The 144179-nt window shown below is 38.2% G+C and overlaps 7 protein-coding genes across 7 annotated transcripts; 4 read left to right on the forward strand and 3 right to left on the reverse strand.

The window, feature by feature from the left end:
• Positions 1 to 8956: 8956 nt before the first annotated feature.
• Positions 8957 to 10624, reverse strand: LOC106089873 (UDP-glycosyltransferase UGT4-like). Its single transcript, XM_013255863.2, has 2 exons — positions 10381 to 10624; positions 8957 to 10242 (listed from the first exon to the last, which is right to left on the reverse strand). Exons 1-2 carry the CDS (start codon positions 10622 to 10624, stop codon positions 8957 to 8959), a joined length of 1530 nt encoding a protein of 509 aa, XP_013111317.2.
• Positions 10625 to 13224: 2600 nt separating this feature from the next.
• LOC131997996 (UDP-glucosyltransferase 2-like) lies at positions 13225 to 14907 on the reverse strand. The gene is made up of 2 exons (XM_059369947.1): positions 14664 to 14907; positions 13225 to 14510 (listed from the first exon to the last, which is right to left on the reverse strand). The coding sequence occupies exons 1-2, from the start codon at positions 14905 to 14907 to the stop codon at positions 13225 to 13227; spliced, it is 1530 nt and encodes a 509-aa protein (XP_059225930.1).
• Positions 14908 to 24000: 9093 nt separating this feature from the next.
• On the reverse strand, positions 24001 to 25702 carry LOC106089872 (UDP-glucosyltransferase 2-like). Its single transcript, XM_013255862.2, has 2 exons — positions 25459 to 25702; positions 24001 to 25286 (listed from the first exon to the last, which is right to left on the reverse strand). Exons 1-2 carry the CDS (start codon positions 25700 to 25702, stop codon positions 24001 to 24003), a joined length of 1530 nt encoding a protein of 509 aa, XP_013111316.2.
• Positions 25703 to 26374: 672 nt separating this feature from the next.
• On the forward strand, positions 26375 to 31870 carry LOC106089871 (UDP-glycosyltransferase UGT4). The gene is made up of 2 exons (XM_059369353.1): positions 26375 to 26620; positions 30517 to 31870. Exons 1-2 carry the CDS (start codon positions 26377 to 26379, stop codon positions 31827 to 31829), a joined length of 1557 nt encoding a protein of 518 aa, XP_059225336.1. The 5' UTR covers positions 26375 to 26376; the 3' UTR covers positions 31830 to 31870.
• Positions 31871 to 37657: 5787 nt separating this feature from the next.
• LOC131997997 (UDP-glucosyltransferase 2-like) lies at positions 37658 to 40066 on the forward strand. Its single transcript, XM_059369948.1, has 3 exons — positions 37658 to 37901; positions 39614 to 40005; positions 40058 to 40066. The coding sequence occupies exons 1-3, from the start codon at positions 37658 to 37660 to the stop codon at positions 40064 to 40066; spliced, it is 645 nt and encodes a 214-aa protein (XP_059225931.1).
• A 13-nt stretch (positions 40067 to 40079) lies between these two features.
• Positions 40080 to 40902, forward strand: LOC106095314 (UDP-glycosyltransferase UGT4). Its single transcript, XM_013262553.2, has 2 exons — positions 40080 to 40722; positions 40830 to 40902. The coding sequence occupies exons 1-2, from the start codon at positions 40148 to 40150 to the stop codon at positions 40900 to 40902; spliced, it is 648 nt and encodes a 215-aa protein (XP_013118007.2). The 5' UTR covers positions 40080 to 40147.
• Positions 40903 to 94755: 53853 nt separating this feature from the next.
• LOC106089874 (uncharacterized) lies at positions 94756 to 96498 on the forward strand. The gene is made up of 2 exons (XM_013255864.2): positions 94756 to 95745; positions 95817 to 96498. The coding sequence occupies exons 1-2, from the start codon at positions 94870 to 94872 to the stop codon at positions 95925 to 95927; spliced, it is 987 nt and encodes a 328-aa protein (XP_013111318.2). The 5' UTR covers positions 94756 to 94869; the 3' UTR covers positions 95928 to 96498.
• Positions 96499 to 144179: the final 47681 nt, after the last annotated feature.

The raw sequence follows: 144179 nt of genomic DNA on the forward strand, positions 1-144179 counted from the left end.
TCAGACATCTCGACTCAAATATGGATATCAAATTCGTGCTGCACTTCCAAATCCCTTTAATTTGAGACCCATATTGCCATGGTCGGTAAATATGAACCGTTTGGAGGGTGTTTTGCGGCTGGGGCGGCCACTGGCACTCTTTACTGAAAATAGATATCAAATTCGTTCTTTATTCCCAATGCAAATGAAGTTCAGTTTAGGGGGTGCTTTAGAGCGTAACCCAGAACACTTGGCTCCGAAATTGGATATCAAATTGGTTTTCTACTCTCAAATACCTTTCATGTGAGTCCCATATTGTCATAATGGGTCAAATAACCCATTTCCATTCCGCTGGGTACTTGAATTTGAATTTGAATACCATATTCGTGTTCTGGTCTCCAATCCCTTTCATTTGATACCTTTATTGTGCCCAGCGGAACACTTTCGGGTATGGGTGGCGTTGAGGCGGTAAAGGGGAGGGTCAGCCTCCACCCGATATCTAAAAATTATTGAGCCTATGTTCCTTCCAGACAAACGTACACAATCTATGAAAAAGTTAAGAAAATCTGTTCAGCCAGGTATCATATATTCATAATGGGTCTAATGGCGTTTTTGAGGGGTGGCATGACCCCCTATACTTCGATCTGATTTTGAATGCCATATTCGAAATCTTCTCTCGAATAGCTTTCATTTGAGCCCCATATTAAAAAAAACGTTTAATATGTCTATTTGGTGGAAATTTGGGGTTGGGCGACCCGATGGGTACTTAGACTCAAAATTGAATACCATATTCGTATTATACTCTCCAATACCTTTCATTTGATACCTATATTATCCCGATCGGTCCACTTTTGATTTTGAGTGAGTGGGAAAAACATTAGCCGGAGTCGAACGGTTCGAGCGAAATAAGAATTCTCTCTGTAATGCATTGTGCGGTCCGCTGGCCAATCAATCACAAAACGGGTGTGAGTTCCTGGAATGTCTTGTATCTCTGACATACATCCTTACATCAGGAATAAGAAGACTAATATCAGACAAACACACACAATATGAAAGTACCGATAGAACAGCTCCAAACAACCCACATTCCGACGATGATGAAGGGAGGCAATAGAGTTGGATATCCCATTGTCCCCAATAAACGCCATCGCTCTCCTCTGTACAAGGTCCAGTAGCTCCGGGGATGATTTTGAAGCTCCAGCCCATACATGTGAGTTGTACTCCATTTTCGGCCTTATGAAAGTGGTGCAGATGTTAAGAAGATCAAATGGAGTGAAGTAATTTTTACACCTTTTATCGAAGCCTAAAAACTTGAATGCTTCTTTCGACACTTCAAATACATGTTTAGCCCAAAGAACATCACTTTGTATTTTCATGCCCAGAACATCAAGAGCTTCTGATTGCTCAACATCTACACCGTTGATAGACAAAGATGATCGTAATGGGTCAACGAATCGTTTGTGTGAGCAGCACTGAGTCTTCCGTGCATGAAAATCTACTCGATTTATTCGACCACAATCAGAAATGGTCAGCAAATCCTGGCAGAGTGTGTCGTCCATAACCCACCGCTTGTCCTCAATCTCTCGAAGACTTGGCCTATGGTCGATGACAGTGATTACTGTCATCCGCAAATGAGTACATCGGATTCGACCCAATAGATCGTTGGTGAAAATTGGAAAAAGAGAAGGAGAAAGAACAGAGCTCTGGGGTACACCTGCGGTCAATTTGTGCTCATTGGATGAGAACCCATCTATAACGACGCGAATGGTGCTATCTCTGAGAAAGCTCGAAATAAATCGAACGAAGCCATTACCGACACCAAATGCGACAAGCTTTGATAGTAGTGCACCGTGCCAGACCCTGTCAAATGCTTTGGAGATATCCAGAGCCACAACCTTACTCTCACCAAACTGGTGGATTGAGCGACTCCAACGTTCCGACAGAAGTGCCATGGTCACCCGTAGAGCGATTTCTGCGGAACCCATACTGTTGGACGCTAAGAAGGCCATTGGACTCTAACGTTGCAAACAAATGCACAAAGTTATAATGCCCTGAACCACAGTGGTGGTGTAGGATATAAAAAAGATAAAAAAATGCATGCATAATTGGGGGATATCCAAAGTTCGGCACGGCACGGACTTTTCACGTTTCTCTTGTTTCTACCTATGCTTACAAAGCTCAAAACATAGCTTCATCTTATGACTGTTGACAATACTAATGAATTTTATCAAACTCGGTTCAGATTAAGATAAAACTCCCACATATATACATACATAGCCCTTATATAGAGCTAAAATTTTACATGGATTTGCCCGAAATTCAGTATGGTTTATTTTACTCTCTGTCGAACTCCATAAAATCGGATCAGATTAAGTTTATCTTATATCCATACAATATTATCGCTCAACTTAAAAGTTTTAGGATAGGTGTAGGGCACTACAAAGTCGGCATCACCCAACTTTGTATATCATCATAATGCCTTAGTTTTTTCTCGAGTGTATTTTTGTGCAATGACATATTATTTCCTACTGTGGCTATAAGAAAAGTGCATTATAAGCCATTTATCGATTTATTATCTAATAACGAGACAACGAGCTAGCTGCTCGTCTGAGTTGCCTTTCCCCGCGTTTTTAATATCGACTGATTACTCTATTATCTACAGAGGAAAATGTGATTGTAAATGAGACCATAACAGTGAAAGCCACAAACGGATATTTCTATACTTGCACAGACACACTCGCACACACTCGCACACACACACACTCGATGGCCATGGCCTGACTTCAAACAGAGGAAGGATGTTGTCCTTGTATAACTGTGGTAAGATATGAGGATATGATGTGATGACGACATAAAATAAACATCATGGCAATGTAATTGAGAATTGAATGTGAAGTAAAATCGAACTCGTCAAAGTAAAGTAGTAAATGTGTCATGCAAGTGTATTGGTGTGTGTGTGTGTGTGTGAAACTTACACATCAGAGTAAATGTCCTTGCTCTCGTTATGTCTATTTTGGCTTTTATAGATCATGTCCCCTCTGACTTTGATGATATGTTGTATGAGTGTGTGTTGTGTGTGTATCCCTAGAACTTTATAAAATTCCCAGGAATCTTATGGAACTTTGTGTTTGTTGCACTTTTCTCTTTTTTTTTTTTTTTGTTAGTCTTCGCGATTACTTAATGGCCACACAGGACTATACAACAGAAATTTCCACGGCCATGTGCATGGGATGTTGACTTTGCTTTACAGGTTTGTGTTGTTGTGTTTGATTTCTGTGCGACTGCCTTATTCTGTTATATGTCCATTTTGTTGCTCCATATTTTATGTTCCGTAATTTGAAGTCGAATTGGATTTTTCGCTGAAATTAAAATTGTTGGCCTTTACAATGTGTTTTTGTTTTTTCCACATCTTCTTCTCCATTTCACTGCGCTTATTTTTTTTTTGTCCTAAAAGTTTATTTTATTAGTGTGCCATTAGGGACGCTGCCAGACGCCAATAAAAGTGAGCACATGATGAGACGACGGCTGCTAGTTGTAAAAAATATGGTACTAATAAATAATTGAATTGAATCCGAGGTCATTGTGAATAAACTTTCAGTCACATTAGGCACGGCTTTAAATTGGGAAAATTGGCTTAATGGAAACTTTTGTCAAATTTATTCAAATATTTAAAAACATAAGAAATGTATGCCTTAAAATTAAATTTGAACAAATAACAAGTAAAAGCGTGCTAAGTTCGGCCGGGCCGAATCTTATATACCCTCCACCATCGATCGCATTTGTCGAGTTCTTTTCCCGGCATCTCTTCTTAGGCAAAAAAGGATATAAGAAAAGAGTTGCTCTGCTATTAAAACGATATCAAGATATGGTCCGGTTCGGACCACAATTAAATTATATGTTGGAGACCTGTGTAAAATGTCAGCCAATACGTATAAGAATTGCTCCCATTGGGGCTCACGAAGTAAAATAGAGAGAACGATTTATATGGGATCTGTATCGGGCTATAGACCGATTCAGACCATAATAAACACGTTTGTTGATGGTCATGAGAGGATCCGTCGTACAAAATTTCAGGCATATCGGATAATAATTGCGACCTCTAGGGGTCAAGAAGTCAAGATCCCAGATCGGTTTATATGGCAGCTATATCAGGTTATAAACCGATTTGAACCTTATTTGACACAGTTGTTGAAAATAAAAATAAAATACGTCCTGCAAAATTTCAGCCAAATCGGATAGGAATTGCGCCCTCTAGAAACTCAAGAAGTCAAATCCCCAGATCTGTTTATATGACAGCTATATCAGGTTAAGGACCGATTTCAACCATACTTGGCACAGTTGTTGGATATAATAACAAAACACGTCGTGCAAAATTTCATTCCAATCGGATAAGAATTGCGCACTCTAGAGGCTCAAGAAGTCAAGACCCAAGATCGGTTTATATGGCAGCTATATCAAAACATGGACCGATATAACCCATTTACAATACCAACCGACCTACACTAATAAGAAGTATTTGTGCAAAATTTCAAGCGGCTAGCTTTACTCCTTCGGAAGTTAGCGTGCTTTCGACAGACAGACGGACGGACGGACGGACGGACAGACGGACGGACAGACGGACGGACATGGCTAGATCGACATAAAATGTCGCGACGATCAAGAATATATATACTTTATGGGGTCTCAGACGAATATTTCGAGTAGTTACAAACAGAATGACGAAATTAGTATACCCCCCATCTTATGGTGGAGGGTATAAAAACATGCTAAGTTGGGCCGGCCCGAGTCGTATATACTCTAACGAGGAGTTTACCTCTGGTTACTGGGATACAGCTCACCTGGGGCAGGGTCAGTCAGAGAAATAAATTTGTGTCAGTGACAGAGATAGAAAGGCTGTTTGTATTGTTTCCAATGAGTTTTGTTTGGTAGTTAGTACTTAATCTAGGCGTTATCGGTTTAGATTTTGGTTCTACAAGGAGATCTGTGGCCTGGTGATGTCAATCCTGGAAACGTGATTCGCTCACGGTGTGGATATGCCTCTAAGTCGCAATGAGGCGGTCGCAGGTTGCCGGCACGAGTGTGCGTTCACGGGCTCAGCAGCTCTTACGGCGGAGGGACAAAGGCGGGGCGCTGGCTATGTGTCTCTCGAAGACGTGATTCACTCACGGCAGGAATACGGCACTAAGTCACGAGGTAATGATCGTAGACAGATGGCACGTGGGTGTATTCCCCGGCTCAGCGGCTGTTATGTCTGAAGAACGAAAGCGAGGTGCTAGCTATGTTAATTTCAGAGACGTGGTTCACTCACGGCACGGATTTGGCGCTAAGTCACGGGGTGATGGTCGTATGCAGACGGCACGTATGTGTATTCGCGGGCTAAGTGGCGCTTATGTCTGAAGGATAAAGGTGAGTTGGTGGCTACGTTGGTTTCAGAGACGTGATTCACTCACGACAGGAATAGGGCACTATGTCACGGTGTGATGGTAGTGGACAGACGGCAAGTGGGAGTATTCGCGGGCTCAGCGGCTGTTATGTCTGAAGGACAAAGGTGAGGTGCTGGCTATGTTGGTTTCAGAGACGTGATTCACTCACGGTGGGAATACGGCACTAAGTCACGATGTGATGGTCGTGAACAGACGGCAAGTGGGAGTATGCGCGGGCTCAGCGGCTCTTATGTCAGAAGGATAAAGGCGATGTGAAGGATAAAGGTCGTGGACGGACGCAAGTGGTATTTTTCGCGGGACAGACTGACACATTCTTCACTGATTTGGGCCGTACTTGGCGTTGTGGAAAGTCATAACAGAGCACAATGTCCAAAATTTCAGACAAATCGGAGAAAAGTTTCGGCTCCCAAGGGCTCAAGAAGTAAAATCCGGAAATCGGATTATATGGGAGCTATACCAGGTTATAGGCCGATTTAGACTTTACTAAATACAGTTGTTGAAAGTCACATAAGAACACTACATGCAAAATTTTTTCCAAATCGGTCAAAAATCAGGGCTTCCAGTAGGCTCAAGAAGTCAAATCTGGAGATCAGTTTATATGGGAGATATATCATGTTCTTGACCGATTTGGACCGTTAATAGCACAGTTGTTAGAAGTCATAACAGAGCACTATGTTCAAAATTTCAGACAAATTAGGAAAAAATTGCGGCTCCCAATGGCTCAAGAAGTCAAATCAGGAGATCGGATTATATGGGAGCTATACCCGGGAGGCCACCGTAGCGCAGTGGTTAGCGTGTCCGCCTATGACGCTGAACGCCTGAGTTTGAATCCTGGCGAGACCATCAGAATAAATTTTTCTGCGGTGGTTTTCCCCTCCTAATGCTGGCAACATTTTTTGTGAGGTACTATGCCATGTAAAACTTCTCTCCAAAGAAGTGTCGGACTGCGGCACGCCGTTCGGACTCGGCTATAAAAAAGAGGTCCCTTATCATCCAGCTTAGACTTAAATCGGACTACACTCATTGATATGTGAGAAGTTTGCCTCTGTTCCTTAGTGGAATGTTCATGGGCAAATTTTGCATTTTGCATACCAGGTTCTAGACCGATTTGGACTTTACTAAATACAGTTGTTGACAGTCATCCAAATCGGGCAAAAACTTCGGGTTTCAGGGGCTCAAGAAGTCAAATCCAATCCCCAAAGACCTACATCAATAGTAAGTATCTGTGCAAAATTTCATGCGGCTAGCTTGATGCGTTCGTCGGCTTTCGTGATTTCGACTGACGGTCGACCTAAAATCTCGGGTCGATCAAGAATATAAATACTTAACGCCATCTATTGGCTGTTTACAATTGAATCAACTGAAAGGAGACGCCAACACCAACAAAAAGAGGGCAGAGTGGTCAATTGATCATATAGCACTTATCGTTGTTATGACAACCTATCGGTCCTTAAAATAAAGAAAAAGAAAATATGGGATTTTGTTGATGTAGTTTGCGGTATTATTATTTTCCTGTCCAAAGGTGTTTCAGGTAGTTTAAGTGCCTAGATGCCATTTCCACAAATGAAAATAGATATAAATACAAAACATTTCTATAGACTTAACAATTTTGGAGAAAAAACTGATTAATTATAATGTTGTCAACATTTTGGAGTAAAAGTAAGAAAAATATTTTTCACGTCGTGTAAATGAAGGCGCTGCGGAGCGGGCCGGACTCAGGTAGTTATATAAAAATGAAAGTATTGCGCTTTGTTTGCTTGTTTGTTCCTTATACACTCAAAAATAGCTGCACCGATTTTCATGAAATTTTCACAGATGGTAGAGTTCAACCACCCGTTGAAAAGAGGGTACTTCATTTTGTAATATCCGCGAGGGGGCCGAACCCTCCCCCTAACCACAATACTCATAGCGTCAGATATCGGAGTTGGGTGCTTCGATGTAAGCTTAATTTTGTATGCCACCTTATGGTAACCCAAAAACAAAAAAATTGTTATAAAACTTTGAGGATCAAATAACGGTGGGGGACGCCCTACCCCAAAACCCACTCAGACGGGCATGTTTACCGGTTGAGACAATATAGGCATCAAATGAAAGGTGTTTAAGAGTACAGTACGAACTTAACATAACAATTCGACCCCAAGTGTGGAGAGCCCGCCCAACCCTCGAAAACCACCCAATAATGACATTTTTACCAATTGGTACAATATAGACATGAAGGGTAATTAGACGTAGAATACGAAACATTGAGGTCAAATTCCGAGGGGGCCAACCCACCCCAAAACTTTTCCCAAACGGATATGTAGGCCAATCGAGACAATATGGAAAATACTTATATAAAAATTTGGGTACTTCACTTTGTGATATCCTCGAGGGGGGCGAACCCTCCCTCTAATCACAATACTCAAAGCGTCAGATCTCGGAGATTGGTGCATCGATTTAATAAAAATTTTATATACCACCTTATGGTAACCCAAAAACAAAAACTTGTTATAAAACTTTGAGGGTCAAACAACCATGGGGGACGCCCTACCCCAAAACCCACTCAGACGGGCATGTTTACCAATTGAGACAATATAGGCATCAAATGAAAGGTATTTAAGAGTACAGTACGAACTTAATATAACAATTCGACCCCAAGTGTCGGAAGGCCCGCCCCACCCGCGAAAACCACCCAATAATGAAATTTTTACCAATTGGTACAATATAGACATCAAATGAAAGGTAATTGGAAGTAGAATACGAAACTTTGGGGTCAAGTTCCGAGGGGGCAAACCACCCCAAAACTTTTCCCAAACGGATATGTAGGCCAATCGAGACAATATGGACAATACTTATATACAAATTTGAGGTCTTTTTCCAGGCGGGTCACCGTAGCCCAAAATTATTTCCCAATCGGTTCAAAACGATTGTAGCAACATTGGATGTTGTTATAGTAGCAGTGTGTGGTACACTGAGGCGACAACCCTTGCCCATGAAGGAATTCATCGGGACAATTAAAAGGTCATTGAAAGCATAATGCGAAACTTATGTAAACATTTGGGGTAAAGTCCCAGTGGGGCCGTCTAATCCCAAAACACACATCCAAATGAACATGTAGGTCAATCGGGACAATATGAGATGCAAACGAAAGGTACTTGGGAATAGAATACGAAAATATACAAAATTTGGGATCAATTCGCAGACGGGTCGCCCCACACAAAATTGTTCACCAAAAGAATAAATACACCGAAACAGACAAAAAGAGACTAAAACGGAAAATATTTTAGAGTAGAATACGAAAATTACATAAAAATGTAGATTAATTCCCGGGGAGTAGCCCACCCCCTACATTTTGTTCCAAATGGCAATGTATACCAAACGGGGCAATACAGAACTCCTATGAAAGTTATTTCAGATTTTAATACGAATATAAATAATTTTCAACTTTGAATCACTTCAAAAGGGAACCGAAAACATTTATGGATGTGGCAAAGCACACCGGGCCACCTTATATTCAATAAAATTTATCCTTTTTTATTCGACAACACATTTATTCATTTAATATTGACTATAAGTTTAAGCATTAAGTTCAAAAATATATAAGACAAACATATACAAACCAGTACGGCTAAACTCAAGCATAGGAAAACATCCAAATTATAAAATTCCCATATGGTTAAATTTTGTCCTAGATTACGCAGATGATGTGCTCCTTGAAATCTCAAAACATATTCGATCCAATAGATGGCTCTCTCCAAGGGGGTATTCTGTTGATCTCGAAATTGCTTGGACTTTAATTTGGCTTCACGCCGATAACGATCCGTTGCTAACAAATCATTTAATGCTTTTGAAAGAGTCCTCTCTCTCATCTGGTTCCATGATAGGGATATTCCATTACCTATTTTTCTTATGTTATCCACACAGTCCTCATTGAAGCCATCAAAGCGTGGCAGGCTCAATATGGGCACACCATAATGGATACTTTCCACGATGCGAAGATATTCACCATGAGTTATAAGCAAATGAATATTGGGAAGGGAGAGCATGGTATAATGAGATACATTGGTAGAAAAATAAACATTTGGTGGAATCTGCAAAGTGTGCAGTACATGGTATTGGGTATTCCATAAAACCAAACGCTCAAAATTCCCTAATACGTTGAGCACCATTTGGAAGATGTGTTGGGGTAGAAATGAATTGATTGTAATGTAGATAATACCTTGCTGCGCCTTATCAAGTATTTCTTTGATATCCTCTGCCAGGGGTTCTACTTGTGAGGGTATATGCATGCCAGCCACTTCAATCATGTTTGGCACATATGGCCTTGGAGTGCTGAGTACAAAATGATCATTGACCAAAACCAAAGAAAAATTCTTTTGAGCTTCTGTTATACTTTTAGAGGCATTTGGAAAATGCTGATCATATATCTTCTGTTGCATTGGCATGTAAGTGTAATAGTAATGGATCCAATCCAGTATGTAGACGACAACATTTAAAAATCTACGCCAGAAATTCATATTTTGATTATAGTGACGCAGCATTATCATATTCGGTATATAAGACAATGGTGTTGTATTGCCTACCAGCTCATCGACAGATGTCATTGTGCCCCATGACGATATGGCCACCATGGGTGCTCCAAATTCTTCTCCAAATCCAAAAAATGATTCAGTAAATAGCACATCCATAATTATTAAATCAAATGATTCCCTCTGACGTAGTTTTCTAACATTCTCATTTGCAAAGATATTATGGCTCATCTTATAGGTCTTAGAGTAGAAGGCACCAACGACGTCAAAGTGATTGGGCTCAATAGTTTCCATTGAAAAATTTTTAAATTCTGTAAAAATTTAACATTAATGATGTTTTCAGCGTAGATGCATTAGGAAAAGAAGAATTTTGAAAAAGTTGTCTGTGTGGTTTGTCCCAGAAGGATTTTTTTCGAAAATTTAGAACAACAATAATTATGATTACTCACCATCGAAGAGATGTTGATTTCCCTCAATCGCTATATCGCGAAAATTCTCCACTGGCTCGCTATGAGGATAATTTGTTATTGATGTCACATGATGACCACGTTGGGCTAGTTCTTTTAGTAATGGCTCAACAAAAGAATATTGCCCCTTGACGGGAAAAGCAAATATTCCCAAAATGTTTGCCGCATTGGTCGTCGTCAGCAGTTGAGCAGATATTAAAAACAGAGAAAGTGAGGCGAAATGCATTTGGCTTAAACACTTTCAACAATCTTCCGATATCGATTGATATGCGAATTGTTCAACCAAATTCTATGGTCTCCGATTTGATAATGTTTAATTGCTAGAATGTATGGCTTTGAATTTGCAAAAGTATTCCCTTTATCAGCTTTGAGTTATCAATCGATATTGAGATTAAACGTTAATTGTGTGAAACTGATAAGCCATCGAAAAGTTGTTGAATGAAAGAAGAATTTTTAAATGTAAAATAATTTATGAAAAATTAATATTATACATAAGGTTAACTTGTGTAATATGCCAACACCAAGTCAATGTTATGGGCATTCTATATTTCCCCTTTTCATTTACCACAATCACAATAATGTAGTTTTTTCTCTAATTAATGCAACTTTCTTATCAACTTGCAATTTTGTTTATAAACAAAACACAATCAACAATTAAGGCTGTGCTTCAAAAACCCAAAATGAAGTTAAAACCAATAATTGTACAACATTCTTATCAGTTTCCAAACAAGAAATTGATAAAAGCCTATCATAATTCAATGGTAATAAGCATTTTATCAGTTGCTCGTATAGTTGGTAGAGTGAAGACAGTTAAAATTTTCAGAGTGTTTTTCTATTAAAAGACTACATGTGTGTCAACCCTTCGCAAGCGCAAGAAAGCAATGCGTCTTATTGCAATTTAATGCACTCGGACGGCCCTCATTGATATGAGTGGATCAGATGATTGACAGAATCGAAGGCTTTTGAATGATCAAGAAATACCAGAAAAGCAACCCTATTATCATCTATCTCGCTTCTTAAGGATTCTTCAAAACTTCAACCAAAGCACTGATGCAACTATGATCTGCTCGAAACCCAGTCTGCCTATCAGAAAACAAAGATTCCCGGTTGAGATATTCAGACATTTGTTGGTGCACAATTTTTTCAAATACTTTTGAGAGGTAACGGAATTCCACTTTAGATTTAGTGATAGGAATTATTTTGTCATGTTTCCAAATTATTTAAAAAATTACACAGAATTAGACTTAATCAATGAAAAACTTTTCAAAACTTCCTCATTGCTGACACATCTTAACTCGAAACTATTATCCAAATCCATGTTATCATTACGCGTGGCGTTATTATCAAGAAAGGAGATGCCTGTCTGTATGGTGGGAACATCGACGAAAGACTCATTAAGTTTGTCTATATCTAGATGGTAGTGTGAATAGATCTGGATTTTCCAAATCCAATCTCATGTATGACTTCTCATTTGCATTGGGTATCTGCTGCAGAACTAAATTGCGATGAATAATATTCAAGTTTCGCTCCTTTGATCGTGCTATTAACTATTCTTCTTGCAGTACGAAATTCATCATGAAGCTCAGGAGTTCTGAAATGCTTCCATCTAGAGTATGCAAGGGCTCTCTCCCACTTTCTTATGAGGGTTTAAATTGTATTGTAGAACTTAACCAAGGTTTAATATTCGAACCGACAATTTTATTCCTTACAAGGACAGTTGCATCGTAAGGTATAGTAATATTATCCTGTAAAAACTGGTCTGTTGATCAACAGTGATGAGTGTAAAGATTTCGCTCCAATTCACTTGACATATCCTATCATGTTAGACAGAAAAATTCCAAATCTGAACCGACATGGTTATATACTACTAAACTAAATTCTTTTTTCCAATCGAAAGGGGAGGGCGGACTCACCACCTTATGCCAAAAACACCACCCAAAATCAAAAGTGGATCGATCGGGACAATATGGGTACCGAATAAAAGGTATTGGAGCGTTGAATAGGAATATGGCATTAACATTTTAGTCTAAGAACCCATCAGGCCGCGCCAACCCCAAACTTTCATCACGTTTATTGACGTTCAAATCAATATGGGGCTAAAATTAAAGGTATTCGGGAGTAGATTACGAATCTGGTAGGGGGCGGACCCTCCCCCTCACCCTAAAAACTCCACCCAAAACCAAAGGTAGGTCGATAGGCACAATGTGGGTATCAAATGAAAGGTATTGGAGACTAGAAAACAAATATCGTATTCAAATTTGGGTCCAACTACCCCGCCGTCCGCCCTAACGTCAAAACTCTTCTAAACAGATATATGCGACGTTCATGTCAATATGGGACTCAAATGAAAGGTATTCCGCAGTAGATTTCAAATGTGGCATCAAAAGTTAGGTCCAACTAACGAGAGGTCGCCCCACCGCAGAAATAACCCCAAATGGGCATATTAGCCGATCATGGCTATATGGGACTCAAATGAAAGGTATTTGGGAATAGATTACGAATATAATCTTAAAATTTGCGTTCAAGTCTAAGTGGAGCTCAAAAATACATCACATAGGTTAACGAGCCCATTATATGGGAATCAAATCCAATATTGAAAGCAAGTGTTTGGGGATACGCCCTAAATCACCCTCAAAACTGAACTTCATTACCGACTATAGCACTTTAAAGCTCAAATCAACACAATTTGGGTTGTTCCACGTGGGGTGATTTGGATTCATTAATTTGACTTTACATAAGTCATATGTTCGCGGTGATGGGTTTCCAAAGTTAGGCCTAGCCGAATTTATTGCATTTCTTCTTATTTATAGTTGACAAAGCTTTTATTCATTTGGCATTCATTATCAGCTTAAGCATTAAGTTCAAACTTATATAAGACAACAATACAAACACTATTAAAGCTAAACTCAAACATAGGAAAACATCCAAATTGTAAAATTCCCATATGGTTAAATTTTGTCCCAGATTACGCAAATGATGTGCTCCTTGAAATCTCAAAACATATTCGATCCAATAGATGGCTCTCTCCAAGGGGGTATTCTGTTGATCTCGAAATTGCTTGGACTTTGATTTAGCTTCACGGCGATAACGATCCGTTGCCAACAAATCATTTAAGGCTTTTGAAAGAGGCTTCTCCCTCATCTTCTCCCATGTCAGGGATATTCCATTTCCTATTTTTCTTATGTTATCCACATAATCCTCATTGAAGCCATCAAAGCGTGGCAGACTCAATATGGGCACACCATAATGGATACTTTCCACGATGCGAAGATATTCACCATGAGTTATAAGCAAATGAATATTGGCGAAGGAGAGCATGGAATGATGAGATACATTGGAAGAAAAATAAACATTGGAGGGAATTTGCAAAGTGTGCAGTACATGGTACTGTGTATTCCATAAAACCAAACGCTCAAAATTCCCTAATACGTTGAGCACCATTTGGAAGATGTGTTGGGGTAGAAATGAATTGATTGTAATGTAGATAATACCTTGCTGCGCCTTATCAAGTATTTCTTTGATATCTTCAGACAGGGGTTCTACTTTCGAGGGTATATGCATGCCAGCCACCTCAATCATGTTTGGCACATATGGCCTTGGAGTGCTCAGTACAAAATGATCATTGACCAAAACCAAAGAAAAATTCTTTTGAGCTTCTGTGATGCTTTTGGAGGCATTTGGAAAATGCTGCTCATATATCTTCTGTTGCATGGACATATATTTATAATTGTAATGAATCCATTCCAGTATATAAACAGCAACATTTAAACATCTACGCCAGAAATTCATATTTTGATTATAGTGACGCAGCATTATCATATTCGGTACATAAGATAATGGTGTTATATTGCCTACCAGCTCATCGACAGATGACATTGTGCCCCATGACGATATGGCCACCATGGGTGCTCCGAATTCTTCTCCAAATCCAAAAAATGATTCAGTAAATAGCACATCCATAATTATTAAATCAAATGATTCCGTTTGACGTAGTTTTCTCACATCCTCATTTGCAAAGATATTATGGCACATCTCATAGGTCCTAGTGTAGAAGGTACCGAAGACATCATAATGATTGGGCTCAATAGTTTCCACAGAAAAATTTTTAAATTCTGTAAAAATTGTACAACATTAATGTTGTTTTCAACGTAGATGCATTAGGAAAAAAAGAATTTTGTAAAAGTTATCTGTGTCGTAAAGCAACCAAGGTTTGTCCCAGAAGAACCTTTACAAAATTTAGAACAACAATAATTATGATTACTCACCATCGAAGAGATGTTGATTTTTCTCAATCCTAATGTCGCGAAAATTCTCCACTGGCTCGCTTTGGGGATAATTTGTTATTGATGTCACATGATGACCACGTTGGGCTAATTCTTTTAGTAATGGTTCAACAAAAGAATATGGTCCCTGGCCGGGAAAAGCAAATATTCCCAAAATATTTGCCGCATTGGTTATCGTCAATAGTTGAGCAGATATTAAAACCAGAGAAAGTGAGGCGAGATGCATTTGCCTTAGCTATTCGAAACACTTTCGACAATCTTCCAATGTCGATTGATATGCAAATTGTTCAACCAAATTCTATGGTCTCCAATTTGTTAATGTTTAATAGCTAGAATGTATGGCTATGTATTTTGAAAAGTGTGCTCTTTATCAGTTTTGCGTTATCAATCGATAATGAGATTAATCGTTAATTGTGGGAAACTGATAAGCCTTCGACAATTTATTGAATGAAAGAACTTTTAAATGTAAAAGAATTGATGAAAAACAAGTAAAAACGTGAAAAATTCGGTCATGCCGAAATTTGGATACCCACCTCCATAGATAAATTAACCATCCTCTCTTAAAACAACCCCACAATCAATGGTAATATGCAAATGAGGGCTGGTCGGGGTCATATTTGATTCAGGTCCCGAGATCTCTCATAAAATTCATAGATTCAGTGAAATAGGGATACAAATCCGCTTTTTATAGGATCAAGACCCTAAATTGGCAGATCGGCCTATATGGCAGCTATTGGGTTGCCCAAAAAGTAATTGCGGATTTTTCATTTAGTCGGCGTTGACAAATTTTTTTCACAGCTTGTGACTCTGTAATTGCATTCTTTCTTCTGTCAGTTATCAGCTGTTACTTTTAGCTTGCTTTAGAAAAAAAGTGTAAAAAAAGTAAATTTGATTAAAGTTCAATCTAAGTTTTATTAAAAATGCATTTACTTTCTTTTAAAAAATCCGCAATTACTTTTTGGGCAACCCAATATATCGAAATATAGTCCGATCTGAACAATATTTGAGTCGAATGTCGGGAAGCTTAAAACAACACACTATATCATATTTTATTCTTGTCGGATAATAATTGCGACTTTTGTGGACTTAAGACCCTCAGTTGGCAAATTGAGACCCTAAATCGGCAGATCGGTCTATATGGCAGCTATTTTATATATAAAATTCAATTTGTGTTTGTTTGTCAGTTTGTTTGTGTCTTCCGTATAGACTCAAAAACGGCTGAACTGATCACCTTGAAATTTTCACAGATTGTGTAGATTGGTTTTGGAAGGAAACATAGGTTATATAATTTTTGATATCGGTAGGGGGCGGACCCTCCCCCTTACCACAAAAGTACCACCCAAAAATAAAAGTGGACCGATCGAGACAATATGGGTTTCAAATGAAAGGTAGTCAAGAGTAGAGTACGAACTTCATTAAAAAAATTGGGTCCAAGTACCTAAGGGGCCGCCCCAGCCCCAAAACCCCTTAAAATAGGTTTATTTAAAGATCATGCCAATAAGGGACTCAAATGAAAGGCATTCGGGAGTAGATTACGAATATGGTCAGGAAGTAGGAATAGGCTTTATAATTTATTGATAACGGAAGGGGAAGGACCCTCCACCGTTACGCCAAAAACACCACCCAAAATCAAAAGTGGACCGATAAGGACAATATGGGTAAGAAATGAAATGTATGCGGGAGTAGATAACGAATCTGGCATACAAATTCATGTCGAAGTATAGGGGGTCACCCCACACCTACAAAAATGCCCAAAATGGGCACATAAGCCAATCGCGCATATATGGGACTCGGTTTGTTTCTTCCGTATGGACAGAAAAACGGCAGAACCAATTTTCTCGAAATTTTCGCATATTTTATAGGTTGGTCTGGACGGAAACATAGGCCATATAATTTTTCGGTATCGGAAGGGGGACGGACCCTAACCCTTACGTCAAAAACACAACCCAAAATTAAAAGTGGACCGATCGGGATAGGTATCAAAACAAAACACCCTCCAAACGGTTCGTATTTACCGGCCATGGCAATATGGAACTCAAATTAAAGGGATTTAGAAAGTGCAGCACCATTTTGACATCCTTATTTGAGTCGATATGTCGGAGGTGTCATCCCTCCGCTAATGAGAACATTCCCCTTAGGAAGAACATTACCACCAGGAACCGAGAAGGAACACACACACAGGGGACCTTTTTTATAGCCGAGCCCGAACGGCATCCCGCAGTGCGACACCCCTTTGGGAAATTTTTTTTTTTTTTTTCAGGGCGAAGTGTCCCCACCCTAAAAAGATATTGGAGAGTTAAAGAAGGCGCAGCGAAATCAGATTATGATTGCGGCTTTCATGGGCTTAAGACCCTTAATCAGCCGATCGGTCAATATGACAGCTATATCTAAATTAGGTCCGACCTTAACCATATTTAAATCGGATGTTGGGAAACTAAAAACAACTCACTGTTTCTAAATTTATCGAAATCGGAAGATAAATGCGCCTGTTACGGTCTTAAGATCCTGAACTGGCATATCGGTCTATGTAAATATGGTCCGATATGGGCCATATTCGGTTTGAATATCGGGGCCCCTAGTACAACATCCAGTTTTAAATTTCAGCGGACAATAAATGCACCTTTTCTGGGCCCAAAACCTTAAATCAAAAGATCGGTCTACATGGCAGCTATATCCAAATCTAGACCAATCTGGGCCAATTTGCAGAGGGATGTCGATTGGCCTAACACTACATACTGTCACAAATTTCGGCGACATCGGAAACTGTATAAGCCTTTTATGGGCCCAAGACCTTAAATCGAGAGTTCGGTCTATATGGCAGCTATATCCAAATCTAGACCAATCTGGGCCAAATTGCAGAATGATGTCGAGTGGCCTAATACAACTCAATGTCTTAAATCTCAGCAAAATCGGATAATAAATGTGTATTTTTTGTGCCTAAGACCTTTAATCGGCGCATCGGTGTGTATGAGGGCAATATCAAGATTTAGTCCGATATAACCCTTCTTCGAACTTAACCTGCTTATGGACAAAAAAAACGAATCTTTGCAAAGTTTCAGCTCAATATCTCTATTTCTAAAGACTGACGCTTGATTTCGACAGACAAACACATGGACATTATATTGTCTTAAATTCGGCGATCCGAAATATATGTCCTAGGGTCGGAAATGGATATTTCGATGTGTTGCAAATGGAATGATTAAATGAGTATACCCCCTATCCTATGGTCGTGGGTATAATTAATGTTATGCAAATGCATATTTGCCCATTAACATTCCATTAAGGAACAGGGGCAAACTTCTCACATATCAATGAATGCTGTCCGATTCAAGTTTAAGCTCAATGATAAGGGACCTCTTTTTTATAGTCGAGTCCCAACGGCTTGCCGCAGTGCGACACCTCTTTGTGGAGAAGTTAGTACATGGCTGCCATACCAAATGGTACAACACCTCCCAAATGTCGCCAGAACTAGGAGGCGATAACCACTGCTGAAAATGTCCATGATGTTCTCGCCAGGATTCGAACGCAGGCGTTCAGCATCGTAGGCGGTCATGCTAATCTCTGTGATGCAGTGGCCTTCTACAATACCAGCTTAACTTGTATACTATGCCAACATGAAGTCAATGTAAAGAGCATTTCATATTTTCCACCTCATTTATCACAAGCCACTGTTCCTTAGTGGAACGTTCGTTGGCAAAATTTGCAATTTTACATTAATGTAGTTTTTTTTCCAATTAATGCAACATTCTCATCACCATGCAATTTTGTTTATAAACAAATCAAAAGCAATTATTAAGGCTGTGGTTCGATAACCCAAAATTAAGTTAAAGCCAATAAATGTACAACCTACTTATCAGTTTCCAAACAAGAAATTGATAAAAGTCTATACTAAAATCAATGGTCATAAACATTTTATCAGTTGCTTGTATAGTTGGCAGAGGGAAGACAGTTAAAATTTTCGGAATGTTTTTGCTTAAAAAAAAGAGTTGTGTGACCAACCTTAAACAAGTGAAACAAGTAACCAGTAAGAAACGGCAAAAGTCGGGCAGAGCCGACTATGTAATACCCTTAACCTGACCTACAATTATAGATCGGTAGAAAACTGTAATTATTGCAGACGTTAAAGTGCAAATTGGACTAAACATATATATGGAAGCTATATCTAAATCTGAACCGATTTTTACCAAAATCAACAGTGTTCATCTTTGATGTAAAAAAGTTATACGTGCAAAATTCCGTAGCAATTGGACAATAAATACGACCCGTACTAAACATGGACTCACACTCGGACATGGCTTAATCGAATCAGAATGTGATTCTGAGTCGATCGGTATACTTATCAATGGTTCTAGCTCTTCTCCTTCTTAGCGTTGCAAACAAATGCAATAACTAACTGTGGGTGAAGGCTTTAAAATGGCATTAAGTTCGGTCGGGCCGAACTTTGGATACCCAACACCTCGGGTATATATATAAACCGCCTTACGTCATAATCGGGTGAAAAATTCATAATTTATGCCCCCATAGCAGCTTTATCGAAATATGTTCCGATTTGGAACAAATTCGGCGCGGACATTTTGTGATCTAATAAGTATTGGGTTGCCCAAAAAGTATTTGCTGATTTTTTAAAAGAAAGTAAATGCATTTTTAATAAAACTTAGAATGAACTTTAATCAAATATACTTTTTTACACTTTTTTTCTAAAGCAAGCTAAAAGTGACAGCTGATAACTGACAGAAGAAAGAATCCAATTACGGAGTCACAAGCTGTGAAAAAATTTGTCAACGCCGACTATATGAAAAATCCGCAATTACTTTTTGGGCAACCCAATAAAAGTCATCATATACGACAAGAATGTCGAAAAGCTTAAATTGAATAACGGTGTCAAATTCCAGCGAAATCGAAATCGGCTAAGACTTAAAATCGAGAGATCAGACTATATGGCAGCTATACCCAAATCTGAACAGATCTATGCCAAAATGAAGACGGACGTCGAAGGACATAACGCAACTTACTGTCCCGAATTTCGGCGAAATCCGACAATAAATGCTCCTTTTATGGGCCCAAGACCTTAAAATGAAAGATCGGTCTATATGGCAGCTGTACCCAAATCAGGTCCGATCGGGGCCAAATTAAAGAAGAAGGATGTCGAGTGGTCTAACACAACTCACTGCCCCAAATTTCAGCAAAGTCGGATAATAAATGTGTCTTTTATGTGCCTAAGACCTAAAATCAGCGTATCGGTATATATGGTGGCTTTATCTAGATATAGTCCGATATAGCCCATCTTCGAACTCAACCTGCCTATGGACAACAAACGAATCTGTGCAAAGTTTCAGCTCAATACCACAATTTTTAAAGACTGTAGGGTGATTTCAACAAACAGACGGATGGATGGACATAGCTGTTGTAGATCGTCTTAGATTTTTAAGACGATCAAGAATATATATACTTGATAGGGTCGGAAATGGGTATTTCGACGAGTTACAAACTGAATAACATAACGAATCTCTCCCCATCCTTGGGTGGTGGGTATAAACAAGTAAAAGCGTGTTAAGTTCAGCTGGGCCTAGTTTTTGGAAACAAACTTTCAAATCGGACAAAAAATTTGGTTTGTGAGGACTCAAGGAGTCAAATTGGGATATTGGTTTATATGGGAGCTATATCAGGTTAACGACCGATTTGGACCGTACTTAGCATAGTTGTTCAAAGCCAAAACAAATCACTTTTACTTTTACTTTAATTGGCTATGGCAGAATATTTGTTCCACAAGCCGAACATAGAATAGCGTTCCAAACGCCTCGATCTTCTGCGTTCCAAACGCCTCGATCTCTGACACCAAGTTTCGAGGTGTCTCCCACCACTTGATCTTTCCATTGGGCTTTTGGTCTTCCCGCTTTGCGTGTACCACCGTGTTTGCCTTCAAAGGACTTCTTTGCTGGAGCTTCTTCATCCATTCTGACAGCATGACATAGCCAACGCAGCCGTTTGTATTTTGATGCATGTAACTGGGCTGTCGTCGTCTTACAGCTGATACAGTTCGTGGTTCATACGTCGCCTATATTCTTCATTAACGCAAACTGTTCCTTATATTTTACGAAGAATCTTTCTCTCAAATACTCCAAGTATTGCCTCATCTGCTTTCACAAGTACCCATGCTTCAGAAGCACATAACAGCACGGGTAGTATCAGTACAGTATAATATTCGTCTGTCGAGAGGTGGCTTTGTTTCTAAACTGCTTATTTAATCGAAAGTAGCATCTGTTTGACAGTATTATTCTTCGCTTTATCTCAAAACTGGTGTCATTCGTTTCGGTTACGGCGGTGTCGAGGTAGATAAAGTTACTGATTGTCTCAAAGTTGTGGCTCCCAACTTTCTCCATGTTCTTTATTTGCTCGGTTGTGCAAGGCTTTTCGGGAGTTGAAAACATCCATTTCGTCTTATCTCCATTTACTGCCAGACCCATTTTCACTGACTCTCTTTCGATTCTTTCAAAGGCCGCAGTTACTACTTCCGGTGACCGACCTATGATGTCGATGTCGTCGGCATAGGCGAGTAGCATGTGTTCTCTCGCGATTAGTGTGCTATATCTATTCACATCTGCATCTCGTATAATCTTCTCCAGCAGTATATTAAAGAGATCACACAATAGGCAGTCTCCTTGTCTGAAAACTCATTTGGTATTAAATGGTTCGGAGAGATTTAATCCTATTCTTACTGAGAAAAACAAATCACTACATGGTCAATATCTGTCAAATCGGACAAAAATTGCGGATGGTATGTTCTCCAGAAGTGAAATCGGGAGATCGGTTTATATGGGAGCAATATAAGGTTATAGACCAATTTGGACCGTATTTGGCACAGTTCTTGGAAGTCATCATCAAATCGGGCGATCGGTTTATATGGGAGCTATAACTAAATCTGAACCGATATGGATCATTTGCAATCCCAGATAACCTACATCTATCTAATCTACAACTAATTTACCAAGAAAGGAGTAAATGGATTATTCGATCCCGGCGCGGAATGACTATGAGCATCAAACGGTTGTAACTCTCGGCTTCGATTTGTGTGGTTTTCTCGTCATAACGAGAGGCTCAGCTGAGAGCTGTCGGTCGTATCCACAGGTTTCGGATAGTGGAATGCCTCGCATACGAAATAGCAGCAATTGCAATCTCGGATAATCAGCGATATTGAGCGAAGAGTCTCAGTGACAGGCCGAGCGGAGTGCTAGTGATACTCGATACAGAGTCACTTTGTTAATCGATATGACTAGGCGAGTTATTGGCGACATAAGGTTCCCACGGAGATCGATATTATGGACCAGAAAGAGCTTGCTTGAAGAGGAGGCGAGAGGAGAGGTATGTTGCCACATACTGATGTGCCAAAAACAACTATTCGATATCATTATGGACAACTTGTTATCCCTGTTGAGTATGGTCTTAAATATAAACCAGCAAGGAAAGGCAAAAGTCGGGCGGTGCCGACTGTATAATACCCTACACCTACCCTATAAATACAACGTGGAAGCTATTTCCAATTTTGAACCAACCTTATGGACCTCGGCGAGCAAATATGTTCAAACTGCAATAACTATGGTTGACAAATGACAACATCATTGCAAATTGCCCAAAATCTGATGAACATATATATATTAGCTATATCGAATTCTGAACCGATTTCGAGCAAACTTCTCAGATATTGTGGTAGTCGTCGAGGAAGGTGTTGTACAAAATTTTGGAAAGATTGGTCAATAAATGCGCTTGAAATGGCTCTAGGAGTGAAAATCGGGCAATAGATATATAGGAGAGCTATATCTAAATCTGAACCGATTTCTATGAAATTCACTAATAATGTCGAGAGTCATAAGAAAATCCGTCCTGCCGAATTTCGAGAGAATGGGTTAACAATTGACCATTTTATTTCATTATTACTGCAAATCGGACGAACATATACATGGAAGCTATATCTAAATCCGAACCGATTTCAAGCAAACTTCTCAGATAATGTGATAGTCGCCGAGCAAGGCGTTTTACAAAGTTTTGGGAAGATTGGTCAATAAATGCGCTTGAAATGGCTCTAGGAGTGAAAATCGGGCAATAGATATATAGGAGAGCTATATCTAAATCTGAACCGATTTCTATGAAATTCACCAATAATGTCGAGAGTCATTAGAAACTCCTTTCTGCCAATTTTCGAGATAATCAGTTCACAAATGAACTTTTTATTGCATTATTACTGCAAATCGGACGAACATATATATGGGAGCTACATCTAAATCCGAACCGATTTCAAGCAAACTTCTCAGATATTGTGGTAGTCGTCGAGAAAGGTGTTGTACAACATTTTGGAAAGATTGGTCAATAAATGCGCTTGAAATGGCTCTAGGAGTGAAAATCGGGCTATGTATATAGGAGAGCTATATCTAAATCTGAACCGATTTCTATGAACTTCACCAGTAATGTCGAGAGTCATTAGAAACTCCTTACTGCAAATCGGACGAACATATATATGGGAGCTATATCTAAATCCGAACCGATTTGAAGCAAACTTCACAGATACTGTCACAGTCATCAAAGAAAGCTTTGTACGAAGTTTTGGGAGGATTGGTCAATAAATGCGCTGCAATGGCTGAAGGAGTGAAAATCGGGTTATATATATATATATATATATATATATTAGAGCTATATCTAAATTTGAACCGATTTCTATGAAATTCTCTAATAATGTCGATAGTCATAGGAAAATCCTTCCTGCGAAATTTCGAGTTAATCGGTTAACAAATGAACCTTTTATTGCATTATTAGTACAAATCAGACGAACATATATATATGGGAACTATATCTAAATCTGATCCGATTTTTCGAGTTTCAAAAGGCTTTGTCTCTAGGCCGAAAAACATGCCTGTACCAAATTTGAAGAAGATCGGATGAAAATTGCGATCTGTAGTTTGTACACAAATTAACATGGACAGACGGACAGACCGACGGACGGACATAGTTAAATCGAATCAGAAAGTGATTCTGGGTCGATCGGTATACTTTTCAATGTATCTATCTCTCTTCCTTTTGGGTGATACAAACAAATGCACTAAGTTATAATATCCCGTACCACAGTAGTGGTTTAGGGTACAAAAATGACAAATACATCACCACATATAACACAAATTAAGATCTTCAGCGCTTTTAAAGCGTTTGAATAACTCGATATCGATGGAGGTTTTCCCAAGTGAGAAGTTTTGGACTCAGTCGTCTATACTTAGTTAAGTTAAATGACGACTTTAATGTATGTTTAATTGTTTATAGTTGACAAAGCTTTTATTCATTTCACATTCATTATCAGCTTAAGCATTAAGTTCAAACTTATATAAGACAACAATACAAACACTATTACAGCTAAACTCAAACATAGCAAAACATCCAAATTGTAAAATTCCCATATGGTTAAATTTTGTCCTAGATTACGCAGATGATGTGCTCCTTGAAATCTCAAAACATATTCGATCCAATAGATGGCTCTCTCCAAGGGGGGATTCTGTTGATCTCGAAATTGCTTGGATTTCAATTTGGCTTCACGGCGATAACGATCCGTTGCTAACAAATCATTTAAGGTTTTTGAGAGAGTCCTCTCCCTCATCTGGTCCCATGATAGGGATATTCCATTTCCAATTTTTTTTACATTATTCACATAGTCCTCATTTAAGCCATCAAAGCGTGGCAGACTTAAAATAGGAATACCGTAATGAATACTTTCCACAATGCAAAGATATTCACCATGAGTTATAAGCAAATGAATATTGGGAAGAGAGAGTAGAGAATGGTGCGACACATTGGAGAAGAAATAAACATTCGGGGGGATCTGCAAAGTGTGCAGGTTATGGTATTGGGAATTCCATAAAACCAATTGCTCAAAATTCCCTAATACATTGAGCACCATTTGGAATATGTATTGAGGTAGAAATGAGTTGAATGTAATGTAGATAACACCTTGCTGCGCCTCATGCAGCATCCTTTTAATATCCTCAGCCAGGGGTTCTACTTGTGAGGGTATATGCATGCCAGCCACCTCAATCATATTTGGCACATAAGGTCGTGGGGTGGTGAGTACAAAATGATCATTCAGCAAAACCAAAGAAAAATTCTTTTGAGCTTCTGTTATACTTTTCGAGGCATTTGGAAAATGCTGCTCATATATCTTCCGCTGCATTGGCATGTAAGTGTAATAGTAATGAATCCGTTCGAGTATGTAGACGGCAACATTTAAACTTCTACGCCAGAAATTCATATTTTGATTATAGTGACGCAGCATTATCATATTCGGTATATAAGACAATGGTGTTGTATTGCCTACCAGCTCATCGATGGATGTCATTGTGCCCCATGGCGATATGGCCACCATGGGTGCTCCGAAATCTTCGCCAAATCCATAAAAAGATTCGGTGAATAGAACATCCATTATTATTAAATCAAATGATTCTGTTTGGCGTAGCTTTCTAACCGCTTCATTTGCAAAGACATTATGAGACATCTCATAGGCCTTATTGTAAAAGGTACCAAGGGTTTCAAAGTGATTAGAGCCAATAGTTTCCATGGAGAAGTTTTTAAACTCTGTAAAGATGTAACATATGATGTTTTCAATGTGGATGCATTAAGAAAAAACGAGTTTTGGTAGGAGATTTGTCCCAGAAGAACTTCTACTATTTCAAATTGTTGTTGCCTTCAAAATCATTTACAACTATATTTCGTTGCTAATAGTGTAAATTATTACTCATTTACTCACCATCGAACAAATGTTGATTTTTCTCAATCACTATATCGCGAAAATTCTTCACAGGCTTGCTTTGGGGATAATTTGTTATTGATGTCACATGATGACCTCGTAAGGCCAATTCTTTGAGTAATGGTTCAACAAAAGAATATGGTCCCTTGCCGGGAAATGCAAATATTCCCAAAATGTGTGCCGCATTGATGGTCGTCAACAATTGAGCTGATATTAAAACCAAAGAAAGTGAGGCGAAATACATTTGGTTTAGCTATGCGAAACACTTTCAACAATCTTCCAATGTTGATTGCAATGCAAATAGTTCAACCAAATTCTATAGGCTCAAATATGATACTGTTTAATAGAAAGAATGTATGGCTATGTATTTGTTAAAAAGTATTCCCTTTATCAGCTTAAAGATATCAATTGGTAGTAATCATTATTTGCTAATTGTGGAGTACTGATAAGTGAATGAAGGAAGAACTTTTAAATGCAAATGAGTTTATGAGAAATTTAAGTAATGTAAAGAATAAGACTGGATGAGATAATTAAGGTTTCTTCTTCTAGGAATTCTTTGTTCAATGTAAATAACATTTCACCTTTTTGTTTCATTTCCTAAAAACCCTTCAATGTTGCTGTTATACTGATTTATGCCACATTCTTATCATCTTGCAATTTTGTTTATAAACAAACCACAATCGTTTGTTCAGATTATGGTTCGAACACCCGAAATGAAGTGAAAGACAATAATTGTACAACAAACTTATCAATTTTACTCAGTACAAACTGATAAAAGCAAACCCTAAAACCAATGGTTATAAGCATTTTATCAGTTGCTCGCATAGTTAGTAGAAAGAAAACTTTTGAAAATATCGGAATATATTTGCTGCTCAAAAAAAAGTTATGTGATCAACTTTCAGGAAGTGAAAGAAAGAAATGCGTTTCATTGGAATTCAATGGCTTGTTTTAGTGTTTTCACTTAATTATGTGGCAAATGCAGGTCACATTCTAGCAATATTTGCCTTTGAAGGCCCTATACAGTATGCTTTTGTGGAACCGCTACTAAAGCGTTTGGTTCAACGTGGTCATCATGTTACATCTATAACTAATTTTCCTATAGAGGATACTGCTGGAAATTTTCGCAATATTGTCATTGCGGAAAATGAAATTCTTTACAATGGTAAGTGAGCAATGAAAAGAATGTATGAACAAGTTTGATAGAGTCAATATTTTGTATAGCTACCACTATGGAACTGCTAAACATACTCAATTGTATATATCGTCCGATATTTACAATATCTTGGTCAGATGACGGGAGGATTAAAATCACTCACTGATCCATATTTCAGTGAAATCGGGTACTAATTAAAGCTTTTATGGGTTCCAGAATCTTAAAATATATTCGGATCTGTGCTATATTTAAGTCGGATGTCGGGTGGCTTAAAAATTCTCACTGTTTCAAATTTGAGCGAAATCGGGTAGTAACAAAAAAAGCTTTTATGGGCTTCAGACCGTTTATTGGGAGATCGGTCTATATGGTAGCCAGGGGGAAAGGGGGGCCCTGGGGAATTTTCTAAAAAAATTTACAATTTTTGTTTGTTTCTATTTCGAGACGAGTTGGATGATCAGAGATGCAAATGGAAAAGGAAAGCCAAAGATAGCAACACACACCATCTACAATGGGACGCGTTTCGCCTATGGTTAGAAGACTTTTCAACCATTTTAGGTGCGATGGCTTCAAGGGCCGTTGTTTCGTATGTTGAACGAGTTTGAATCGTATTAATAGTGAATTCGCATCTATGATACAATTACCACATTAACCAAGCTCGACAACCCTGCTTATAAGCTGGATGGTTAGTACAGCAATTGGTATATTTTGCTACCTTGTTTGTTAATTGATTAATTCGGATTTTGAAATTAACAACCTAAATTGGGATTCCAAAAGAGTTTTTAGAAATAAGAACCAAAAAAGTAGGGAACTCTTCCCTGCCGGATAGCAATCAACCACTCCCCTCAATCGAAAATGTATCTGGCGTCATGCCCCGAATATTTTTTCGAACTCGTGGAGTTAAAAGGGGATCTTGAAAATCTAGACGTAAATAAATCCCCGGGCCCGAATGCCATATCAACACTTGTCTTACGCAACCTTTTCAATCTTGCCTACCGTGCGGTCGTCTTCCGGTCGCGTTGGAAGACTGCGAACGTTCAGCCAATACCCAAGAAGGGTGAGGCAAACAACCCAGCGAATTATCGGCCAATTGCGCTATGCTCCGTTCTCTCCAAGGTCATGGAGAGCATGGTTAATCACCATCTTGTGAGGTATTTAGAGTCTAATGGCCATCTTAGCGACCAACAGTATGGGTTCCGCAGAAATCGCTCTACGGGTGACCTCATGGCACTTCTGTCGGAAACTTGGAGTCGCTCAATCCACCAGTTTGGTGAGAGTAAGGTGGATGGCTCTGGATATCACCAAGACATTTGATAGAGTCTGGCACGGTGCACTACTATCAAAGCTTGTTGCATTTGGTATGGGTATTGGCTTCGTTCGATTTATTTCGAGCTTTCTCAGAGATCGCATTATTCGAGTCGATATAGATGGGTTCCCATCCAATGAGCACAAATTGAGCGCAGGTGTACCCCAGGACTCTGTTCTTTCTCCTTCTCTTTTTCTAGTTTTCATCAACGATCTGTTGGGTTAGACATCGATCTACCGATCTATTCATTTGCGGATGACAGTAATCTCTGTCATTCGTTCTCATTCGACCATAAGCTAAGTCTTCGAGAGATTGAGCACAAGAGGCGGGTTATGGACGATACACTCTGCCAGGATTTGCTGGCTATTTCTGAGTGGAGCCTAATAAATCGAGTAGATTTTAATGCACCGTAGACTCAGTGCAGCTTGGCGTCACACAAACGATTCGCTGACCCATTACGATCATCTTTGTCTATTAAAGGTGTAGATGTTGAGCAATCAGAAGCTCTTGATGTTCTGGGCATGAAAATACAAAGTGATGTTCGTTGGGCTAAACATCTATACGAAGTGTCGAAAGAAGCTTTCAAGTGTTTAGGCTTCCTTAAACGGTGTAAGAATTACTTCACTCCATCTGATCTTCTTAACATCTACACCACTTTCATTAGTCCGAAAATGGAGTAAAACTCACATGTATGGGCTGGAGATTTAAAATCATCCCTGGAGCTACTGGACGTGTACAGAGGAGGGCGATGGCGTTTATTGGGGACAATGGGATATCCAACTCTATTACATCCCGTCATCACCGTCGCAATGTGAGTTGTTTGGCGCTGTTCTATCGGTACTTTCATGGTGTGTGTTCGTCTGATATTCGTCTTCTTATTCCTGATGTAAGGAGATATGCCCGGGATACTAGACATTCCACGAACTCATACCCGTTTGTAATTGATTGGCCAGCGGATCGCACAATGCATTATAGAGAGAATTCTTATTTCGCCCGAACCGTTCGTATGTGGAATCGACTTCCAGCTAATGTTTTTCCCACCCACTTTGACATCCAAAGATTTAAGACAAATGTCAATAAGCACTACATCTCCAAATTGTTCTCAAACAGGTGAGATTTTTATTATACCTAATTGGTCAAGAGGCTAGTCCCTGCAAAATGTAGTATTATCAAAGACGTGATGCTAAATATGGGCATATTTAGCAATGGGTTGGGTTAGGTTGAAAGAGGGTGCGGATATTATTCCGCCCCATGCCACAATGGACATACATAAGCCAGTAGTCGGCTAGTAGTTGTGAGCTATAAATACTAAAAAGTAACCTCGAAAGAGAAAATCGAAGTAAAGTGCTTCTCACAAAATCCCTTATTGTTTTCCATATCGGGCCCCTAAGTTGGTTCATGCCTTATTTTGTGTCCCCATCTTAGTGCCGGTGTCTGATAGCTGTGAAAGCCAGGTAATGACATAGGAAATGCTGCAGCGTCCCATCATCTTCCCGGCAAGCTCTTCATCACTTTCCGAATGTATTTTACATAAGTATGCTCGTTATTCTATGTGTCCCTGTCAAAAACTAAATTGCTTCCCTTTCGTTCAGTATTAACGTCGTGTTGGCAATATCCGGATCTCCCCATTGAATTTTGACCACCCTACTGACCATTTGAGTGTTCCACATTGCTACATGCGCGTTCGTCGCCCTCATTCCTACACTCGAAGACTGTTCTTAACCTTACTGTCCTGGTTGTTATTTCCCTGATGACCAGTATACTGTCCGTAATGAAGTTCGCACTTGACAAGTTCATGTCGACATCATACCATATCACACATTCCGTGATCGCCCACATCTCCTCCTGCAGGACCGTATAATGGTCAGACAGTCGGAAATAGATCTCAGTCTTTGGATTTCAAGCCTACGGGCCCGTCTACATAGTGCCCAACATCTGTGAGCCTTCTCAGTATGCTCCTGAATGTGAAACTTCCAATTCAGTTTCTTGTCCAAGATCACACCTAAGTATTTGACCTTGTCAGATATCGAAATCGTCGTGCGTAGCAGACCGGTTCAAAATCCTCCTCATTCAGCATCCGTAATGAGTTATTTAGTAGTGGCGATAAAATGTCCCCCGTCATGTGCTACTTTCTCCCTTATATGTATGTCATGGGACCCACAATGTATCCACCAGTTCCTTAGCATATGGTTAATCCCGTCACTAATCCTGGTACTGGTCTTTGGACCAATACTTTTTGGCATCGATGAATTCTTCTATTTTATGCACAACATCATGCAGAGCAGTTTCCACCGACCTTCTCTTGACATAGCCATGCTGTGTGTATTTGAGCAGTTCGCTGGATGTCCTACTCTTTGCTATGGTATCTACAGTACGTTCCATGGTTTTGAGGACGTGAGGCTTTCAGGTCTGTCGACCTTTGGTGTAGCATAACTTGCCTTGATTCATACTCTTCCTTTCTAATTTTTCTTCTTTCTTCCTGATTATTCTATTTGGCGGTTTGAGGGCGTTATTTAACCTCTATTTTTTACCACTTTCATGTTTCTGAGTTCCTCCAATCGAAATAAACATTTTCCCATGCGTTTTTTTTTTTTCGTTACAGAACTTCTAAGGACCCTTACTGAACCCATTAACAAGGATCGTTTCGATATGAAAGGAAGTCTTTTCAGTATTGGTTTTAAGATGTGCGAAAACATCCTTGGACATGAACTGGTACAAGATATAATGCAAAATGACTCTTTTGACCTGTTATTCCTTGATTTGATCTTCTCGGAATCATTATTTGGCTTAGCCGAGCATTTTCAAGCTCCCATTGTTGGCTTCTCCACGTTGGGAACAACACAAAAAACCGATGCATTTGTGGGGAATATCACGCCATTGTCTTATGTCTCCTTTAACTATTCGCATTTGCAGAATATGCACTTCTGGACGAGATGTTTAAATGTTGCACTGTCGGCTTTGAAATGGCTGCATTACCATTACAAATATTTAGTGGTTCATAAGGAAATCTACGTTCGCTATTTTCCCAATGTCACTCGCAGCTTAGATGATATGAGGAAGAATTTTGCTTTGGTTTTAAGAAATGATCATTTTGTAATAAGTACACCTAGACCTTATGTTCCCAATATGATTGAGGTGGCGGGATTGCATATACCTGATGAACCTGAAACACTTTCCGAAGATGTCAAACAAATTCTTGATAGCTCCCAGCAGGGAGTGATTTATGTGGCCATTGATGATATATTGCCTGATCATATAATGCAAATGCTATTGCAACAATTTCAAGGCCTTCAACAATTGGTTGTATGGAATTCAAAAACTAAGCCTTCAACGTTTTTGGGAAAACCCTCAAATGTTCAATTTCACACAAATCTCTCACACCACGCCATTCTTTCTCATCCGCTGGTCAACTTGATAATCTGTCATGGCGGCTATCACCATATCATTGACAGCATTCATTATGGTGTACCAGTGCTAGGCATACCCAATGCTAGGGGCCATCCTGAGGACTATTTTGATTTCATTGGAAAAATGAGCCATGGCATTTCCTTGAGACAGTCACATTTCAATGACCAAACACTACAAAAGGCTTTGTTGGATCTTCTCTTCTCTGATCATTATCGCCGCGAAGCAAAATTTAAATCCTTACAATTTCGCGATCAGCAGAATACTCCTTTGGAGAGAGCCATCTATTGGATTGAATATGTTCTGAGGCATAATGGTGCTGGACATTTACGTAATCTTGGACAAAATCTGTCATTGTTGGAATTTTACAACTTGGATGTTTTTTTGTACTTCTCTATTTTGGCATTTACTGTAATGCTTATTTCATATTTAATTTTGATTTTCTGTAAGAGATTGGTAAAAATGTTTAAGCAAGGCCTTGATTTTAAGAACAAACTGAAAAATAATTGAAGAAATATGCTATAAGGAACTAAGATTAAGCAAAAAGTTGTTCATTTAACGACCTTTCCCAAAGTGAAGAAAAGCGCGAAGAGTCTTTGCTATGCATATCACCATACAATTTTTGTTTGTAAACAAACCATTATCGATATGGAGATTTATTGTTTGACAACCAAATAATGAAATTAACTAATTTTTGTATACACACTTATCAGTTTGCACATGAGAAATTGATAACATTGATAGGAACGTGCTAGAGTTGGGCGAAACCGACTTTTTGATACCTTATACCACATTGGCTATGCAGGCTATATCCTCGAAACAAATATTTGCATAACGTTTAAGTGTAGATTATTTATTTATAAAATATTGTAAATAGCTATACAACAAGATTAAATCTTATAGTTATTGTGCATGCTTATAAAAACAGTCATATATCCTTCTTAAGAAATAATAAAACAAGTTTTAAAGGAATAAACATTTTCAAATATCATTATGGAAAATAATTAAAATAAACTTTAGAATTTTATGAAATAGTTAAAATAAACTTTAGAATAGGTTAGAAAATGCAGATGTTTTGGATATTGTGAGGAAGAGTATACCAAAGACGTACGGTACTCATATTAAACTACATTCAGATACTAAGCTCCTTCTTCTAAAAGGGACAAATTTCCTACACCTTCTAGATCGGGCAAATATTAATTTGTCATAGAGTTATTTCGGTATTTGCTTCCAAATGACTTTGTGTAAGAATAGTAGAGATCTAGTTCTAGGATTATCGAAGCTACAGCCATAAAGGGATGAACAGACTGCAGTTCTTCAAAGTAATGTGAGTCAGATTTTCGACAAATGTGTTCCGATGAAGACCCGAACTGTTTTTTCGAATGGAAATCACTGGTTTGATAATGATATTAAAGTATTGATACGTAAAAGAGATACGCACAATCTCGATGGAAGCGTTTTAGAACACCTGAACTCTTTAATGATTACAAGCGTGCGAGGAATCAGACCACTTCTTCTACAAAGACGAAGAAAATAGCTTATTTTGGTCTTAAATTTCAAGATGCATTGAACACGAAAGATACATGGGGACATATTAAGTCAATTGGAGTATGAAGTGATAATGCATCAATTGGTAGTGATGTTAATTGAAATGAGATTAATAGGAGTTTCTTGAAAATATCTTTTCCTGAGCCAAACGTACATTTCTACAACAGTGAATATAGTAACGTTAACCATAGTAGTGACAACACCTCACCAGACCTACGTTTTGATCTTGAGCGTTTTGAACAAAGCGATATCGTTAGGGCTGTTGAATCGATTAAATCTAATGCCATTGATTCTGATGGTATTGACCCGAGATTTTTTAAGAAAATTCTACCCTTTATTCTTCCGTATATGTGCCATCTTTTTAAACAATATTATTTTAAGGAGTTGCTATCCACAGTCTTGGAAACGGCCAATGATACCAAGTCCCAATAGAATACCAAGTCCCCAAAGAATAGCCAGGAATTTAGGCCAATAGCAATACTTCCATACAGCTCTAAGATATTTGAGACTCTAGTCAACCGGAAAATATCAGGATATATTGCGAGTAATTCGCTGCTAACAGATTTTCAATCTGGTTTCCGGCCAAAGCACAGTTGCACTACTGCAATTTTGAAAATAGTTGAAGATGTAAGGAGTGATATTGACAGTGATAAAGTTACAAGTTCTTTTAGATCATTCGAAGGCATTTGATTCCGTTGATCTCAAAATACTTTGCCTTAAACTGAAATATTTATTTCAATTTTCTGAAAGAACAACGGGTTTTATATATTCCTATCTTTCGAATAGAAGACAATCGGTATGTGTTGATAGCCGGTGTTCTAGTTGTCTTTCAGTCTCAAGAGGTGGGTCACATGGGTCTGTATTGCCCGCACTCTTCCTTATATATCAATGACCTTCCTGGACTGTTACGCAACTGTGGTATTTATAACTGTATATGAGCTTTTCGCCGGAGAGCCTGATCTATGACGTACTTCGCCTTAATAGTGACCTGGATAGGATAAACACATGGGCAAACGCCAACGGACTACTTTTAAATCCAACAAAGTCATAGTGTATTGTGATTGGTAGGAATCGGGTGACAATGCCGCCCAATCTTGATGTGGCAATTGCTGGAGTCCCAATCGAGATTGTTTCATCTGCAAAAAGCCTGTCAGTACGACAGTGGGCAAGACCTACGGCGTTTTACGAAACTTATATATGAGTCGAAAATATACCGCCGGAGAGCCTGATTGATGACGTACTTCGCCTTAATAGTGACTTGGATAGGATTAACACATGGGCAAACGCCAACGGACTACTTTTAAATCCAACAAAGTCAAAGTGCCCTGTGATTGGTAGGAATCGGGTGACAATGCCGCCCAATCTTGATGTGACAATTGCTGGAGCCCCAATTGAGGTTGTTTCGTCTGCAAAAAACCTGTCAGTACGACAGTGGGCAGGACCTACGGCGTTTTACGAAACTTATGTATGAGTCGACAATATACCCTTTGCCAATAAGAATGGCTAGGTCATTTATTCTGCCAAAACTATTATACTCTTGCGAGGTTTTTTACGGTTGTGATGTAACTCATGTGATGTTGAATACTACATTTAATTTTCGTCGTCATGAGTCAGACTAGGAATTAGATATGTCTTTGCTAACAGAATTTGTATTTCGATTGGTGTATAAGAGTGTGTTATCCACAGTGCACGCAGCTTTGCATATGTCTGCCCGGCGACAGGATTTATAGGATTTGACCAAGTTAAAGAACTGTTAAAAATCACACCTAAATTCTTCTAAATTTTCTATTTTTGTGAAAAACAATCACTTTCAATTTTTGGGGGTTCAGAAATAAACCATTTGCTGTAGCCCACTTACAGACACAGGACAGGTCTTCGTTGGGTTTTGCAATGCATTCACTAATATTATTAACAGAGCCGCTAAGGAATTGAACGTCATCAGCATACATAAGAATTTGGCTATTAACCAGCTGGGTAGGAAGAACGTTTGCGTAGAGCGAAAAAAGGAGCGCACCAATTATTGAGCCTTGTGCAACTCCCTTGGGCATTAGAATTGATTCTAATACTGAATTACCTACGTACACTGACTGTTGCCGATTATTAAGATGGAATTGAAAAATCTTCTGAACTTCATATATATGTTATGATGATCAACCGAGTCAAAAGCCTGTGAATGATCTAGTAGGACGAGAAAAGTAACATTCCCATCTTCAATTTTGCTACTAATTGATTCCGAAACTTCAACTAATGCACTAAAGCAACTATAATGGACACGAAACCCGGATTGTCTATCGGACAACAAAGATTCATGATGGAGATATTCGGACATTTGTTTATGCAAAATCTTCTAGAAAACTTTCGAGAAGTAAAATAATATAGATGGAAATCATTATTCATTCAGGGATTGGGATTTTCTTTGATCTTTTCCAAATAGTCAGATATGCACTGGAGATTGGAATTGAATTAAGGAGATGAGTAAAAAAAGGTAGAAGGTAAGGAATTAATATTCTAATGAATCTTGGATCAATGTTATCAAGACCAGTAGCATTTGACTTGACTGATCTAAGACTATGTAAAACTTCGTCATGCGATACACATCTAAACTCAAAACTGCAATCAACATTTGTGCTTTTCGAAAGCCTGTTAGTGTCCTGGTAAAACATCGAGTCTATATCTAAGGTGGGAATATTAACAAAAGTTTCATTCAATTCCCTTATATCGTCATGGTAATTGAAAATTGCCTTGGATATTGCAATCCCGATATCGTGGAGTAGGGTATGTCCCTGCTACGAATAAAATTCCTAATAATGGAACTAAACCAAGGCATAGAATCGTTTATAACCCTCCACTTGCCTTTCATGTCTAATGCCGAATAATATTTGAATGAATAATATCGTAATTTTGCATCACTAATGAGTGCATTAACTTTATTTCTTGCCGTTCGGAAATCCTCATGAAGTTCTGGCGTTTTAAAACATTTCCACCTGAAGTAGGCTAGGTCCCTGTTACAAATAAAATTCCTAATAGTGGAACTAAATCAAGGCTTAGAATCCGATTTCTTCATCTCAGCCCGAATGGGGACTTTGGCATCATAGATTCATTTCTCATAGATAGATATAAGATCATATATCCCATTACAGTAGACTTCCTGAATCATTTCATCTAAGGCAGAATAGTCAACATTTTTCACGCTACGAAAACTTCTCCATTGTCTTCGACACAGTGAAATTGTAAGCCAGATAAATCAAATCATGTCTTAAGTAACAAGGAGCAAAAATTTGGTCATAGAACGAAATATTAGAAGTATTATTCACAAAGAAAATATCCAAAAGGGTATTTACAGTTGACGAAAAATGAGTGGGGTTTCTAGAATTGGTAGGGCAGAGACTCAGTGCTAACATATTGTCCGTCAATTTGGAATCTATAAGAATATTGGATTTGAAGTCCCCAGCTATAACAACATCATTATATCCCAATGTTATGGTCTCTAAGACATTATGAATTTGATTCAAATCTATTGTATTATTTGGCCGGTAGATACAACCAATCATGATTTTTTCAAGTTAGATAAAAGCTCCACGAATATATATGTCGTTTGATCCTCTTCGAATATCGACCAAAATCTGTACCTATCAAGGGACTCATAGACGAAATCATTATGCAAAATTTTGAGAAGATCGGTTGATAAATGCATTAGCAAAGAACCCAAAAATTCCCTTGAGTAAAATTTTGGAGGATCGCTTAAAAATGACCAAATTATTGCAGTATTACTAAAAATTTAATGAAAATATATACGCGAATTATGTCTTAATATGAACCAATTTCTTTGAAATTCAACACCAAAATGGGGATCATAAGGAAATCTTTTGTGCTAAATTTCGTATGGATCTGTTAACAAATGGCCACATTATTGCAAAACTAGTCCAAATCGGAAAAAAAATATATGGGAGATAAACCCAAATCTAAACCAATTTCGACCAAAACTCATACGTTTTGTAGTTGCCGCAGAAAAAGGTGTAGTGCAAAGTTTCCAGAAGATCGGGTGATAAATGCGCTTGCAAAGGCTTTAGGAGTGAAAATCAGGCAATTTTGTGAGGATCATTTAAAAATGACCAAATTATTGCAGTATTACTAAAAATTTAATGAAAATATATATGCGAGCTGTATCTAAATCTGAACCGACTTCTATCAAATTCGCTAAGAATATCAGAGCTTATGAGGGAATCTTTTGAGTCAATTTTCGTGACATTCGGTTCACAAATGACGATAACAATGCAATATTAATCGAAATCGATGAACAAAAATATGGGAGCTATATACAAATCTGAACCGATTACTTCCAAATACAATATGCTGGTCTCTAGGGCATAAAAATGCATGTGCCAAATTTGGAAATGATCGGATGAAAATTACGAATTGTACTTTGTACACAAACTAACATGGACAGACGGAGAGACAGACAGACAGATACAGCTAAATCGAATCAGAAAGTGATTCTGAGTCAATCGGTATATCTAACAATGGCTCTATCTCTCTTCCTTCTAGGTAAGTGATTCTGAGTCAATAGGTATAATTATCAATAGGTTTACCACTCTTCCTTCTGAGCGTTACAAACAAATTCATTAACTTATAATACCCTGTACCACAGTGGTGGTGTTGGGTATAAAAATAAAACTGAAACCAAAGGCCCCAAGCATTTTATCTCTAGCTAGATTAGTTAGTATATGGAAAACTGTTAAACTTATTAGATTGGTTTCGCCGTCAGAATTTTATAAAAATTAGGCACAACAATGCGCTTCAATGAAATTCGATGGATTGTGCTTATGTCTGCACTAAATCATGTCGCATATGCTGAAAGAATTCTAGCGATTTTTGGCTTTGAAAACCCCACACAGTATTCGTTTGTTGAATCTTTACTCAAAAGATTGGTACAACGTGGTCATTATGTTACAACGATAACTTATTTTTCTCCAGAGCAATCGATACCAAATTTACGCAATATCGTCATAACAGAGAATGAAATTTTGTACAATGGTAAGTTTACGATAAAGAATTTCATTAAATTTTGCAAAGCTAAAAAACCAAAAACTTAAGCTAACTGGGGCAGTAGAAGACTAATCAAGTGATCGGTTTATATGGGAGCTATATATTGTTAAAGACCGATTTGAACCAAACCTACCACGGATGTTGAAAGTCATAGTAGTGCAAAATTGGATAACATTTTTGGCTTCCAAGGGTTTTTGTCGGCGCAAATCGGCCAATAAACTGATACAGCACATATACAAACCAATCTACCGATTAGTCTTCCACCGTTCGGACTAGGCTCCAAAAAGATAGTCCCTTATTATTGAGCTTAAACTTGATGGCTGTTCCTTAATGTATGATAACTGATACTCAATGTAATGTTCAATGTTAACCCAGAAAATACTGAAATGTGCCTGTTTACAAGGAAGACGAAGGTGGGCCAATTTGACGCAACACGTTTCCACAAACAAACGAATTCGATATCGGACGAGGTCAACTATTTAGGTGTGATCTAAGACAGATAACTAAATTGGAAGTGTCACATTAAGGAGCAGTTTAGAGGGCTGAGGTAATGGATGCTGACTGAGGAGGGATTTGACTGATCTGCTATGCCAATGAGGGTAGGGATCCGAATCAGCTATGTGGAATAGCCGAAAGGATCTTAAAGATAGCATACGATTGAGCTAAACTAAATGGTCTCAATTTAAACTCAGAGAAGAATGAAATCTGCCTGTTCACGAGGAAGACGAAGATCAACCAATTTTAGGAGTGATCTCGGACAAGAAACTTAACTGGTTGTGTCACATTCGAGAGCGTACCGAGGGGATCCTTTTTCCCGGCGCAGCCAGCGGTAGGTATTGTTATAGCCACGTTGGTATATGGAGGTAGCGATAATCAACAAGCTCACATAGCTGACCGATCTTGATCCGGTCCACAGGAGCAATCGCCGAGGAAACGTTATGGCCATTGGTTATTTAAGGCGGCAATAATGCGCCTTTTCATATCGAGTATCATAGGCACTCAGTTTTTGAGCAAGAGTTGGTGCAGGCGGCCTCTCGATGAGTGGCTCTCACTGAGACTGAGATGCAGTTGCAACCTCCCCTTATACCAAGCATTCCACTATGCGCAACTTGTGTGGGGGGGGGGGGGGGGTTGTAGCTCCCAGCTGAACTTTTCGTTCCATCCTGTGTGCTGCTTATAGTTATCCCGTGCGGTATTAGCAGACGAGCTTGATGTGATTCTTATCTCCAATGATAATGACCCAAAATTAGGGCTCCTGTATCTGAAAATCAATACCATGGCCAACGAACATAAGTATCAATCCCATGGCAACCGGTTGTACGTACCGAATCAACAACAACGTAGCTATAATTTATGGAATCAAGGGCGCCCGGTAACCGAGTTGGTAGCGTGCTTGGATTACCAGTGCAGGAATCGTGGATTTGAACCGTACTAAGTACAATAACTGTACTTAGTACGGTTCAAATCGGTCTATATCCTAATATAAATAGCTCCCATATAAACCAGTCTCTCGATTATCCTTGTTAGGTTCCTAGAAGCTTTGGTATGTAGAATAAAAATATGCCCTTCAAAAATTAAATGTTCAGCAGAATCCATGGTGGTTGGTTCCCAACATTCGGCCCGGCTGAACTTAGCACGCTTTTACGTGTTTATTACTCTAATTTTTGCATGCAATTTCTCTCTCTCTCTCTCTCTTACAGAGCTTCTAAACACCATAATCGATCCCCTTGACATAGACCATTTCAATGTGCGTGGAAAACTTTACAGCATTGGATTTAAAATATGTGAAAATATTCTCGGACATGAGTCAGTACAAAATTTAATGCGCAACGAAGCTTTTGATCTCATATTTATTGATGTGATCTTTTCGGAGTCATTGTTTGGCTTCGCTCAACATTTTAAAGCACCCATAGTTGGTCTCTCCACCATAGGCACAACAAGTCGAACCGATGAATTGGTGGGTAATATTACGCCTCAATCGTATGCCTCCATTAACCGATGGTATTCACAAAATATCAATCTCTGGATGAGATGTTTAAATGTGGCCCTGTATGCCTTGGAACGACTGCATTACTATTATGAATATATAGCAGTACACAAGGAAATCTATGAGCGCTACTTTCCAAATGCCACTGCAACTTTAGATGATATAAAAAATAATAAAAAATAATTTTTCATTGGTTTTACTAAACGATCACTTTGTCATTGGTACTCCTAGGCCGTATGTGCCAAATATGGTTGAGGTGGCGGGACTGCATATTCCAGAAACACCTAAACCACTGGCTGCAGATATCAACGAAATGCTTAATAGCAGCAAGCAGGGAGTAATTTATGTGGCCATTGATAAAATGTTGCCTGATCCCGTAATGCAAATGATTTTGAAACAATTTCAAGGTCTTCAACATCTGGTTTTATGGAATTCCAAAACTATGCCTTCACAGTCTTTGGTAATACCCTCAAATGTTCAATTTCGCACAAATATCTCCCATCATGCCATTCTCTCGCATCCATTGGTGCATTTGCTGATCTGCCATGGAGGCTATCACAAAGTCATCGAGAGTATTTACTATGGCGTCCCAGTGCTTGGCATACCCAATGTCCGTGGCAATCCTGAGGATTATTTTGATTTCATTGGAAAGATGAGTCATGGCCTTACCCTAAGACAGGCACATTTCAATAACCAGACACTACATAAGGCTTTGTGGGAACTTCTCTTCTCCGAACACTATAGCCGAGAAGCAAAATTAAAATCCTTGCAATTTCGCGATCAGCAGAACACACCCTTGGAGAGAGCCACCTATTGGATGGAGTATGTTTTGAGACATAAAGGAGCCGCACATTTACGTAATTTGGGACAAAATTTGTCCACTGTGGAATTCTACAACTTGGATGTTTATTTCATATTTTTTATTTCAGCAATAATTTTAATGTTTATACCATATTTGACTCTGAACATATGTTTAAGATTAGTAAAAATATGTTTCTATAAAAATAAATGCAAAAAAGATTAGACTGTACTCAAAACTATCAGCTTTGTTCAGTGTACAAAAATATTCCTATTGCCAAATTCCCTTGTTCATGAACAACTCTAATCTTTTTCAGCCAAACTAACCCAATGTAAGAATCTGCTTAGGATCCCTCCAAGAATAAGCCTTAACATATCCCCATTGTCCTGGTATTACCATTTATGTGAAAGACCTATTAACTCAACTACTTTCACCGTCTGAGATTTTGTAAATAATTGAGCATTTCATTCAAAAATTGCATGTGGTTTTTAGACTTTAATACTCAGACGCACATTTCCAACTATAAAATGGCTGATGGGGCTAAAAGTTCATTGAAAGTAAAAAAAAAAAAAAAACTGAAAAGGCACGTAGCAAATCTCCAACCATTATCAAATGTACCCCTCGCTTTGGAGTTTTTTTTTTTTTCTTCTCTTTTCAATTACCACAATTTGAAGCCACTTTCTCCTGTAGCTGAAAATTTTTAAATTTCTTAATACTCATCTACACCACACCACAAAAACGTGTTTGGAATGAATATGCTTTGAGTCGGATATCCTTGCCATCGTGGCTACAAAAGGTATGAGAAATTGAAAATTAATGTTAACATAAAATTCATAAATAACTAATGCTTACGTAGTGTTTGTTCTGTAATAGTTGAGATATACAAACACACACACACATGATAACAAATGTCCTCAAAAGTAGACAAAAGCAAAAGGATCTACATTGGGGTGTACCGGAGAAAACTTATGCCAAATTATAGAAATGTTTTCTCCCGATTAGAATTCATATTGGAATAATGTGATACATTGGGAAGGGATTCTCACAAAACTAGCAGATTTGATTCTGTAGTAACTTTGTCATATCTACCAAATGCAATAGAAATCTGTTCAGACTTAGATATATTGGGTTGCCCAAAAAGTAATTGCGGATTTTTCATATAGTCGGCGTTGACAAATTTTTTCACAGCTTGTGACTCTGTAATTGCATTCTTTCTTCTGTCAGTTATCAGCTGTTACTTTTAGCTTGCTTTAGAAAAAAAGTGTAAAAAAAGTATATTTGATTAAAGTTCATTCTAAGTTTTATTAAAAATGCATTTACTTTCTTTTAAAAAATCCGCAATTACTTTTTGGGCAACCTAATAGCTTCCTTACATATCGTCAGCGTAATGGCATCTTGGTCTATACGTCATTATCGAATTTTTGAGTTAGGATTTTTTTCTGTGGTGTTAAGATACGCCTTTTCAGAATCACCAAGAACATTTCACGGATCTTATTTAGATTTAGGAGGCCACCGCAGCGCAGAAGTTAGCACGTCCGCCTATGACGCTGAACGCCTGGGCTCGAATCCTGGCGAGACCATCAAAAACATATAAAAGCGTGCCGGGCCGGGCCAAATCTTATATACCCTCCACCATGGATCGCATTTGTTGAGCTCTTTCCCTGGTATCTCTTTATTGGCATAGCAGAAGTCATTGTGTAAAATTTCAGCCAAATCTAGTAAGAATTGCGCAATTAAGGGGCTTAAGAAGTAAATGAGGAGACCCGTTTATAGGGGAGCTGTATTAGGCTATAAACCGATTCATGCCATATTCGACACGTATGTTAAAGGTCATGGGAGAAGCCGTTGTACAAAAGTTCAGCCAAATCGGTTAATACTTGCGCCTTTTAGAGGCTCAAGAAGTCAAGACTCCATATCAGTTTATAAGGCAGCTATATCAGGTTACATACCGATTTAAACCATACACAGTTGTTGAATGGCATAACAAAACACCACATGTAAACTTTCAGCTAAATCGGATAATAGTTGCGGCCGCTAGTGGCTCAAGAAGTCAAGACCCCAGATCGGCTTATATGGCAGCTATATCAGGTTATGGACCGATTTAAACCATACTTAGCGCAGTTATTGGAAGTCATAATAAAACATCTCACGGAAAATTGTAGCCAAATCGGATAAAAATTTTGCCCTCCAGCGGTTCAAGAAGTCAAGACCCCATATCGGTTTATATGGCAGCTATATCAGGTTATGGATCGATTTAAACCATTCTTAATACAGGTGTTGAAAGTCGTAACAAAACACGTCGTGCAAAATTTCAGCCAAATCGGATAGGAATTGCTCCCTGTAGAGGCTCAAGAAGTCAAGAGCCCAGATCGGTTTATATGGCAGCTATATCAGGTTATGGACCGATTTGAACTATTCTTTACACAGTTGTTGGAAGTCATAATAAAACACCTCAAAGAAAATTTCAGCCAAATCGGATAAAAATTGTGCCCTCTAGCGGCACAAGAAGTCAAGAACCCAGATCGGTTTATAGGGCAGCTACACTACACTATATAGAAGTACACTACACTAATAAGAAGTACTTGTGCAAAATTTCAAACGGCTAGCTCAACTTCTTCGAAAGTTAGCGTGCTTTCGACAGACAGACGGACGGACGGACAGACGAACAGACATGGCTAGTTCGACTTAAAATGTCATGACGATCAAGAATATATATACTTTAAGGGGTCTTAGACGAATATTTCGAGGAGTTACAAACATAATGACGAGGGTATAAAAATAGTCAGCGGTGGTTTTCCCCTCCTAATGCTGGCAACATTTGTGAGGTACTATGCCATGTAAAACTTCTCTCCAAAGAGGTGTTGCACTGCGGCACGCCGTTAGGACTCGGCTATAACAAGTAGGACCCTTATTATTGAGCTTTAACTTGAATCGAACTTCACTCATTGATATGTAAGAAGTTTGCCCCTGTTCCTTAGTGGAATGTTAATGGGCAAAATTTGTTGTATAGCAGCTATATGGTCCAATTGACACGGACATTGAGTGGTCTAGTACATTGTTCAATTATGTAAAACTAAATATTGTCCTTTTCGATAGCTATATCCAATTAAAGACTAATCTGAAGCATAAACGGCACGGATGTCGAAAAACCTAACATGGGACACTGTGTCAAATTTCAGCGAAATCGGATTATAACTGGGCCTTTTATGGGGAAAAACCTTAAATCGAGAGATCGGTCTATATGACAGCTATATCAAAATCTAGGCAGATCTAAGCCAAATTGAAGAAGGATGTTGAAAGACCCAGCACAACGCACTGTTTAAAATTTTGGCAAAATCGGACAATAAATGCGCCTTTTAAGGGCCCAAAACCTTAAATCGAGAGATCGGTCTCGATGGCAGCTATATTCAAATCTGAACCGATCTGCGCCAAATTGAAGAAAAATGTCGAAGGGCCTAACTCACATGATTGTTCCAAATTTCGGCGAAATCGAAAATAAATGCGCCTTTTATAGGCCCAAGACCATAATTCGAGAGATTGGTCTATATTGCAGATACATTCAAATCTGAACCGATCTGGGCCAAATTGAAGAAAAAAGTCGAAGGGCCCAACACAACCCACTGTCCCGAATTTCAGCAAAATCGGATACTAAATGCGCCTTTTGTAGGCCCAAAACCATGAATCGAGAGATCGGTCTATATGGCAGCTATATCAAAATCTGAACCGATCTGGGCCAAATTGAAGTAGGATGTCGAAAGACCCAGCACAACTCACTGTCCAAAATTTTGGCGAAATCGGACAATAAATGCGTATTTTATGGGCACAAGACCTTAAATCGGACAATAAATGCGCTTTTTATGGGGCCACGACTTTAAAACGAGAGATCGGTTTATATGGCAGCTATATCCAAATCTGATCCGATCTGCCCCAAATTGTAAAAAGATGAAGAGGGGCCAAACACAAATCACTACCCCAAATTTCGATGAAATCTTTTATGGGCCAAGATCTTAAATCGCTCTATATAGGAGCTATATCCAAATCTGGACCGATCTGAGCCGAATTACAGGAAGACGTCCAAGGGCCTAACGCAACTCACTGTCCCAAATTTCGGCAACACCGGATTACAAATGCTCCTTTTATGGGCCCAAAACTGTAAATCGAAAGATCGATCTATATGGCAGCTATATTCAAATCTTAACGGATCTGGGTCAAATTATGAAAAGATGAAGAAGGGCCTAACACAACTCACTGTATCAAATTTCGACAAAATCGAACAATAAATGCGCCTTTAATGGATTCAAAACCTTAAATCGAGAGATCGGTCTATATGGCAGCTATATCCAAATCTGGAACGATCTGAGCCGAATTGCAGAAAGATGTCGAAGGGCCTAACACAACTCACTGTCCCAAATTTCGGCGACATCGGACAATAAATGCGCCTTTTATGGGGCCACGACTTTAAGAACTGAAAGAGATCGGCATATAAGGCAGCTATATCTGCGTATAGTCCGATCTGTTCCATATTCAGTACGAACGCCGAGGGGCCTCACACAATCGTTGTGCCAAATTTCAGCGATATCGTATAAAAAAATCTCGTTTTATGGGCTCAAGACGCCAGATCGGGTGATGTATGGCTACTATATCCAAATATAGACCGACTACTGATAGTCTGTAGTCTGTAGTCTGTAACCATCAAGCCCCCTTATCTTCTTAACATTATCGTTTTACACAGTAATGGCAGGCATCTTTCCATCACTAGCATCTCGTCTTCCCTCACTGGAGTTCTCGGCAGCTTGAGATTCAGTCGCACCTCTCGCCTTTGTGGAGTTGAGCTTCGGAACAACTCCAGTCTTCTTGCCCAGTGCAGCATTAGGCTAACTCTTCGAAGGTGTGAGTTTTTCAGTATCCCCTGTAGATATGATTTTCTTTCCGTTCGCCTTGGCCGCCAAGGAAATCGACATCTTTTGTTCCGTTTGCCGCTCCGGAATAGTAGTCTTCAACGGCACATCCTTCTTCACAGTGACAGGGTTTTCGGTTACCCCGCCTATCTTTGTGTTCTTATTTGTCACATCGTGACACTATTCGCTACTTCCATGGCAAATAATCCTGAAGTGACTTGCGCAGCTCGCTATTTTCGTCTTGTAAACGGAAAATAGTTTCGTTTAGACTTTCTTAAGTCCGACTGATGTGGAAACTCTCCTATGATCATTGTTCACCGTCCGAACTCCAGCTGTTTTTTTTTTTTGTACATCCTTCAGATTATCTTCCATTCGAGCCGGGGCCTTAGGATGTCCACCAAATTTCGCAAAAATTTTTGAATGACCAGATTCACCCATGATTAGTCCGTATCGCCGTCATCATTCATAGTTACTTTATAGCTCACGTCCATTGAATCCAAAAATACCGCTGCTGCCTTTTAAGGTATTCGCCAATTCAATATCAAATGTTCTGCCTACTATGCGTTTCTCAAATTGCAGGTTATCCCGATTTTGAGCAACAGTGGCACCTGCAAGGCGGGGTCTCTCCACCTCCCATGCCCAGACTGTTTCAGGGACCACGTTTCTAGGGGGCTCAACCGGCGACACGTCACGCTTGTCGTGGGCCTTGATTTCTGAAGGGCGTTTGATAGCGTCTGGCATGATGCTATCATATATAAGATGAGGATCCTGGGCTTTGACACAAATCTCTGCGGGTTGGTCAGAGATTTCCTTGATGGCAGAAACTTCAGCATCCGAGTAGGCGACACTTTGTCTAGCAGTAGAGACGTGCGAACCGGGGTCCCCCAGGGGTCACTCCTGGGCCCGATTTTGTACAACATCTTTGTGTCTGACATTCCGGAACCACCCGGTAGCGATCTGCTCCTTGCTTATGCCGATGACATTCTCATTGCGGCATCGAGACCAGACGCTGCGGTTGTGGATGCCAGGGTGAACCACTACCTGAAAGACCTCTCTGTCTATTTTGATAGATGGAGGCTGAAACTTAATATTGACAAATGCGAAGGCATGATCTTCAAGGGCAAGAGGCGGAACTTGTACCCCCATTCTCGGGCATACGAACCCACTCTTGCCATTAGAAGTCAGGCCATCACTACCCGCGACAGCATTAAGTATCTCGGCAATGTCTTCCAGGAGAGGTTCATCTTTGTCAGACACATTACATTATCTGCTCAACAAGGTCACAGGGGTCTTCTTCTCCTACCTGAGGGTCTTTAGAACCTCAGGGGGTCTCAGTAGGCGTGTAAAGCTGCTGATCTATAAGCAGATCGTCAGGCCTATCACCGCCTACGCCTTTCCGGTATGGTTTGACGGAAACGTACCACCAAATGGAAAGGTTAAGAATCTGGGAGAGGAGGATCCTCGCCTCTTTCCTGGGCCTCGGGTATACTGCGGGGTACTGCGCCGGCCATCCTGTGAGACGGTCTACTCCATGACGTGTCTTGATAGGATCGATGTGTTCCTTTTTAGGTGCGCATTGGGTTTCTTGGGGAAGGCATCCACTGTGGACAATGGCTGATGAGGAATGTCTGCAGGGCGATATAAGTCCTGGGCGTTTGTTGGAGGTGCCGCACCGGTTTGGACCATACTTGACATCGTTGTTACCAAAAGTAACCAAAATTGTGAACAAATACTTCTTTTTGATAATTTGCCTTATAGATATAATAAAAAATTTTTTCGGTCCACGCCTTTTGGCTAGTAACCCTGAAAAAGAATTGCTTAAAATCCAGTTCAGACTGCTACAAAAATAAAATGAACTAAAATCCACTTAGCTGAGATTTTTCTATAAAACATCATTAAAGCTTTACGGCTACGCTGTTCCTGGCGAGTTACTTCAAATAGTGGAGTGCCTTTACCGCAGCATTTGTAAGAGCAAGTATGTGTGTGTGTGGGCCTCAATTTTCTTAGAAAGCGACAGTTTCTGTGAATCTGTGCCCCGGACATTTTTATTAATATTTAACAAATATGTAAAGTGAATATGACACAAAAACAAGTAAAAAGGCGTTAAGTTCGGCCGGGCCGAACTTTGGATACCCACCACCTCGGGTATATATGTAAACCACCTTTCATCAAAATTCGGTGAAAATTTCATACCTTATACTCATATACCTCATACCGATCTGAACTATATACAACACGGATGTCGAAAAGCCGAACATAGGTCACTGTGTCAAATTTCAGTGAAATCCGATTATAAATGCGCCTTTTATGGGGCCAAGACTTTAAATCGAGATATCGGTCTACATGGCAGCTACATCCAATTCTGGACCGATTTGGGCCAAGTTGCATAAACATGTCGAAGAGCTTAACACTAAGCACTGTCCCAAATTTCGGCGAAATCGGACAATAAATGCCTCTTTTATGGGCCCTTAACCTTAAATCCAGAGATCGGTCTATATGGCAGCTATATTCAAATCTGGACCGATCTGGGCAAAATTGAAGAAGGACGTCGAAGAGCCTAACCAAACTCACTGTCTCAAATTTCAGCGACATCGGACAATAAATGCGTCTTTTATGGCCCCATAACCTAAAACCTAGATATCGGTCTATATGGCAGCTACATCCAAATCTGGACCGATCCGTGCGATATTGCAGAAGTATGTCAAGGACCTTAACCTAACTCAATAAATAAATGTGGCTTTTATGGGCCTAACACCATAAATCGGGGGATCGGTCTATATGGCAGCTATATCCAAATCTGAACCGATCTGGGCCAAATTAACGGAGGATGTCGAAGGGCTTAACACAACTCACTGTTCCAAATTTCAGCGAAATCGGATAATAAATGTGGCTTTTATGGGACTTAGACCCTAAATCGGATGATCGGTCTATATGGCAGCTATATCCAAATCTGGACCGATCTGAACCAAATTAACGGAGGATGTCGAAGGGCCTAACATAACTCACTGTCCCAAATTTCAGCAAAATCGGATAATAAATGTGGCTTTTATGGGCCTAAGACCCTAAATCGGCCGATCGGTCTATATGGGGGCTATATCAAGATATAGTCCGATATAGCCCATCTTCGAACTTAACCTGCTTATGGACAAAAAAAAAATCTGTGCAAAGTTTCAGCTCAATATCTCTATTTTTAAAGGCTGTAGCGTGATTTCAACAGACAGACGGACAGACGGACAGACGGACGGACATGTCTAGATCGTCTTAGATTTTTACGCTGATCAAGAATATATATACTTTATAGGGTCGGAAATGGATATTTCGATGTGTTGCAAACGGAATGACAAAATGAATATACCCCCATCCTTCGGTGGTGGGTATAAAAATGAATATACCCCCATCCTTCGGTGGTGGGTATAATGAGAGGGAAAAAGGAACATGTGAATAAAGACATTATCATGGTAATGGAAATGTGTTCAACTACTAAGAACATAACGATAATCATACACCTACTTGTATATATGCATATATATACGGGTACGCTATAACCCGTGCAGAATTATATTGAGTAGTGAGCAAGATTTGTTTAAGGTAAAAGATTAAATGAACATTAACATTTAGTAACAATAGGTATTGAATGATTTCTCTTGAATAACAAATCATGTTTAGATAACTTACCAAATATGCTTTAAAATTATTGTAGTCAATTGTTAGGTTCTTACCTGTAACAAAATGGAAAATATTTCATTTAATATGTTAACAAGTAAGGCAAATCAAAATTCGGGCGAAGGCGACAATATAAAAGCATATATCTACTCTTTAAGTGGAAATTGGACAATACCAGTATATGGACGCTATATCTAATTATAAACCGATTTTTATGGACTTCGGCAGAAGTTTTTAGATGAATAATAAAACAATACGTAACAAATTACCTCATAACTGTAATGTAACGAACATATTTACGGGAACTTTTTTTAAATTAGGTGGCCTCTAATTTAAATAAACTTTAACTTTAAATTATTTAAATTAGGTGGCCTCTAATTTAAAGTTAAAGTAAAGCACAGAGTTTAGCATTTCCGCCGATGACTTTGAACGTCTGAGCTCGTATCAGGGTTATCCTCTCTTAATGCTGGCGACAGTTGTGAGGTACTATGCCATATAAAAACTTGTCCTAAAACAGGTGCCGCACTGCGGCACGCCGATCGGAATCGGCTATAAAAAGAAGGATCAGGCGATACATACACGCAAAAATATACAACCTTTGGGATATTTTTATGACAAACAAAATACTATTATCACGATGTTTTTCTTTTATTGTAACCATATAATGTTTCGCTTCCACAAATAAACTTTAGCCATAAAAGTAGCATTATTCACTAAGTAACTAACTTTGTTTATTGTAAACCCTGTAACTGCTTCGCCTACGGTGAAAGGATCTTTCTTTTGTTGAACTACCAAGAACGCTTTTATTGCAATATCGCTTCGATAGCCGCAAACGATTAATCGTGTACCGGACAAATAGTTATTCTCTTTGAGTATTTCCTACTTGAGAAAAGGGTGAGTATTTGGGCGTGAAGACCAGTGGTTGACAAAAACGCTCACACTATTGCATATTACTTTGTACATACACAAGAAGATAAATCCCAGCAGACCAATAGGTTTGCAAATATTTGCAATTGTGTGCTTGTCACTGCTATAGACACATTCTTACACACAATATTTTGTCATATTTTGTTTTAACGGAGCAAAGAGCAGTCAGCATATTGAGCAGCTCGGTTGAGTGTGGGTGGAAAGTGAAAATTTTTAAAATTTCGAATTTAGTCCAAAAATTCTGGTATGTACAATGACAAAAATCATTAGAGCAACACACAAATGGCTGTCAGGTACAACAAAAAATTCTAGGGACATATATTGTTTGGCAACATTTACGCGATAAAGAAGTAACCATCCCAAAGTAGGTAATTAAATGTGCGAAAACAACAACTCCCATAAGTAATTTTTTGTTTTATCTATAGCTTAAAGAATACAGCAGACTATAATACTAAACCAAAATGAAATTGTGCGAAATTGAAAGGCTTTTAATATAATTGGAAATCATAACATTGAAATAAACCCAAATAACTCTAGAAGAAATTTAATTCACAAACTGAAATTTGCTCATAATTGGTGAAATATTAAGTTTGAGTTATGTAACATCATTAAATTGAACTTCACATCATTTTTAATAAGCACAATCTATTTTAAAACTTACACAAACATAAGCATAACGTTAAATTAATTTATAAATAAAGAAAAACTAGTCGAAATCTCGAACAACATGTTCTATATATTAATAATGATAGGTATTTTCAGGGTAAAAAAAAAAAAAACTTTATATTTTATCATAAATTCTTGCAAGAATATATCGCCAAATAGTAAACAAAGTTCAAATTTTTATATAAAAGACGTTTAATTGGCGAAAATTTCCCTTATGTGAAACGAACTGGTTAACAAATGACCACATTGTTGCAATATTAGTCACAATCGGGTGATCATATATTGGGTTACCCAAAAAGTAATTGTCGGTAATATAGTAGTAATATAGTCGGCGCTGACAAATTTTTTCAACGGCTTGTGACTCTGTAATTGCATTCTTTCTTCTGTCAGTTATCAGCTGTTACTTTTAGCTTGCTTTAGAAAAAAAGGGCGCGAAATTTTGTTTACATTTGTTTGTTTGGCGTCAACTTTAATATGGGTACCACATGTATTGAAAGAAATTCATTTAACAAACCGAATCAACGCTTGTGATATGCACCTTAAACGCAATGAATTCGATCCGTTTTTAAAACGAATCATAACTGGAGATGAAAAATGGATTGTTTACAACAACGTTAGTCGAAAACGATCATGGTCCAAGCATGGTGAACCAGCTCAAACCACTTCAAAGGCTGATATCCACCAAAAGAAGGTTATTCTGTCTGTTTGGTGGGATTGGAAGGGTGTGGTATATTTTGAGCTGCTTCCAAGGAACCAACAACAACAACAATTGGACAAATTGAATACAGCCATCAAGGAGAAGCGACCAGAATTGGTCAATCGTAAAGGTGTCATATTCCACCACGACAACTCTAGACCGCATACATCTTTGGTCACTCGCCACAAAACTGAGTGAGCTTAGCTGGGAACTTTTGATGCATCCACCATATAGCCCTGACCTTGCACCATTAGACTACCATTTATTTCGATCTTTGCAGAACTCCTTAAATGGTAAAACTTTCGGCAATTACTTTTTGGGCAACCCAATAAAACTATCCTTTCTCTTTGGAAAGGCTAAGTATACTAAAACTAACCTTTTTCTAGGGAAAGTAAGCTAAAACTTCCTTTTTCCAAGATAAAGGTTCTACAACTACCCTTCCCAAAGGGAAGGAGTGTTAAAGCATCCTTTCTCTAGGGAAAGGGTACTAAGACTACCCTGTCCCTAGGGAAAGGGTACTAAGACTACCCTGTCCCTAGGGAAAGGGTACTAAATCTACCCTTTCCTTAGAAATGGGTAATAATAACTACCTTTTCCTTAGGAATGGGTAATATAACTACCCTTTTTCCTATCTTTTCCTTTCCCTTCCCTATGAAAAGGCTGGTAAAACTACCATTTTCCTAGGTAAAGGGTACTAAAAGTACCCTGCCCCTAGGGAAAGGAGGCTAAATCTACCCTTTCCCTAGGAAATGGTAATAAAGTTTCCATTTCCGTTCCCTAGGGTAAGGGTACTACAGCTACCATTTCCCTGGGAAAGGGTACTAAAACTACCCTTTTCTAGGGAAAGGGTACTAAAACTAAAATTTTCCTTGGGAAAGGGTACAAAAACTATCCTTTTTCTACGGAAAGGGTTCTAAAACTACTATTAATACTACCCTGTCCCTACCCTTTCTCTAAGGAAAACGTGCTAAATCTATTCTTTCTCTAGGAAAAGTGTGCTAAAACTATCCTTTCTCTAGGAAAAGTGTGCTAAAACTATCCTTTCTCTAGGGAAAGGGTATTAAAACTACCCTTTATCTAAGTAAAGGGTACTAAAACTAAAAGCCTTTGATTAACAATAAAATTAGCAAATCTTGTCGACAATATTTTAAGTATTAAAACTCTGGGGGACTAAAAAATTTCTGTGGCTGTGGCTCAGCTCATCCCGCAGAAAGGTCTTCCTACAATTGTGGTACCCACAACAATTTAATAGTTTAATTGCAAAATTTTAATCATTGTATCAAATTTCTGTCAAGCCAGGCAAATGTGGAAGTTTCTTAGAACAGACGAAGGCTAATTGGGAATCAGTTTATATGGGAGCTACTCAGATTATAAGTTGATTTGAACAATACTTACCATAAAATTTATAATGGATGTGGGACATTAAACACTAAGATCAATATTTTCGCGAAATCCGACAGAAATTTCGACTTCCAGGGGCTCAAGACGTTAAATCGTGAGGTCGGTTTAAATGGGAAATATATCAGCTTATAGACCGATTTGAACTGTACTTGACACGGTTATTGGGAGTCATAGCAGAACACTAAGTGCAAAATTTCAGCAAAATCAGATAAAACTGGGGGGATTCCAGGATCTCAAATCGGGAGATCTGTTTATATGGGAGATATATCAGGTTATAGACCGGTTTGGACCGTACTTAGTACTGCTATATGGAGTCGTAGCAGAACACTATGTGCAAAATTTCAGCTATATCGGATAGCAAATTCGACTCCTAGGGGCTCAATATGTCAAGCCGAATGATTTTTTTTTATATGGGATCTACATCCAAATCTGAACCGATATGTCCCATATAAAGGGTGATTTTTAACTAATATCTTTTTTGGCAACACTGGTTAAAACAGCACGTTTCGTGTTTTGTTTTATTGTCAAACATCTTCAGTTTGGTTTATATTGGGTTGCCCAAAAAGTAATTGCGGATTTTTCATATAGTCGGCGTTGACAAATTTTTTCACAGCTTGTGACTCTGTAATTGCATTCTTTCTTCTGTCAGTTATCAGCTGTTACTTTTAGCTTGCTTTAGAAAAAAAGGTTTAAAAATTTATTTTGATTGAAGTTCATTCTAAGTTTTGTTAAAAAATCATTTACTTTCTTTTAAAAAATCCGCAATTACTTTTTGGGCAACCCAATAATTTAACCATGAATTGTCTTACAAACGAACAACGCTTGCAGGTTAATGAATTTCACTATCGAAATGAGTGATCTGATAAAAAAGTTCATTGCGCGCTTCATTGTGTTCAGCGACGAAGCGCATTGTTGGCTTAATGGTTTCGTAAATAGGCAAAATTGTCGATTTTGGAGTGAAGATCGGCCAACAGCATTTTAAGAGCTACCAATGCATCCAGAAAATGTTACAGTTTGGTGCAATTTATGGGCTGGTGGCATCATTGGACGGTACTTCTTCACAGATTTTGCAAATCGTAACGTAACTATGAATGGCTAGCGCTACCGTGAGATGATATCCCATTTTTTTTCCCATAAAATGCAAGAGCTTGACTTGCATGCCATGTAATTTCAAAAAGGCGGTGCTACATGGCACAGAGCGCACGCGCAACAATGGACTTATTGAGAGGCGATTTCGGTGAACATTTTACTTTACGTTTGGGAGCGGTCGCCTAGCTAGTGTGATTTAACGCATTTACATTGTTTCTTGTGGGGCTATGTTAAAGCTCACGGATGTCTATGTCTCATGTCTGACGCATTGGAAGACAACATTGAAGCATTTATTTGTGTGATACCGAGTATGCCAAAATTGGATTAAGCGTATGGACCATTTGAGGCGCAGTCACGGTCGACATTTTCATGAAATAATCATTAAATTATATGAACCGTAGTGTCGATTCAAACAAAAATATCATGCATTTTTCTGAATTTTAGGTGTTTTTTTTTGTGAAAAACTTTTCTATGGCTCTTAAAAATCACCCTTTATAATCGTCAAAGACTTACACCAATAAGTAGTTTCTGTGCAAATTTTTTTGCAGTTAGCTTTTCGCGTTCTACCACTATCGTGATTTCAACAGAGGGTGGGACAGACGGACATGGTTAATCGATTTAGAACGTCATCACGATCAAGAATATATTGGGTTGCCCAAAAAGTAATTGCGGATTTTTTAAAAGAAAGTAAATGCATTTTTAATAAAACTTAGAATGAACTTTAATCAAATATACTTTTTTACACTTTTTTTCTAAAGCAAGCTAAAAGTAACAGCTGATAACTGACAAAAGAAAGAATGCAATTACAGAGTCACAAGCTGTGAAAAAATTTGTCAACGCCGACTATATGAAAAATCCGCAATTACTTTTTGGGCAAACCAATATATGGGAGCTATATCTAAATCTGAACCGATTTTTATGAAATTTTGGACACACATTGAGACTTCACAAAAACGACTCCGTGCCAAATTTGATGAAGGTCGGACCAAAATTGTGGCTTCTACAGCCTTAATAGTTCAAATCGTATTGAAGATATATATGGGAGCTATATATAAATCTGAACCGATTTTGATGAAATTTTCCAGATATGTTAAGATCAGTAACAAGAGTCCGTGCCAAATTTTGTGCAGATCGGTTGAAAATTGTAGCTACTACGGCCATTTAAGTGCAAATCAGGCGATACATATATTTCCACACATATACAGACGTCCAATAAAGCACCCCATGACAAATTTTGTAATGATCGATAAAAAATTGTGGCTTCTACAGCCTTAAACGGCCATATTGGATGAAAGATATATATGGGAGCTATATCTAAATCTGAACCGATTTTGATGAAATTTTGCAGATATGTTAAGATCATAAACAAAACAGTCCGTGCCAAGTTTTGGGCAGATCGGTTGAAAATTGTAGCTACAACTTCCATTTAAGTGCAAATCAGGCGATACATATATATGGGAGCTATAACTAAATCTGAACCGATTTTTATGAAATTTTGCACACATGTGCAGACATCCAATAAAACACCCCATGCCAAATTTTGTAAAGATCGGAAAAACTTGTGGCTTCTACAGCCTTAAACGGCCATATCGGATGAAAGATATATATTGGAGCTATATCTAAATCTGAACCGATTTTTATGAAATTTTCCACACATATTAGGACGTGAAATAAAACACCTAGCGCAACATATTTTAAAGATCGGGCAAAAATTGTGGCTTCTACAGCCTTAAAAGTCCATATCGGATGAAAAACATACATGGGAGCTATATCTAAATCTGAACCGATGTTTCTTCAAAATAAATAGCGTTTGTCCTTGGGCTAAAAAAAGTGGCATGTGCAGAATTTCATGGCAATCGGACAACAAATACGACCTGCACTTTGATTACAAGAATACATGGACTCACAGACGGACAGACGGACATGGCTTAATCGAATCAGAAAGTGATTCTGTGTCGATCGGTATACTTATCATTGGGTCTAGCTCTTCCCCCTCTTTGCGTTGCAAACACATGAAAAATCTATAATACCCTGTACCATAGTGGTGGTGTAGGGTATCAATACATGGCTAGATCGTCTTAGAATTTTACGACGACCAAAAATATATCGACTATACCTCCATTCTTCAGTGATGGGTTGAAAAATGCGGATATATTCCCCCGCCCTTTGGTGGTTGGTATAAACAAAGTTTATTTTTCACAAGATTTTTTCTACTTGTGCAGCATTGAGTCCTATAAGAACTCAATATTGATGTACTATTATACTTTTTAATAAAGCCAACACTACTCCTTACTTGGTGTGGTGCTTTAAGCAACTCTTCATCATTGTCACATATTATGCTTCACTTTGCCATCATATAGAGCACAATATATTCGGCATTTATAACAAAGATTTCAAAATCACTTTCCCCCTCTAGTTTGAAGAAAATAACTACGTGATTTTCCAGCTATCTGTAATATAGTCCATATGTTACCTGAACAGGGGAAACGTTGCTGACACATTGAAACAAAAACTCAAAACTTCTAACGCCAATACTGCCAATCACGACAGCGAAAGTTGTCCGAGTCCTTAAAGTAGTAGTAGTGGTAGTAGTGGCATGGGCAAAATGACGGTGTAACACATGATTCTGATTAAGACATTTTGTGTGAAAAGCAACACATGCAAACATCACTATGGAACAAACACAAACACAAACCCTCGAAAAAACCCTCTGAGCAAGTGACCATATGAAGAGGGGGAAAATTTTAAATGTTGCCAACGAGTGGTGGTGTTCTATTCAATTCGATTCATGGCATGTTAGCATTGTTCGTATTGACGTTTTTCTTGGGAATAATGCTGTAGTTTAAAATTTAGACATGCTTTGGCAATTATTGAAAAACGAAAAATTCAATTTTTTGGAAAATTTTCTATTATGGCAACTTATTTTACCCCAAAAATAAAATGAACAAAACAAAAACAATTTCCCTTATGCGAAATAAAAGTTTGGAAAAAAAGGTCCATTGCCAAGGTAAGCTAAGGCTTATAAAATGTTCCCCTTTGTATTGGAATACTGAATATGTACTTGGTGGAGGGTGGTATGCCACACTCCACTCCAGTAAGTATTGGTGGCATTGTGTTTCATTCATTCCCCCTTCTCACAACTGGCTTAGTGTTCAAAATAATATTCGTTATAATTTACGCTGATTTGACACTAATACATTGTGTTATTTTAAAAGCCCCCCCTGCTTCCCATGCCCCTATCCATCCCCCTTATTTGTGGTGCACCAACATGTTTCAACCCAACAAATATTCTGCCCCTTTTCTTATGAAGCTGTGCTGAGAAGGGGAGTACTTGAGCATATTTCGATTTTCATTTTGTCTTAATTTTACATTTAAATGGATTTAAAACCTTTTAAAGTATAAAATTTTTGAAACATCTGCAGAGCAACAATGCACTGAGAGGGGGAATGGCATAAAGTTTCTTATCAACTAAATCGGATGAATATTAGCGTAATTTGTACTGACGCTTCGAGAAGACTTAGTGAATTAAGTTTCATTTATTGGTAATCTACTTAAGAGGCATTTGCATCAATTTTTTTAAAGTTTGATCTTTGGTAGAAACAATAAGGAACGGACGGACAGACAGACGGACATAGCTAAGTCGAATCAGAAAGTGATTCTGAGTCGTTCGGTATACCTATCAATGGGTCTATCTATCTTGTGGGTGTTACAAACTAATTCACTAAGTTATAATACCCTGTACCACAGTAGTGGTAGGGTTCGTCTTTATACCCTACACTACTACTGTGGTACATGGTATTATAACTTAGTGAATTAGTATGTAACACCCAAAAGGAAGAGAGATAGACCCATTGATAAGTATACCGAACGACTCAGAATCACTTTCTGATTCGATTTCTCTATGTCCGTCCGTCTGTCCATCAAAAATGCAAAATGCTAATTTTTCCCATGAACATTTCACTAAGGAACAGGGGCAAACTTCTCACATATCAATGAGTGCAGTCCGATTCAAGTTTAAGCTCAATTATAAGGGAGCTCCTTTTTTATAGCCGAGTCCGAACGGCGTGCCACAGTGCGACACCTCTTTGGAGAGAAGTTTTACATGGCATAGTACCTCACAAATGTTGATGAAAATTTTTTCTGATGGTCTTGCCAGGATTCGAACCCAGGCGTTCAGCGTCATAGGCGGACATGCTAACCTCTGCGCTACAGTGGCCTCCGTCTATCCGTCTTTCCATGTTAGTTTGTGTACAAATTACAGGTCGCACTTTTCATCTGATCGTCTTCAAATTTGGTACAGGCATGTTTTTTGGCCTAGAGACAAAGCCTATTGAAATTGGAAAAAAATCGGTTCAGATTTGGATAAAGCTTCCATATATATGTTCGTCTGATTTACAGTAATACTACAAATTCTCATTTGTTAACCGATTATCTCGAAATTCAGCATTTTTCTTATGACTCCCGACATAACAGGTGAATTTCATAGAAATCGGTTCATATTTGGATATAGTTCCCATATATATGTTCGTCCGATTTACAGTAATACTACAATAAAATTCTCATTTGTTAACCGATAATCTCGAAATTTAGCAGGAAGGATTTTCTTATGACTCCCGACATTGCAGATGAATATCATAGAAATCGGTTCATATTTGGATATAGCTCCCACGAATGTGTTCGTCCGATTTCCAGTAATATTGCAATAAAATGATCATTTGTTAACCGATTCTCTTGAAATTTGTTAGAAAGGATTTTCTCTTGACTCTCGACATTACTGGTGAATTCAGGGAAATCGGTTCAGATTTAGATATAGCCCTTATATATATCGTCCGATTTTCACTTCTAGAGCCAATGCAAGCGCATTTATTGACCAATCTTTTCAAAATTTTGTACAACGCTTACCTCGACGACTTCTACAAAGTCAATAAAGTTTGCTCAAAATCGGTTCAGATTTAGACATAGCGCCCATATATATGTTCGTCTGATTTGCAATACTATTGCAATCAATTGGCCATTTGTTAATCGATTCTCTCGAAATATGGCAGGAAGGATTTTCTCTTGACTCTCGACATTATAGATGAATTTTATTGAAATCGGTTCAGATTTAGATGTAGCTGTCATATATTTATATTGCCCGATATTTACTCCTAGAGCCATTGCAAGTGCATTTTTTGACCAATCTTGCCAAAATTTTGTACAACGCTTTTCTCGACGAGTACCACATTATCTGCGAAGTTTGCTCAAAATCGGTTTAGAATTAGATATAGCTACCATATGATCGTTAAATTTTGTGTAATTTGCAATAATGTTGTTATTTGTGAACCATAGTTATTACAGTTTGAACATATTTGCTCGAAATGTGATACGGATTGTTTAACAACCCTAAATATCCGGCGAAGTCCATCAAAATTGTTTCAGAATTAGATATAGCTCCCACTTTGTACCTAAAGGGTAGGTGTAGGGTATTATAAAGTCGGCGCGGCCCGACTTTTGCCATTCCTTACTGGTTTTCTATTAAAACCTCAAGGTTTTTATAAACCACCATAGGATGGGGGGTATACTAACCTAGTCGATCCGTTTGTAACACCTAGCAATATTGATCTAGGACCCCATAAAGTATATATATTCTGGATCGTCTCGACATTCTGATTCGATCTAGCCATGTACGTCCGTCCGTCCATCTGTCGAAATCACAATAACGGTCGAACGCGGAAAGCTAGCCGCTTTTGCACGGATACTTATTATTGATGTAGGTCGTAGGAGATTGCAAGTGGGCCATATCGGTTCAGATTTGGAAATAGCCCCCATATGAACCGATCCCCCGATTTGAAATCTTGAGCCCCTAAGAGTATTAATTTTCATTCGATTTGGCTAAAATTTGGAACAAAAACTTAATTCATGCCTTCCAATGTCCATGCTAGTATGATCTGAATCGGTCTATAACAGATATAGCCCCCATATAAACCTATCCCGAATTTGACTTCTTAAGCCTATAGATCAATTTTTTCCGATTTGGCTGAAATTTGGCCCAAAACCCCATCTTATGATATACAACATCATTGCCAAGTTTTATTCGAATCGGTCAATATGGTGATATAGGTCTCCTAAGTATCGATATCCCGATATGGCTTCTTGAGACCAAAATAATTAAAATACAAACTCAGTTAATAAGGGGAAATTTTTAACGGAATCCATGGTGGTGGGTACTCCCCTAAATACCGATATCCCGATATGACTTTTTGAGACCAAAATAAATAAAATACAAACTCAGTTAATAAGGGCACAATTTTACCGGAATCCATGGTGGTGGGCACCCAAGATTTGGCCCAGCCGAACATAGCACGCTTTTATTTGTTTGTAGGTATTTTTATACTCACTACCATAGGACGTTTTGGCATTCCGTTGCTAAATATCAATTTTTATACCCACCACCACTCGACGATCTGAGTCGATTTCGCCATTTCTGTCCGTCCGTCCGTCGAAATCACGACAGCGGTTGAACGCGTAAAGCTATCCGCTTGAAATTTTGCGCAGATACATCTTGTTGATGCAGGTCGTGGGAGATTGCAATTGGGCCATATCGATTCAGATTAGGATATAGCTCACATAGAAACCGATTTCCCAATTTAACATATATAGCCCCTAGATGCCGGAATTGTTATCCGATTGGGCTGAAATTTTGCATGCAGTGTTCTGTTGCGATGTCCAATAACCGTGCCAAGTACGGTTAAAAATCGGTCTATAACCTGATATAGCTCCCATATAACCCAATCTCCGATTTGACATCTTGAGCTTCTGGAAGCCGCAATTTTAACCAGATTTGGCTGAAATTTGGCCCACGAACTAACATTTTGATATCAAAATTTGTGCGGAGTATGATCTGAATTGGTCTATAACCCGATATAAATAGCTTCCATACACCCAAATCCCCGATTTGACATATTGAGCCCCTGAAGGTCACAATTTTCGTCCGATTTAGCTACAATTTTGCGCATGGTGTTTTATCATGACTTCCAATGCCTGTGCCAAGCAAGGTTCAAATCCGTCTTTAACCTGATGTAGCTCCCATATGTACCGATGTGTCGGTTCCTAGAACCTTTCATTTATGTCTGGTTTGGCGGAAATTTGGTACGTAGAGTAAATTTATGCTTTCAACTAATTTTATTTTGTGTCAATTTTACGCAGGTTCCATTGTGGTGGGTTTCAAAGATACGGCCCGGCCGAACTTAGCAAGTTTTTACATGTTAATCGTCTCGATATTCTAGTTCGAACCAACTATGTCCGTCCGTCTGTGGAAATAACGATAGCGGTCGAACGCGTTAGGCTTGACTCTCAATGGGTGCAGTCCGATTAAAGCTTTTGCTCAATGATAAGGGGCCTCCTTTTTTATGCCCGGTCCGAACTATGTGCCGCATTGAGACACCACTTGGTAGAGAAGTTTTAACATGGCAGGATACCTTATTTACATAGTTAGCATAGTAAGGGGATAACCACCACTGAAAATTTTGTTGCTGTTCACGAAGGGATTTGAACCCAGGCGCTCGGTTTCATAGGCGCAAATGCTAACCTCTTCGCTCCGTTGGGCCCCATTTTATTCAGATTCTTATTATTAATGTTGGCCGTTTAGGTTAGACAATGGGAGATATCGGTTCAGATTTGGATGTAGCTCCTACGCAAAGTGGCCCTTCGACGAGAGGCCATGTATGGTTCAAATCGGACAAATATGGTCCAAATTGGTGATTAACCTGATATGGCTCCCATTTGAACGGATTTGACATGTTAAGTCTCTAGAAGCCATAAATATTATCTGATTTCTGAAAGTTCGCACGTAGTATTCTCTTATGTTTTCCAACAATCGTGCCACGTATGATCCAAATCAGTGTATGGTTTGATATAGCTCCCATATATACCTTTCTCCTGATTTGATGTATTGAACCTCTGGAAATCGCAATTGTTATCGGAGTTGGCTGAAATTAGTAGTGTTCACGTAGTGTTCTGTTACGACTTCCACTTTTCGTGCGCTGCATTATTTCGAGGAGTTTCAAACAAAATGACGAAATTAGTATACCCTGAACCGATCTGAGCCAAATTGATGAAGGATGTCGAAGGGCCTAACACAACTCACTGTCCAAAATTGCCGTGAAATCGGACAATAAATGCGCCTTTTATGGGCCCAAGTCATTAAATCAAGAGACCGGTCTATATGGCAGCTATATCCAAATCTGGACGATCTGGACCAAATTGTAGAAGGATGCGAAGGGCCTAACACAACTCACTGTCCCAAATTTCAGCGAAATCGGGCATTAAATGCGCCTTTTATGGGCCCAAGACATTACATCGAGAGACCGGTCTATTTGGCAACTATAGAAGACCTGACCAAATTGTATTTAGAAGGATGCCGAAGGGCCTAACACATCTCACTGTTCCAAATTTCGGCGAAATCGAATAATAAATGGGTCTTTTATGGACCCATGGTCTTAAATCGAGAAACTGGTCTGTATGGCAGCTATATCCAAATCTAGACCGATCTGGGAAAAATTTAAAAAGAATGTCGAAGGGCCTAACATAACTCACTGTCCCACATTTCGGCAAGATCGGATAATAAATGCGCCTTTTATGAGCCAAAGACCTTGAATCGAGAAATCGGTCTATAACAGCTACATCCGAATCTGACCGATCGGGGCCAAATAGAAGAAGGGCCCAAAACAACTCACTGATTCAAATTTCAGCAAAATCTGACAATAAATGTGGCTTTGATGGGCCTAAGACCTAAAAAGACAGATCGGTCTATATGGGGAATTTATCAAAATGTAGTCCGATATAGCCCATCTTCGAACTTTACTTCCCTATGCGCAAAAAAAAGAATCTGCACAAAGTTTTAGCTCAATATTTCTATTTTTAAAAAGAGTAGCGTGATTTCAACAGACAGGCAGACAGACGGACGGTCTTGGCTAGATCGTCTTAGATTTTTGTGATGATCTACGCCCGACTTTCCTTCAGGATGTCCGTCTTTCTGTACGTCTATCCGTCTGTCCGTGCTTTCACCCGTTTCATTGAAATTTTGTCTTTAGAGAAAATTTCATTGAAATTATGTCTTTAGAGAAAATTTCATTGAAATTTTGTCTTTAGAGAAAATTTCATTGAAATTTTGTCTTTAGAGAAAATTTCATTGAAATTTTGTCTTTAGAGAAAATTTCATTGAAATTTTGTCTTTAGGGAAAATTTCATTGAAATTTTGTCTTAAGAGAAAATTTCATTGAAATTTTGTCTTTAGAGAAAATTTCATTGAAATTTTATCTTTAGAGAAAATTTCATTGAAATTTTATCTTTGGGCAAATTTTATTGAAATTATGTCTTTAGAGAAAATTTCGGAGAAAAATTTTTTTGTTTAGCTGCCGGGTTCATTGCGTTATGTATTGCAATTTGCACCTCTTACACTATACTATATTAAAACCTTTCATTAACTCTTCTCAACACCTAAAGCATTTTCATTATTTGTTTGACATTGTTCAAAAAAAAAAATTCCCGAGGACTTAATGTGTTACACTGATAATTATGCTGTTTATATATTATTTTCTCAGATAAATTTCTTAACTTTGGAATATGTATGGATATTCCCCAAGTATACAAGGTTCATGCATTCGCTCATCACATAATAAAAATCTTTTTTAATGCTTAACGTTTTTTAATTAGATTGCAGTCAAAGAAGGAGCAAAGCAGATGAAACAGAGACGATGAAACGAAGAGCAGTTAAATTGAATTGTGTGCATATTTAAAGAAAACATTTTCCTTCCATTCACATTTAATAGCATGTGAAAGTCCATAATGGCTTATTCACATTGTGTGGGTAACTCCGGGTGTGTGTGTGTGTGTGTTTGTGTTTTTATGAGGAGAAAAGAAAATATGATCTACTTCTGCTTTAAATATCAAATGTCATTAACGTTCTCTTTGAGTTTCACTCAAAAAAAAGGTCTTCCATGTCCTTCCTCCCTTGTGCAACATCTTTCGTCCTGCAGCACTTATTTCCCTGTCAACAGCCTTGCGGCATCTCTTTATAATGCGAGCGAGTGTGTTCGCTGAAGTTTATAAAACTTGACACACACTCATATTTGACATGAGCATACAAAACACACCATACATACACACATGGGCCGTTTGATTGGATGCTTATGAAGGCGTAAGTCTGTAAATATGCGTATGCCGTTGAACTTACGCACTCTTAAAGGACTGGAATTTAAAGAATGGACCAGGGTTGCCATAAGTATAAAAATTTTATGACTTTAATTTTGATATAAAAAGCCTTAATGACAATCAAATACAATTGACAAAGGGCAATAATCAGACAAAGCCGTCTTTATGATTCACTATACCATGTTGGGTATGCCGGTTAGTGGTAGCAATAAATACTTGCTTTAATTTTAAATGAAGTATTTCAACAAAAATCCGTACATATAGAGGAACTCGCTGTATAACATTATAAGACGATCGGTAGATAAATGAACTGACAAAGGCTCTAAAAGTGAAAATCTGGTAATACATACTTATATTTGGAAGCCATTTATAAATTTAAGCCAATGTCTACCAATTTCAAAAGCAATGTCGAAAGTCATAAAAGAATCCTAGGTGCAAGATCTCATGAGAATCGATTTACTAATCACAACTTTACAGCAATATTAGTCCAAATCTGAAAAATATATTTCTGGAATCTTTATTCAAATCTGAACCGATTTATTCAGTTTCAATAGGCTTCGCCTCTATACTGAAAAAGGTGTCTGTACCAAATTTGAAGACGACCGGATGAAAAATGCGACCTGTACTTTTTACACAAATTAATATGGACAGACAGACAGGCAAACAGGCAGACAGACACACAACAGACGGCGAGGCAGATAAACTGACAGAAGACAGACAGATAGAGCTTAATCAAATCAGAAGGTGATTCTGAATCGATCCGTTAACTTACATACAAACAAATTCAAGTTTTAATGCCCTGTTCTACAGGGTATTACCTATACCCTGCTAATGTCATCAAGACAACAATTAAATGTATCAATTTTGGAAAAAATTTTCATGCACATCAAATTTTCTACAACTATCGAAGAGATCAATTGCAAATTGTTGTCGCTACGGCAATACAAGTCCGCGATTTTGATGAAATCTTGAAAATTGAAGTTTCTAAGGCCATTTAAGTGCAAATCGGGCGATATTTATATATGGGAGCTATATCCAAATCCGAGCCGATTTTGATAAAATCTTACAGATATGTTAATATCGATAACAAAACAATCCGAGCTAAATTTTGTGCAGATCGGTTGAAAATTTCAGTCACTGCGGTCATTTAATTGCAAATCGGCCTATACATATATATGGGAGTTATATTCAAATCTGAACCAATTTTGATGAAATCTTGCAGATATGTTAGTATCAATAACAGAACAATCCGAGCTAAATTTTGTGCAGATCGGTTGAAAATTGCACCTTCTGCGGCCATTTAAGTACATATCGGGCCATATATATATATGGGAGCTATATCTAAATCTGAACCGATAATCCTGATATAGCCGGTTTATATGGCGGCTATATCAGGATATTGACTGATTTAGACCATACTTGATACAGTTGTTGGAAGTGAACATAGAATACTTCATGCAAAATGTCCGCCAAATCGGATAAGAATTACGCCCTACAGAAGCTCCAGAAGTCAAGACCCAAGATCAGTTTATATGGCAGCTATATCAGGTTATGAACCGATTTGAACCGTACTTAGCACAGTTATTAGAAGTCATAACGAAACACGTCATGCAAAATTTCAGCTTAATCGGATAAGAATTACGCCCTCTAAGGCTCTAGAGGTCTAATCGGGAGATCGGATTATATGGCGGCTATATCAGTTTATGGACTGATTTAGACCATACTTGGCACAGTTGTTGGGAGTCATACCAGAACACATCATGCAAAATTTCGGATAAGAATTGGGCCCTCTAGAAGCTATAGAAGTCAAGACCCAAGATCGGTTTATTTGAACCATACTTAGCACAGTTATAAAAAGTCATAACGAAACACGTATAGGAATTGCGCCCTGTAGAGGCTCAAGAAATCTAATCGGGAGATCGGTTTATATGGCAGCTATATCAGGTTATGGACCGATTTCATACTAAGCACATACTAAGCACAGTTAGTGGAAGTGATACCAAAAAAGCACCTCCAAAATTACAAACAAATTGAGTAATAATGGCGCAATCCAGAGGCTCAAAAGGTCAAACTGGGAGATCGGTTTATATTGCAGCTATATAAGGTTATATACCGATTTAGACGCAATTACGAACAGTTGTTGGAAGTCATACCAAAACGACATATGCAAAATTTCAACCATATGGTTTAAGAATTGCGCCCTCTAGAAGCCCAAGAAGTTTAATCGGTATATCGGTTTATATGGTGGCTATATCAGGATATTGACTGATTTACACTATACAAGACACAAAGTGAAAATATAACACCTCATGCAAAATTTCGGACAAATCGGATACGAATTGCCGCTTCTAGAAGCTCAAGAAGTCAAGACCAAAGATCGGTTTATATGGTAGCTATATTATAACGTGGACATGGACCCCCATCCTATGTAGGCGGAGGAGGGTATAATTAAACGTCTACAAAATTCTCATAATAATCAAATTTTGAAATAATTATATATAATCCATAATATAATCATTTTCGACGCAATTTAAATTTCGAAAACATTTGAAAATATTTAAATTTTAAAAGATTTTAGTTCAGATAAAATTTAAATTTCGATAAATTTGAGATTTCGAAAAATTTGAGATTTCGAAAAATTTTAAATTTCGATAAATTTGAAATTTCGATAAATTTGAATTTCCATCAATTTGAAATTTCGACAAATTTGAGATGTGGATTAAATTTAAATTTCGATAAATTTGAAATTTCAATAAAATGTATATTTAGATAAAATTTTTAATTTGCGATAAATTATAAATATCGATACTTTTTAAATTTCGATAAAATTTAAAGGTCGATAAAAATAGTTCTGAGATAAATTTACCATAATTTTCGATATTATTTAAATTTCAAAGAAATTTATATTTCGAATGTACCTATGCCGGAGCTTATGGCACCACCCGTAGGAACCATCCTGTTCCTTCAACAAATCTCAGGAGACCTATCAGAGGTACGTTCGCAAGTTTACCCAGATCACACAACAATCGGCTCTTAGAAAGGAGACCCTACGTCCATGCAGACCCGGACATAAACACAGCAAGTGCTCAATAGTCTCCTCTTCATCATCATCGAGGCAACTCCTACATAAGTCACTGTGCGTTATCCCCATGCGCACCGCCATGCGGCCTATGGTACAGTGCCCGGTTATGACCCCTGTCAAGGTACTCATTGACCTCTTGTCGAACGCCAGCAACTCTTTCGTCCTCCTACGGTCGATGACCGGCCAGAGCCCCTTTGCAGTCCGGCAACCATCTACCGAGGACCATCTCGCCTCCGACGGCGCCCTAGCTATCCCCTCTACTGTGCTCAGTAGCTCGACAAATAGCACGTAGACAAGACCGGTGACTGGTCCCCGGCGCAGACGAGCCCCTCCTGGCGCACTCGTCCGATGTCTCATTTCCTGGAATCCCCTCATGCCCAGGAAGCCACGTCAGTGTCACATCGTGGGCCTGGAGCCTATCCAGGGACTCCAAACAGTCCGCCACGCATCTCGACTCCAACATCCTCGACCCTAAGGCCTTGAGCGCCGCATACTGTCCTCATAAATTCTGAGTTTCGAGGGCGGTAAAGCCCTTATTAGAATTTCCCTTGCAGCCAGTGCAATAGCACAGATAAAATTTTAATTTCGATAAAATTAAAATTTCGATAAATTTTAATTTCGATAAAATTTAAATTTCGATACAATTTAAATTTCGAAAAAAATCTAAATTTCGATAAAATTTATATTTTAAAAAAATCTAAAAATTACAGCCAAATCGTATAATTATACATGAATTCAAATTTGATGATCGGTTTATAAGCCGTCTACATCAGGTTATGGACCAATTTGGACCATACCTGGAAGCCATTACAAAACGGCAGGTGCCAAATTTTAGCCACGGCGGATAAGAATTGTCCCCACTAAGAGATGAAAAAGTAAAATCAGAAAATCGGTTTATATGGGAGCTACATCAGGTTATGAAACGATTCCAACCATTTCTAGCTAGCCAGCAGTCATAACAAAACACAACGTAAAAAATTTTAGCCAAATCCGATAAACAAATGCAAATTTGCCCATGAACCTTCCATTAAGGAACTGGAGCAAACTTCTCACAAATCAATGACTGCTGTCCGATTTATTTTTAAGCTTAATGATAATTTTAATAGTCGCGATACTATCCACATGAATTCTGAGATTCGATGGCAGTAAATCCCTTACCAACATCTCCCTTACGGCCACAGCAATGCCACAAACCTTTGCCTCAAAGACCTTACACTCATAAATTTCGATAAAATGTATGTTTCGACAAAATCTAAAATTCAATAAAATTTGAATTCCGATTAAATTTAAATTTCGATAAAATTAATATTATGACAAAATTTAAATTTTGATAAAATTTAAATTTCGATAAAATTTAAATTTCGATAAAATTAAAATTTTATTCAAGTTTAAATTTCGATAAAATTTAAATTTCGATAAAAATTAAAATTTTGATAACTTTAAAATTTCGATAACATTTCGAAAAAAATTTAACTTTTGATAAAATAAATATTAAAATTTCGATAACATTTAAATTTTGATAACATTTAAATTTCGATAACATTTAAATTTCGATAACATTTAAATTTCGATAAATTTAATTTTCTGAAAATTAAAGTTTTGTTAAATTTTTAACGAAAAACACATTTAACAAATAAAAAGACATAAAGTACGGCCTTACTTAGATTGCAAACAAGTTGCAAACGGAATGACCGTCTGTCGTTCCACGTCCAGCAAAGCAGTGAAGATATTTTTCGATAACATTTTAGAGATAACTACAATGTTTATTAAATTAATTTTGTGACCAAAATTTTGAAAAAAATTCTTTGAGAAAATTGTGCTTCGAAAAAATTTACAACGGCAACCCTGCTAAGTTTCCTTGCACAATACGAAAAAGGAAGAGTGTGTGCAAAAGTTTTGTGAGAGCGATGGGACGGAAGGAAGGAAGAGACATGTTGGCCTAAGCATTTCATCAACTGTGTTAATGCTGTCAATCAAATGCTTTGTGCCATATTTGTTGGCATTAAGTTCTTTATTTTTTTTTTTTGTATTTTAAATTTTATGCCTTGGCTTTCTTTTCTCATTCATATCGTTATGCATGAATAATTTCCGCATAATAAAGTATTTAGCTGTGCATCTAATCCTTTCTTTTGGGATTTTGATTTTTTTTAGTTCTCCCTCCATTCATTGCTTTAACATATTAAAGCGATGAAGCCGATGACATTTTCCTGACATATGCAAGTGTTTCCATTTGCTGGCAATGATTTTTCATCTGTCATTGTGCAAAATATGAAATGTCAGCTTGAGGATTTTTCTAATCTTTACCTCTTTCAGTGACGATGAAGTGTTTGTCTGTCTGTGTGTCATTGTTATTTTATGAGTTGGTATTTTATTTCATATCAATGACTATGACGACTGCTTTTGATTTCACTTGAAGTGAAAAAGTTGAAAGCCAAGCATATGGAATGGCATGGAATATGAAAATGAAACCTTGAAAATGTATCACGAATGAGAGCACACAATTTTTTTTTATGACATTTTTATATGAAAACTACATTGAATGCTAAACGTAACCTAAAAACCTATGAAATCTCATACAAAATATTCGCTAAATTTGACAGAATATTGTAGACCTAGATTGATACCATTAACATGACCAAAAGTCACTGAACAAAATTGGAGTAAATGGACTTTTTATGTCAAAATTTCTATGTTGAATTGTAAAAAAAAAATAACAATAATAATCATGAAAGAATTCTCATGACTTCAATAGAAAACTAGCCGAACCGGGCCCGCACCGCTGCGCCTTCTTTAACCCTCTAGTATCTTTTTAGGGTAAGGAAAGTTCGCCATGAACGCGGATATCGAATTCGTGCCATTGTAGCCTATGACGTTAAACGCATTCGAATCCTGGCGAGAACATCGAACAAAGCGGTGTTTATACCCTTTTAATGTTGGTGTCAGTTGCGAGGTATAATGCCATGCGTGGTCAATTAAAAAATTTTCCCCAAAGAGGACTCGGCTATGAAAAAAGTCCCTTATCATTGAGTTTAAACTTGAATCGGAAAGCACTCTTTGACGTGTGAGAATTTGCCCAATCTCGATTCCTGGTGGTAATGTTCTTACTTAGGGTTATGTTCTCATTAGGGAAGGGATGGCACCTCAGACATTTCGACTCAAAAATGGATATCAAATTCGTGCTGCACTTTCAAATCCCTTTAATTTGAGCCCCATATTGTCATGGCCGGTAAATATGAACCGTAGGAAGGGTGTTTTGGGGCAGGGGCGGCCACCGGCACTTTTTAGTGAAAATAGATATCAAATTCGTTCTTTATTCCCAACGGAAATGAAGTTCAGTTTAGGGGGTGCTTTAGGGCGTACCCCAAAACACTTGGCTTCAAAATTGGGTATCAAATTCGTTCTCTACTCTCAAAGAACTTTTATTTGAATCTCATATTGTCATAATGGTTGAAATAACCATGGTCGGCTAATATGCCCATTTGGGGGTATTTGGGGTCGGGCGACCCCTCCCTGGACCTAACTTTTTATGCCATATTTGTAATCTACTGTCAAATAGTTTTCACTTGAGTCCCATATTGACATGAACTTGGAATATATCTGTTTAGAATAGTTTGGGGTTGGGGGGGGGGGGGTCCCGCTCAGTACTTGGACCCAAATTTTAATACCATATTCGTTTTCGGGTCTCCCATACCTTTCATTTGATACCCTTATTTGCCCATCGGACCACTTTCGGATATGGGTGACATATTTAGGGTAAGGGGGAGGGTCCGCCTCCACCCGATATCTAAAAATTATATAGCCTATGTTTGCTTCCAGACAAACGCACACAATCTATGAAAATTTTAAGAAAATCGGTTCAGCCAAGTATCATGTAGTCATAATGGGTCTAATAGTGAGGGGTGGTGTGACCCCCTATACTTTGATCTGATTTTGTATGTCAGTGTACCTGTTTAGGGGAGTTTTGAGGTTGGGCCGGACCGATGGGTACTAAGACTCAAATTTTAACACCATATTCGTATTCTACTCTCCAATACCTTTCATGATTTTGTATGCCAGATTCGAAATTTACTCCCGAATACCTTTCATTTGAGCCCCATATTGAAATGAACGTCCAATATAAATGTTTGGTGGAGTTTTGAGATTGGGGCGGCCCGATGGGTACTTAGACTCAAATCAAATTTTAATACCATATTCGTATTCTACTCTCCAATACCTTTCATTTGATACCTATATTGCCCCGATCGGTCCACTTTTGATTTTGGGTTGTGTGTTTGGCATAAGGGGGAGCGTCCGTCCCCCTTCCGATACCGAAAAATTATATAGTCTTCCAGAAAAACCTGCACAATATGCGAAAATTTCGAAAAAAATCGGTTCTGCCATTTTTCAGTCTATACGGAACAAACAAACCGAGTCCCATATATCCGTGATTGGCTGATGTGCCCATTTTGGGCGTTTTTGTGGGGGTGGGGTGACCCCCTGTATACCAGATTCGTTATCTACTCCCGCACACTTTTCATTTGATACCCATATTGTCTTTATCGGGTCACTTTTGATTTTGGGAAGTGTTTTTGGGGTAACAGTTGAGGTTCCGCCCCCTTTCGTTATCAATAAATTATAAATCCTTTTCCTTCTTCCTGACCATATTCGTAATCTACTCCCGAATACCTTTCATTTGAGACCCATATTGTCATGATCGTCAAATAGACCTATTTTAAGGGGTTTTGGGGCTGGGGCGGCCCCCCAGGTACTTGAACCCAACTTCTATTATGAAGTTCATACTCTAAACTTGAATACCTTTCATTTGAATCCGATATTGTCCCAATCGTTCTACTTTTATTTTTGGGTAGTACTTTTATGGTTAGGGGGAGGGTCCGTCCCCCTTCCGATATCAAAAAATTATATAGCCTATGTTTTCTTCCAGACCAGATTTACATGCTTATTTTATTATCTCCTAATATTATTTTCTCATCATTATCATTTATAGTATTTTTTTTTTTTTTGGATTCATTAACTCATATTCTGTAAAAGCTATTTTGAGAATATACAATAATTGAATACTAAGTGTATCCATGTGACTATCTTCACTTGTCATGTACATATAATACAATACACTAAATTGGATTGCAATAACACCAACGACAATTTCTAAACAAGTTAATAAATCATTTCATAAAAAGTCAGCATCATCTTAGGCACAAGAAACCCAAAGTCACGGTCATCAAAATAATTTGCTACAATATATTTATTCAATGGAGGTAGTGTCGGAAATCAGCAAATGATGAGGAAAAACTTGATTAATTGAGTGATACAAGTTTGAGGAGTTCTATCACTTTCATATATACCAAGGAATCAAAGCAAAAAGGCAATATTGAAAGTTATTCGTAAATGGTTTGTGGTGATGGAGTTTAAGCGTAATAGTGTTATTGCGTTAAAATTCAATGGAAAGTAACAAAATAACTATTGTTGGCGAATTCATACACCCCAAAGTGAACAAACTGTTTGTGTTTCTTATCATAAATCGCCATTGTGATGATCTAAAAATAACTGCAACACCACCAATCAACAAACCCATAACTACAACGAAAAAAGCATTCGAGGAAAAGAAAATCTAGTGTGAATAGTAGAGGTGTGTCCGTGAGTCGCAAGTACTCACAGTCAAGAATCACATGTAAATCACACGCGAGTCACGAACTTCTCAGTGAAATCCAAATCTTATCACAAAATCTAATCATACAATTCTTCGTACGTGAACCTGAATCTCGTTCACGAACCACGAGATATCACGACTTATAAGAAAATCACGACTTAGGGTTGCTATTCTTTTCTACTTTCGGAAAAGTCGCCAAAAATTTTTGTTTCGCAAGCGAAATTTGACAGCAATTAAACAGCAGACAGCAATTTTTGTTTCCATACCAAAACACTCTTTATACCCTCCATCATAAGATGGGGACATACTAACTTCGTCATTCCCTTTGTAACACCTCGCAATATTCGCCTAAGACCCCATAAAGTGCACATATTCATGCCTGTTATGACATTTTAAGTCGATCTAGCCATGTCCGTCCGTCTGTCTGTTGAAAGCACTCTAACTTTTGAAGGATTAAGGCTAGTCGCTTGAAGTTTTGCACGAATACTTCCTATCAGTGTTGATTAGATGGGATTGTAAATTGGCTTAATCGGTCCATGTTTTAAAATAGCTGCCATAAAAACAAGTCTTAGATCTTGATTTTTGATCCTGTAGACGGCGCAAATCCGACCTGATTTGGCTGACGTTTTGCATGAAATGTTTTGTTATGACTTCCAATAACTGTGATAAATTGGTTCAAATGGAACCATAACCTGGTATAGCTGCCATATAAACCGATCTTGGATCTTGGTTTCTTGAGCCACTAGAGTGCGCAATTCTCACCCGACTTGGCTGAAATTTGGAACGAAATGTTTTGTTACGACTACCAATAACTGTGATAAGTTGGTTCAAATCGGTCCATAAACTGATATAGCTGCCATATAAACCGATTTTGGATCTTGAGCCTCTAAAGGGCGCAAATTTTGTACAACGGCTTCTAAATAAGCCGATCTCTTCTTGAGTGCTTAAAGGGCACAATTCATATTCGATTTGGCTGAAATTTTGCACAATGACTTCAACTATGGTGTTCAACATTTAATAAATTTATAGTCAAAATCGGACTATAACTTGATGTAGCTCCAACATCATAACAATTCTAAACCATTATTCTTTGTTTGAATAAAAAGAGATATCGGAAAAAGAACTCTATAAATGCGATCCATGGTGGAGGGGATATAAGATTTGGCCCGACCTCACTTAACACCCCCACCATATGGAGGGTGGTATAACAAGTAAAAAGGCATTAAGTTTTCGAAGTATAGGGGGTCATCCCACCCCCACAAAAACGCCCAAAATGGGCACATTAGCCAATCACGAATATATGGGACTCGGTTTGTTTGTTCCGTATAGACTGAAAAACGGCAGAATCGAGTTTCTCGAAATTTTCGCATATTGTGTAGGTTGGTCTGGAAGAAAACATAGGCCATATAATTTGTCGGTATCGGAAAGGGGACGGACCCTGCCCCTTATGTCAAAAACACAACCCAAAATCAAAAGTGGACCGATCAGGAGAATATAGGTATCAAATGAAAGGTATTGGAAAGTAGAAACGAAAATGGCATAAATATTAGTTCCATAAACTATTAAGTCCATGTAATGAGAAGTCGCCCACCCCCAAATACCCCCAAAATGGGCATATTAGTCGAACGTGGCTATATGGGACTCAAATGAAAGCTATTAGGGAGTAGATTACGAATATGACATTAACATTTGCGTTCAAGTCTAGGAGGCGTTTTTCCTCCTGAAGATACGTCAAATGGGTTAGTTGACCTATTTTGACAATATGGGACTCAAATGAAATGTATTTGAGAGTAGAAAACGAATGTGATATCCAATTTTGGAGCCAAGTGTTTTGGGGTACGCCCTAAAGCACCCCCTAAACTAAACTTCATTTCCGTTGGGAATAAAGAACGAATTTGATATCTATTTTCAGTGCAACGTGCCTGTGGTCGCCCCAGCCCCAAAACACCCTCCAAACGGTTCATATTTACCTGCCATGGCAATATGGGGCTCAAATTAACGGGATTTGGCAGTGCAGCATAAATATGATATCCATATTTGGGTCGAAATGTCTGAGGTGCCATTCCTCCCCAAATGAGAACATTACCGTAAGGAAGAACATTACCACCAGGAATCGAGAAAAGGCCAATTCTCATACATCAATGAGTGCTTTCCGATTCAAGTTTAAACTCAATGATTAGGGACCTTTTTTTATAGCCGAGTCCGAACGGCATCGCGCAGTGTACCCTTTTGGGGAAGATTTTTTAAAGGACAATGCATGGCATTGTACCTCGCAAATGTCGCCATCATTAAGAGGGGATAAATACCGCTTTGTTCGATGTTCTTGCCAGTATTCGAACGCGTTTAGCGTCATAGGCTACAATGGCACGAATTCGATATCCGCATTCAGGACGAAGTGTCTCCACCCTAAAAAGATATTAGAGAGTTTAAGAAGGCGCAGCGGAGCGGGCCCGGTTCGGCTAGTAACAATATAATGTTGAAATTGCAGATGAGTGACTGACTTTTTTGTAGGGATTTATGAGCACTATCCAGCTAAATATAGAAATCAGAACGCAAATGATGATTTGGAAGCCCGAACAAATTTTCGAAATGGCGAGGTCAACAACTTTAGGGTCCGGCCAAGAAGCGCACGAACCATTTAGGGCCTTGAAATTTTGAACGTGATGAACACCTCAGCTCCAATCATTCAAAATTCCAAAGCGTTTTATCTACCCGTTCTCTAACATCAAATTTTTAACTAGATTTTTTCAACTCGATCCCACTGTGCATCAATTGACATTATTTTAATTTTAGTCCAAAATTCTAAAATTATTATAATCAATAGATTTAACTCATTCGCATTCATTAAGTAAAGTAAATTATTTGTATTACTTACATAATAAAGTTATTACAGATGTATCGAAATAATTATTGTTTACCTGAAAAAAAAATAAAAAATTAAAATTAAAAAATATATATTTTTTTAATGATATATCATTTAAAGAAAACAAAACATAGTACGAATAAGACTATTTAAAGTTTTTTTGTTATAATTGTTTATAAATATTTTTATTTAATTTAAGAAATTTAAGAAAATATCCATGAACTCCAGTTATAAAAATCCATTTCATATACACTCCAACATTGTGGTTAGTGTCATAATAAAGTGCTGAAAATACCTTAAAAAGTTCCAAATAACCTGATCACCTAACGGAAATTTGAGGAATCATCGTTCACATAAAAATAAAAATACAATTATTTCCTTGTATATATTAACCCTAATATAATATTAATAATGCAAAACAAAAAGAAAAGCCCAAATCTAAACAATGGCATAAAACAACAACAACAATAACATTAGCCACAAACAAATGCCTATATAAGAGAGCGTAATTGTTGTTAATGCCTTTTTAATTGTACCATTAATTGCTGACGCCTAGATGTAGGGTTCGCCAAAAGCAGTAGCAGTAGGCTGCCATCGCAGTGAAAGGACACCATATTTCTGCTGGGATTCCTTCAGCTGAGAAAAGCCCAAGCAAATGAGGGGAAATAAAAAAACAACAACCAGCGGAGCATTTGTACGACTGCAAATAAAACGGAGAATTAACAAATATGTATATCGTTAGAATGAATTACAGCACAAAAAAAAAATGAAGGGGCGAAAAAAACGAATGGAATGAAGTCCAATAAAATGCTAAAACAAACTCGTCCATAAGCAAAGCAAAAAAGTATACCAAAGAAGAGAATACCAACCAATGCTTGCATTAATGAGTTTATGACCAAAACACCAAAAAGGGGTGAGGCGAGAATTAAATAGTAATTATGCACCACATGATGAACATAATTTTCATAGAAAAGCAAACCGCAGAGGAGAAAGAAAAGCTTTAAAGAATATGCGAAAAAATACAAAATGTTAGTTTTCAAAAATGTCGACAGACATTTATTCTCAAAGAAGATTTTAGACAAAAATGAATTTAGATGCATATTTCATTAATATTAAACTGATTTTTATACCATCCCACTACCCACAACTTCGAAATATTGTTTAACGACCCCATAAAGTAGAGTGACCAGTTCGCTTTTTGGAAACCGGGTTTTCAGTTTGTTGAGCTTACCACCCACCACTTCGAAATATTGATCAAAGACCCCATAAAGTAGAGTGACCAGATCGCTTTTTGGAAACCAGTTTTTCAGTTTGTTGATCTCACCACCCACCACTTCGAAATATTGATCAACGACCCCATAAAGTAGAGTGACCCTTTCGCTTTTGGGAAACCGGTTTTTCAGTTTGTTGAGCTCACTATAGTAATCGGTTTCTTGAAAATTGCCTTTTTCTAGGATTTTTATACCCTTCACCATAGGATGGGGGTGTACTCATTTCGTCATTCTGTTTGTAACTCCTCGAAATATTCGTCTAAGACCCGACAAAAAACGGTCAAGAATATATGATCGTCATGACATTTTAAGTCGATCTAGCCATGTCCGTCCGTCCGTCTGTCTGTCGAAAGCACGCTAACTTTCGAAGGAGTAAAACTAGACGCTTGAAATTTTGCACAAACAGTTCTTATAAGTGTGGGTCGATTGGGATTGTGAATGGGCCATATCGGTTCATGTTTTGATATAGCTGCCATATAAACCGATCTGGGATCTTGACTTCTTGAGCCAATAGAGCGCGCAATTATTATCCGATTTGGCTGAAATTTTGCATGAGGTGTTTTGCTATGACTTCCAACAACTGTGCTAAATATGTCCCAAATTGGTTCATAACCATAGATAGCTGTAATATAAACCGATCTGAGGTCCTAACTTCTTGAGCCTCAAGAGGGCGCGATACCTATCCGATTCGGCTGAAATTGTGCACGACGCGTTTTGCTATGACTTCCAACAACTGTGCCAAATATGTTTGAAATCGGTCCATAACCTGATATAGCTGCCATATAAACCGATCTTGGGTCTTGACTTCTTGATCCTCTAGAGGGCGCAATTCTTATCCGATTTGGCTGAAATTTTGCATGACCTATTTCGTTACGACTTCCAACAACTGTGCCAAGAATGGTTTAAATCGGTCCATAACCTGATATAGCTGCCATATAAACCGATCTGGGAGCTTGACTTCTTGAGCCAATAGAGCGCGCAATTCTCATCCGTTTTGGCTAAAATTTAGCATGAGGTGTTTTATTATGACTTCCAACAACTGTGCTAAATATGGTCCAAATTGGTTCAAAACCTGATATATCTGCCATATAAACCGATCTTGAATCTTGACTTCTTGATTCTCTAGAGGGCGCAATTCTTATCCGATTTGGCTGAAATTTTGCATGACCTATTTCGTTGTGACTTTCAATAACTGTGCTAAGTATGGGGTAAATCGGTCCATTATCTGATATAGCTGCCATATAAACCGATTTTGAATCTTGACTTCTTGACCCTATAGAGGGCGCAATTCTTATCCGTTTTGGCTGACATTTTGCATGACCTATTTCGTTATAACTTCTAACAACTGTCCCATATATGGTTGAAATCGATCCATAACTTGATATAGCTGCCATATAAACCGATCTGGGACCTTGCCTTTTTGAGACTCTAGGGGGCGTAATTATTATCCAATTTGGTTGAAATTTTGTACAACGGCTTCTCCCATGACTTCCAAAATACGTGTCAAATATGGCCTGAATCGGTCTATAGCCTGATACAGCTCCCCTATAAACCGATCTCCGTATTTTACTTCTAGAGCCCCTAAAAGGCATAATTCTTATTCGATTTGACTGAAATTTTACACACAGACTTCTACTGTGGTCTCCAAAATTCAGTTCAATAAGCATAGCAATTCCCACATTATCTGAGAAGTTTGCTCGGAATCGGTTCAGAATTATTTTGTATTTAGCTCGCATATATACGTTCGTAAGATTTTGGGTAATTTGCATTAATGTTGTCATTTGTCAACCGTAGTTTTTACAGTTTGACCATATTTGCTCGCCGAGGCCCATCAAGATTGGTTCAGTATTGGATATAGGTCCAACATTGTACTTATAGGGTAGGTGTAGGGTATTATACAGTCGGCACCGCCCGACTTTTGCCCCTCTTTACTGGCTTTTGCTAGTTTTTTTTCGATTCTTTCCCACTATGCAACTGAACTAGCGGAGAATCTTGGTATAATAAGGTTGATTGGGGACATATTATAGAATTTATGGAAAAGGAGGCCTTGAGGAGCTTCAAACCATTTAAGTCACCCGGACCTGACGGAATATTCCCGGCGTTACCACAGAAGGAGGCCGACTATCTGGCTCCCCATCAGGCCAATATTTTTACAGCATGCCTAGGACTTGCATACACTGCGAAAGCCTGGCAGAAGGCAAGGGTGGTATTTATAAACAAGACCGACGAGCAAGCTTTGCTACACAAAAGGCATGAGCCTTACACCCTTTCTACATCAACCATGGAACATATTGTGATAAAGAGTACGATATCCAGCGAACTGCTCAAATACAAACAGCATGCCTATGTCAAGGGAATATCGGTGGAGATTGCCCTGCACGAGGTTGTGCATAAAATAGAAGAATTCTTCCATACGTACACATTGGCGGTTTGCATTAACATCGAGGGGACATGCGGACCGACACACTGATCCAATCCTTTGACCAGAACCGTGTGGACCGGGTCCTTAGAGGCTGAATTAACCATATGCTAAGGAACACGTGGATAGAGGTGTGGGTCTCATGATACAAATATAAGAGAGAAAGAGGCACGGGGCACACCACAGGGGGCATTTTATCGCACACCCATGGGTGACACCATAAATAACCTATTACGAATGCTGACGAAGAAGGAATCCGAATCAGCTATGCAGAACGGCCGAAATGTCTTACAGTAGCGTGCGACAGTACTAGCCCTAGGGGTCTCAATGTTAACCCGGAAAAGGCTGAAATATGCCTGCTCACGAGGAAGACGAAGGGCCACTTTGACGCAACACCTTTCTTCAGTAGAACGATGTCGATATCTGACGAGGTAAAATACTTAGAAGTGATCTTGGACAGGCCCGGCCGATACGGGACTAAGTAAGCTGTTTAGAAACAAGGCCACCTCTCGACAGACGAAGATTACACTATACAAGACACTGATACTACCCGTGCTGTTATATGGTTCTGAAGCATGGGTACTTGTGAAAGCAGATGAGGCAGTGCTTGGAGTATTTGAGAGAAAGATTCTTCGTAAAATATATGGACCAGTTTGCGTTAACGGAGAATATAGGCGACGTATGAACCACGAGCTGTATGAGCTGTATGACGACGATAGCATACACGCATCAAAATACAACGGCTGCGTTGGCTAGGTCATGTTGTCAGAATGTATGAAGAAGCTCCAGCAAAGAAGTCTTTTGAAGGCAAACACGGTGGTACACGCTAACCGGGAAGACCAAATGCCCGATGGAAAGATCAAGTGGTAGGAGACACCACGAAACTTGGTGTCAGAAATTTCAGAATCAGCGCAGAAGATCGAGGCGCTTGGAACGCTATTCGAGGTTCCGCTAGTGGAATAAATATTCTGTCAAAGCCAATTAAAGTAAAGTAAAATCTTGGACAGGAAACTGAATTGGAAGTGCCACATTCAGAAGCGTAACGAGAAAGCTCACTGATGTTAGGCTCTATGTAGATGGGCCATAGGCTCGAAATTGGGCTGAATCAAAGGATTGTCCAGTGGCTCTACAAAAGCGTGATTAGAGCAATACTTACTTTCGCGTCATTAGTTTGGTGGACTGCGATGAAGAAAAAGGTGCAAAAGGGACAGAAAACATATTATTGGTTTGCCCAAAAAGTAATTGCGGATTTTTTAAAAGAAAGTAAATGCATTTTTAATAAAACTTAGAATGAACTTTACTCAAATATACTTTTTTTACACTTTTTTTCTAAAGCAAGCTAAAAGTAACAGCTGATAACTGACAGAAGAAAGAATGCAATTGCGGAGTCACAAGCTGTGAAAAAATTTGTCAACGCCGACTATATGAAAAATCCGCAATTACTTTTTGGGCAACCCCAAAAAGTAATTGCTCCCCACAGACGGAGCGATGAGGACCACTCCCATTAGGGTACTGGAAACTATTCTTGATATGCGACCCATGGAACACATATTAAGTGTGTGGCAGACAAAGTGTGAGAGCAGGCCAAACCATCGTGGTATAGTCGAGGAAACTTGGAAGGTATGGTAGAGGTTTCCGATCGGATACCTGAGATGACACTTGAGGTTGACTTCGCGGAAATGTTGCCATCGGCACAGTCTTGGATTGTTGGAACTGGTATTACCATATGGAAGTTCATGATACACAGTTGGATCAAAGTTAGAAAACAGTGGGCATAGGGGTCCACATTGAGCACCCAGGGGCTGAGATCAGTGTTGCCGTTTTTGGTAGGTTCCTACTAAAATTGGTAAGTTTTTATTCTCTTGGTAGATGGGTGGGCTGACCTTAATTTCTGGTAGTTTTTCCCAAGAAATACCAAGTTTTTTAACTAAATTTTTTAATTTATAACCAAAATTATTTCACTTCTTGTCGTGTTTGTGTATTCGTTAATAGAGCAAAATAAAACCATGGATGCGAGGGGCCAATTGCGGTTACAAGGATTCGCACTGCTTCAAATTTCGGGAAAATGACCGTAAGTTCTGAAAATTATTGTTGTTCAGGTGACAGGTGTTGAACACTGTGGCGGCATCCCTTGCCGATGGAGGACTTCATTGGGTCTGCCATGGGTTTGGAAATTTAAATTGGGATTGAAATTAAAATTGATTGCAACTGGTATGACTGTTGAGGGATCTCTTCCAAATTTCGTAAATACTAGGTGAGAAATGCGGTGTTTTTGTATTCCTTCAATCGGAAAACAGGGCAATATGGCAACAACTTGCAAATATAGTCATACTCAGCAAGTTCAGGGGTCCATGTAACTCACTGAAACATCGAAAATTGGTAGTAAAACGTATTTATCGGCTCAACCCCTTAAATCGGGAGATAGTCTTATCCAAACTCGGCTCGGTGACTCGTTGAAATCGAGGCAAAAAGCCGACTTTTATTAAGTCAAGATTTCTTATCGAGAGTTCAGTGCTATATCTATGCGTATATAGGTTATCTTTGAACTTAAGGCTGTAGAGTGATTCCAACAAAAAGACAGACGGACATATCTAGATTGTCTATGAATCAAAGAATGTGTTGCAAATATAATAGCAAAATGACCAACTTCTTGGTGCTGGCTATAAAAACATATACAGCATTTTTGGTTTGTATAACGTTTGGTAGGTTTTGGTCGGGTTAAGTAGGATTTTAAAAAATTTAGAAACTAATTTCCTTGAGTGGCAACACTGGCTGAGATCAGCTTTCGACTGCCTGACCATAATACGGTCATTCAGGTCTATGACGGAATGCGTGGTGTTATGGTGTCAACGTGAGGACGTCGAGTGTGAACATCATAACGGACAGTAAGCTGGTCGTCAGGACAATAACAATCAGGACGGTGAGGTCATGAACCGGAGAAGAACGCCTTCTTTGAGGATGGCACTATCCGCATTATTTGGGTGCCAGATCATAGCGGAGCAAGGGGTAATGAAAGAGCAGACGATTTGGCAGTGAAGGCCAGTGGACTGCTGTCAAAAAACTTGGTTAACCCGAAACCTTTCTGGTCGATGCTGTCTGAGTCAAAGGACGAAACAAAATGAGCGCGTTGAGCTTTGTTTTTGAGCCTTGCGTTGAAAAATACAAATTAGCAAACAAATCCCACAAAAGAAACACGCCAAAGTTAAAGAATTTTCAACTTTGACAACTGAAATTGAGCGATATAGCGATATCAGAAGCTAAAATTTAAAATTTTTTAACTTTTGCTCGTTGTTTTTGCTAGATTTGTTGGCAGAGCTGCATTTCTCAACGCACCGCTTAACGAGCTCATTCTATTTTACGGGCGTGGTCGACGAACACAGTGGAACGGTGAAACCATCGGTAGAACGACGAAAATTTATTACCTGATTTCGTCGTTGTTTGATACAATGAGCTGAGTTAGGTCCTACTAAGCCCGTGCCAAATATAGCAAAGATCGGACCATATTTGGGCCCAGCACCTATATAGACGATCTCCAGATTGAAGTTCTTTCACCCATAATTGGTGTATTTATTATCAGATGTTGTTGAAATGTGAGTTTTATTAGATCCCAAACATCCTTCATAAATAAGGTGCAGATTGGATCATATTTGGAGTCGTGGCTACCATATAGACCGAGGTCCTTTTGACATTTTTGAAAAATCCCATTTTTTGCAAGATTTTGTTCAAATTTGCAATATCCTCGTCGAGTTTGGTCCAGATCGCACCACATTTCAATGTAACTGCTATTGGTTCATAAATGGTATTTCTCCCGAATTTTGAAAAAATGTCGTTAATATATTCGATTGCCCAAAAAGTAATTGCGGATTTTTTAAAAGAAAGTAAATGCATTTTTAATAAAACTTAGAATGAACTTTAATCAAAAATACTTTTTTACACTTTTTTTCTAAGGCAAGCTAAAAGTAACAGCTGATAACTGACAGAAGAAAGAATGCAATTACAGAGTCACAGGCTGTGAAAAAATTTGTCAACGCCGACTATATGAAAAATCTGCAATTACTTTTTGGGCAACCCAATATATATACGTTGTAATGGGTATCTTCAATTAGGCCTGGCCGAATTTCACCTTTCTTTAATTGTTTGTACTTATTCACATTTTTTCCCCTGGTGTATGATAAGCAATCACTTTGCTACTTATCTTTCAACATTAGCAAATAATCTACCCAAGTTTGTGACATGGGCCTGAAACTTAAAAGAATTAATGGGTTAAGGAAAACAAAACTAACAGGCAGTTTGTCTCCAGTCGGATATCCAACTGTTTTTCAATTATGTCTGCTCACCAAAGACCGAAAAAGTAGCTACCTACGAATTGAAAGACAGAACAAACAAAACGGTAATGCTGTATCAGCAGAAAAAAAAACTGCACTGCATGTTATTGACCGCTCTTGTTGATTGGTAAGAGAATACTCTGCTGGAGTTGAGCTGGCCGGGTTTCATTTTTGCTTACTTTCATTTCCCCCCCTCTATCAAAAGTAGGCAATTTGTCTTGTGAAGTACTGCCTTAGCTTCTTACATTTGGCTTTGGATGTTGTGAGGCAATAATGATGATGATTGCTCGCCGTTGGAATGTTGGGGCTTTTTGATTGTTGCCATGAAATCCTGCAGAATCGTTCTTATGACCGTTGATTGTATAAATGCTATGCTTTCGAGTTATTTGATTTTCATTTAAGGTTGTGTGTTTGTTCGTTACTCATTTTTTTATGCTCTTTGGAGAGTTTACTTTACATATTACACAGAAATACAATGGCTTTGTAATTGTTGGCCCTTCATGGACATTTCGAAGACCTGCTTCCTTTACTAGTCCTGCTTGCTTTTATTTCCTGTGATGTTTGTAGCGTGTGTTTAACTATTGCTTACATCTGTCCTTCGACGAGTACCACCTTCTCTTTTAGGCTGACCTTTCTTTGTCTTTGTGTGGAGCGCCCCTAAAAGTATGTTTTCATTTTTATAGAAATGAATTCTATTTGTTTCCGTTGAAATAGTTAACATTTCCTTTATTGGGCGATTGCGAATGTGTGAAAGTGTAGTTGCCCGTGTGTGTATGTTGTTCGACTGTATCTGATATTGGTGTATTTGTGTTGCCCATGCTATGTGGTCAATGCTATTGCCACTTTTAATTTTTATTTGCTTATAGTCGTTCGTTCATTTCTATACTCTTTGCTCATTTATTTTTAGCTTGGCTTTCAATGCATACAAAAGCGTACAGTGGTCAGGTTAAAACCATCTGTGCAAATCCTAATTTGGAAGAACTGTAGTGTGATTTCAACATACAGATCGTATGTGCGTTCGTGGCTACATCGCCTTGGATTTTTACCACGACCAAGAACTCATATTGAAAATGGATTTTTCAATGTGCTACAAACAGCATGACAAAATGAATATACCCCAGTCCTTCGGAGGTGGGTATAGAAACCCATGGAATTTTTTTTATGACTTCCCACTATCCATTCTTAGCCCTTAGCTCTTCAAAGATACCTTGATCTTAATTTTGTCTAAAACAACACTCATTTGTATGAGAAACGTCGGACTGCGGTTTCCCAATGAGTGTTTTGAGGGAAGTTTTGTTTTATTTTGCCCACCGTACCCTGATTGCAGCACAAAATGTTTTTGTGAGTGTTTGTTTGCCCATTTTGGACTTTTTTAATGGTCCATTCAATGGTCTTTTGTTTGCAAGTATTGAGTGTTGTCTAGACTTTGTTGTTGTCTAATACACAGATTTGTTTTAGCATTATGACAATTTTGTTTGCTGAATTTTTCTGCCCAAGTATGGCAAAAAGGACACAAAGTGGAACTATTGATGTGTTAAAACTATACAAAATATGAGACAATCAAAAAATAATTTGGGTAAAAAAACTTGACCAGATTTAATACCCAAACACGGTAGTAAAAACAAATAAGAGTATGCTTTACTCGGCCGGGACGAATCTTATATACCCTACACCATGGATCGTATTTGTTGAGTTCTTTGCGCAGTATCGCTATATAGGCAATCAAAGAATAATGGATTAGAATTGCTATGCTATTGGAGCTATACCAAGTTCTAGTCCAATTCGGACCACAAATGAATCATTTGCGTGGTAGCCAGTCATTTGTGGGATTTAGGGATAAGACGACGAAACACCGTAGAGTGAAACAGGAAGTTCCCCAAGGTGGGGTGATATCTCTGGCACTGTTTAACCTCTACCTATCCTCCATTCCACCCCCTCGAGAAGGGATAGAGATCGTATCATATGCGGACGATTGTACGATCATGGCATAAGGCCCCCCACCCATTGTTGACATCTACGAACGTTTACCTCTACGAACTTGCCTCATATTTCTGGTTCAATTACGTTCCGGCAGATGCAGCCACCTCAACTTCTACAGAACAAGGATTGATGCCGACGTGCAAGATATATGTCCCGATTGTAACCGGGGACCGCACGATACACGTTTAACTGCCCAGCCAGACCCACTCGATTCAGACCCAGATCCTTGTGGACGGACCCCATCATAGTCGCAGAGTGTCTGGCTCTTGACACTCAACAGAATCAAGCAGACGAAAGATAGGACATAATAAACTGCTACAACAACAAGAACAACAGATTAATGCATACCATATTGAACACGTATATTAAAGTTCATGGGGATAACCATTGTACACAATTTCATGGCGCAATTCGTATGCCCTCTAGAGGCTTAAGATGTCAAGATCCAAGATGGGTTTATATGACAGCTATATGAGGTTATGTACCGATTTGAACCATACTCAACACAGTTATTGGACGTCATAAATAAATACTTCACCCAAAATTTCAGCCAAATCGGACGAGAATTGCGCTCTCAAGATCCCAGATTGTATTATCTGGCAGCTATATCAGATTATGTAACAATTTAACTATACTTAGCACAGCTGTTAAAAGTAGTAACAAAACACGTCATGCAAAATTTTAGCCAAATCGTATAGGAATAGCGCCCTCTAGTGGCTCAAGAAGTCAAGATCTAAGATCGGTTTAAATGACAGCTTTATAAGGTTATGGACCGAGTTTAACCATACTTATAACAGTTATTGGAAGTCACAACAGAACACAGTCTTTAAAAATAGAGGTATTGAGCTGAAACTTTGCACAGATTCTTTTTTTGTCCTTGAGCAGGTTAAGTTTGAAGACGGGCTATATCGGACTAAATCTCGATATAGCCCCCATATGGACCGATTCGCCAATTTAGGGTCTTAGGCCCATAAAAGCCACATTTATCATCCGATTTTGCTGAAATTTGGGACAGTGAGTTGTGATAGGCCAGTCGACATCCTTCTTCAATTCGGCCACGAACGGTCCAAATTTGCATATAGCTACCATATAGACTGATCTCTTGATTTAAATTCTTGGACCCATAAAAGGCGCATTTATTGTCTGACTTTTCCAAAATTTGGGAAAGTGAATTAAGTTAGCCCCTTCGACATCCTTCTTCAATGTGGCTTAGATCGGTCCAGATTTGGATATAGCTGTTATATAGACCGATCTCTCGACTTAAGGTTTTGGGCACATAAAAAGGCGCATTTATTGTCCGATGTCGTCGTAATTGCAGACAGTGTGTTGTGTTAGTGTCTTCGACATTCCTCTTCAATTTGGCACAGATCGGTTCAGATTCGGAAATAACTTTCCTATAGACTGATCTCTCAATTTAAAGTCTTGGCCCAAAAACGGCGCATTTTTAATCCGATTTCGCTGAAATTTGACACAGCAACTTATGCTTTTTGACATCCGTGTCGTATGTGGTTCAGATCGGTCTATAATTGGATATAGCTACCAAAATGACCAATATTTTGTCCACAAAATTCAATAATGACTTGTACTTATTAGACCACTCAATGTCCGTGCCAAATTTGGTCGAATTCGGACCATTTTTTTATATAGCTGCTATGGGGGGCATAAATTATGCATTTTCACCGAATTATGACGAGAGGTGTGTGATATATATTTACCCGAGGTGTTATTTTATTTTATTTTATTTTGTTTTTATTTTATTTTATTTTATTTTATTTCATTTTAATTTCCTTTATTTTATTTTGTTTTATTTTATTTTATTTTATTTTATTTTATTTTATTTTATTTTATTTTATTTTATTTTATTTTATTTTATTTTATTTTATTTTATTTTATTTTATTTTATTTTATTTTATTTTATTTTATTTTATTTTATTTTATTTTATTTTATTTTATTTTATTTTATTTTATTTTATTTTATATTAATTTATTTTATTTATTTTATTTTATTTTATGTTATTTTATTTTGTTTTATTTTTTTTATTTTATTTGTTTTATGGAGTGACCCTTATATACCCGCCTCTTGTTCCATTGCGAGTGTGTAAGCAAAATATGCCTTTGTATGTGTAAATTCATTTGCTTATGTTGTAACTATTCCTGGTCATTATTTGCCATCATTGTGATTGCAATGGTCGTTTATAGCTTGTCCTGGCTCAGATTCGTCGTCTGTGGCTAATTCCATGTGGGAGCATATTTTTCGTCTAGTTTCTATGGTCTATGGCCATATGGAGACCAAATGAATTGTTTCCATTGGCCTACACTATTGTTTTGTATTTTGTTTTCCCCCGCCTGGCAGTGTGCATGTATTGGTGTTTGCATTGCTGTTAGTTTCGCGCCTTTGCCCCCGCAGTCAATGTCCTAATGGTAGACTTTTGGCTGCCCAACTGTTAAAATGATTATTTGTGTGTTGGTTGTTTTTTGTTACATCACAATTTTTTGATGGGATTTTAATAGTTTTGACCTTAGATTAGGAGTGGTCGACTACATTGCTAGTCGCCCATATTACCAACATTAGCATTTAGTGTTATTTGCGGAACTTGTATTTGTCGTTCAAGCCAATGACAATCTCCTCCCCGCCATTACGATTTTAGGTTGCATTGGGGTGGTATTAGTGGCTGTGTTTGCATAGTTTGACCTTTGGTCATTTGTTTAGTGGTCTGACATTGGCGCTGTCCAAGTCCATGAACTGAAATAAGTTGTGACCAACAAGGGTAGTCAATGGTTGAGACAGTTTTATTATATTTGAACAATTGAGCAATATTAGCATTGGCATGTAAAATGTTATGAAATCATAAAAATCATTATTGTGCAGAATAATCCTTGCAATTTATTTCGAGAATTTCCATTAAAAAAAGAGACACCGGCTGAAAATTTAACATCTCACTGTTTCAAGATTCTACAATATCAGGTAATGCTACATTCGATTTTTATAGGACAAATATATTAAGCCTGGTGGTCAGTGTATGTGACAGCAAGAGTAAAACATAACCCAATATGATCTCCATTCGATACGGATGTTTTAAGTTCGAAGACAACTCGCAGTACGAAATATCAAACCAATCGGGTCTACGTGAAAACTTAATCCAAATATGATCAGGTTCGGCCCATACTTAGTATGCTTGATGAGGGGTCCAATACAACAATCAAGCAATCTTATCGGGAGGTCAATGGGGATTATATCTGTTTTTCGATCGATGCGGACTATTGAGAGAGGTGGTTGAGATGTTAGAGATCTTAGAAACCAAATCAGTTGCTACATGGTCAAGAAGTGAAATCGGTAGATTGGTTTATATGGCCCGATTTGACCAAGTGTTGGTTTAGATGTTGGAGGTCATAAAATAAGACTTGTGTCAAAATTCACCCAAATTGGGAATGAATCTAAAGAGGTGGGAGCTATATTTATGCAGGGGCTACATGTAAAAATGTTGGCCATTCACAGGACAACAATTTTTTTTTTGAAAGAGCTGCATGTAACGATTTACAGGAGAAAAATTTATTTTTGTGAAAAATGTTCATACCCTCCACTGTAGAATGAGGTATAGTAATATCGTCACTCTGTTTGTTACACATTGATCGGAGAACAAATACCGTATATATACTCTTGATCATCTTGACATTCAAAGTCGATTTAGCCGTGTCCGTCCGCCTGTCTTTCGAAAACTCGCTTACTTTCGATGGAGTAAAGAAAGGTGCTTGACATTTTGCATAAATACTTCCTTTTAGTGTAGGTCGCTTGGGATTATAATTTACTTTCACTTTAGTTGGCGATTACAGAAAATCTATTCCTCTAGCCGAACGTACAATAGAGTTCTAAACGACTTGATCTTCTGCGCTTCTTCTCCAAACTTTGACACCCTGTTTCGAGATGTCTCTCTCCACTTGGTCACTCGATCGGAGTTTTTATACCCTCCACCATAGGATGGGGGTATACTAATTTTATTTGTAACTACTCGAAATATTCGTCTGAGACCCCATAAGATATATATATATATATACTTGATCGTCGTGACATTTTATGTCGATCTAGCCATGTCCTTCCTTCTGCCCGTCCGTCCATCCGTCAGTTTGTCGAAAGCACGCTAACTTTCGAAGGAGTAAAGCTGGCCGCTTGAAATTTTGCACAAATACTTCTTTTTAGTGTAGGTCGGTTGGAATTGTAAATGGGCCATATCGGTCCATGTTTTGATATAGCTGCCATATAAACTGATCTTGGGTCTTTACTTCTTGAGCCTCTACAGCGCAATTCTTATCCGATTAGATTGAAATTTTGCACGACGTGTTTTGCTATGATTCCCAACAACTGTGGTAAATAAGGTTCAAATCGGTCAATAACCTGATATGGCTGCCCTATAAACCGATCTGGGATCTTGACTTCTTGAACCTCTACAGGGCGTAATTCTCATCCGATTTGGCTGAAATTTTGTACAACGGCTTCTCTCATGACCTTCAACATACGTGTATAATATAGTCTGAATCGATCAATAGCTTGATACAGCTCCCTTATAAACATATCTCCCGATTTTGTTTCTTGAGCCCCTACAAGGCGCAATTCTTATCCGAATGAACTGAAATATTCAACAATGACTTATACAATGTTCAGCATTCATTTATGGTCCTAATCGCACTATGACTTGATATAGCAACAATAGCATAACAGTTCTTATTCAATATTCTATGTTTGTCTAAAAAGAGATACCGCGCATAGAACTCGACAAATGCGATCAATGGTGGAGGGTATATAAGATTCGACGCGGCCGAACTAAGCACGCTCTTACTTGTTGTTATTTATCGCAAAACTGCAGTAACTATTCAAAGATCTGATAAATCTGTAAAATGTGGTTTTGTACAAGAATTTTCTGACGAATTTTAAAGCAGCAACCCTAGAATAACACTAATTGGGGGTGTTTTTAAATCCTTATCCATAAAATGGGAGAAAGTAAACCCTCATAACATCATTATGAGTCTGTCTAGTAGTTCCGTCTGTCAAACGAGAATAGATATTCGTTTTGAATAAATACTTTCTAATGATGTATGTATGTGGGGGTTTCAAATAGGCCAGCTTCCGTATAAACCAAACTTTTGATTTTATTTGAACTTGCAGTTTTTTTGCGACCTATAATTATACTCTCTCTCTTTCTCTTCCTATTTGCATTGGAAAATCGTTTTGTTGAACGAATTTTATAAATGCAATCCGTGGAGGGGGTACATAGTACTCAGCCCAGCCAAACTAACCGCACTTTAAGTTGTCATTCTTTACATACATCGCCACACACTAGCTACGAAGAATAAAATAAATAAATACAATGGATTAGAGGCTAAACTAAATGTTTGAGATAAGAATGGTCTACTTATCAAATAAAAAGTAAACGACGCAAGACTGATCGTTGTTCAGTTGTAAACAATAATGCTTTGCATCTTAGGGGATGAATTGTCATCTCTGGAAATTGAAATACGTACATACATTCATGGAGATCAGTATTTCGAATTTGCCAGTGGGAGAAAAACAACAAGTAAAACCGTCCCAAGTTCTGCCGAGCCGAATCTTATATACCCTCCACCGTGGATCGCATTTGTCCACTTTGTTGTTCAGTACGTCTTCATAAGCAAAACAAGTAAAGGCGTGCCCAGTTCGGTGGGACCGAATATTATATACCCTCCACCATGAAACGCATTTGCCAAGTTTTTTGCCCGATATCTCTTTAAAGGCAAACAAAGGACAATGGATATGAATTTCTATGCTATTTAGCTATACCAAGTTATGAACTGATTGGGACCATACATGGTTTGGCCATTGGAGACTAAAGTGGTATTAATTTTGCACAAGTTCAGCCAAATCGGATAAGAATTGCGGCTTATGGCTCAAGAAGTAAAATCGAGAGATCTTGTTATATAGAAGCTATATCAGGTTATAGAATGTTTCAGGCCATATTTCACACGTATGTAAACAGCCATATACGAAGTCATTGTGCAAAATTTCAGTCAATTCAAAAAGAATTGCTTTCTCTAGACGCTCAAGAAGTATAATCGGGAGTTCGGTTTATGTGGGAGCTAAAAACTCAGGGAACAGATTTAGACCATACTTGGCATAGTTATTGAAAGTCAAAGCAAACCACTTCGTGCAAAATTTCAGCCAAATTGGTTAATAATTGCGCCCTCTGGTGGCTCAAGAAGTGAAGATCCGAGATCGGTTTATATGGAAACTATATCATGTAGTGAACCGATTTAAATCATACTTGGCACAATTGTTAGAAGTGCAAAATTTCAGCCAAATCGAATAATATTTGCGCACTCTAGCGGCTTAAGAAGTCGAGATATTTAATCGGTTTATATGGCAGCTATATCAAGTTATGAACGGAACGACCATACTAAGTACAGTTGTTGAAAGGCATAACAAAACACCTCATACAATCGGATAATAATTGTGACCTCTAGAGGCTCGCGATGTCAACTTCCGAGATCGGAATTTATGGGAGCTATATCAGGAAATGAACCTATTAAAAAATACTTGGCGCAGTTGTTAGAAGTGCAAAATTTCAGCCGAATAATATTTGCGCCCTCTAGCGGCTTAAGAAGTCAATATCCGAGATCGATTTATATGGCAGCTATAACAAATTCTGAACCGATTTTGATTGATTCGTACAGTTGTCGAAAGTCATAACAAACCATACCAAATTTCAGCTACATTGCAGAACGCCCTCTAACGGCTCATGCAGTATAATAGGGAGATAGGTTTATAAGGCAGCCATATCAGGTGTTGAACCAATTCAAACCACATTAGGCACATCTGTTGAACGTCATAGTACAAAATTTCAGACGATTCGGAAAAATGTTACGCCTTCCATAGGCCCAAGAACTCGAATCCCGAGATCGGTTTACATGGGAGCTACATCAAAAAATGAACCAATAATGCCCATCTATAATCCCAAACGACCTACTCTAATATGAAGTATTTGTAAAAAATTTCAAGCTCCTAGCTTCACTTCTTCGAAAGTTAGCATGCATTCGACAGACAGACGGATGGAGAGATGAACAGACAAACGGACTTAGCTAGATTGACTTAAAATGTCATGACGACCAAAAATATGGGGGTCTTGAACCAATATTTCAATGTGTTACAAACGGAATGACGAAGTTAGAATATCCCCACCCTATGATGGAGGGTTTAATAAATGATGCTATTGTAGTGTTTTTATACCCACCACCGAAGGATGGGGTAATATTCATTTTGTCATTCCGTTTGCAACACATCGAAATATCCATTTCTGACCCTATAAAGTATATATATTCTTGATCAGCGTAAAAATCTAAGACGATCTAGACATGTCCGTCCGTCTATCTATTGAAATCACGCTACAGTCTTTAAAAATAGAAGTCTTGAGCTGAAACTTTGCAAAGATTCTTCTTTTGTCCATAAGCAGGTTAAGTTCGATGATGCACAATATCGGGCTATATCTTGATATAGCTCCCATATAGACCGATCGGCCGATTTAGGGTCTTAGGCCCATAAAAGCCACATTTATTATCCGATTTTGCTGAAATTTGGGACAGTGAGTTGTGTTAGGCCCTTCGACATCCTTCGTCAATTTGGCTCAGATCGGTCCAGTGTTGGATATAGCTGTCATATAGACCGATCCTCCGATTTAGGGTCTTAGGCCCATAAAAGCCACATTTATTATCCGATTTTGCTGTAATTTGGGACAGTGAGTTGTGTTAGGCCCTTCGATATCCCTCGTCAATTTGGCTCAGATCGATTCAGATTTGGATATAGCTGCCATATAGACCGATCCTCCGATTTAGGGTCTTAGGCCCATAAAAACAACATTTATTATCCGATTTTGCTGAAATTTGGGACAGTGAGTTGTCTAAGGCCCATCGACGTCTATCTTCAATTTGGCCTTGATCGGTTCAGATTTGGATATAGCTGCTATATCCACCTATAATAACCTATAATAAGCGCATTTATTGTCCGATGTCGCCAAAATTTAGGACAGTAAGTTAAGTTAAGCCCCTTAACATAATTCTGCAATATGGCATAGATTGGTTCAGATTTGGATATAGCTGCCTTATAGACCGATCTCTCGGTTTTAGGTTTGGGGGCCATAAATGGAGCGTTTATTGTCCGATTTTGCCGAAATTTGAGACAGTGAGTTGTGTTAGGCTCTTCGACATTATTCTTCAATTTGGCCCAGATCGGTCCAGATTTGAATATAGCTGCCATATAGACCGATCTCTCGGTTTAAGATTTTGGGGCCATAAAACCTCATCTATTGTTCGATGTCGCTGAAATTTGAGACAGTGACTTAAGTTAGGCTCTTCGACGTTCTTCTTAAATTTGGCCCAGATCGGTCCAGATTTGGCCGAATTTAGCACACTCTTACTTATTTAACCTAATATAGCTCCCTTATAAACTGATCTTCCGGTTTGAAATCTTGTTATCCAATTTGGTTGAAAACTTGCACGTAGTGTTCTGTTACGACTTCCAACTTGCATGGTAAGTATGGTCCAAATCGGTGTAAAACGTGATGTACTAGCACCCATAGATCCTGATTTGTCTTTTAAGGCTCCAAGAAGCTTAAATTTTTGGATGATTTTGCAGAAATTTAGTACGTACAGTACTCATGTACCCTTCAACTATGTGTGTTTTGTAAATTTCAAGTACTATCCATGGTGTTTGGTTGCCAAGGTTCGGCCTGGCCGAACTTCACATGTATTTACTTCTTTCGTGTAGCAAGATGACATGAGAGCAGTTTTTATGTTTTCTTGTAAGTTGACATCACTACCTACATCTAGAGTGAGTAAGACTGAGAAGAGAACTTTTTTGCCCACAATCATGTTCCTCTCAATCATCTCAGCAGATAAGAAGCCATCGTCCCATTAACTCAAGCATTCAGTATTGAAAAAACATTCGTATAGAAAGTAACGCCTCATTCATCGCAGAGCGACGGTTTTTTTTTCTTCATCTAAAGAACGTGCTTAAAAATAACAAAGAAGACAATGAGATTTCTAGTGAAAACACTACAGCTAATGCTGTTTGTGGTGACGGTTTACTCATATAGCCCAATGACTGAATCGCCAGCTCTCATCAATGCATCAGGACAATCAGCAAGTGCTAGTATTTCACCAGAAATTGTGAATGAGCTGATAGATTTTCAGAATCTAATACCAACATCAGTGGTTGACGCTATAGTGGTCAAGCATTATGTGATCGATGGCAATTTTCGCACTGCCCTACAGTATTTGCGTAGTAATGCATTCACACAATTCCAAAAACAACTGCTCGATGTACCCGAAATTATTGGTCTATTGGATTTTCTACACATGGTGGTTAATGCAACAACTATTCAAGGAGCAGCATCAAGTCCATCGCCAGCGTTTAATGATAATGGAATGCACAAAATACCCACTAATTCAGTGGCCACTGCCACTGCCACTGGTGATGCAGGCCTTGGCACCAACCATTTGGAAGTTGCATCCAACAGTGTTCTTGCATACCAAGGACCACAATTTCATGGACTAGAGTATTCTGATGATGATGTCAGGCGACATGGTCATGCCTCAGAGAAGCATCAGCATCAGCATCCACAACAGCAGCATCAGGACCAGCCATTAGTGGACATTGTGCTTTTGGATACTAAGCTGACATCAACCAACGACCATTCTTCCAACTTCATTATAACTGGTGATGGTCACAGCCCTCAGCATCGGCCATTGGGTTCATTTACAACATTCGTTGCCGAAATAATAGGAGAATTACCACAGCCTGCATATCAGCATATGATTACTGCCAAATGCAAGAAAAATGCAAAATTTGCGGATTTCTACAAAGCATTGAGAAGTGCCGATTTCAAGCCTCTGGTCGATGAGGCCATGGTAAGGAAAAACAGGCGTAGTGATGAGACAATAGCGAATTAATATTCAAATTTTCTTCTATCGTTTTGCAGAAAACCCCAAATATTCAGAAAATCATTAAAACCTTAAGTTCGCACAAAATCGATGTCAAGTCCTTAGAGCCAATAGCATTTAAAGTTATATCATGGGGTCCCAATGTCTAAGGGCACTTGATGACAAACCTTCAGAAGATGTTTGTTCACTTGGGATAAGTAGCATTAGAAACTATACAATAATAAAGGTCTTACTCACAAAACATAACGAAGCCTCAAAATGGGCTTATTTGACAGTTCTATAAAGGAAATATGTCAAATAAAACTATTGGGTTGCCCAAAAAGTAATTGCGGATTTTTCATATAGTCGACGATGAGAAATTTTTTCTCAGCTTGTGACTCTTTAATTGCATTCTTTCTTCTGTCAGTTATCAGCTGTTACTTTTAGCTTGCTTTACAAAAAAAAAGTGTAAAAAAAGTATATTTGATTAAAGTTCATTCTAAGATTTATTAAAAATGCATTTACTTTCTTTTAAAAAATCCGCAATTACTTTTTGGGCAACCCAATATTTAAAATATACACTAACATTTGTGAATAAGGTCGTAAGCCTATTTTAAGGCTTTATAAAGATTTGTGAATAAGGCCGTTACAATTAAGGATTTTTATAAAAAACTATGTTAAACAAATTAATATGGAATAAAAAAAAGGCTAAAATTTGGATATAATTTTGAGAAAAGTCAATTTCTGGAATTAAGGTCCACATTTCTAACCAATTTGGAACAGACGATATTTTGATTTATCTGCTATATATAGGCGCATTTTCCAAATAAACTACAGATCCTAAAAGGAGAATTCTAAAACCGAACAGTAACTGAATTTAAATTCCAAACAGCTGAAACCATGCATGATGCCATCGTGAAGCTACCAAAATTTTCGCTACGACATTTACCACAAACAGAAAAAAGTACCTGATTTTCAATTTGTCACCCAAATGCAACAGGTGTGGGTATAGCTTAGTGCAAACTGCACAGGCACCTGCAGGGGAAAATATTACGGAAAATTGTTATGTGCTTCACATGAACGAACTTCAAAGGAAAATTTATGTAGGCCATATAAGAGACATCATGACTTGATATTCGTCCAAATATGGTATAGTCAGGTAATTGAAATTTCAGAAATTTGAATTCAGCAAAATTTTTTGCAAATGGAAAATCTTTTCCATTTTCCAAATTTTAATCTTCTTCTTATATATAAAATGAATTTGTGTTTGTCGGTTTGTTTGTTTGTTCCGTATAGATTCAAAAACATCTGAACCGATTACCTTGAAATTGTCACTGATTGTGTAGGTTGGTGTGGACGGAAGCACAGGCTACATAATTTTTTGATAAAAGTGTACCGATTAGGACAATATGGGACTCAAATGAAAAGTATTCTGAAGTAGAGTACGAATTTCATATTAACAAGTAAAAGCGTGCTTTGTTCGGCCGGGCCGAATCTTATATACCCTCCACCATGCATCGCATTTGTCGAGCTCTTTCCACAGTATCTCTTTTTAGACAAACAAAGGATAAACGAAAAGAATTGCTGTGTTTTTGGAACAATATCAAGTAATGGTTCATTTCGGACCATAATTGAACTGAATATTGGAGTAGAAGTCATTGTGTAAAATTTCAGCCAAATCTAGTAAGAATAGCACACTTTACGGGCTGAAGAAGTAAAATAGGAAGACCGGTTTATAGGGGAGCTGTATTAGGCTATAAACCGATTCAGAACATATTCAACACATATGTTAAAAGTCATGAGAGAAGCCATTGTACAAAATTTCAGACAAATCGGGTAACAATTGCGCCCTCTAGGGTCTGAAGAAGTCAAGACCCCAGATATTGGGTTGCCCAAAAAGTAATTGCGGATTTTTCATATAGTCGGCGTTGACAAATTTTTTCACAGCTTGTGACTCTGTAATTGCATTCTTTCTTCTGTCAGTTATCAGCTGTTGCTTTTAGCTCTCTTTAGAAAAATATATAAAAAAAGTATATTTGATTAAAGTTCATTCTAAGTTTTATTAAAAATGCATTTACTTTCTTTTAAAAAATCCGCAATTACTTTTTGGGCAACCCAATAGGTTTATATGACAGCTATATCAGGTTATGGACCGACTTGAACCATACTCAGCATAGTTGTTGAAAGTCATAATAAAAAACGTCACGCAAAATTTTAGCCAAATCGGATAATAATTGCGCCCTTTAGTGTCTGAAGAAGTCAAGACCCCAGATCGGTTTACATGGCAGCTATATCAGGTTATGGACCGATTTCAACTATTCTTAGTACAGTGTTTGAAAGTCATAACAAAACACATCATGCAAAATTTCAGCCAAATCGGATGAAAATTTCGCCCTCTAGGAGCTGAAGAAGTCAAAACCCCATATAGGTTTATATGACAGCGATATCAGGTTATGGACCGATTTCATCCATACTCAGCAAAGTTGTCGACAGTCATAATAAAACACCTTATACTAAATTTCAGCCAAATAGGATAAGAATTGTGCCCTCTAACGGCTCAAGAAGTCAAGACCCCAGATAGGTTTATATGACAGCTATATCAGGTTATGAACTGATTTGAACCATACTCGGCACAGTTGTTGAAAGCCGTAGCGAAACACGTCGTGCAAAATTTCAGCCAAATCGGATGAAAAATTCGCCCTCTAGGGGTTGAAAAAGTCAAGACCCCCTATAGGTTTATATGACAGCTATATCAGGTTATGGACCGATTTGAACCATACTCACCACAGTTGTTGGAAGTCATAACAAAACACACATGCAAAATTTCAGCCAAATCGGATAAGAATTGTGCCCTCAAACGGCTCAAGAAGTCAAGATCCCAGATAAGTTTATAAGGCAGCTATATCAAAACGTGGGCCGATATAGCCCACTCACAATCCCAACCGACCTATACTAATAAAAAGTATTTGTGCAAAATTTCAAGCGGCTAGCTTTACTCATTCGAAAGTAAGCGTGCTTTCGACAGACAGACGGAGGGACAGACCGACGGACATGGCTAGTTCGACTTAAAATGTCATGACGATCGAGAATTTATGGGGTCTTAGACGAATATTTCGAGGAGTTACAAACATAATGACGAAATTAGTATACCCCCCATCCTATGGTGGAGGGTATAAAAATATGTAGGCAACATGAGAGATATCAAAAAGTATTGTATATGACATGATATTCGTCCACTTTGAACCTCATATGGTATAGTCAGGTACTCATATGCTTCCCACCTGAAAAAATAACAGGTGCAAAAAATGCTTCATACAAAATTTCGGGGTGGGGTGCGTCCCACCCTAAAACCTACCAAATATACATATACACCAATCACAACAATATAGGACTCAAAGAAAAGGTATTTAAGATTATAAAACGTATGTGATATCCAATTGTCGGACCAAGTGTTAGGGGGACCACCCCAAGCCCCAAAACACCCCTAAATCGGACATATTTACCGACCATGGCAATATGGGACTCAAATGAAATGTATTTGCGAGTAAAATACGAATCTAATATCCAAATTTGGGACAAAGTTTCTGGGGGTCCACCCCTTCCCCAAATCATCCCCCCAAACAGGATTTATTTCCTGACATGGCAAAATGGGTCTTAAATAAAAAGTATTTGAGTATAGAATACGAATCTGATATCCAGATGTGGGACCAAGTGTTTGGGGGGCCGCCCATACCCGAGAACATCAGCCAAAGAAGTCAAATTTACGACCATAGCAATATGGGGCTCAAATGAAAGGTCTTTGTAAGTAATGCACGAATCTGATATCAATATTCAAGAAAAGTGTCTATTAGGGCCACCCCACCCTCTTAGCACCACCCTAATAGGAAGTATTTGCTGACCATTGCAATATGAGACTCAAATAACAGGGTTTTTTAAGTGGAACACGAATCTGATATATATTTTCAAATCCATGTCACTGTGTGGCCGCCCCATTCCCCAAAACACCCCCAAATTGGTTATGTTTGCCGACTATGGAAAAATTCAGCTCAAATGAAGGGTATTTGGAAGTAGACCATGAATCTGACATCAATATTCGGGACCAACTGTCTAGGGGACGTCCCACCACCATAACAACCCCCAAGTAGGACGTATTTGCTCACCAAGACAATTGGGGTCTTCAAGACAGTGGAGCTCGATATTCATAGTTTTTAGAGGCCATACCCCAAACCGGACATATTTGCTGGCTTTTTTAAATAAGGGGTTTTAGTGAATGGTATTTGAGATTAGAAAACGAATTTGATATCCAATATTGAGAGCAATGGCAATATGAGGTGCAAATATATGAGAATAGAGGACGTTGCTGATATATTTTCAGGGCTTAGTGTTTGGGGGGCCACCCCACTGCCCAAAACACCCCTATAATGGGGGTGTTTTGGGGACCATGTCAATTTGGACGTAAATGAAAGGAATTGGGGGGTAGAGCAACAATTAATACCCTTTTTCAGGACCAATTTTCTGGGGGTCTACCACTTTTTCAAAATTCCCCACAAACAGCAATTTTTTTCCATTTAACGTAAAAGAAGGTGCAGTGGAGCGGGCCCGGTCCAGCTAGTGTAACATATTATCACGACGATCTATTATGCATCGTTATAAGGTTAAAAATGTGTAATTTGATGTGTTGCAAATGGAATGACAGTATTACCAACTCTTCAGTGGTGGGTATAAATAAAAGCATATCCCACATTTTTAGCTTGCAGAATATTTGGTAGGTTTTGGCCGGATTCGTAGGATTTTTCTTACATTTTGGTGGGATTTAATTTTCTTGATTGGCAATACTGTTCATAACCTGATATAGCTACCATATAAATCGATCTCCCGATTTTACTCTTTGGACCCCTATTGGTCGCAATTCATATCCGGTTTGGCAGAAATTTTGTGCAAAGGCTTATTTTATGGTCTCCATAATCCAAACCAAGTATGGCCCTTTGTGTGACTATAAAGAGATAGCGATTACAGAACTTTACAAATGCGATCCATAAGATTCGGTACATTAGATTCGGACCGGCGGAATTTACCACGCTTTTACTTGTAACCACTTGCCTCTTCGCCACTGTGTTTGAAAACTACGAGGGTTGATTTTCATATTTCGGGATTGGACAACCCTTGGGTTGCAATCTGGCTTTATAGTAAAGCTTGACATTTTTGGGGTTATACATACTCAGAACCTATTGACATACGAGCGCTATTTGTGTTGTTTACAGTAACTTAAAAGGTTCATCTCACCCAAAAAATGGAATTAAATCGTGAACATTTTCGTGCGATCACTTACGAAGTGGATTAACTCCAAAACAGTGATCGACGAACTTAATTCAATTTTTGCCGATGAAGCTCCATCAATTACCAGTGTTTATCAATTATATGGTGAATTCAACCGAGGTCGTAGTCCACTCCAAGATGAACTTCGTGAATGTCGTCCAAAATCAGTTGTTGTTCCAAAAACCATTGGTGCTCTGCTCCAACTGATATTGCAAAATGGTCATGTGACCTATCGTGAGATTGAAACAATCTTAGGCATTAGTGGCATACATGAACATTTGACCATCAAAAAAATTTGTTCGCGTTGAATCCCACACAATTTGTCAATCGCTGAAAAGAAGGCTCGTGTCGATTGGTCGAAAGAAATGCTCCAAAATTGCGAAACAACTGCATTTTTGAGCACTCAAAACATCGATTTGATGAGTCATCCGCCGTATAGTCCTGACTTGGCACCGAATGACTTCTTTTTATTACCGTACGTCAAAAATAAAATGAAAGGTCAACGTTTATCGACATTTGAAGAAGCGGTTGATGTGTTTAGAATGCATGGTTTGGAGATACCTCAATCAGAGTGGCTAAATTGCTTGGACAATTGGTTCACAAGTATGCAAAAGTGTATCGATCTTAAAGGAGAATATTTTGAAAAATAATAAAGCGATTTTCGATGATTAAAATGTTCTCTTTTTTTTATTTTCTAATCCCGAAATATAAAAGGCAACCCTCGTATTACGCAAAATTACTACAAAACTTTTCAGACATTGTTTGCAAACTTTTTCCCATTGATGTGTTTCTCTTAATATTTTCTAAAAATTATTTTTTTTATTTGTTGTACAACATTCATAAAATTGCCTCATATTTTGAACTGTAACTATTTTTCTTACCGAAATAAATAAAAAAAAACTTTTGCATGTGATTTTGCAAAGAAACCCAAAATAAAGCACCTACAGCCGCCGGCAGATGTAATCTACTTGGCCAATACAAATGTTTCACTTAAGCCCAAAGTAATAAAACCAACTGCCATACTAGCAGCAGACGTTGAAGTAAACATGAAAAGTAATGAAAAGCAACACATAATTCCCCACCGCTAAAGAAACCAGTCTCGGACATCACCATAAAAACGGCGAACACCAACTGACTGACAAGGTAGACAGAACTATATAACTAGCATCTTAGTAAATCCCTTTTCTTTATTCTTCTTTGGCTTTAATGTTATGGCCAAAGTCAAACATTAGCCAATGTTTTGAGTAACAACAACAAACCTTTTTCCTTAGCTTAGCTTCAATTTTGGGGCCCTATGCTGGGGCTTTTAAGAAATTGCAACCGCTGAACAAGTATCCGTTATAAAATTCATTATAAATGGCTGTTTTGGCTGCAATCTTATTTCGACATATATAGCCTTTTTATTATCCAGCTTACACAGAAAATGCATTTTTAACCATATGCCTCGTGTGTCTGTCTGTTTTTCGTTTATTCGCATTGCCCAATGTTTGAGGCATAATACGCGTCCTCTGAGGTCCCCTTACAGATATGCGGACGCGCGTTCAATAAATATGCTTAAAAACCTGTTGTATGCGAATTGTGGAATATGTTGTGCTGTTTTTTCTTCTTCTTCTTTTTTCAGCTACTCGATTTGTCTTTAAGCGTTGCAATACACTGGATTTTAAAATTAAATTAACATTTTTGTGTATTTTCTTTCGGTTCTTTTTTGATACCCGAAGCAACAATTGTATGCAGTTGTTTAATCTGCCCCTGGTCGCAGGGGAATTTTCCATAATCCGATAAAATGAAATGAACGTGCATGCAAAAATATGCGAAAAATGTATGCCTTTTTTTTGAAAAACAATCAACTCCTGTTTGGGCAGTAGTAGCGCATGGTTGAAACGAATATTTTAGCCGTGAATTTTCATAATCTCAAGCAGATAAAAAGGCCAGCTAATTTTTGAATGCTATATGAATTCGATGAACATTTTTATATGGTCTTTTATATAAAAATAAGGGTTTAATGGCGAAAAGCAAAAAGCATTTTAAAAATTGTTCGATTCCGCAGCCCTGATTGAGAATCCAGATATAGGGCTAGAATATGGTATAGACACAGTTGCCATATAGACCGATGTGCCTAGTTAGGGTCTTAGCCCATAACAGGCGTATTTATTGCCCAATTTCACTTCATTTTGGAACAGTGAGTTGAATTAGGCCTCCCGACATCCGATCTAAATATGGTTTAGTCTGGACCATATTTTGAGACTTAGTGTTAATCTTGAGGCCACAAAAGACTCATATATTAAGGATTTCATCAGAATTAGAAATAGTGAGTGATTGGTCTATATATATCCACCCAACCCCAACAATACCGATCGACTCAGAATCACTTTCTAATTCGATTTAGCCATGTCCGTCTGTCCATATGTGAGTCCATGTATTCTTGTAATCAAAGTGCAGGTCGTATTTGTCGTCCAATCATCACGTCATTTTGAACAGATCACTTTTTTGTCCCAAGGACGAACGCCATTGATTTTGATAAATATCAGTGCTAAATTTCATCAAAATCGGATCAGATTTAGGTATAGCTCCCATATATATCTTCCAACCGATATGTCTTTTTAAGCTATAAAAGCCACAATTTTCGTCCGATCTTTACAAAATTTGGCATTGGGTAATTTATTTGAGATCTTCATATGTGTTCAAAATTTCATAAAAATCGGTTCAGATTTAGATATAGCTCCCATATATATCTTTCATGTGATATGTTTTTTTAAGGCTGTAGAAGCCACAATTTTCGTCCGATCTTTACAAAATTTGGCATTGGGTAATTTATTTGAGATCTTCATATGTGTTCAAAATTTCATAAAAATTGGTTCATATTTATATATAGCTCCCATATATATCCTTCATGCGATATGTTTTTTAAGGCTGTAGAAGCCACAATTTTCGTCCTACCTTTACAAAATTTGGCCTTGGGTAATTTATTTGAGGTCTACATTTGTTCGCGAAATTTCATAAAAATCGGTTCACATTTAGATATAGCTCCCATGTATATTTTTCATCTGATATGGACTTTTAGGGCTGTAGAAGCCACAGTTTTTGTCCGATCTTTAAAATATTTTGCGCGAGGTGTTTTATTTGACGTCCTAATATGTGTGGAAAATTTCATGAAAATCGGTTCAGATCTTGATATAGCTCCCATATATATCTTTCATCCGATATGGCCGTTTAAGGCTGTAGAAGCCACAATTTTTTACCCATCTTTACAAAATTTGTCATGGGGTGTTTTATTGGACGTCTGTATATGTGTGGAAAATTTTAAAGAAATCGGTTCAGATTTAGATATAGCTCCCATATATATCTTTCATCCGATATGGGCGTTTAAGGCTGTAGAAGCCAAAATTTTTTACCGATTCTCTACAAAATTAGGCATGAGGTGTTTTATTTGACGTCTGCATATGTGTGTAAAATTTCATAAAAATCGGTCCAGATTTAGATATAGCCCCCATATATATGTATCGCCCGATTTGCACTTAAATAAGAGTAGTAGCTTCAATTTTCAACCGATGTGGAAAAAATTTCGCACGGATTGTTTTGCTAATGATTTTAACATATTTGCAAAATTTCATCAAAATCAGTTCAGATTTAGATATAGCTCCCATATACATATATCACCCGATTTGCATTTAAATGGGTAGTAGCTATAATTTTCAACCGATTAATTAGCTACAATTTTCAACCGATCTGCACAAAATTTAGCATGAAATGTTTTGCTACTGATTTGAACACATCTGCTAGATTTCATCTAAATCGTTTCAGATTTGGATATAGATCCCATGAATATGTATCGCCTGATTTACACTCATAAGGCTGTAATAAACACATTTTGTAACCGATCTGCTCAAAATGTACGAGATTTCATCAAAATCGGTTCAAATTTGGATGTATCACCCATATATATCGCCGGATTTGCACTTATATGGCCGTAGTAACAATAAATTTCAAACGATCAAACAGACAGTCGGTTCAGATTTAGATATAGCTCTCATATACATATATATTTATATATTGCCCGAATTTATAATTGTAGGGTATTATATAGTCGGCTACGCCCGACTTTTGTCTTTCCTAACTGGTTAATACGAAATTCGTACTCTAATCCTGAATACCTTTCATTTGAGTTCCATATTGTCCCGATCGGTTCACTTTTATTTTTGGGGTAAGAGGGAGGGTCCACCTTACCCCAAAGACTTCACAATCCGTTAAAATTTTAGGAAAATCGGTTCAGCCGTTTTTGAGTCTATACGGAACAAAAAAGCAAACCGAGGCGAAAATATTCATAATGGGTCATATGCCAATTTGGTCCGTTTTGGGGTGTGGGGTGACCCCCTATACTTCGATTATATTTTGCAAGCCAGATTCGTAATCTTTTCCCGAATACCTTTCATTTGAGCCCCATATTGACATTGAACGTCCAATATGTCTGTTTGGGGGAGTTTTGGGGTTGGGGCGGGCCGATGGGTACTTAGACTCAAATTTTAATACCAACTCCACATTCTACTCTCCAATATCTTTTATTTGATACCCATATTGTTCCGATCGGTCCACTTTTGAGTCTGGCTGGTTTTTCTGGCATAAGGAAGAGGTTCCGCCCACCTTCCGATTTCAAAGAAATATTTTCCTTCCAGACCAACCCACACTATCTGTGAAAATTTCAAGGTAATCCCTTCATCCGTTTTTGAGTCTTTAGGAAACAAACAAAAAAAAACGACAAACACAAATTGATTTTTATATATAAGAATAGCCGAACCGGGCCCGCCCCGCTGCGCCTTCTTTAACTCTCTAATATATTTTAAGTGTGGGGACACTTCGCTCTGAATGCGGATATCGAATTCGTGCCATTGTAGCCTATGACGCTGAACGCGTTCGAATCCTGGCGAGAACATCAACAACAAAGCGGTGTTTATACCCTCTTAATGTTGGCGACATTTGCGAGGTACAATGCCATGTATGGTCATTTAAAAAAAATTCCCCAAAGAGGTGTCTCACTGCGGGACGCCGTTCGGACTCGGCTATAAACAAGTCCCTTAACATTGATTTTAAACTTGAATCGGAAAGCACTTATTGATGTGTAGGAATTTGCTCCTTCTCGATTCCCGGTGGAAATGTTCTTCCTTAGGGTAATGTTCTCATTAGGGGAGGGAGACAGACATTCCGACTCAAATATGGAAATCAAATTCGTGCTGCACTCGATTCCCGATAGAAATGTTCTTCCTTAGGGTAATGTTCTCATTAGGGGAGGGAGACAGACATTTCGACTCAAATATGGAAATCAAATTCGTGCGGCACTACCTAATTCTTTTAATTTGAGCCCCATATTGCCATGGCCGGTAAATATGAACCGTTTTGAGGGTGCTTTGGATAAGAATTGCGCCCTCTAGAGGCTCAAGAAGTCAAGACCCAATATCGGTTTATATGACAGCTTTATCCGGTTATGGACCGATTTCAACCATACTTGGCACATTTGTTGGATATCATAACAAAACTAGAGGCTCAAGTAGTCAAGACCCACGATCGGTTTATATGGCAGCTATATCAAAACATGGACCGACATGGACTAATTACAACACCAACCGACCTACACTAATAAGAAGTATTTGTGCAAAATTTCAAGCTGCTAGCTTAACTCCTTCGGAAGTTAGCGTGCTTTCGACAGACGGACGGACGGACGGACAGACGGACATGGCTAGATCGACATAAAATGTCGCGATGATCAAGAATATATATGCTTTATGGGGTCTCAGACGAATATTTCGAGTAGTTACAAACAAACATCCTATGGTGGAGGGTATAAAAAAGAAATTTCGTTGAATTTCAGAAATTTTCATCGACAATTGTGGAAGATTGTGGAATGCCTACGAAATTTGATTTACGCAGGAGAACCAAAGGGGTCTGAATTCGAAGATAGAGCACTGGCTCTACAGGAGCGACCATTAGATAAGACCAATACTAACTTCTGTGGGTTCAAGTCACTCATCAAAGGCCTTGGTCTGTCACTACTGCCACTTAGGCTTTAGCGGAAGTTTGAAACCTGACAACAAAACATATTTGAAGCAAATTTGTAAGGATAGGTTGAAAAGAGGATGCGGATATTCGTACGCCCCATGCCACTAAGGACATACACCTAAGCCACTAATCGACTTATTGTGCGCTCTACATACTAAAAACAATTTTGCAAATTTGTTCTTTTTAAAATGTTCACATTCTTTCTTAGATTAACAAAAACTCGACTAAACTTTAAACATTTTATCAACGCAACCATTTCTGACTTTAAACTTTTTTCCCCCACTGTTACACAAGGTAATCACACAAAGTTCAGTCTTGATCTATTCAAAATGCCCAACTCCTTTGGTATTTTCCATTCATTTATGGCAAAGTAAAGTTTACATTACCGCACAAAGGAAAGGAAATCCCAGCAACTGAACACTTGGCAACAATGCTATAATAAAACATGGCTTGGACCAAACCATACAACAGATGACCGACCGACGAAACAACCGGCTTACGATATGGACATGGACAAAGAAACACAAGGAAAAAGTCCATGCTGTAATGGAACAGGTTTTCACAAGTACCACACATAAAATATCTACTGTTGATTTATGAACACAGAGAGTGCCTCCGTATTTTGCGTATTAAACAAAATAAATAATAAAGGCTGATTTAATTCCACAGTACCCATGCATAAATAAGGCGACCTACGACTTTTGTTGCCCCATTCCCCCCCGCATATTGCTACGCTAATTATCATCATACCAGGTGAAGAAGACAGTTGCTTAATTTTTATGCATGGAAATTTTGCATGAAAATTTACATTTGAAAGGCTCAGCAAGTTATGATATTACTAAAAGTCTAAGAGAGAGAGAGAGAGAGAGAGAGAGAAAATTATGACAACATTTGATTAATGCTTGCAATTAGAGGCACCTTTGCGAAAATAAATATGTTGCAACAACAATGGCTTAAAAAGTAATTTTTCACTTGCTGCCTACTAATCTATGAGCAACTGTATACTTCAACTCTTGTGTAGAACGTCAGATATGACATGAGTATTTAAAGTGGCGTCACAACAGGAGTAAGACTTATATCCTGATTGAAATTCCTCATTTCACAAAAGGCTCTATAAACCCTATACCATACCTGTGGCAATTTGTGTTTGTTTGTAGTTTTGTTTGTTTGTTTGTGTGTTCCTTATAGACTCAGAAACCGCTGAACCGATTTTCTTGAAATTTTCATAGAAAAATTTTTTGATATCTGAAGGGGGGGGCGGACCCTCCCCCTTACCCTATTTTTCAGAAACGCCAGATCTCAGAGATGGGTGGTGCGAATTAAGCGAAATTTTGTGTGCTCTCATATAGTACCCCAAAAATAAAAATTTGGTTTCCAAATTTCGGATGGGGTACCTAGGGGGGCCGCCCACCCTAAAACCTTCCAAACATATATTTAGACCAATCACGACAATATGGAACTCAAATGAAAGGTATTTAGGATAAGACAACGTATCTGATATCCAATTGTCGGAACAAGTGTTAGGGGGACCAGCCCAACCCCCAAAACACCCCTAAATCGGACATATTTACCGACCATGGCAATATGAGACTCAAATGAAAGGTATTTGCGAGTAGAATACGAATCTAATATCCAAATGTGGGACCACCTTTCTGGGGGTCCACCCCTTCCCCAAAACACCGCCCAAACAGGACTTATTTACTGACTATGGGAATATGGAGCTTAAATAAAAGATATTTGAGTGTAGAATTCGAATCTGATATCCAAATATGGGACCAAGTGTTTGGGAGGCCGCCTCTCCCCAAAAACAACCCCCAAAGGGGACAAATGTACGACCATAGCAATATGGGGCTCAAATGAAAGGTCTTCGGGAGTAAAGCACAAATTTGATATCATTGTTCGGGAAAAGTGTCTATGGGGCCAACCCACCCCCACAACACCACCCAAATAGTAAGTATTTGCTGACTATTGCAATATGAAGTTCAAATAAGAGGGGTTTTAAAGTGGAACACGAATCCGATATATACTTTCAAGGCCAACTAACTGAGTGGCCGCCCATCCCCCAAAACACCCCCAAAGCCGGTCATGTTTGCCGACTATTGAAATATGGGGCTCAAATTTATGGTATGTGGGAGTAGACCACGTAGCTGATATCAACATTAGGGGCCAACTGTCTATGGGACGTCCCACCACCATAACAACCCCCAAATAGGACATATTTGCTCACCAAGACAATTTGGGTCTTAGAGAGAGTGGAACTAAATATTTATAGTTTTTAGGGCCAATACCCCAAACCGGACATATTTGCTGACTTTTGTAATAAGGAGTTTAAATGAAAACAAATTTTATATCCAATTTTGAGGGCAATGGCAATATGGGGTTTAAATATATGAGAGTAGAGCACGTTGCTGATATATATTCAGGGCTAAATCTGGCATATTTACCGATCATGTCAATGTCGAGCTTAAATAAAAGGTATTGGGTGGTAGAGCAAGAAGTGATACCCACTTTCGGGACCAATTTTCTGGGGGGTCTACCCCTTCCCCATAATACCCCATAAACAGCAATTTTTAACGGACCATCGCAATATGGGGCTCAAATAAAAGTATTTGGGAGTATAATACGAATTGGATATCCAAATGTAGGACCATGTATTTAGGGCATCACCCTTTCCCCAAAATACCCCCAAAGGGTAAAAATTTTTCGACCATGTCAATATATGGCTCAATTCCAAAGAAATTTGAGATTAGAAAACGAATTTGATAACCATTTTTGGGGCCATGTGTTTGGGGGACGCCTCATCGTGTAAACTCCCCTAAACTAATGGCAATATGGGTTTTAAATAAATGGTCTTTGAGAGAAGAGCACGATGCAGATATTTTTTCAGGCCCTAGTGCCTGGGGGACCACCTCACCCCCGAAAATAACCCTAAATTAGATGTCATAAGAATATCGGGCTGAAATAAAGTTTTTTTTAGAATGGAGTACACCTTGCATCCAAACTTAAATTCGTGGACCAATAAAGATCATATAGGGTTCGGATAAAGGCACTTATATTGTTAAACTGTTAGTCAAGCGATATACTATTTTCGTAGCATGGTGTTTTACTAAAAGCTTTTTAATTGTCGAAAATAAATATTCCAAGGAACATTTTGTTCCATATAAAGTAAAAGAAGGCGCAGCGGAGTGGGCCCGGGTCAGATAGTTGATAAATACATATAACGGTTGTCTTAGAATCGAAAAAGCTATGTCTGTTTGTCCATATATTCTTGTGGTAAAGGTAATGGTAGTCTTCTTTTTCGATTGTTATTAAATTTTGCAAAAGTTGCACTTTGGTCTGGATGGCCGCTTTAAATTTTATCTTTCAAAGATATCTTGACCTTCATTTAAGATTATTGTCTTCAATAACAAGACACAAAGTTAAGAATTTATTAACCTATCATTTGAAATACAAAATCCTTAATATGAAGGAAAATATTTGTCACCCAAGGAATGCTTGCTAAAAAAGTTGGAAACTTAAACGTCTTTAAATTAAGTTTGCTAATCTTTGGCTCCCAACTTTAAAGTAAGGATAAAAAAAATAAATAGGATTAGAATTGTTTGCTAATCTTTAGCTCCAATCTTTAAAGTTAGGAAACAAATTTTATCTAAACAAACTAGTCGAAATTTTGTTTAAATGGGAGTTTAATTGTACCCACCACCATAGGATGTCATTTAATTTACAACAAAACGAAATATCCATTTCCGACCCCACAAAGTGTATATATTTCGGTTCGTGGTAAAATTCTAAGGCGACTTAACGATGTCCGTGTGCTTTTCCGTCCGTCTGTTGTAATTACGCTGCAGCCTTCACAAATTGAGCTGAAATTTTCCATAATTTGAATTTGCATGCATGTTAAATTCTTGAACGGGCCAAATTGGACCATATTTGCATATAGATGCCTTATAGACCGATCTGCGATTAAAGGTCTGATCTGCGATTAAAGGTTTGAAACCCATAACATCGGCATTTTTTACCCCATTTCGTTGAAATTTGGAACATTGCGTTGTATAAAGATCTGAAGGCCATAAAAGATTTATTTATTACCCGGTTTCGGTGAAAATGAATACTGATTTGTTTTTAGCCTCCCGACATCCAACTCAAATATGCTTTAGATCGGACATTTATCACCCAATTTCGCTGAAATTTTTTTTTAAGACCCCCTATATCCGACCCCAACATGGCTCAGTTCGGATTGTATTTAGATATAGCTGCCTTAGTGACTGATGCGCTGATAAATGGACTGAAACCCATAAAAGATGTATTTATAACCCAATTTCGCTGAAGTTTTCAACATTGAGTTATTCTAAGCCTTATGACATCCGATTCGAATACGGTTCAGAACGGACTTTATTTAGAATATAGCTGCCATATAGACCTATCTGCCGATTAAGGGTCTGAAGCCCATAACAGCTCTATTTATTACCTGATTTCGCTGAAATTTGAATTAGTTTGTAGACCTAGGCTCCCGACATTCGATCCAAATATGGTTTGGGTCGGACTATATAAAGATAAAGATGTCATATAGACAGATCCGCCGACATAGTTCCTAAATCCCCTAGAAGACGTATTTGTTCTATTTTCCTGAGTAAAAAAAAATTGATATGTTCCGATCCAAACATATCTGGGATAATATAAAGTTGGATCTAATTAGATCCAAATGGATCTGCCATATCCAATTATATATATTTATATCGCACTATATTTAGATATAGCTGTCATATAGACCGATCTGCCGATGAAGGGTCTGAAGCCTGTAAAAGCTTTATTCATTACCCCATTTCGCTGAAGTTTGACATAGAGGGTTATTTTAAGCCTTCAGAATGAATGAATATGGATCAAATCGGATTTTATTTAGGTATAGCTGCCATATACATCAATCTCCAGATAAAGTGTCTGAAGACCATACAAACTTAATTTTTTAACTGATTTCGCTGAAATTTGAAACTGAAAATATGGTTCAGATCGGACTATATTTAAATATAGCTGCCATATACGGCATCTAAATCTGCCGATAAAGGGCCTGAAGCCCATAAAAGCTCCATTTATTACCCGATTTTGATGAAATTTGAAATACAAAATTCAACAGTGACTTTTATTTATTAGACCACTCAATGTCCGTGCCGAATTTGGGTGCATAAGTTATCCAATTTTCACCGGATTGTGACGAAAAGGGCTTTAAATATATACCCAAGGTGGTGGGTAGCCAAAGATAGGCCCGGCCGAACTTGCCATTTTACTTGTTTTACTTTAATGCCATTTTACTTGTTACTTAGTAAAATATGTTTTTTCAATATTCTTGCAAATTTATAACATTTTAAAAATTGCTATGTCCTTTGTACATTCTTGCAATCATTTTACAAAAATCAAAAAGTTCACGGATGTTGGCATACTTTTGACACTCTCTGTATATGGAACGACACTTGACTACCAAAGTTCAACGAAATCGGAGGTGAGCCAAAAAAAAACGCACTTTGACCAAAATACCTCTTTGTAAAAATTTAAAAATAGAAAAAAAATTGCCCATGACCGAAGGGGTTTTTTTACTAGAAGCCTACAGAGTCTATTTTATGTACCATTCATCAGGTTATTTTATTCACTAGTATCAAAATTTTTTTTTCAATTGCGTCGCCTGCTAAAGAAACCTTTTTTCACTAAAGAATCTAGTGTAATTGCTTTGTCACTGGTAAATGATAATGATGAAATACAACAACAACAAACACATGAAATACACACACACACACAAAGTTTCATAGGAGACCACTTTTTCCCATTCCATTCTCTACCACTGTTCTCATCTAAAGAAATTCATAAAACTCCTCCGCAGCACACCCTATTAAAAACAAAGAAGTCAGTGCATGCGGCAGCATGTTGATCTGTAAACAACAATTCCCTAACCATATGTCCATGATCTGCTAAAGTTTTGCGAACAATGCTTGACTTATGAGTGAGTGTCTCAAATGAACTTTGCCTTTATGAAATTACCTTGAGTTTGAACAATGGTCGTACCCACATCAATGCGGCGAATACTTGGTTGACTAGATGAACATTCGCTTACAACTTGGGAAGGCTTTGGCAAATCAGCAGTCTTTCGTTGCTGTTTTATGTTATTTCACAATTCAAACTTCCGCAAACACTAAAATTATACACTTTTCTGTTTGATAACGTTTTAATTTCAATTTCTTTTTCGATATGCCTTTAAGCTTAGAGATAGTTATTATATGCACTTTTCTTTAAATATCTTGAATGGTTTTTGGAATATTTAATTATGTATTGCTTGAATCTTTATTTCTTTCTATTTATTTGATATTATATTTTTCATTTTCACCACAAACTAAGAAATAATCCAAACATAAACGAAATAGTTGCCTCGAAATACACCGACTGCATTTGTTGAGACTTTGTTATGAGTGAGCAATGAATTTTCGCACTATCCGATCAAACGTACCGTTCGTTTTGCAATATCCGCATAAACTGTTTGGCATTTCGTTTATCGCATCTTCATCAGGTCCCTACGAGTGAGATTGTTTCTTTCTGTTCACTTCAATACAGTTGTTCTTTGTTTTGTTTTGTTGGCCGGCAAACTCGGCTGCTTGTCTCTGAGCATTATGGAGGTTCCCCTCCACCCCCATGCCACCTTCCGCTGCCATACCCATGATCGGCTGCTGCTGGTAGGGAGTTGCATCCAGCCAAACTGGTTTTTCCTCTCAGCAGCACCAACAAACAAGCAGCCTTTTCGTATATACACCCCTCCCCCACATAGCACTTCGCTAATCAACAAACATTGGCACACACAATTCTCCAGCCCAACACATTCACACACATATGTATGCAAAGAGCCACACGCATTCTTGTGAAACAGCAGCAAGTGTTGTTGTTGTTGCTGCTGCTGTTGGCTCGTTTCGTTCGTTTTTCTTTGCATTTTGCATTTGAACGAATTCTTGGGGCTTTGGCTGTTCATAATGGGTTTTGTTTAAAAATTAATGGCAAAAAAGACAGTAGTTAGGCAAACGAAGTGCCTGTCTCTCTTTTAGTATTTGGTTGTTTTTTTGTTGTTGTTTTGTTGCAGCCCGAGAGAAATACCTTATGAAAAACCGGTATATTGAGAGCACAAGTCAGTTCTAAAATAAATCCTTTTAATCTGGCAATGCTGTGAGAACAGATTTGCCGGTTATTGCCTTTGTTTTGATTGTAATGCGCATGCCGAAAGAGAGTTTGGTATCCATATGTTTTGCAAAACTGAGAGCATTGAAGATGGGCATGTTAAGATTAACAGCAAATGTGTGGCGACTGTTATGCCAGCATTTGGTTCATTCACAATAGCAGGAAGTTAAAGTCGAATTACTTGAAAAGTAAATTCCTTTAGTTTTTAAATATGTTAAGAGATTTTTTCGCTAAACTAACATCCGGAAAGCTACCAAAGAAAATTATACTGAGAAATATAACTGGTAGGGCACTTATATGACTATGGATACATTTAAACATTTTTCTATAGAAATAAAATTTTGACAAAATTTTCTATAGAAATAAAATTTTGACAAAATTTTCTATAGAAATAAAATTTTTACAAAATTTTCTATAGAAATAAAATTTTGACAAAATTTTCTATGGAAATAAAATTTGGACAAAATTTTCTATAGAAATAAAATTTGGACAAAATTTTCTATAGAAATAAAATTTGGAAAAATTTTCTATAGAAATAAAATTTGGACAAAATTTTCTATAGAAATAAAATTTGGACAAAATTTTCTATAGAAATAAAATTTGGACAAAATTTTCTATAGAAATAAAATTTGGACAAAATTTTCTATAGAAATAAAATTTGGACAAAATTTTCTATAGAAATAAAATTTGGACAAAATTTTCTATAGAAATAAAATTTTGACAAAATTTTCTATAGAAATAAAATTTTGACAAAATTTTCTATAGAAATAAAATTTTGACAAAATTTTCTATAGAAATAAAATTTTGACAAAATTTTCTATAGAAATAAAATTTTGACAAAATTTTCTATAGAAATAAAATTTGGACAAAATTTTCTATAGAAATAAAATTTTGACAAAATTTTCTATAGAAATAAAATTTTGACAAAATTTTCTATAGAAATAAAATTTTGACAAAATTTTCTATAGAAATAAAATTTTGACAAAATTTTCTATAGAAATAAAATTTTGACAAAATTTTCTATAGAAATAAAATTTTGACAAAATTTTCTATAGAAATAAAATTTTGACAAAATTTTCTATAGAAATAAAATTTTGACAAAATTTTCTATAGAAATAAAATTTTGACAAAATTTTCTATAGAAATAAAATTTTGACAAAATTTTCTATAGAAATAAAATTTTGACAAAATTTTCTATAGAAATAAAATTTTGACAAAATTTTCTATAGAAATAAAATTTTGACAAAATTTTCTATAGAAATAAAATTTTGACAAAATTTTCTATAGAAATAAAATTTTGACAAAATTTTCTATAGAAATAAAATTTTGACAAAATTTTCTATAGAAATAAAATTTTGACAAAATTTTCTATAGAAATAAAATTTTGACAAATTTTTCTATAGAAATAAAATTTTGACAAAATTTTCTAAAAAAGTAAAGTTTGGACAAAATTTTTCGATTCTCAGTTTGAATATAATGCAAATCATAAAAATACCACCGCAAGCAGCTTTCTGCTGCTCCTTCTACATTTGGGTGTCTACTCTCGTTCCCCACCCTAAGGTATAGTAATTTTCTACAAATATTTCCATTAACTTTTATTTCTTGTACTTAGCGAATGGTCAATGACTTCTGAAATTTCTCGGCCCAAATATCAAATTTCACAATTCTCATAACTTTAAATTGGCAAATGCCAATTGACGAGGGAAGAGGGAATAGAGGCGTCGTTGTGCATGCTGCTTTTCTCAATTAGAATTATCAATTTGCAATTGGCAATACAAATATGTGCTCGTAAGCAACGATAGATAAAAGAGAATTAATGAAATATTTAAAATCGTACTCGAATTTCGCATAAGCACGTGTCCTTCTCCAGGAACAACAATTAATTACCCATTCCAGAGCATGCCAACAAAGGAGGACCTAATGTATGTGGTGTCCGTTTCTCCTTCTCAAATGTGCACGTAATCTCCCATACAGAGATAAATACATAAACGTTGGTTGCAAAACATCCATGGTAATAGTTGCCAACCAGTGTGTAATCGTTACAATATTGAAGGTCGCTCTTAAATGTAGCATAGCCATACACTGAAAGAAATGAAATATTGAAGCTTAAAATTTAACAAATTAACGGGGAATGATTAGAAAAATACCCAAGAAAAGAGATGTCCTAGAAAAATTATAGCTCGATTTGGGAAAGAGTTAACGTTATAATTATTGGGTTGTCGTAACGCAGACGCATGAAGCTTGTTATGTAATGTCATATTTTGGAGGACAATTGGCATGTCGATAGTCGGTAATTTTGTTGTATACTCCTTCGAAAGTTAGCGTGCTTATTCTTCTTAAGTGTAGGTCGGTTGGGATTGTAAATGGGCTATATCGGTCCATGTTTTCATATAGCTGCCATATAAACCGATCTGGGTTCTTGACTTCTTAATCCACTAGAGGGCGCAATTCTCATCCGATTTGGCTGAAATTTTGTACGAAGTGTTTTGTTATGACTTTCAACAACTGTGCTTAGTATGATTTAAATCGGGAGAAAACCTGATATCGCTGCCATATAAACCGATCTTGAATCTTGAATTTTTGAGCCACTGACAGACGCAATTCTCGTCCGATTTAGCTGAAATTTTGCATGAAGTATTTTGTTACGACTTCCAACACCTGTGCAAAGTACGGTTAAAATCGGTACATAACCTGATATAGCTGCCATATAAACCGATCTTGAATCTTGAATTTTTAAGCCACTGACAGACGCAATTCTCGTCCGATTTAGTTGAAATTGTGCATGAAATGTTTTGTTATAACTTCCAAAAACTGTGCAAAGTATGGTTAAAATTTTTATATAACCTGATATTGATATATACTGCAATATAAACCAATCTGGGATCTTCATTAAGCCTCGTGAGGTGCATAACCTGCAAAGTATGGTGCAAAGTATGGTTTAAATTTTTATATAACCTGATATAACTGCCATATAAACCGATCTGGGATCTTGATTAAGCCTCGAGAGGGTGCAGGTCGTATCCGATTTGGCTGAAATTTTATTCAACGGCTTCTCCCATGACCTACCAAATACGTATCCAATATGGTCTGAATCGATCTATAGTTTAATACAGCTCCCATATAAACTGATCTCCCGATTATGTTTCTTGAGCCCCTACAAGGCGCAATTCTTGTCCGAATGGACTGAAATATTACCCAATGACTTCTAATATGGTCTTCAAAATTCAATTCATTTGCGGTCCGCATCGGACAATAGCTTGATATGGCTCCAATGGCATAACAATTCTTATCCATTATTATTTGTTTGCCTAAAAAGAGATTGCGCGCACAGAACTCGACAAAAGCGATCCATGGTGGAGGGTATATAAGATATAAAAAAAACCCTGAATGACCGGGAAGATTTGCAATATTGGGAAAGAGGTCCGCAGACTATTTAACAGAACACGTCGTAAAAAAGTTTATTGGGGTGTGTATTACACAAGGTTCAGGGAAGCATCCTCCTGGAGGCTTATATGCGAACAGGTTTATAAGATTTAATGACGCCGCCAAGATGAAAAAGTTACTCTCCAAAACCCATGCCCAAACAGAAACTTTAATAGACGACAAGGGAGTCAGAGCAAATACAACGGAGGACATGTAGAGGATTTTGATGAAAACGCATTTTCCACAGGACACGACGGGACTCATGGAGACACTGGAATCTTGGAATAATGAGATTCATCGAAGACTAATGATAACTGAATTCATGGTCAAGGAATCATTGAGAAGCTTCAAACCGTTTAAGTCGCCCGGGCCTGATGGAATATTTCCGGCGTTACTACAAAAGGAGGCCGACTATCTGGAGGCTCATCTGGGCACTATTTTCACAGCGTGATTAGGACTTGTATATACTTTAAAAGCCTGGCATGAGGCAGGGGTCGTATTAATACCCAAGCGAGATTTTCGATACCAAGAATGCTATTTATACCCAAGCTCGGCAAGGCAAGTTATACGACACTAAAGGCCTACAGACCTATAAGCCTTACGTCCTTTCTACTCAAAACCATGAAACGTAGTGTTGACACCATGACTAAGAGTAGGACATCCCGCGAAGTGCTCATATACAAACAGCATACCTAAGTCAAGGGAAGGTCGGTGGAGACTGCCCTGCACGAGATTGTGCATAAAATAGAAGATTCCTTCGATGCCAAAACGTACACTCGGACGGTATGCATTGACATTGAAGGGGCTTTTAACAATGGGCGGACCGACACACTGATCCAATCCTTAGACCAGTACCGGATGAAGCCGGTCCTTAGAGACTGGATATACCATATCCTAAGGAACAGGTGGATAAATTGTGTGTCTCATGACATAAATATAAGGGAGAAAGTGGCTCAAAGCATGCCACAGGGGGGCATTTTATCGTCACTCCTATGGGTGGTGACGATGGTATTTGAACATGTCTGCTTCGCAGATGATGTTAAAATACTTTAAAGGATTCGAACCAGCTACGCATTAAAGCCGAAAAGGTCTTGTAGATGGCACACGACTGGGATAGACCTAGAAGTCTCAATGTTAACACAGATAAGACTGAAATCTCCCTGCTCACAATGAAGACGAAGGTGAAGCAATTTGACGCACCACGTTTTTTCAATTAAAACAATTTCAATATCTGACAAGGTCAAATACTTAGGTGTGATCTTGGACAGGAAACTGAATTGGAAGTGTCAGTAGCTTACCCAAAAGGCTCACAGATGTTGGGCACTATATAGACAGGTTGTAGGCACTAAATGGGACTTAAATCCGAGGATAGTCCACCGGCTCCACAGTAGCGTGATGAGACCAATACTTACTTACGCCTTAGTAGTTTGGTGCACTGCGAAAGTGTAAGGTAAGGATAATACAGCAGGTTCAGAGAGCATGTTGCCTAAGCATAGGACCCATATCCGATCCATAGACATACAGATTAAGTGCGAGTCAGCCACTGCGGCTATGCGACTTAAGGCGATGGGAGAATGGATTGAGGATAGGAGCAGCTCATACCATCGCGATAAAAAACGAGGCGACGATAGGAAACCTGGTAGGAATGGAAGAGCTTTCGAACGGCTGAGACTACACTTGCGGTCGAAAGCGAAGCATTGCTGCCACCGACATAGTCTTGGATTGACGAAACCCTACTATTGGAATCTGGATGATCATGTTAGACGAATGAATCAAAGGTAGAGGAGAGAGTGGGCTCGGGGGTTTACATTGAGAACTCAAGGACTGAGATTTGTTTTAGACAGCATGAAAAAATCACGGAATGCGTGAGGTGGTGTAGTGTTAACGCGAGGACTTCGAGTATGAACAATTTCGCGGACAGTAAACAGGCCATAGGGGCAATAACAACCGGATGGTCTTGAAATGTAAGAAGGAGATTAACGCCTTCTCTGAGGATGGCAGAATCCTTATCGTTTGGGTGCCGGGCCATAGCGGGGTAACTGGAAATGAGGAACAGAACTGCTGTCAATAAACTTGGTTAACTCGAAGCTTTTCGGGTGGACACAGTCCGAGTTAAGAGCGTGGGCGACGTGTGCGCATGTAACCATGTGGAACAGCGAAACAGTCGGTAGGACGGCTTAAATCCTATGGGGAGATCCAGATCGTGAGAGGACGAGGCATTTACTGCAATGAAGTAAGAAGTCGGTCAGTATAGCTTTCGGTACCATAACAGGACACATAGTATATAAAATCGGTGCGGCAAGTGATAGCATGTGTAATGCATGCGGGGAAGATGATGAGACGTTGGAGCATTTCATAGGTCATTGACCGGCTTTTGCGCCTAACAGATGCCTGCACTTAGGTGGGGACACAATAGCAGACATGATTGAACGTAGGTGCCTGGCATTGAAAAAAATTAAGGATTTTGTTAGCAGCACGGAATTCTTAACTTAGATTTCCTCTTTTCTAGGTTACTTTTTTAGTATTTAGAGCGCCCAACAAGTCAATTACTGACTTAGGTGTATGTCCATAGTGGCAACTTAACCTAACCGAAAAAAAAATGTTTGCTGAAAAAATTTAAAACAAGTAAGAGCGTGCTAAGTTCGGCCAGGCCGAATCTTATATATCCTCCACCATGGTCGCATCTGTCGAGTTCTTTGCGCAGTATCTGTTTTTAGGCAAACAAAATATAATGAATAAGGACGGAGGAGCTACTATATCAAGTTATAGTCCGATTCGGGACTCAAGAAGCGAAATCGGGAGATCGATTTATATGGGAGCTGTATCAAATTATAGATCGATTCTGACCATATTGCACACGTATGTTGAAGGCCATGGGAGGAGCCTTTGTACAAAATTTGTGCCAAATGGGATGAGAATTGCGCTCTCTAGAGGCTCAAGAAGTCATGACCCAAGATCGGTTTATATGGCAGCTATATCAGGTTATGGACCGATTAGGACTATACTTCGCACAGTTGTTGGAAGTAATATCAAAACACTATATGCGAAATTTCAGTCAAATCGGAGGAGAATTGCGCCCTCGAGAGGCTCCAGAAGTCAAGACCCAAGATCGATTTATATGAAAGCTATATCAAAACATGGACCGATTTGGCCCATTTACAATCCCAATTGACCTATACTAATAAGAAGTATTTGTGCAAAATTGCAAGCGGCTAGCTTTACTCCTTCAAAAGATAGCGTGCTTTCGAAAGACAGACGGACGAACATGGCTAGTTCGACTTAAAATGTCACGACGTTCAAGAACATATGTACTTTATGGGGTCTTAGACGCATATTTCGAGGTGTTACAAACAGAATGACGAAATTAGTATGCCCCCATCCTATGGTGGAGGGTATAAAAACTAATACGTCAATATAAATGCTCTAAATATTGAATATATCAAACTTCATCAAAATCGGACAAGAGTATCGAGGGTCAGGCGTTAATGGGTTAATTAATTATTGGAATTGGTAAAGTAATTCCCATGGATGCCAGTTTCTCGGAAGTATTTTTCCTAGTCTTTCAAGATCGTCTGCTATACAACAGGCGTAAACTGTACCTCTTATGAACGACCTGCTACAATGGAGGTTTGTTTTTAACGGCAAAGCAAACACAAAGTTGTCCCTATCTATAAAGCACTTAGCTGACGAGTACTTGGAGTGTTTGTAGAAAATTTCTTCAAGAAAAAATTCTTCTCTTTTGCACAAAATGTCTACTGCAAATTTTTTTTCCATGTATTTCTAATTTCTTTGTTGGGGCATGAGATAAATGAGACAGGAGGCATACAAAGCAACAAAACACAACACAACACAACACCGACAAGAATAACAACAGCAAATTTACACACTGAATTGAGGCAAATCCAAAAAGGAACCCGACAATTTTCATTTTGTGGAGAACAGAGATACGTTTACGGAATAACAAAGGAAGCCTTAATGGAAATTGAAATAAAATGCCAAACAATCAATATATTTGTGCTGTGTGTGATAACAAATACGCAACACCGGCACAGTCAGTCAGTCAGCCAGCCAGCCAGCCAGCTAGCTAACCAGGATTACACATATCCTTCTCGCACACAGCCTTACAATAACTTTTGTATGTGTGCGTCAAGCATGTTCGTTAAGAACAACAACAATAACAACGAACAACATATATTGCCTTTATTTATAAGGAAAGGTTCCCAAAGAATGTTGATTTCCTTTTTAAGGAAATAATAATAAGATCTCATCAAGCGATACAGAAGGCGAGAGGAGAAGGCAGACAACAAAATTAGCACAGGTTAGCATTTGAATGAAATTAAAGAAGGACCAATGATTATTTTCAAGACAGTATGGGACCTACGCTACATCGAAACAAGGTACTTGTTAGCTGAAAATGTAAATATTAGAGAAAGTCTTTAGCAAATATTAGAAGTCAATTTGCTCTCTCTCCTCCACCTTGACTTTTGATAGATGGGTAATAAGTAATGGGCAATAGGCAATGACTATTTAACATCTGCCATAACCTTTCGAAGAATGCGCTTTTAATTAGAACACCATTTTTTGATGGTTAACATCCTAATCAAAATTTTTGTTTATTTTATGTTTAACTACACGAACCGGGCCCGCTCCGCTGCGCCTTCTTTAACTCTCTAATATCTTTTTTAGGGTGGTGACAATTCGCCCTGAATGCGGATATCGAATTCGTGCCATTGTAGCCTATGACGCTGGACGCGTTAGAGTCCAGGCGAGAACTTCGGACAAATCGGTGTTTAACCCCTCTCAATGTTGGCGACATTTGCGAGGTACAATGCCATGAATGGTCATTAAAAAAATGTTCCCCAAAGAAGTGCCGCTCTGCGGGACGCCATTCGGACTCGCCTATAAAAAGGTCCTTTATTATAGAGTTTAACCTTGAATCGGAAAGCACTCATTGATGTGTGAGAATTTGCCCCTTTTCGGTTCCTGGTGGTAATGTTCTTCCTTAGGGTAATGTTCTCATTAGGGGAGGGATGACACCTTAGACATTTCGACTCAAATATGGATATCACATTCGTGCTGCACTTTCAAATCCCTTTAATTTTAGTACCATATTGCCATGTCTGGTAAATAAAGGGTGATTTTTTTGAGGTTAGGATTTTCATGCATTAGTATTTGACAGATCACGTGGGATTTCAGACATGGTGTCAAAGAGAAAGATGCTCAGTATGCTTTGACATTTCATCATGAATAGACTTACTAACGAGCAACGCTTGCAAATCATTGAATTTTATTACCAAAATCAGTGTTCGGTTCGAAATGTGTTCATTCACCGTAACGTTGCGTCCAACAGCATCTTTGAAAAAATACGGTCCAATGATTCCACCAGCGTACAAACCACACCAAACAGTGCATTTTTCGGGATGCATGGGCAGTTCTTGAACGGCTTCTGGTTGCTCTTCACTCCAAATGCGGCAATTTTGCTTATTTACGTAACCATTCAACCAGAAATGAGCCTCATCGCTGAACAAAATTTGAACACATTTCGAACCGAACACTGATTTTGGTAATAAAATTCAATGATTTGCAAGCGTTGCTCGTTAGTAAGTCTATTCATGATGAAGTGTCAAAGCATACTGAGCATCTTTCTCTTTGACACCATGTCTGAAATCCCACGTGATCTGTCAAATACTAATGCATGAAAATCCTAACCTCAAAAAAATCACCCTTTATGAACCGTTTGGAGGGTGTTTTGGGGCTGGGAGGCCAACGCCACTTTGCACTGAAAATATATATCAAATTCGTTCTTTATTCCCAATGGAAACGAACTTGTGTTAAGGGGGCGTACCCCAAAACACTTGGCTCCAAAATTGGATATCTATTGGGTTGCCCAAAAAGTAATTGCGGATTTTTCATATAGTCGGCGTTGACAAATTTTTTCACAGCTTATGACTCTGTAATTGGATTCTTTATTCTGTCAGTTATCAGCTTGGTTTAGAAAAAAAGTGTAAAAAAAGTTTATTTGATTAAAGTTCATTCTAAGTTTTATTAAAAATGCATTTACTTTCTTTTAAAAAATCCGCAATTACTTTTTGGGCAACCCAATAATTCGTTTTCGACTCTCAAATAACTTCATTTTAGTCCCGTATTGTCAAAATGGGTCAAATAATCCATTTGATGTATCTTAAGGAGGAAAAGCGCCACCTAGACTTGAACGCAAATTTTAATGTCATATTTGTAATCTACTCCCTAATACATTTCATTTGAGTCCCATATAGTCAAGGTGGGCTAATATGCCCATTTGAAGGTATTTGGGGTGGGGCGACCTCCCATTACTTGTACCTAATGTTTTATGCCATATTTGTGATCTACTGCCTAATACTTTTCATTTGAGTCCCATATTGACATGAACTTCTAATATATCTGTTTAGAGGAGTTTAGGGGTTGGAGGGCCCGATGGGTACTTGGACTCAAATGTTAGTACCGTATTCGTTTTCTGGTCTCCAATACCTTTCATTTTATACCCTTATTGTGCCCATCGGACCACTTTCGGACATGGGTGCCGTTTTTGCGATAAGGGGGAGGGTCCGCCTCCACCCGATATCTAAAAATTATATAGCCTATGTTTTCTTCCAGACAAACGTACACAATATATGAAAATTTTAAGCAAATCGGTTCAGCCAAGTATCATATAGTTATAATGGGTCTAATGACATTTTTTGAGGGGTGGCGTGACCCCCAATACTTCGATCTGATTTTGTATGCCAGATTCGAAGTCTACTCCCGAATACCTTTCATTTGAGCCCCATATTGAAATAAACGTCTCATATGTCTGTTTGAAAGAGTTTTTGGGTTGGGGCGGCCCCATGGGTCCTTAGACTCAAATTTTAATGCCATATTCGATTATACTCTCCAATACCTTTCATTTGATACCTATATTGTTCCGATCGGTCCACTTTTGATTTTGGTTTGTGTTTTTGGCATAAGGGGAGAGTCCGTGCCCCCTCCAATACCGAAAAATTATATGGCCTATGTTTCCTTCCAGACCAAGCTACACAATATGCGAAAATGTCGAGAAAATCGGTTCTGCAGTGTTTCAGTCTATACGGAGCAAACAAACCGAGTCCCATATATCCGTGATTGGCTAATGTGCCCATTTTGGGCGTTTTTGTGGGGGAATGGTAAGCCCCTATACTTCGACATGAATATCCCGAATACCTTTCATTTGAGTCCCATATTGTCATGATCGTCAAATAAACCTATTTTAAGGGGTTTTGGGGCTGGGTCGGCCCCCCCAGGTACTTGGACCCAACTTTTATTACGAACTTCGTAATCTACTCTTGACTACCTTTCATTTGAATCCCTTATTGTCCCTATCGGTCCACTTTGATTTATGGGTAGTACTTTTGGGGTAAGGGGAGGGTCCGCCCCCCTCCCGATATCAATAAATTATATAGCCCAGGTTTCCTTCCAGACCAACCTACACAATCTGTGAAAATTTCAAGGTAATCGGATCATTTTTGAATCTATGTCGGATTGTAAGGATTCAAGAAATAAAATCGGGAGATCGATTTATATGGGAGCTATATCAGATTATAGACCGATTCGGACCGTACTTGGCACAGTTCTTAAAAGTCATTAAGGAAAACTACATGCAAAATTTTCAGCCAAATGGACAAAAATTGAGCGTTATTAAGGCTCAAGAAGTCAAATCGGGAGAGCGGTTTATTTAAGAGCTTTATCAAGATATAGACCGGTTTAGCAGTTTTGGAGTCTATACGGAATAAACAAACAAATGCAAATTAAATTTTATATAACTCATAGGCACAAGATTTTTAGAATACATCCGGTCTGGTGTTCTGGAACTCTTTAATGAATTTAAACCATACAGCATCTCATTCTCTGTAAGAATAATCAATTGGAAATAATTCAAACTAATAATGTCATAAGCATATTTGTAACAGGAAGACAATTTGGTGTAACTGCTTTGGAAAAAGTCCTCAAACATATCGCATATCTCCGAATCTTTAGACGATTCCCTACAATGAAGCTTCATGCAACTAGGGAATTCCCGAACCTTTCTCTTAGAATTCACAAACCTATGAAAGCTACTGAGATTACTGTAAAGACAATTCCTCTTTCTGACAAGACAATCAGAATAACATCACGTATTCTGAGTGTTGTACTGAGCCCTGGCTCCCGAATAATTGGTACAATTCAATGAAGTATTACATTTCTTAAATTTCTTGAAAAGTCTACCTTTGCCATTCCACAAGTGTCTCAGAAACGGGGTCGACCATGCTGGTCCCCTTTCAGTATTAGGCATCACAGTGGGAACAGATATTTCGAAAGCATCATTCACAGCACAGACTAAAATTTCTTAATACCTGACACTGCATGGATGTTACGAACAACAGACGAGGTAGTACTTGGAGAGAAACATTCTTCGTAAGAAGTATAAACAAATCTAAGTATCGGATAATATCTGAGTCGTAGGAACCATGAGATGTACGACGTTATTAGCATAGCGTTTCCAAATTAGGGTGGGCCAATTTTGCTAAGAAATTTTTTAAAAGATACCATCAGCCTAAAATCAGAAACGAATTTCCGGAGTTATACGACAAAATCGGATGTTTGCTTCATACCGGTCCCAGCCCAAAACTTTGTCTTTAAAAGCCGAAGTTTTATTTTATTGATGTCCCCAAGATTTTGGGTAAAATTTCTTAGAATCAGTCGTAGATTACTTTTTATACCCACCACCGACGAATAGGGGTATATTTACTTTGTCATTCCGTTTGCAATACATAGAAATATCCATTTCCGACCCTATAAAGTATATATATTCTTGATCAGCGTAAAAATCTAAGACGATATAGACATGTCCGTCCGTCTGTCCGTCTGTCTGTTGAAATCCCGCTACAGTCTTCAAAAATAGAGATATTGAGCTGAAACTTTGCACAGATTCTTTTTTTGTCCATAAGCAGGTTCAGTTCGAAGATGGGCTATATCGGACTGCATCTTGATATAGCCCCCATATAGACCGATCCGCCGATTTAGGGTCTTAGGCCAATAAAAGCCACATTTATTATCCGATTTTGCTAAAATTTAGGACAGTGAGTTGTGTTAGGCCCTTCGACATCCTCCGTCAATATGGCTCAGATCGTTCCAGATTTGGATATAGCTGCCATATAGACCGATCCTCCGATTTAGGGTCTTAGGCCCATAAAAGCCACATTTATTATCCGATTTTGCTGAAATTTGGGACAGTGAGTTTTGTTAGGCCCCTCGACATCCTCCGTCAATATAGCTCAGATCGGTTCAGATTTGGATATAGCTGCCATATAGACCGATCCTCCGATTTAGGGTCATAGGCCCATAAAAGCTACATTTATTACCCGACTTTGCGAAAATTTGGGACAGTGAGTTGTATTAGGCCCTTCAATATCCTCCGTCAATATAGCTCAGATCGGTGCAGATTTGGATATAGCTGCCATATAGACCGATCCTCCGATTTAGGATCATAGGCCCATAAAAGTTAAATTTATTACCCGATTTTGCGAAAATTTGGGACAGTGAGTTGTATTAGGCCCTTCAACATCCTCCGTCAATTTGGCTCAGATCGGTCCAGATTTGGATATAGCTGCCATATAGACCGATATCTCGGTTTAGGTTTTGGGGCCATAAAAAGCACATTTATTGTCCGATGTTGCCGAAATTTGGGACAGAGAGTTAAGTTAAGCCCCTCCATATATTTCTGCAATTTGGTCTAGATCGATCAAGATTTGCATATAGCGGCCATAAAAACCGATCTCTCGATTTAAAATCTTGGCCCCATAAAAGGCGCATTTTTAATCCGATTGCACTGAAATTTGATACACTGACTTATGTTATGCTTTTCGACATCCGTGTCGTATATAGTTCAGATTGTTATATACAATTGAACAATAACTTTAACTTATTAGTATCTGGTCCAAATCGGAACATAGCTGCTATGGGCATAAGGTTTGAATTTTGCACCGGATTTTGAGGAAAGGTGGTTCACATATATATCCGAGGTGGTGGGTATCCAAAGTTCGGCCCGGCCGAACTTAACGCCTTTTTACTTGTTTTATAATCACTAGGCAAGTATTTTTTGACCCTTACAATTTGATCCACCCTAATTCAAATACAACGAATGCATTGCAAAGGTATTGGTGGCAGCTAAAAAGTCGTTTGAATATGAACCAGAAGGTCTGCCAACAAGGGGTAGACTAAAGCTTTGTAGGAAAGACCAAGTGTAGAGAGACATCTCGAGGTCAGATATCAGAAGATAGAGAAGAAGCGCAATAATAGATAGGGGAGCTTATTGAACTTTTCGGAGTTCGCCTACTAAACAAACGATCTGTCACAACCAACTAAGTTATTGAGTTGCTCCAGGGACTGAAGACTATGAACCAATTCCATCATCATAAGATGTAATCATTCTTCCTATTGTCAGAGTCGTACGTTGTTCATTCCACTGCGAATCACCTTAATACTCAAGCATTTATACTAGAAATCAAATATCGATCAAGCAGAAATTGTATTACAAAGCCTAAAGAAACCATTCATGTTGGTAATTGTTATTGGTCAATAACTTTATATCGATGACAATTTGGAAGTTTTGTAAACATCAATCGTAATAAATAAATTTACTTGTTTGGGGATCCACTTTGCCATATTCTACAGTGGATGTAAAAGGACATTCAATTGATGCTAAGCATAAAACCACATATGAAAAGTTACTCATCTCATCAGCATTGCTGCGACCAAACGATGAAAGGAGATATGGGATTACAATGGAATCAACAACAGCAATTGAAAGCAATTGATATCGTCAGACGAAGTAATAATCTATGGTTAAGGTACATTTATGCGTTTGAACATGAAGATGCAATAAATTTTAAATGATGCGGCATTTATACAAAATCATCCTTTTTTGTGTGATGTATCCAAGTTGTCAAAGTGATTCATCATTAGAGTTACCATTTCTGACCACTTTATTTTATATACTAAAAATTCCTATAAAATGCAGCCTTTAGTATTGTTTAAAAATATTATCCTGCTATATGAGATACGACCTTTTCAATATGTGTTTTTTATGCCCTGCTACTAGTTCTTATATTGGGTTGCCCAAAAAGTAATTGCGGATTTTTTAAAAGAAAGTAAATGCATTTTTTATAAAACTTAGAATGAACTTTAATCAAATATACTTTTTTTACACTTTTTTTCTAAAGCAAGCTAAAAGTAACAGCTGATAACTGACAGAAGAAAGAATGCAATTACAGAGTCACAAGCTGTGAAAAAATTTGTCAACGCCTACTGTATGAAAAATCCGCAATTACTTCTTGGGCAACCCAATACTTCATCAGCCATAACCAATTATGGGCCATAGCCTATTATCCACAATATGCCACAAACTGTTTTTCCCATGGTCAGCCCAATAATTCGGTCACTTGAAATTGTTCCTTAAAAGCTCTTTTTTTATGTATATCGTTAATCTATCGTTAGCTTTGAACTCGATAATATTTTTCTTCACCACTTACTTCATATATATTTTTTTTGATGTTATGCTCTCCATATGCTTGCCTTCTATCATACTTGTTGTGCTATGGGTTCCTTTATGCGGATGATGTTTTTCTTACATACAACCAAAAAAAACACCATATATCCATCCCATCATATGTTTATGGCATCCCCTGCATGTTTCTATGGATGTTTAACAATATTCGATTCCTTCCAGTTTCTGGTATTTTGATGATCTTTCCTTCTGTCTGGATTTTTTTCTCGGTTTCTTGATGGCAAAAAGAAAAACCAAATATCCTTTGGCCAAAATGTATAGACATTTAAGGAACCGTTTATAATTTGAACATAACATTTTAGTGGCTGAAAAAAAGAAGAGAGAGAGTGTGAGTGAAAAGAAGAACGAATGGATGCCATATATATTTTGCCTTGTGTAGGTGAAGTTGAAAGTGTTGTAGTTGTTGATGGTTACCATAATGTTGGCTTTTGACCATGCCATGAAAATAGTATGGCCGGACATACATCTATATACCCAAGGGATACGCAGTGGTTCGATTAGTAAAATTAAGAGGTTGGTAAAGAAATAAGGGAAAAATCAAATAAATACTGTAATACAAAGGATAGTAGCATAGCTCCGTTCGCTCCGCTGCACCCGATTATATACCCAATGTCAAATTTAACTGTATCCCAATTGTTAGAGCATTAGCCTAATCCATAAAGAAAGTACCATTTTGTGCGTTTAGTATCTATTGGGATGCCCAAAAAGTAATTGCGGATTTTTTAAAAGAAAGTAAATGCATTTTTAATAAAACTTAGAATGAACTTTAATCAAATATACTTTTTTTACACTTTTTTTCTAAAGCAAGCTAAATGTAACAGCTGATAACTGACAGAAGAAAGAATGGAATTACAGAGTCACAAGCTGTGGAAAAATTTGTCAACGCCGACTATATGAAAAATCCGCAATTACTTTTTGGGCAACTCAATAAATATACGTATTAAAAAAAAACAAGTTTAAAAAAAATCAGGTAAAAATTAAAGCTTTTATGAGCTTCAGACCCTTAATCGGTACATCGGTCTATATGACAGCTACATCTAAATACAGTCCTATTTTTACTATATTTAGGTCGAATGGCCTTACTTACTTACTCACTGTTTCAAATTTCAGTAAAATTTGACAAAAATAATTCTTTTATGGACTTCAGACCCTTTATCGGGAGATCGGTCTATATGGTAGCTATATTTAAATATAATCCGATCTACACCATATTTGGGGCGGATATCGGTAGACCTGAAACTACCCTTTGTTTCAAATTTCAGCGGAATCGGGTAATAAATAGGGCTTTTATGGGATTCACACCCTTAATCGGCAGATCGGTCTATATGGCAGCTATATCTAAATATAGTCTGATCGGAAACATATTTGTGTCAGATCTTGGTAGGCCTAAAACTACTCACAGTTTCAAATTTCAGCGAAGTCGGTTAAAAAATAAAGCTTTTATGGGCTTCAGACCCTTTATCGGGAGATCGGTCTTTATGGCAGCTATATCTAAATATATACCGATCGGAAACATAATTGTGTCAGATCTTGGGAGGCCTAAAAGTACTCACTGTTTCAAATTTCAGCGAAATCGATTAAAAAATAAAGCTTTTATGGGCTCCTGAACCTTTATCGGCAGATCGGTCTATATGACAGCTATATCTAAATTTAGTCCGATCTGAACCATAATTAAGTCGGGAGATAGGTTAAGATGGAGTTTTTATAAAGTTCTTGACAGATTTGGACGGTACTTGGCACAATTGTTGAAAGTCATAACAGAACACCACTGCTTACAGGAGCTCAAAAAATCAAATCGTGATATCGGTTTATATGAGACCAGGGAGGCAGCCAGGGATTGATGGGCGCCTCGGGCCCACCATAGAATGGGGGTATACTAATTTCGTCATTCCGTTTGTAACTTTTTTCTAACACCTCAAAATATTCGTGTAAGACCCCATAAAGTCATACATTCTTGATCGTCATGACATTTTAAGTCGATCAAGCCATGTCCGTCCGTCCATCTGTCGAAAACACGCTAACGTTCGAAGGAGTAAAGCTATGCACTGGAAGTTTTGCACAATTACTTCTTATCAGTGAAGGTCGGATGGAATTGCAAATGGGTTATATCGGTCGATGTTTTAATTTAGCTGTCATATGAACAGATCATGGATCTTGACTTCTTGAGCCACTAGAGGGCGCAATTCTTTTTGTTATGACTTCCAATAACTGTGCTAAGTACGGCTTAAATCGGTCCATAATCTGATATAGCTGCCTTATAAACCTATCTGGGATCATGACTTCTTAAGCCACTAGAGGGCGCAATTCTGATCCGATTTGACTGAAATTGTGCATGAAGTGTTTTGTTATGACTTCCAAAAACTGGGCTAAGTGTGGTTCAAATCGGTACATAACCTGATAAGCTACCATATAAACCCATCTGGGATCTTGAATTCTCAAGCCTCTAGAGGGCGCTATTCTTATACGATTTGGCTGAAATTTTCTACAGCGACTTCTCCCGTGACCTTCGAAATACGTGTTCAATATTTTCTGAATCGATATATAGCCGTATACTGCTTCCATCTAAAACGATCTCCTGATTATGCTTTTTGAGCCCCTACAAGGCGCATTTCTTATGCGAATAAACTGAAATATTACCCAATGACTTCTACTATGACCTTCAAAATTTAATTTATTTATAGTCCAAATCGAACTTTAACTTGATATAGCTCCAATAGAATAACAATTCTTATACATTATTCTTTGTTTGCTTAAAAAGAGATACCGCGCAAAGGAGTCGACAAATGCGATCCATCGTGGAGGGTATATATTGGGTTGCCCAAAAAGTAATTGCGGATTTTTCATATAGTCGGCGTTGACAAATTTTTTCAGCGGCTTGTAATAGCATTTTTTTTTCTGTCAGTTATCAGCTGTTATTTTTAGCTTGCTTTAGAAAAAAAGTGTAAAAAAAGTATACTTGATTAAAGTTCATTCTAAGTTTTAATAAAAATGCATTTACTTTCTTTTAAAAAATCCGCAATTACTTTTTGGGCAACCCAATAAGATTTGGCCCCCGAACTTACATTTTTACTTATTTCAAGTGATCTGGATAGTTCAACGGTAGGAACTAGAATGCTTCTTCTATCTTCTGTTCCCAGGTTATCACAAACTTAATCTTCTTCAATTTTTCATACCACTTGCCTGTATTGACATCAAACTTCAACTATCGACACTGTTGCTTTTGCCTTGAAAACATAACCTTATCCAATTTGGTGATTCGAAAAAAGTTGTTTTCTTAAATTTTTGTTGTCCTATTTTTTGTGGCAATATGTTTGCTCTTCTCTGTTATGCTTCATTTCTCTGTTGATCCCTTAAGTTATTTAGTCCTTCGACGGTTTATGGTCTTAAGTACTTCGACTACGGCAAATGTATGTCTCCATCGATAGTCATAATTGAAGGAAGAAAAAACGGAGTTGCAGCTATACGAAGGATAGGTGAAGTGGACTATAGTAGTGTGAATGAACATGGGGATAATCGTAAAGTCATTTCGTTTTGGCGTATCATTTAATCGATTATAAATCGTTGGAAGAAAGAGAAAAAATGAGAAAAAACTCAAACACAAATCCAGATTCATGGATGAGACCAAAATAGGATGTAATTCATGTTTATATTAAGTAAACAGACATTTTATGGTTAAAAAGAAAATTGTTACTCAAAAGGATCGTGAGGATTTAAAAATTGTTTACCACAAATGTTGGCTTGGGTGTATGTCCATACTGGCATGGGGCGGATGAATATCTGCACCCTAGTTTAACCCTTACCTATCCTTTCGTAACCTATCACAAATGTTGAAGCAAAACAATACCTCCTATAATGCCTACATCAAGTAGAAGTAGCAAATATTCTTCTCTAAAGAAGAAATCATTACAAAATCTTCTTCATACATAAAATTAAAAAATAATAAGTACAAGCGTGCTGAGTTCGGTCGGACCGAATCTTGTATACCCTTCCACAATGGATAGCATTAGTCAAGTTCTTTGCTTATCTCATTATAGGCAAACAAAGTTTGATGGATAAGAATTATGGACTCATTCTGACTATACTTGGTTTGGATGTTAGAGACCATAGTAGAAGTCATTGTGAAAAATTTCAGCCAAACCGGATAAGAATTGTGCCCTAGGAGCTCTTGAAGTAAAATCGGGAAATCGATTTGTAGGGGAGCTATATCAGGCTATGGACCGAGTCAAATCATATTAAGCATGTATGTTTAAAGTCATAGAAGAAGTCATTGTACAAAATGTCAACCATATCGGAGAAGAATTGCGCCCTCTAGAGGCTCGACAAGCCAAAACATTGGTTTGTATGGGGTCTGTATAAGGTTATTAACCGATTTACACCATACTAAGCATCGTTGTTGAATGTTAAAATAAAACTCATCATGCAAAATGTCAGCCAAATAGGATATTAGTTACGACCTCTAGAGGCACAAAAAGTCAAGATCCCTGATCGATTTATATGTGAGCTATATCAGGTTATGAAACGATTTTGACCGTAATTAGAACTTTTTTGCAAGGCAAAACAAAAATCATTATGAACAATTTCAGACAAATCGGATAAGAATTGCGCCCTCTAGAGGCTCAAACACTCAAGATCCGAGATTGAGTTATATGGCAGCTATATAAAAACATGGATCGATATAACCCGTTTACAATCCCAACTGACTTACACTTATGGGAAGAGTTCGTGCAAAATTTAAAGCACCTAGCTTCTTTCCTTTGGAAGGTAGCGTCCTCTCGAAGGACAAACAGAAGGACGGTCACGGCTTTATTGGCTGAGAATGAATTTTACTGAGATCTGGAATTATATGTACATTATTTTAAAATAACGTTGAAGTTGACAAAATTTCCTTATTTTTATACCCTCTATCATAGGATGGGGGTATACTATTGGGTTGCCCAAAAAGTAATTGCGGATTTTTTAAAGAAAGTAAATGCATTTTTAATAAAACTTAGAATGAACTTTAATCAAATATACTTTTTTTACACTTTTTTTTCTAAAGCAAGCTAAAAGTAACAGCTGATAACTGACAGAAGAAAGAATGCAATTACAGAGTCACAAGCTGTTGAAAAAATTTGTCAACGCCAACTATATGAAAAATCCGCAATTAATTTTTGGGCAACCCAATACATTATTTTAAAACAACGTTGAAGTTGACAAAAGTTTGCTTATTTTTATACCCTCTATCATAGGATGGGGGTATACTAATTTCTTCATTCCGTTTGCAACAACTCGAAATATTCATCTAAGACTATATAAAGTATGTCCATACTTGATTGTCATGGCATTTTAAGTCGATCTACCAATATCCGTCCGTTCGTCCGTCTGTCTGTCGAAAGCACGCTTACTGTCGAAGGAGTAAATCTAGGCGCTTGAAATTTTGCACAAATACTTCTTATTAATGTAGGTTGGATGGGATTGTAAATCGCCCAAATCGGTTATAGCTGCCATATAAACCGATCTCGGATCTTGACTTCTTCAGCCGAAATTTTGCATGAGATGTTTTGTTTCAACAACTGCGCTAAGCATGGTTCAAACGCGATTCATAGTGGAGGGTATATAAGATTCAGCCCTGCCTAACTTTACGCTCTTTTACTTGTTTCCTTGTATATACGTCATGGGACCAACAATTTTTGGACCTCTACCGTAGCATATGGCTTTTCCAATTTCTAAGCACTCGGTAAAACAGACTATAGATGGGATAAGTGTTTCGGTCATCACATTATTAAAAGACTCCTTTTCTCCACAAACAAAATAAAATTTTCTTAAAGAAAAAATTTTCTCTAAAGACAAAATTTCAAATGAAGTTTTCTCTTAAGACAAATTTTCAATGAAAGTTTCCATTTCCATATAGTTCAATCCATTTGCGTCTTATGCCTTCTCATTATTCACTCCACGCCAATGATTATTTTCCTAAACTTTTCTAAATGAAGATATTATTTTTTGCACCTCTAGTATTACGCTGTGTAAGCCTTGAAATACTTCTTGGCAAAACCATTTATTCTTCCCGAATACCTATTAGCCAATCAATTAGGAATTGGTTTTCGCTTTAGTCTGTCTACCATTCATTTTCCAACTAACTAAGACTATTTAATATTCAAATGATTAAACATCACACATAATGGAGATCAATTCCATTGAAGCCAGTAATCAATTTGCCTAACCATTATGGATTCCTTTAGGTTTACCCCGAAAAGGAAAGTGCTCAGACTTATTACTAAACATTTGGCCTCACCTCAACAACAACAACAATAACACTACCTGGCCATTGCCATCAATTACAATTAGTGCTCCTCATGTGGATATTCTAAATGCTTCTAATGACTCCTAATCCATCGGGATTCATGTTCCTTCGTTCGTTCTTTCCTTCCCCCTCCCTTACTGCCTTCTTCCATGCATGCGTTCAAGGGGAAACCCTTTCCCTGGCATAACTAATCTCGTCTCATTACAATTTCAGTTAAAGTCGAACAAAACAGATACCATGATTTATGGCCATATCCTTTCGTTCCAAGTCTACCAAATAATGGCCAGCATATTTCCCAAACTTTCATTAATAATGTATTGGCCTTAATCGCTACAAATCAATTTACTTCAAGCTTTTCTTTCTCTGGCTCTCCTTGCCAAACATGCCGACCAAATAACACAACTACAACAATCCAACAATATATTTAATGTTAAGGCCTAATATCGGGCGGAAATGAAGAATGCCGAAGATGTGAACGTTGCTGGGAGGCCCACCCACGTAATTTATCAATAATCTCCACTAAATAGTCTTTGTGGTTTGCTCATCAAAAATTTAACAAATCGTGCACATCATCTTTCAAAATCCACCACAAAACCTGACCGACATTGTGGAGCCATTGTGTGTTGAGAAACGTACCAATAAGGGGAAACACCATGCACACACACACACACATGTTGTACGATGTGATATTGGTTTGAAATAATAAATAATTACGCCTATTTCTACAAATCATTTAATCAACATCATTTGTAGGAGACCAACATCAATTTTTTGTTCTTCTGTTCGTGGAATAAAATGAAGAAATTTACGAGGGTAGTTAAGAGAAGTTTCCAAGCGAAAAAAAAACAAGTAAAAAGCATAGGCGTCCAACAAAGGGTGATTTTTAGCTATTGTCTATTTGGCAACACTGGTTTAAACGTTTAAACAGCTCATGCACGTTTCGTTTTATGTTTCACTGCTAAACAACTTCAGTTTGGTTTATAATTCAACCATGAATCGTCGTACAAACGAACAACGCTTGCAATTTATTGAATTTTATTATCAAAATGCGTGCTCTGTTAAGAAAGTTCATCGCGCGCTTCTTCCATTTTATGGTCAGAGCTAATTTTTGGCTCAATGGGTACGTAAATAAGCAGAATTGTCGATTTTGGGGTGAAAATCAGCCAGAAGCATTGCAAGAGCTACAATCCATACCATTCAGAAAAAGTCACACTTTGGTGCGGTTTATGGGCTGGTGGCATCATTGGACCGGCCGATACGGGATGACTATGAGCACAACACAGGCTGGAACTTTGGGCTCCGACTTGTGTGGTGCCCATCGTTATCACGGGAAGCTTAGCTGAAAGCTACCGGGCGCGTCCACAGGTTGCGGATGGTGGAAAGCTCCGTTTCTATGCGGAGTAGCTGCAAATGCGGCCGCGGGCAGTCAGCGATTTTCGAGAGGAGAGTCTCAGGTGGCACTGGCTCTTAATTAAATACTGAGTGCCAATGATGCTCGAGATGACAAGGCGAGTTATTGACGCCTTCAAATAACCAATGGCCAACATCAGCGTCTGTTCCCAGGTTAGGGGCGGCTGGCGGCGAGCGTCGGATCTTGGAGCAAGCGGCTCGCCACAACGAGGGATACATGCAATCCCACAAAACCCATGCGGTTGGGGCACCGGGCCAGTAACCCGCCCCCGGAAAACAAAGAACTACTATGAAAAACAAGGGAATAGTAAAAACGGATCCCCCAACGTTGACGATCCACGTAAACGAAAAAAGGACCATGATTTGCGGATCAGCACCTGGAATGTCCGCACTCTTTACGGAGAAGGTGTAGTATACGCGCTGGCAGATGTATTAGAGAAGTACAAGGCAGATATAACCGCCTTACAACACCAAACGGTGACGAACTATACTATAGCTGCCATAATGCGAGGCATGAATTTGGCTGCGGATTTGTGGTTAGTCGGAGATTGAAAAACCTTGTCTCCAGCTTTACTCCGGTGGATGAGAGGCTAACCGCAATCCGCATAAAAGCCAAATTCTTCAACATCAGCCTTATTTGTGCCCATGCCCCGACGGAAGACAAAGACGAGCAGACCAAGGATATTTTTACGAGCGCCTAGAAAGAGAATATGACCGCAGCCCCGCCCATGATATTAAAATCGTTCTGGGAGATTTTAATGCGAAAATAGGGAAGGAAGACATTTTTGGTCCAACAGTCGGAAAGTTTAGCCTCCATCAGATAACGTCCAGTAATGGGTTGAGGCTGATAGATTTCGCCGCGGCAAAAAACATGGTAGTTAGTAGCACCAGATTTCAACATAAAAATATTCACAAAGCCACATGGCTGTCTCCCGATCAAAACACGAGAAACCAAATTTATCACGATGTGATAGATGGAAGGCATTCATCCAGCGTGTTGGATGTACAATCGATCGGTGGAGCGAATATAGATTCGGATCATTACCTTGTTGCAGCAAAACTTCGCACCCGTTTGAACATGGCGAGGAAAGTACGATCTGACACTGCGCGGAAGCTGGACATTGAAAAGCTGCAAACACAACAAAAGGCAGCGGCATACTCCACTCGACTGACCCAACTTCTTCATGAAAGCACTCCTTGTACCGATGATATAATGGCGCAGTGGCAAACTATTGCCCACTCCATGGAAAATGCCGACAATTCCGTACTTGGGTACCGGAAGCCTCCTCCAAGAAACCCATGGTACGTCATACAGAGCAACCCTGCAATCAGTAGCAACGCGCCAGATGAAGGAGAGGTATTGGGAGAAAAGGAGAAACGTCTATTCCGCAGAAAGAAAAAGGAAATGGAAAGACGTGAGTGTGAGCTAATTGAGATGTGCAGGAGTCAGAATGAAGTCCGGAAATTCTACCAAAGAATTAAACATCAAACCGATGGCTTTGGTGCAGGAACATCCTCCTGCAGAAACAAAGAAGGAAATCTGGTAACTGACACAGACAACATGCTGAGGATATGGAAAGAACATTTTACACAACTGCTAGTGTCCGATGTTGGCGGCGAAGAAGATACCGCAGAACCAATCCCTGATGATGGTATAGAATGTTTACCTCCTAGTCAGAATGAGGTCCAAGTAGCAGTAACCCGACTAAAGAACAACAAGGCAGCAGGAGCCGACGGGTTACCCGCTGAACTATTTAAGACCGAAGGCGACACGCTGATAAGGCGTATGCATCAGCTTATCTGCGCAATATGGCTAGAAGAACGCATACCCGATGATTGGAACCTCAGCATACTATGTACCGTACACAAGAAAGGCGACAAGAGGGAATGTGCCAACTACAGAGGAGTAAGTCTCCTCCCCATCGCATACAAGATACTCTCGAGCGTACTGTGTGAAAGATTAAAACCTAAAGTCAATGAGATAATTGCGCCCTATCAATGCGGCTTTAGACCAGGTAAATCCACCCTAGACCAGATATTTACACTGTGCCAAATCCTGGAAAAGACCAGAGAAGAACAAGTCAACAACACCACCTGTTGACTACAAAGCCGCCTTCGATACTCCATTACGTTCAAAGGTATTTCCAGCCATGTCTGAGTTTGGTATCCCTGCAAAATTAATAAGACTCTGCAGGATGACACTGCTGATACGCGTTCCTCAGTAAAAATATAATAGAATCTCTCCGAACCATTTAATACCAAACGAGGTTTCAGACAAGGAGACAGCCTCTCGTGTGATCTCTTTAATGTCCTGCTGGAGAAGATTATACGAGATGCAGATGTGAATAGATATGGCACACTAATCACAAGAGAGCACATGCTAATGGCCTATGCCGACGATATCGATATCATAGGTCGGTCACCGGAAGTAGTAACTGCAGCCTTTGAAAGAATCGAAAGAGAGTCAGTGAAAATGGGTCTGGCAGTAAATGGAGATAAGACGAAATGGATGGTTTCAACTCCCAAAAAGCCTTGCACAACCGAGCAGATAAAGAAAATTGAGAAAGTTGAGAACCACAACTTTTAGATAGTCAGTAACTTTATCTACCTCGGCACCGCCGTAACCGAAATGAATGACACCAGTTTTGAGATAAAGCGAAGAATAATACTGGTAAACAGATGCTACTGTGGACTAAGTAAGCAGTTTAGAAACAAGGTCATGTTGTCAGAATGGATGAAGCAGCTCCAGCAAAGAAGTCTTTTGAAGGCAAACACGATGATACACGCAAACCGGGAAGACCAAAAGCCCAATGGAAAGATCAAGTTGTCGGAGACACCTCGAAACTTGGTGTCAGAGATTTTAGAATGAGCGCAGAAGATCGAGGCACTTGGAACGCTATTCTACGTTCGGCTCGTGGAACAAATATTCTGTCATAGCCATTAAAAGTAAAGTAAGGCATCATTGGACCGTACTTCTTCAAATATTATGCGAATGGTGAGCGCTATTGTCAGATGATATCCAAATTTTTTTTTGCCCAACATGCGAGAACTTGACTTGCATGCAATGTGGTTTCAACAAGACGGTGCCGTGGCATGCGGCATAGCACACGTAACAATGTACTTATTGAGAGGCGAGTTTGGTGAACATTTTATTTTACTTTCGGGAGCGGTCAATAGGCCGCCTAGATCGTGCGATTTAACGCCTTTAGACTATTTTTGTGGGGCTATGTGAAATCTCATGTCTATACATACAAGCCCGCTTCAATTGACGCATTGAACGACAACATTGAAGCATTTATTCTTGAGATTCCGTCCGAAATGTTGGAAAGCGTATGACAAAATTGGATTAAGCGGATGAACCATTTGAGGCGCAGTCCCGATCAAAATTTCCATGAAATAATCTTCAAATATTAAATTATATGGACCGTACTATCGATTCAAATAAAGATTTCATGCATTTTTTTGAATTTTATGTGGATATTTTTTTTAAAAATTTTCTATAGCTCTTAAAAAATCACCCCTTTTTATGTGTAAAAGTCAACAACCGTGCCAAGAACGGTTCAAATCTTTATAATCTATAACCTTATATACCAAAAATCTCATGAACATTCCATTAAGGAACAGGTGATACTTCTCTCATATCATTGAGTGCAGTCCGGTTCAAGTTTAAGCTTAAAGCTATACAATTGGGCTTAAATTCAGAAGATAGTGTTCTTTTATGTGCCAGCAAGCGCGCCAATAACTTCAAATCGGTCTATAACCTTATATACCAAATTTCCCACGAACATTTCTTTAAGGAACGGGAGATACTTCTCCCATACCAATGAATGCAGTCCGATTAAAGTTATAGCTCAGTGATAAGGACCTCTTTTTTATGCCGAGTCCGAACGACGTGCCGCATAAAGCTGTTAAACAATCGATAATAATATCATTCGATATTTTCAATAAAAAATATCGACAGTTTCGATACTATTGTTAATTTCCCATCTCCTGCTTTTGAAACGACAATGAAAAGAAACAAGTAAAAGCGTGCTAAGTTCGGCCGAACTAAATCTTGGGATTCCACCACCATGGATTCTGCTAAGATATGGGAGCTATATCTGGTTTGGGACAGTTGTTGAAAGTCATTACCGTACACTATATGCAAAATGTCATCTAAATCGGATAAAAACCGCGGCATGTAAGGGCCCAAATATCAAATCAGAGATTGGGCGATATATCAAGTTATAGACCGATTTGGACCGAACTTAGCACAGTTGTTGGAAGTCATAACAGAACGCTATATGCAAAATTTTAGCCAAATCGGTCGAAAACTGCGGCTTGTAAGGGCTCAAGAATTCAAATCGGGAAATCGATTTACATGGGAGCTATATAAGGTTATAGACCAATTTGGACCGTAATAGGCACAGTTCTTAAAAGTCAAAACATAATACCAATTGCAAAAATTTCAGCCAAATCGGCCAAAAATTGCGGCTTCCTGGGGCTCAAGAAGTCTAATCGGGAGATAGGTTTATATGGGAGCTATATCAGGTTATTGACCGATTTATTGGGTTGCCCAAAAAGTAATTGCAGATTTTTCATATAGTCGGCGTTGACAAATTGCGGCTTATAAGAACACAAGAATTCAAATCGGGAGATCGGTTTATATAGGAGCTATATCAGGTTATAAACCGAATTAAACAGTACATAGAACAGTTTTTGGAAGTCATAATAAAATAGTACACGCCAAATTTCAGCCAAATCGGATAAAAATTGCGACGTGCAAGAGCTGAAGAAGTCTAATCGGGAGATCGGTTTATATGGGAGCTATTTTTTTGGACTTGGACCGTACTTAACAGTTGTTGGAAGTCATAACAGAACGCTAACTGAAAAATTGCTATTGAAATTCATTGTGAATTTCAAGAAGTAAAATCGAGGGATCGGTGGGAAAAATATCAATCGATATCCAGACAAAAAATAAATAAAATATCGATAGGATCAATAATGCCATCGTTATTTTGCCAGCTTTAGTGTCGCATAGCGACACCACTTGGTAGACAAGTTCTAACATGGCAGGATGTCTCGCAAATATAGCCTGTATGGGATTTGAACCCAGGCGTTCGCCGTCACAGGCGGACATGCCAACATCTGCTCCACGGTGGCTTCTCTATAACCTTATACAAATCCAATATAAACCTATCTCCCGTTTTGATAACTTAAGCGCCTGAAAGCCGCAACTGAAATCCGATTTGACTGAAACTTAGCACCTAGTATTCTGTTACGACTTCCAACAACTGTGCAATGTACGGTTTAAATCAGTCTGTAACCTGATATAACTCCCATATAAACCAATCTCCCGATTAGCGTACTCCCATATTGTGCTGTTCGTTCTTTATATTCTTCTTAATTTTGTATAAATCAAAACTTTCATAATTCCTCTCGTTTGGTCCCATTATCTTACCACAACCTACAAAAAAAAAAAGACGCACGTTAATATGAATCTATGAAGAAAGTCCCAAACTCCTCCAAAACCTCATGTGTAGTAATCCAGAAAAAAGCCCATCACCTAAGCATGTTCTCTCTCTCATCCATTGGAAATCAAGCAACAAGCCACACCATACTAACGATTAATATTCATCCTATGTCGTGTGTATATTGCTTTTCTCATTCTACTCCTTCAACTGCAGTCTCATCATTCTCATGCTGCCAAGGCTTCTTCCGCTTACATTGGATTAGTTTCTGGTAAGGCATCATATGAGAGGAGAAATTCAATAAAACCACATCAAACACATGGAGGAAACGGTAAATGCCGACAGGACAATCATCCAGCGAAATTGAAAATGAAGGTATGGTTGGTATGGTTGTTGGTTATTTTTTTTTTTTTTTCAACTTCTTGGCTCGAATGTGTTTTACGTTGTTGCTGCCTGTCTTGTGAGTTAGCTGCCTTTATGTTTTTGGGAAAAAAAGCTCAAAGAAACCCCTTTTCCTTGGTGTAAAGTGACGGAGGCTCTCTCACCAACAGAGGTAATATCAGAGACTTGCAGAGACAAACCGGCACGTATGTAATTGCTTATTTTAACACGCAGCATATGTATTTGTATTTTGTGGAGAAATCTACATGATACAACTATTACTTAAATTCTTAAGTATAAAAATTGTCTTCTTTTTTCTAGGAAAAATGGTTGAAATTAATTTTTACAAAGAGACATCTTGTAAGGCAATCAATTTCTTAAGACTTTTCATTCTCACGTATAGGATTTTTTTTTTGAAAACTTCTTGAAATCACAGAAATATGCTGGAATCATTCCAATTAGTTGAGGTAAAACAAATTTCATGTTAATTTCTCTTTTGAGATGAGCTTAATGATAGAAAATTTGTAAGCAATGGAAAAATGAAAGCCACAAGAGATGCATAAATTGATGCGTTTCCACACCACAAATTTTTAGGTGTGAATTTTTATACCCTCCACCATAGGATGGGGGTATACTAATTTCGTCATTCTGTTTGTAACACCTCGAAATATGAGTCTGTGACCCCATGTCATTTTAAGTCTATCTAGCCGTGTCCGTCTGTCCGTCCGTCCGTCTGTCCGTCCGTTTGTCTGTCGAAAGTACGCTTACTTTCGAAGGAGTAAAGCTAGCCGCTTGAAATTTTGCACAAATACTTATTATTAGTGTAGGTCAATTGGTTTTGTAAATGGACCAAATCGGTCCATGTTTTGATATAGCTGCCATATAAACCGATCATGGGTCTTGAGCCTCTAGAGGTCACAGTTCTCGTCCGATTTGGCTGAAATTTTGCATGAGGTGTTTTGTTATGACTTGCAATAACTGTGCTACGTATGGCGCAAATCGTTACATAAGCTGATATAGCTGCCATATAAACCGATCTGGGGTCTTGACTTCTTGAGCCTCTAGAGGGCGCAATTCTCGTCCGATTTGAATGAAATTTTGCACGTGTTGGTTTGGTACCACCACCAACAATTGTGTTTAGTATGGTTCAAATCGGTTTGTAATCTGGTATAGCTGTCATATAAACCGATCATGGGTCTTGACTTCTTGAGCATCTAGAGGGCGCAATTCTCATCCGATTTGGCTGAAATTTTGCATGACGTGTTTTATTATGACTTGCAATAACTGTGCTAAGTATGGCGAAAATCTTTACATA

Source organism: Stomoxys calcitrans, chromosome 5 (genome assembly GCF_963082655.1).
Source record: "Stomoxys calcitrans chromosome 5, idStoCalc2.1, whole genome shotgun sequence".
NCBI lineage: Eukaryota > Metazoa > Arthropoda > Insecta > Diptera > Muscidae > Stomoxys > Stomoxys calcitrans.

Bases quoted from the DNA above. Each gene is read 5' to 3' on its own strand.
- LOC106089873 (XM_013255863.2), bottom strand. From the start codon at position 10,624: ATGCATTTCGCCTCACTTTCTCTGTTTTTAATATCTGCTCAACTGCTG. The intron at 10,243-10,380 runs GTGAGTAATCAT...AAATTTTTACAG, and splicing joins AAATCAACATCTCTTCGATG to AATTTAAAAATTTTTCAATG.
- LOC131997996 (XM_059369947.1), bottom strand. From the start codon at position 14,907: ATGCATCTCGCCTCACTTTCTCTGGTTTTAATATCTGCTCAACTATTG. The intron at 14,511-14,663 runs GTGAGTAATCAT...CAATTTTTACAG, and splicing joins AAATCAACATCTCTTCGATG to AATTTAAAAATTTTTCTGTG.
- LOC106089872 (XM_013255862.2), bottom strand. From the start codon at position 25,702: ATGTATTTCGCCTCACTTTCTTTGGTTTTAATATCAGCTCAATTGTTG. The intron at 25,287-25,458 runs GTGAGTAAATGA...ACATCTTTACAG, and splicing joins AAATCAACATTTGTTCGATG to AGTTTAAAAACTTCTCCATG.
- LOC106089871 (XM_059369353.1), top strand. From the start codon at position 26,377: ATGCGTTTCATTGGAATTCAATGGCTTGTTTTAGTGTTTTCACTTAAT. The intron at 26,621-30,516 runs GTAAGTGAGCAA...TTTTCGTTACAG, and splicing joins AAATGAAATTCTTTACAATG to AACTTCTAAGGACCCTTACT.
- LOC131997997 (XM_059369948.1), top strand. From the start codon at position 37,658: ATGCGCTTCAATGAAATTCGATGGATTGTGCTTATGTCTGCACTAAAT. The intron at 37,902-39,613 runs GTAAGTTTACGA...TCTCTCTTACAG, and splicing joins GAATGAAATTTTGTACAATG to AGCTTCTAAACACCATAATC.
- LOC106095314 (XM_013262553.2), top strand. From the start codon at position 40,148: ATGGTTGAGGTGGCGGGACTGCATATTCCAGAAACACCTAAACCACTG. The intron at 40,723-40,829 runs GTATGTTTTGAG...TTTTTATTTCAG, and splicing joins AGAGCCACCTATTGGATGGA to CAATAATTTTAATGTTTATA.
- LOC106089874 (XM_013255864.2), top strand. From the start codon at position 94,870: ATGAGATTTCTAGTGAAAACACTACAGCTAATGCTGTTTGTGGTGACG. The intron at 95,746-95,816 runs GTAAGGAAAAAC...ATCGTTTTGCAG, and splicing joins CTCTGGTCGATGAGGCCATG to AAAACCCCAAATATTCAGAA.